This window comes from Crotalus tigris, unplaced genomic scaffold (genome assembly GCF_016545835.1).
Source record: "Crotalus tigris isolate CLP2741 ecotype Arizona unplaced genomic scaffold, ASM1654583v1 scf7180000024433.1590703, whole genome shotgun sequence".
In the NCBI taxonomy this organism is placed as follows: domain Eukaryota; kingdom Metazoa; phylum Chordata; class Lepidosauria; order Squamata; family Viperidae; genus Crotalus; species Crotalus tigris.
The window spans coordinates 189969-311864 of NW_024100600.1; the positions used below are offsets into that span (position 1 = coordinate 189969).

At 48.6% G+C, this 121896-nt stretch overlaps 2 protein-coding genes across 5 annotated transcripts; both read left to right on the forward strand.

Annotated features, from left to right (window-relative positions):
* The first annotated feature begins 22108 nt into the window (after positions 1-22108).
* On the forward strand, positions 22109-39802 carry ZNF469 (zinc finger protein 469). The gene is made up of 2 exons (XM_039330971.1): positions 22109-22191; positions 25360-39802. The coding sequence occupies exon 2, from the start codon at positions 25552-25554 to the stop codon at positions 38020-38022; it is 12471 nt and encodes a 4156-aa protein (XP_039186905.1). The 5' UTR covers positions 22109-22191; positions 25360-25551; the 3' UTR covers positions 38023-39802.
* An 11170-nt stretch (positions 39803-50972) lies between these two features.
* ZFPM1 (zinc finger protein, FOG family member 1) lies at positions 50973-121274 on the forward strand. 4 transcript variants are annotated; one of them, XM_039330890.1, is made up of 10 exons: positions 50973-51299; positions 86460-86591; positions 90595-90672; positions 105613-105746; positions 112117-112222; positions 114002-114211; positions 115212-115436; positions 115859-115954; positions 116619-116774; positions 117151-121274. In XM_039330890.1, exons 1-10 carry the CDS (start codon positions 51260-51262, stop codon positions 119427-119429), a joined length of 3456 nt encoding a protein of 1151 aa, XP_039186824.1. In that variant the 5' UTR covers positions 50973-51259; the 3' UTR covers positions 119430-121274. The 4 variants fall into 4 exon arrangements, with proteins under 4 accessions (XP_039186824.1, XP_039186827.1, XP_039186826.1 ...); XM_039330893.1 differs by lacking the exons at positions 50973-51299; positions 86460-86591; positions 90595-90672 and adding an exon at positions 98382-99852; XM_039330889.1 differs by lacking the exons at positions 50973-51299; positions 86460-86591; positions 90595-90672 and adding an exon at positions 103476-105116.
* The last annotated feature ends 622 nt before the right edge of the window (positions 121275-121896 follow it).

The window sequence follows — 121896 nt, forward strand, 5'->3', positions numbered from 1 at the left end:
TCCCACCTTTAAAAGGAGTTCTACAAAATGCATGGACATCCCTAATGGCCCCCATAAATCTACCCAGCTTCCCTTGATAGTACAGCATCTTCCCTCTGTCCTTGCCTTTTAAGACAAACAGTTAGCAACCTTGAGTGACCATGAGATAGAAAGGCGAGATATATTGTGATAAATTTGCTGCTTCGACTAATGGTGATGGTGATGGTGTGCGGGGAAGCTGAGAATATGCAAAAGCAGGTTTCTGCCTCCCACGGCTTAACAATCGATCATCTGACAACAGAAGCAACACAACTGTTTATTTCATTCAGGCATACTGGAACTGGACTGTTGAGCTGGGAATTTCCTAGGAAAGATGGGCTACGGGGTGGTTCTGCAGGGACCAGGAGATCTGACTCATCAGAATGAATTCCAGGGAAGTCATCCCAAAGTGGGAGAAAGGGTTCCCTTGAATGAATGAAGCTGAAGACTTTCAGAGTGCTACGAGACAGGAGATTTCGGGAGAGGCAGATTCAACACAGAGAGAGAGAAGGCCGAGAAAATGGATATGTCCAGAGAACTGGATGCATGGGATTCTTGAAATGTTGGAGGCCATTCCGTAGGCTTGACTCTTCCTAGGCAAGGAAGCCCATGACTGCTGCAAGACTATTGCCCTGACCCTGGCCTCCTTTAGCTATTTCAGGTGGACCTTTCTTTGGATGCAGACCTACAATCCCAGATGGTGCAGATGATGGGATCTTCTTGCAGGCTTCTAAACGGGGCTCCTGGGAGGTCATCACTTTCCCCACAGATTCGGGGCCCGGAAGTCTGCCAAGGTCCCTCTTTGAAGGCAAAGGTTCCACCACCAAAGGCAGGGCATAAAATGCTCATGAGAAGTTTTTGTGAAGACAGCATTTCTCCCACTGCTCCACTGTCTCCACAAAAGTTTCTCCTGAGCATCTTGCCCCGCCCTGGTCCGTATCTATGAGACCCTTGTGTTCTCAAGTCCTTTTGCCTGCAGGCTCTAGAGCACAATTGCCCGTGGTAATGCACATGGTTGCTTAGCCTTTCTCTTGGCCAGGGTGGAGCATGTTCCCCGCTGAAGGGAACGGCATCAAATCGGGGCTCTGGAGACCAAGTCTGGCCAGCTGCAGTTTGCCCTCACTGGAACTTGGCTCTCCAGAAAAGGGAGCATGCATTTAAGTCTGAAAACGGCTCTCGCCTGCCATCTGCTTTTCTTGGACAGCTACCTGCTACTTATGTAGGCTACTACATTGAGTAATAATTATAATACCATCCTGTCGTTTCAACCAATGGCTTTTCCATTGGAGATGTTGACAGGCTGGGGGTGGGGTGGGTGGGTGGGTGGAGGAACTTGGTCCTGCACAGCTGGATCCAGGAGCAGCAAAATGGTTAGTTTTTCAAAAACAGAGCAGGAAGCATGTAGTCAAGTCTTCAGACAGAATCAATAAGGGTGTCCATCAGCCCGTTTCTCTGCTCTGGTAGACCCCAGCAGCTCAAAATGTGGGGGGAGGAACTGGATATTTCTGAGGAGGGTGATGGATGCCATGGGTGGAGCCACAGCAGGCATGTAGGCGGAGCTTTGTCATTTAGGGGCAGTTTGCTTTCTTAACGCTAATGTATAATTTTAGAGTCATCGTGCAAAGTTTGTGGGTATCCAGATTATGAGTCCCCTTGCTGCTGATTTTGGAAGTATGGTTGGAGGGGGGGGGGCTGCATGCAGCTGGATGCTTTGCACACTCTGCTGTCTCTGAAGGGAGAGAAACTTAAATCCTTTATGGAGCATATAACTGGCATGCAGGAAGTCTTCCATTCAGCCTCTGTCTATGGAGATTCTCAGTCACCCAGGGCACTGAAGAAGCTTCTGGGATGAGAAGGGAAATGTCTTCAACGAAAAAAACAGAGATTGTCCAGTTGCCCTTTGGGGGAAAAAAAGCACCTTTGGGATTCAGCCCTTGGCATCTCCAGTGGAAAAGTGAAGGGAGCTTGGGGGAGTGCCCTCCTTTGCCTGGAACCCTGGTGAGATTTCGGCAGTCAGTTGGTGAAATGGACAAATTGCCTGGCTCCCTGGCGGGTCTGGATAGCATAACTGACCACTCAGCCAATTCTCCAGTTAACCAATTGGTTTCCATACACCAGCAAGTAGCCCATGACCTGGTCAGTGGTGAAGGGCATGCTTGAAGTCTTCTCAGCTGCTGCAAAGGGTGGGCTGCTGTTTCTTCTTGCCTTCCAAGAATTGGGGAGGAGGGATTCCTAGTGGCATGGTTAGTGTCAACACTGCCAAGGTCAGAATCCCATTCTATACAGTTTTGGCCCCTTCAAACGGATGAGCAAGAAGGAAGAAAAATCTTATTTAATGATCTTCTAGAGCAGTGTTTCCCAAACTTGACAATTTTAAGGCATGAGAACTTCAACTCCCAGAATTCCACAGCCAGCAACGCTGGCTGTGGAATTCTGGGAGTTGAAGTCCTCATGCCTTAAAATTGTCAAGTTTGGGAAACACTGTTCTAGAGCGTCGATTCTATCTAAGGAAGAAAGGACAGTCCATCCCAGTTCACCTCAACATTTTTCTACCCATGTACTGGGGATGTTTGGGACGGAAGCCAATTTCCTCTGGGTTAAGTTCTGGAGTTAGATGATGGGACCACTCTTTTGAGCTGGTGGGTGATTTTGATCGGAAGGGGATTACTTTCCTTCTAATCAGCTTCTTGAGCGCTTAAGCCCAAAGGTCCATTCTTGCTTGAATTCTGACTGGCCCTGAGGTGGTTTGGTCTTTGCCAGAGCATCTCTAGCGCAAGACAAAAAATGTCTCCAGGCCAAGAAGGTTCAGGCAAGGAGCACTTGCACCTTCCGATGGGCAAGGGCCCTTTTTATTTATTTATCCTCTTCCTAGAAAAATGTATTTATCCTCTTCCTATTGAAAAGGCCCCCCCATTCCTCACCAACGGGAGGAGGAAGTTCTCCTTGCCTGCATCTGTTGCCATTCCACACTTCCCTTTGTGCTTTCCCCGAAGGTCCTCCTTGCAAACCCGCAGATGTAGGCGAGATGCCCAGATGGGATGAATTAGACATCTGTTCTGCTGCAGCCTCTGATGAACACAATGTGTTGATGGGGGGCTGTGGGTAGAGAGGAGGAGGAGGAGGAGGCAGTAGCTGAAGGCTGGAAACAGCAACCCTGATACTTCCAGAAGAGGCTGCCGTGATGAGAGAAGGTAGCTGGGTGTCGGAAAAACAATCTTCTGACTTAGTTCTGGAGCTGAGTGATCAGTGATCAGATTAAATCAGGAGAGCAGGAGAACCTGGCAAAGGGAACCATGCTTCTGGTTTCCTTGCTAAGTGTAAGGACATATAAAGACCCCTGAATTATCTGGGTCATCCTCTTGCTTTCTTTCAGGATGTTTCTGGAACATCTCAAGTGTACGGTGATGCTCCTGGTGGTCAGAAAGTTCCCCCTGTTCTTGCTACCATTCTTCAAGAACTGATCCTTTGAAGGAAGTGACCTCTTGAACCCGGGCTAAATGAGCCATTATTAGTAACAGCGATCAATAATTTCCTCCTCTGTGAATTCTTCCCCCCCCCCCTAAATTGGTACTTATTCCTCATGGTGGTCACGTTCCTCAACTACATCTTGGGGGGAGGAACCTTACTGGGTACTGCTCTGGTCAATTTCACTGGAGGGAGTTCTGCTGCAAAAGAGTTATTTTTCCAAATAAATGTCATGCATCTGTATTGTGTTCTTTCCTTAGTTAACCTTTTTTTCCCCTAGCTAAAACGCTTAAATAAAGTCAGGCTTTCCATCATCCTGGCCAGGGCCCCCCTTTTGTCCAACCCTCCATGAGAGGCACTGATTTTCACCCACTCCTCCCCACTCCCAACCCCTTCTTCTTCAGTCACCTTATGCAACAAGATCTGGTTTTCTGTGCCATTGAAGCCAACACAACCAAATCAATACTTGCAGATCCTGTAATCAACCTGTGGAATTCACAGCTTGCAGAAGTGATGATGGCTACCAGTTTAGATGGAACTGGGCAGATCCCTGGAGGATCCTTGGGTGATCCTTGCTTCTTGGTCTTGAGGGCTGTCGATTACCTTGAATGTCACAAGCAGTGTCCTTTCAGCTTTTGTGGCCACTACAGAAGAAGGGCAATCCCTTTCTTGTCTAAGATGCATCTGGTTGGCTACAACAAGGGATAGGGGCAGAATTGTCTCGGTCTTGGCCAGATACATCCTTAGGAAGGATCTTCTTCTGTTCTTTAGAAAGAACCCCAGAAATTAACACTCTCATGGAAGGTGATTTCCCCCAAGGATTGTTAGGCAGCCTCACTATGGGCCAAGCTCTCTGGAACATGTGAAGTCGTTGCTGCTCTCTGAGCTTGGTTTGCTTTCAGAGATTTCATTACATAGCTAGGTAACACCATCAGTGCTGGTGAGTGTGGGGTTTGTTTGCGTTTATCTACCATAGCTTGCCCTGCTATTGTTGGAGGGTAGGGTTTTCTCTTTGGTGCCTTCTTAATTAGGGTATTGTTTTCTGCTTTGATTGTTTGTCTGGTGCTAATCCCTGCTTATCCGGGTGTTGGTTGCTGGAGAGGATGTGTTCTGGTCTCTGAGACAGCCCTGGAGATTAGGGAGACTATATTCACTGGTGGCCAGCAAGTGTCAGCTCTAGGTAGTCCTAGAGACTGTGATCCAAGCCCACTTTTAGGTGCACGTTATTCTTCAAAGGCTTCCTTAAAAAAATCTGGTAAATATTTGTAAGCAAAGCTAAGGAGAGGTTTACTTAGCAGCACTCTTATGATTAGATGTTATGATTCAGTACAAAGACTTTTATCAACTTTCTCTCCCTGTGTATTTTTGCTAGGAATGACTTAGAGGCTGATTGTATGGTGCAGACGGTCAGCCATAACAGAAGTCAGAGAAAGGTGAAGGAAGGATGGTAAACCCTGCTCTTTTCTCTACCGCATGAAGAAACATTTTGTGTGACTCAGAAGTCTGCATGTCGAAATTGTTACAGACCATAGCCCAACTCTTGTTTCGACTTTTGTGTGACTTGAAAGCTTGCTCCCACAAATGAGTCCATCAAGGGTGTGGTAAATAAAGGTTTTCTCTTACTCTTGGAGGGAGGACTAAGGTGTGGCTTTCCAACTTTTTTAATGTTCAGTTAAATTTCCAGCTTCCTTGGTATTCATCAAGATGATAAGAACCGATGCCATTTTACACTTTTCATAAGATACTTACAGCAGTCCTTTGTGGTCGGCCCAGGGAAAGATAATGTTGTGATCACTGACTGCTGTTTTAATTAATTGCCAATTCCTTAATGATGTTGTTGGGTGGGTCACAAAGAGTTGGAAGTGCCTGAAGGATTACCAAGCTTGGATTCTTTCTTTCTTTCTTTCTTTCTTTCTTCTTTCTTTCTTTCTTTCTTTCTTTCTTTCTTTCTTTCTTTCTTTCCTTCCCCTTCCCTTTCCTCTTCCCCTTCCCCTTCCCCTTCCCCTTCCCCTTCCCCTTCCCCTTCCCCTTCCCCTTCTCCTTCTCCTTCTCCTTCTCCTTCTTCTTCTTCTCTAAGTTCTGGTTCTTGCTTTCTGGTGGCCTCAACTATTGTTAATTGATGTTGAAGTAGGGTGACTTTGGTGTCTCTCCTTCTGGGTCTGCCTCTGTACCTTGAGCTTCTCCTCTTTTTGTACATGCCTTGGATGGTGTGGAATCCCACAACATCCTCTCCAGGTGAGCAAACCACTTTATTTGCTGTTTTTGTATGTAGTTTAAGATTGGTTCTATGACAATTCTTTCTCTTACGGTCTCTTTTCTAATTTTATCTCTTGTGGCCACTCCAGCAACTTTCTTCTGTTCTCTTCTTCTTTGGTTTGATTGAAGAAGATTTTTTTTCTGGGTCTCTTTTTCTGGTTTTATAGTGCATATGGGGGGGGTCACTGTCTCACTCCTGCTCATTTTCTTAACCTTAATTTGGTTACTTCCTTCTGCTGATCTTCCCTCAGAGTCATGTGGCCGAGACATTAATCAGACCAAAGGAATGCTCGTGTCAGACTGAAGATGCTGATTAAAATATTAGCTTTTTGCTTTCACAGAGTTGTTTTTATGCTGTGATTAAATCCCTGAATTTTGAGGGACCTGAATCAGTGGCTTGCTCGAACTCTGCCTCCTTCCCAGCCCGACAGTCTGTCCCTTTTTCCTAGCTGAAAAGACTCAAGTGGGAAATTATTACTACTACTACTACTACTACTACTACTACTACTACTACTACTACTACTACGGTCCATTGCCAGACGTCAGCCAGATGTTCAGGCTGGATTTGGCATGTTTGGCCAATCGAGTCCTTTCCCAGGACCTGGGAGAGGCAGATGTTCTCATTTGATGGAATTAAAGATCTCATTGCGGGATGTCAGCTGCTCTGGGTAGAGCTGCCTTTTGCAATTGACCGATGGTGAATTTGTCAGTGCCGATGGTGCTCAAGAGGTGCTCCAGTTTATGAAATTTATTTGCTTGTTTCGCTTACTCTGGGCGGCTTTCAACATGTTGACCTTCCAGCCAGCACAGGCTGTCTGGCTGAGAAATGCCGCATTTGAGGACTGAATATCTGTTTACCCAAAACACCCACCTGCCCTCACTGCTCCTCTTCCAAAGCTTACTTTTCCCATTTCCATTCCTCCCCCCCCCACCTCCCGATGAGCTCAACTGGGATTTAAACCGAGAACTTGCTAGTCCAGATTCAGCAAATAAACAAGTTGAGGGTCCTGTCTCGGCCTCTAAGGCTTTGCACCTGTGTGAAGGCATCTACAACAGCAAGATGTTACGACTGAATGGAAGAGGGTAATCAGTGTCAAGTAAAGTACAGGCCGTCCTCAACCACAGTGGATCCCAAAATTTCTGTTGCTGAGCAAGGCAGTTGTTAAATGAGTTTTGCTCCATTTTATGGACCTTTCTTGCTGCATTTTTTAATTAAATCACTGCAGTTGTTAAGTTAGTAACATGGTTGTTAAGTGAATCCGGCTTCCCCATTGACTTTGCTTGTCAGAAGAGCGCAAAAGGGGATCACGTGACCCTGGTAGGCTGTGACCGTCATAAATATGAGTCAGTTGCCAAGCATCCAAATTTTGATCACGTGACCCTGGGGATAATGTAACGGTTGTAAGTGTGAAAAACAGTCATGACTCACTTTTTTCAGTGCCATTGTAACTTTGAATGGTCACTAAATGAACCGTTGTAAGGCGAGGACTATCTGCAACTTCAAAGAGGGAGAAAAGAGATTAAGCTTGCTTGTAAAGACCAGAAGTCATTTCTTTAAATATCTTTTTCTGTTCCTGTTCCTTTCTTTCTGTCCCTTTTTAACTTTTTGTACATTTTCTACCCCTCCTTTTTCCACGTTTCCTTTTTTCTGATTTCCTTTTGTATTATCTTTTATTGCTGTTGAACGTTTCAATAAAAAAGAGCTAGCATTAAAAAAAAAATCAGCCAGATCTTCACGCTTTCTTCTCTGGAGGAGAGAACCAAGAGTTTTCAAGCATACATCTTCTCGTTCTCCATCCTTCCAAAATTAGATCCTCTTCCACTTCCAAAGTCTTCATTCTGTCCTTTTTAAAAAAGGAATTCTTCCCTTCACATATCTTCAAACTTCCCCAGGGAGCTCCTGTTTTCCTGCACTGTTTCATCCCCTGTCTAGCTTTGGAAGGAAAAGCCTTCCTAGAGGATCCCCCAGCTATTCTTTCTTCTGATGAAGGACCAACTCGCTGAGGTCCCCGAGCGACAGATGGTTCTTTTCCCCAGGGGGATCCCAACCCTTGGCCAGCTCCCTACTTGTTCCAGCCCCTCTCGGTCTTCTGGGCCTGCTGCTGAGAAGACGCCTGGAGTGGAAGAGAGACTGATTTTTGCCGAAGAGGTCGAACGATGGATTTGCAGACTGTTTCAGTAGTAGCTCCTTGCAATCAGAAACATCTGTTCGAAAAGGCAGCTGGCGATGGCTCCAAGCGGAGGTATCCGCTTTATTTGCAGTTATCTCCTTTTGCCGCATCTAATAGGAAACATGAATTATGTGTGTGTCCAATTATAAGCCTTTCTCCTTCAGCTCTTCCAGGCAGGCCTGGGACGTGGAGGGGGCTCATGTGATTACAGACGCCCCTCCCAAGGGGTTTCCACAGTAGCCTTACCTGACGGATTCCACGCTTGCTCCAAGGCTAAGTCTTGTTGCTCGGTTGTCAGCTTTGATTTGCAGCTGAGTGCCTGGCATCTGTTTCTCATTGTAACTGCCGCTCTAGCCCAGAGCTATTCAACCCTGAGCTTGTGGGGCAGAAAAAGTAACTGCCTGGCTAATTTGATAGAGGAAGGTCCACGGGGGTCAACTGCCAAGGGGAGGGTGAAAACAGCTCCAACTTGGAGCATCGCTGGTTGGAATTTGGAGATTGGAAGAGAAACCTGTTGTAGGTCTGTTTCAGTGTGATGCCTTATTCCTCCATCAGTTTTCATTCATAAAAATTATCAGTAATGTAAGATGTTAGTTTGAGAACTACAAATCAGGTCAGTTTGTTTGAAAGAAGAAAACCTCTTGACAAAGACTGGGAGGATCTTCAGATTCTCCATCTGGTCATGAAACTCTCAGCTGATCTTCAACGAATCCTGTTTTCTCTCCTCCTCCTCCTCCTTCTCCTCCTTCCCCCACTCGTCCTCCTCCTCCTCCTCCCTCACAAGGCTGTAGTGAAGTTAAAGCATGTTTGTTGCCTTAGGTTCATTGAAGGAAAAGTAGAGCAAAAGATTACAATCATAACAAATGGAGTATTTATGTTGAACAAAGGCAGAATGTCTAGTGATAAGGTAGTTCTCTTCCGAGGCGGTTGGCTCTCTGAATTTACATTACACTTTACAAGCACTGAGGGCAGGAGAAGAAGCAATGGCTGGAAGATCATTCAAAAAAGGTTCAGTCTAGAACTAAGGAGCAATTAATCAGTAGAAAGGCTTACCTCTGGAAGTTGTGGATACTCCATCACTGGAGGTTTTATAGAAGACATTGGACAAACATTTGTCTGGAATGATCTGAGACCTCCTGCTTGAGCAGGGGGTTGGACTAGAAGACCTCCAAGGTCCCGTCCAATCCTGTGATTCTGTGTTCTACATGTTCCTTTTGCTGTTTCTTTAAGGTGGGTGATCTCTCTTAAGGTGAGCTGCAGAATGAATTGCTTTACCGATGCTGAATGCTGATATCATCAGCCTTGGAGATTGTTAACTTGCCTGGGAATATGTTTTAGGCTCATTTAAACCCCTGATAAGTTGAAAGAGAATTGCAATTGTGGAAATGTCAGTGGCATTTGGTCCTTATTTTCACACGCACCACGTGTGAAGCGCAGCTTAGCGTTGAATCTAAGATACCTTGCAGGACTTCCCTGACTATTGGTGTGAAGGCCAATGGGTGTCCCTGGGGGGCTATTTGGATGTGCCTGGAGCCTTTGTTGCTCCCCAGCATTGGCAGCTATGAAAGATCCCTGCCATTCCAGCTGTTAGCAACTGTCTAGAGGGCAAAGGTGGTGGGCCTGTGGGCCAGATCTCTCCACATCTTCTGATCTTGCACTACTTCATTGAGTTTTTCTATGTTCTGGCTGGTGTCAGCTTTGAAGGTGTCCAGCCACAAGTGTTCTTTGATGGCCTGGTTTCCTTTTACCTCTTAGGGAGGACCAGCCTTCCTTTCTTCCTGGCCCTTGAATTAGCTGTCTGACAACACTGTTCTCTTGAGTTGACTTCTTCAGATGCTGCATGAGAAAATCTGGCTTACTCAAGCTAGCAAGGAGGCTTCCAAGTTCTTGCTTATTGTTACAGGTCTGATTCCTTCAGGAGATTTTGCCATACTTGGTGTCCACCAGAGAATTATGAGATTGGTCAGAGACTGATAAGGGGAAACTCACCTAGGAATGCACTGGTGTATCTCCTGCCTGTTTGTGTGAATAGAAGTGCCTCCGGGAAGCAGAGACCTCTGTCTCTATAAACTGATCACTGTTCAAGGGAGATCTTTGTTTCTGCCAGCATCTCTGGCTTTGCTCTGAGTCCTAAGTGGAAGCAAATGGTTTAGGAGAAATTAAATGTACAGTTCTATTTTCCTCCCATTAAAAATACATTTTATTGCTTTGCTTTTGCCGGAGATAAAGGAATGTTCTGCATTTGTTCCTCATTTAGCAGCCCAGAAGCCCGTCAGTGAAGAAACAAACAAACAAACACCTAAGTGGGCCTCTCACAGCACACAATGATGGGGAGCTTGCCAGCCCTTCTGAGTCCAGGAACGAGGACAATGGCTACTTTCTCCTGGCTCAGATGTGGGATTTTCAAGCTCATCGTTCTGTTGCACTCTTTCAAGGATCTCTCTGTTCACACCAGGTGGATCTGCCAAACATCTGCCTGCCGGTTCCACGGTTAGAGATGGGATCTGTAGAAACCACCTTACATGGATCTAGGTCAGATATCATGCTGTAGGTGTTGGTAAACTCTGGTTTTATAGCTTTAGCACAATGGGTGAACTTGGCTTTTCTGCTTAGTCAGCCAACTGCATTTTCCACAACCCGGGGCTAATTGCCACAGGTAAACCAAGCCACTGAATGAGACTATTGGCTCACCTGGTTCTACGTTCCTGAATTGGCAGTTTCATAGAGGGCTTTTTCCCTTGGATGCTGAGGACTGAACCTTGACGTAACCTTGGACCCTTGCCATGAAAGCCCAAAGCATTTCAAGACTGTCAGAGTTCATCTCCCATCGCCAACCTTCCAGGTGGCTTCGATTCTCAATCTTACAAGGAAGTGTCTTGGTGGGACTCAGTTGAGCTTCTCTCCTGAAGAGGAGGATGGCCTCTTACGCTCTACGGGAAGGCCTCCCTTGTCCTCTAGGAGGGGTTCTCTCTTCCTGGTGTCCAGGCTTTTATTTGGCCAGTCTTGGAGAGTTTTGCCTGCCTATTGTGTACGGAAAAAAAGAATTCAGGATAGCTTGCTGTCTACAAACGTGCATGAAGAGAGTTGCTAGTCTAGATTTAGAAAGAGTGGCTTAACAAGAAAGAGATGAGTATCCCAGAACAAGAATGGATTGCAGTTTTCAAGGGAGAGAAAAATGTCCCTTAAGCAGATCCAGGTCTTGCATCCAGTCTTGAGAAAAAAGCAAGGGAGGCCTTGGGTTGCCTTATGCAGTTGTTGGTCTTTTATAGGACTCAGACATATTGTTAAGCCATGGGTTTGCCCAAGCAACCTTTGTTGAATAAGCCACTGTAGCTGGTTTGCATTCTTTATTCAACTTACATTGAGCTTCTTGTTCTGCTCAGATAGTCAGACCACATGATGGCTTAAGACCCAGAGCATCATTTACCAGGATGTGCTCTTTTGGTTTGGATGGTCCCTTGGCTAAGCTCAAGAAGGGGTCAGTGTTGACTTTAGTGCTGGGATGGGATACCAACCTTGGGGATAAGCAACCTTGGGGGATCCCAAGGAGAGTCTGTGCGATTGGTTGTGTTGCGTCGAGATGGAGGTTCTCCTGCAATCTTGCTTTCATTTATTTCTTTCAGAAGAGTGTTAACAGTTGTGATATTGTTTTAATTGTGGCTTGAAAAGGAGGAAACGATGCAAATAGGTTCAGGAGTTGAACTTCACTAGGAAGAGATTTTAGTTACTTTCTTTCTTCTGAAAAAAAATTAAGAGGGGGGAAACCCCCCTAACTTTCCAAAACTTCTGACAGGGGACAGATACAACTGTTATTCCTTGCATATTCCTCCATATGGGAGCTTCTGTGTGTTGTCTGCTGGACTCACCCTGGAGAAGACGCTGCTGTCCTGTGGGGACCCTCTGTCTTAACCCAGTTTAGGATTCCCTGTGCACCCTAAAAGCAACTGAAGCAGCCTTTGCTCAGAGTATTTCAGACATCAGCCCCAACCACCAATCTCCTTGGAAGGAGGAAAGAGCTGCTGTTTATTGGTTCTCCCCCCCCCCCAAAGTGGACCTTTTGGGGAAGGAGCCGGATCCTTGGGCTGCAGCAGGCCCCCTCCCTTGCAAGAAGGATGAGTCCTCAGGTTCCTCCTCCCAGCTGTGTCAACATGGCCCCCCCCCAGGAAAGCTCTTTGAATGCCTTTGTTTGGCTGGAATGGAAGCTGTTGGGACACTGGCTAGGTTTGACCTGGACAGCTGCGTCCTCTGAGGAGTCGCCAAACAATGGGAGTTGGAGCTGCCAGGATCTGCTCGCCAAAAGACCTGCACGCCTCTTCTATCCTCAATACAAAGAGAGTCTGGCACATCAAAGGGAGTGCCAGGGTACAAGAAGAGGGCACCTGCCCATCTGCCCATCCCAGAATCTTCCCAAAGAAGTTGCAGTGTGGAGGAATGCAGCTCTGCAGACTTTCACTCTGCTGTCTTCTGGTTCAAGAGCTACTCTGGACAACCTGGTCTCTACCACTTTAAACAAGAAATAGTCTCTTCTTGAGTCTGCCCTGAAAATGTGCAGCTTATATTTTTCTACCAGCAACATGGAAGAAACTCTGTGTGCTGTGGGACAGGTGGAGGTCTTCTTCTGTGCCATTGCCCATTGCCAGAGGTATGTTGTGCCTGTATCAGGGACACCAACTGCCCACCAACAAACTAAGGCTGCCTTTGAGCTGGTTCAAATCTTTTGCACTCATTTGCCCTGATTTTCTCATACTTGAAGAGGTCAAAATACACCTCTCACTTAGCTGATAGATTGGGTGATAAAGATGACACCCCTCATGATTCAGAAGCATTTTCAGAAGAGATGACCCTTTGTTATCTGGGCAGAGAAAGGAAGGGGCAAAGAGGGAGACTTTCTCTTCTCTTTGTCTTAGTTGTGCAAAATTTGCACCTGCCGGTCAATTGCACAGCCTTTTGCTTGATAAGATACTTGAAGCTGTTGCATCTCCTACAAACTGGCCTGGGGAAGAATTTCAGAGAATGGCAGCCTCTCCCCAGAAACAGGATCTTCATCTGATACTAACCCCATTAGTCTTCAGGCACTTGCCAAAACTAATGCGAGTTTTGCTTGCAAGTAATCTTGCTCATCAATCTGAGTTTTATTTCTGAGTTTTATTATAGCTTTCTTCGTTGAATCAGTATGAAATTCTCTTCTGCAGTCTGTTGCGTTCTCTTGTGTTCTTTGTGTTATGATGGCCTGACAGAATAATGTGTTTTTTGTGATAACCATAATCTGGATATTATCAGGAGAGTTTGGGCAGATGGACTGTGATGTCTTGTATCCCTTTGCGTTGAACTTGGGCCATGTTTTTACCTTCTTGGGCCTTCCCATTTTAAAAGAGAAATGGCATAAAGCCAGACATCGGTGGAGTTTGTTTATTTTCATGCATTTATTTATTAAATTTACATACTGCCCATCTCACTACTCGAAGTTATTCTGGGAGGCTGGAATTGCGTTGGGATTTTCAGCACAGTAAGTTCAAAACTGGAGAGGCATTTCAGCCATTAAAAAATCTCAATTTTTTGTGTAAGAATCTAGGCCAGTGGTTCTCAACCTTTTTAATACCGCGACCCCCAACCAGTCGTAAGTCGAGGACTACTCAACCGGTCGTAAGTCGAGGACTACTCAACTGGTGCAGCACCGTTTGCAGAATGGGACTTTTGGCGGGCTCAGCAGGGCAGAGACAGCCTGGACAATTCCTATTGGCTTTTGAAAGCCAATAGAATTAGACTCTATTCAAGAGAGTCTATTCTATTGGCTTTCAAAAGCCAATAGAATAAAAGGGAGTAGCACAGCTAAGGAAAAGGGGGAAAAAATGGTGGACTGCGTTGTTTGGCGACCCCCATGAAATGGTCGTTCGACCCCAAATGGGGTCCCGACCCACAGGTTGAGAACCACTGATCTAGGCCATCTGGAAGGAAAATTCATTGTTGGCCCAAAAGCAAAGCTGAAGGAATTGTTCTTTTCTGCTCACCTACCTGGAGAATCTCCCCGTAGTTGCTTGGACGACTTGGGCACCATCCATTACCCTTTGACCATCTGGGCAGTGCCAGCCATTCTGTGGCATTTTGAGGCTCGCTTGTCCCAACGTAAGGCTGCATCCTATCCATTCTCCACCTTTTCAAGTTGGGGGCTCCAGGGGTAGCCGGTGGATCCCAGGGTTTTGACTCAGGAAGGACCCCTCTCTGACCTGAAGCTTGGGATAAGGGAGGGAAAAAAGGGCTGGCATATTGAGTGTGTTCCTGCTCTTCTCCTGCTTGTCTAGTAGGTCTGCCCAGCTGGGTAAATACGAAGAGATCCCAAAACTCTCAGAGCGTTAGGCTGCAATCGGTTGCGTATTTGGCTCTTCCACTCCTGAATAAACATGTGTGGCCCTCTGTCGCAAGGAGTAAAGCTTTTGTACTTTGAAAGGGCCAGCCTGTCTGGGGGCAATAGGAGGTAAGCATCGGGGAGGAAATGCCAAGTTTCAGAATAAGAGAGCTGGAAGAGACCTTGGAGGCTTCTAGTCCAACCCCCTGTTCAAGCAGGAAGCCCTATACCAGGGGTAGGCAGCCTTGGCTCTTTTATGACTTGTGGACTTCAACTCCCAGAATTCCTGAGCCAGCTCTGCTGGCTCAGGAATTCTGGGAGTTGAAGTCCATGAGTCACAAAAGAGTCAAGGTTGCCTACCCCTGCCCTATATCATTTCAGACAAGTGGCTGTTCAGTGTCTTCTTAAAAGCCTCCAGTGATGGAGCAGCCACAACCTCTGGTGGCAGGTTGTTCCACTGGTTAATTTTTCTCACTGTCAGGAAATTTCTCCTTAGTTCTAGGTTGGTCTTCTCCTTGATTAGTTTCCATCCGTTGCTTCTTGTCCTGCCTTTAGGTGATTTGAGAAAAGGTTGACTCCCTCTTCTTTGCGACAGCCCCTCAAATATCGGAACATTGCTATCATGTCAACCCTAGTCTTTCTTTTCATTAAACTAGACATACCCAATTCCTGCAACTGTTCTTTGTATGTTTTATCTTCCAACCCCCTAATCATCTTCTTCTCTGTGCTTTCTAGAGTCTCAGCATCTGTTTTATCTCGTGGTGACCAAAATGCAGTATTCCAAGTGTGGTCTTACCGAGGCCTTATAAAGTGGTGCTAACAGTTTCATCAGGGCCTTGATTCAGTCCTGACCTCCTGGTCAGGCTAGCAAGAAGGAAGCCAGCTTGGGAGGAGGAGAGCAAGCAAGTCTTTGAAAAGGACCGTGTTTGGGTTTTCTTTGTTGAGTTAGCAACATGTGGAGGAGAAGAAGATTAGAGGGTGCTGGTGCCTCCCTTGTATGTTGAGGTCAGGACAGGAGGTGGAGAAGACAGTCTCTCCCGTTTTGTTACTCATTGCAGCAACTTCCTTCAGCAATTCCTTGGCATTTTCTCTCTAGAGCAAACTGAAGAACAAAACCCACAAACACACACTTGGCCTGACTGTGCCTGGCCCCTCCTGGAGTGTCCTCAGAGCGAATCTCTTTGGTTCTGATTTAGCATGTCTGCTTGATTGGAAGACAAGGAACAGACCATGCTTGAATGTTGGAAGTGCTGCTTTAGCCTGGCCAGTCATGGGGTAGTGTTTGTGTTTTGAACTTCTAGATTGGACACACTATAAGCTGCCCATCATCTTTTTGGAACTGGATGGCCTTAGCAAATCCATAAATCAATACATACAAATTATTTTTGTGCTTGCACCATTGCATTTAGGCTTGCCATGTGCTGTTTTATTGCCCTTCCAACACTGAAGGAAGGAGAATGTGTGGGTGGATTCCTTGTTTGCTTGAGAGGTGTGGTGCTGGGTAAGAAACAGAATAGGCCCAGAGCAGAAACCTACAATCTGGATGGAAACACAATATTTCCAAAGAAGCAGATGGAAGCCAGTTACTTAAGAACTTGGTAAACTAGTTGCTGGATCCGAACAAAACAGTAAAAATAACTTAGCCCTTGCTAAGCCAAGAATAGACTTAATTTAGCTGGAGGGTTGCAAATTCAGCATTGCCAGAGTTTAGTCACCAGGAATCTGTTAGTGGGACCAGGCTGTGGTGAGGTGATCCGGACATTGATAGCTGAGGAAAGGATCCCTCCCACTTTGGCATAAACCAGAGCCCATATCCAGCCATTTGCATCTGTAGGTTCCTGTTATTTTATTCCTGAACTGTCTTCCCCCACCTGGAGCCTTCCAGATGTGTTAAGATTGTTCCAACACATCTGGAGGGCACCAAACTGGGGCAGAGTATGCTTTCTCCCTCCCCACTTCCTTCCTCTGCTCAGGAAAAGAGAAGATGGATGGATGGATGATGAGAGATAGTAGATAGATAGATAGATAGATAGATAGATAGATAGATAGATAGATAGATAGATAGATAGATAGATAGAAGAGAGAGTGAGAGATATGATTGATAAATGATAGAAGATAGATAGACAGATACACAGATAGTGATGATAGAAGACAGAGATAGAGAGATAGATAAACAGTGATAGATGATAGGAAAAGAGAGAGAGAGAGAGAGAGAGAGATAAACAATGATAGATTATAGAAAATAGAGAGATAGAGAGATAGATGGTAGGCAGATAAACGGAGGCAGGCAGGCAGATGTTTGGGAAAGCGGCTGCCCCTTCCAGAAGCTTGGCACCCTCCCCTGCCTGCCTCTGGATCGCCAGGCCCAGCCTGCCGGAAGCCTCAGCTGAAAATACTTCTTCGGCATGCCTCGTGCCAGCAAAAGGAAAATATTTTCACAGTCCCCATTCTTTGGCCCTCTGAAATATTCCATTTTCATTTTTCGTGGGATGGAAGAAGAAAAACACACAGGGCTTCAAGGGAGGGGACTCCGCCTGCCGGGGAACGGAGCCGCCCAGCCAAACAGTGGCTGGGCTTGTCTGGCTGATGACTATCGGTCTTATTCCGCCGGCCTCTGGGATGGACGTCGCCTGTTTCCAGAAACCCCAGGCATCCTTAGCATTTCCCTTCCTCGGATTTTTTGGGGGCAGGCCAGTCTGTGGCGTGCCATTGTCAGAAGACGTGGGTTGCGTGAAAGGCGGGCTCTGTGCTGCCGGCCCTTGGGGCAGCTTCTGAAGACGGGCCCGGCTCAGCTCGGCCCTTGGCTGCACGAGAGATGTCCCCAGACAGATCACCCTTCAGGTTTTCTTTCAGGGATGCTGAGGAGGGGAAACTGCCAAATGGCCTTCCCCTTCCTGATCTTCCTTCGGCTGCCACGTTTCAGCCCATGTTTTCCAGGTTTGTGTAGGGGGAAGGGGAGCAAGGTGGGGGCAGAGGTGGCCATGGGAGCTGTCTCCTGGGCCCAGGGCTTCCCCAGACAGCCCCCCCCCCACCTCTGCAGGCTTTTCCTGGCTGGGAAGGATTCCCACTCCTTAGCCTCCCCTTCCACACAGTTCCGGGGCTGACTGGCAGAGCAGTAAGGAGCAGAAAGGCTTCTGTGCTATCTGGGAAGCCCCTTCTTACCACTTGCCCAGGTTCGGTCTTGTGAGTTAGACTGGGGAGTTGTCAGTCAAGGTGACTTGAACCTTGGAAAGAAGCCTTCATCCCACCCTTGGACCCAGGGCCCTCCAGAAGGGCTGGCCTTCCATGGGCACTGGGCACTGACAGCAGCCAGCCTGCCCATCAGAACAATGGGGACCCTAGTCCACCATATCTGGAAGGCACATTCTCTAAATATCTAAAAGTCCTTGTACTTGGGGGATCCAGTGCTTGCTTGCTTGCTTGCTTCCTCCCTCCCTCCCTCCCTCTCTCTCTCTCTCTTTCCTTCCTTCCTTCTTTCTTTCTTTCTTTTTTTCTTTCTTTCTCTCCCTTCCTTCTTTCCTTCCCATGTCTTTCTTCTTCTCCTCTTTCCATTTTTTGTTCTTCTCTTTTCTTTTTCCCTTTTCCCTTTCCTTTTAGTCTTCTTCTCCTTCCTTTCTCTGCCCTTCCCATCTATCCTTTCGCACAATATTAGTGGAATGGCTCTGTGTGTGTGTGTGTGTGTGTGGAGGGGGGTGTGTGTAAACCCTAAATTTAGTTTTATTTCAGTTACATTTAATTAAAACTGAATGTACTTGATCCTATTCTTCTCCAGCTTTCTATTTCATAATTCCTTCCCTCTGTCTGGGATTCTCAGTGGCAAGCTTTGGGAGCCCTTCTGCTCCTCTGCAGCAGAAGTACGAGAGGAGCTCCCTTTATCTAACATCTTCCCCACCCTTGTCCTGCACGCGTCCCTCTCTCTGCCCCTCTTTGCCCCCACCCCAAACATCCCTGATTGGCATCCAGTGTCTCTCTCTGGCTGTGGGTTCAGGAAGCCTCCCTGTGTTGTCTCGAAAGTGCTAAGCTGCATTTATCAGCATTTAAGCCTAAGTTGGATTTGGCGTTGATTTTCAGCCAGATGTGGCAGAGCTGGCAAGTTTAGCAGACACGGGGGATACGAGGAGTTTGCAGGACGGAGCTGGCAGGGCAGCTGGCATTCAGGGCCAAGCAGCAGGCATTGCCCAGCTGATTGATTTGGAAGAAACCAATCAATAGAAGAGCAAAGAGGGTGGGTGGGTGGGAGAGAGAGAAAGAGAGAGAGAGAGAGAGAGAGAGAGAGAGAGAGAGAGGTCGCCTGCATTTCTCCCCCCCTCCCCCGCAGACACTGGTCTGGGTGCTATAGATTCAAACACTGTTTTTCAAGGGGAGAGGTAATAAAAGAAAATCAGAAGTGGACTTGCTGCAAATTATTTGGGAAAACAAAAAGGGCTTCTTTAAGTAGGGAGCAGAGGAGAATTTGAAGGGGTGTGTGTGTGTGTGTGTGTGTGTGTGTGTGTGTGTGTGAAATGGATTGTATAAAACAGAGATTCCCTTCTGCAAAATGTTTGTGAAAGTTGTAAAGGTAATACTAATGTATACATTGCACTGGATTCTTTTATAAGCATGAGCAACCTTTAGAAACAATTTGCAGAGTGGATGTTCTTTCGCTTTCTATGTTTTGACAGTCCAGTCCAGGTTCTGAGACACCAAGTGATGAATGTTCTCCATCCCCTTTTAGCATGCCCTGATAGACAGTTCAGGTCCACGATCTGAAGGGCTCTACAGGGAGGTCACCTTGATCTCTAATCCTAAACTTGGCCTGTGACATTTCACTTTCTCCTTGGTTAGAGTCCCTGATGCATAAATTCCATCCTCTGATGAAAGGGGACACGTATTCCATCATTCCAGAAATGCTGGGCAGGCTGGAATTTATTTCTGTCCAAAACTGGCTGATTGTTGTTAAACAGTGGAAAGATGCTGCAAAAGCTGTAGAAAGGAGAGAGGCTTTTTACGCTTTTGTTTGAGGGTTCTCCCGCATATCCTGTCCCACTGGACAATCCTGAAACAAATCCATCCCCAGAAGTTTGATTTTGAAAAGTTTGACGACTTTTACTTCTACAAAAGGAGCGTAATTCTCCAATTAACAAAATAACAGAATTGGAAGGGACTTCGGACTTGAGCAGGAGACGTATGCCAGGGCGGGAGGTGGGCTGTCCAACTTTGGAACTTTAAGAGTTGTGGACCTAAACGCAACAGTTGGGAGTTGCTGTTAAGAAGACTTATGGGGGAGTCAAAACTCGAAGCAGAACTTCCTATGAAATTCCACCTGGAAGACTTAAGCGGGTGGGAGGAATAGTATTTCAGTGCCATTGGTTAAATTAATGGACTGTTGCAAAAGGTTTCAATCAACGGAAGATTCTTTCCCTGAATGGACAGCTCCATTCACAAAATCTGGGAATAGATCAGTTTCAGGATTGTCCAGCAGGACGGTTTCATTCTTGATTCCAAACCGGGAAAGAGAGGCAGCATTCAGCCGGCTTTGTCTCCATCTGCTGGAAATTTGCACAAACTCAAAATCACACCAGGCTGTTTCTCCCAGCCTGCCCTGTCCCGCTGCTGCCCAGTGTTGTTTGATCAGATATGGAAACCAAAGTTGAAATAAGTGGAGAAGGTTTGACAGATGTGTTGAGGCTGGGACATGATGGATGCACCTGATAAATCTCTAAGCTTTAGGTCGGTTGCTCACTCTGAGGCCTTCAACATTGGTGCTCCAATAACCAGACTAGTTGGGAATTCTGGACATTGTAATTCCAGCATATGGGGAGGGGAGGAGAGAGATGGAGGGGAGAGAAAGGCTGGTGTGAATGCAGCACATTTGCTGTTTGATTTGATGGGGAATTGCCTCTTCTGTCCATCTTTGAAATTGGAAGTTAGGTTAGACTATGGGCAAAGAGCCCATCATAGCAACATCAGTTCTTCTGTGTTTTAGAAGCCAGTTCTCCAACTCTGACTTTCAACTCTTCCTTCTTCTCAAACTTTGTAAAAGTTCTTCTCCAAACAGATTTTGGTATTTGCTTTCTTTCTTTCTTTCTTTCTTTCTTTCTTTCTTTCTTTCTTTCTTTCTTTCTTTCTTTCTCTTATATATAGCCACCCATCTTTAAAACAGCTCTGTGTAACTCATCGCAACAATGAAGCACCTGTTGGCCTCAGAGCCTGGCATCTGTTTTATGCAACAGGCCCAGTGAACTTTGCCTCCTGGGCACTGGAAGTGTGGGGCTAAAAATCAGGGCTTACTGTGACCACCATCAGTGGAACATCCATATCCTGAAGAAGTGTACCTGAGCTTTCCAAGACATAAAAAACATCCTTTTGATGCCACTTGGCACAAACATGGATAGGAGATGGACATCTTGAAGACTGAGGAGGCAAAACCTACCTTGCCCAATAAGCAATTTCAGAATCCACGTGCAAGAACAGAGGGGGATCCTATCTCACCTAACTAGATTTATTTCTCCTTCATTGTAACCGGGCAGTTAGTGGCAATTGCTTATGTGCATCTTTGGAACATGCACATATTCTCTGTACATGTGTTTGTGTGGATGTGTGTGCGTGCACGCCTCTGAATCCTTGTTGGTCCTGGTGATTGTGTGGACTACTGTAGTCTCGGCTGTTTTCCTCATGTCTCCTAGCTATGTAGAATTACAACTCCCATCATCCCCAGTAGGAGAGATTGTACGAAGGATGCTTTTGCTGAAAAGGCAGATTGCAAGCACAGTCACGGCTTCACTTAGAGACTGCTTTGATTAACAATCAAATTGCCGGTCACTGTCGTGGTCTCTGAGTGAAGACTCTCTGTAAAACAGAGGAACGTGGACTCCATCGAGAGAGTCCAGAACGGAGGTCAATTTGATGCGCACAACCATGCTGTGAGACAGCCAGATGGAGAAGAAGGGGTGACCATCAGGTGCTGAGTTGCACCCGAGTCTCCCCAGCCCCACAGTGGGGGGCAGGGAGTGTTGTGTTGTGTTTCTGCCCTCCCCACTGGTCCCAAACCCTGATCTGTTTGGTGATGGGATAAGCCCTGAGACCCGTGAGGAGTGTCAGGAGTGCAGGTCTCCCTCCCAACCCAGATCGCTGCTGCTAATTGTGCGCATGGCGTCCGAAACGTAACTTTTTTCCCAGCAGCCCCTGAGAGAGAGACTCTTACCTTGAGAGGTTTATCGCCACACTTACGAAACAGATCATTCCTCAGCGAATGGCAGGCTTGAGAAGCAGAATGACGGACATCTCTTTTCTTTAGTCGATGCCAAAATAATTCACTGTCTCTCAGCATTGGGGTCCAGCAAAGAGGGCCGTAGAAGAAACGGGCAGCAACTCTTTTTTGGGTCCAAAAGTACTCAGTTGCCTGGCATTTGACTGAGGGGATGCTGCAACAGTCCAAAGTCTGAGGACTACTTGTAGGTCCCTTTTTTTCAGTGCCGTTGTAACTTTGAATGATGGCTAAATAAATAGTGGTAAATCATGGAGCACTTGTGCATGGAAAACCTGTCAAAGAGCAATGTTGGCACTGCCACGAGGGGGCTTCGTGCCCCTTCCCTCCCTCTGCCCTGAAATGCCCTTTTCTGTGGCTGCAACCAGCCTCACAGCCAGCTCATCTGCAGTACCACTCGAACTCACAACCGACACCCCAGCCCGTTTGAGGGGCGTTTGGGGCTGGGGTCGCCTTTAGCCACCCCAGATCCTTTTTCAGGCACGTCCAGCTGTGCAGCTGTGGGAGAATGGACACTCCAACCCCCTCCCCACCCCCACCCTCCTCGAGGCTGTGATCTGAGGCTGCAGCCCTGGCCAAGCCCAGTGAAAATTCCTGACATATTTTTCACCTTCCTTCCAGCCAAGAACGGAGCCTTTCCCGGGAAGTGAAGCCGGGAGCCTGCAAAAGCCAAGGGACCAAAGCCTTCCAAGGTATCGCTGGCTGACCCGGGGAATCGTTGGTGTGTGTGTGTGGGGTCTCTTCCTTGCCCCCTAGGCCCATATTTATTCTTCCCTGTGCCCCTCTCTCGCCTCCCCATATTTTCCACCTTGTCTGAGTACAGATAGTCCTCGACTTACGACCGCACCTGAGCCCAAACTTTCTGAGGCTAAGCGAGACATTTGCTAAGTGGATTTTGGCCCGGTTTACGACCTTCCTTGCCACAGCCGTGAAGTGAATCGTTGCCATTGTTAAGTTAGTGACACGGTTGTTAAATGAATCCGGCTCCCCCCACTGAGTTTGCTTGTCAGAAGGTCGCAAGAGGGGATCCCGTGACCCCAGGACACTGCAACCGTCGTAAATATGAGTCATTTGCCAAGCCCCTGAATTTTGATCGCCTGGCCGTGGGGATGCTGCAACAATCGTAAGCGTGATCGTGTCGCTTTTTCCAGTGCTGTTGTAACTTTGAACGGTCACTAAATGACCTGCCGTAAGTCGGGGACTACATGTAAAGACTTTATCCCAAGCCATCCTGCCTCTCTGCTGCTTTAATCCACCTCACCAGCTGCCTGGAAGCATTTTTTTTTCCCCTCTCTTCCCTCCTCTCTTTCTCTCCTCCTCCTCCTCCTCCCTCCCATCCTTTTTATTTTTTGCAAATTAAAAAATGACAACAACCCTCTCGGGCCTTTTAAAGAAGAAGAAACTGAACGTTTAAGCTGTCTAGACACCACAGAAGGATTGGGAACGGCACTTTACAAGAGAGGAAGCAATTCTTCATAACCTTAAGCCAAAGGTTTGGAGTCCAAAAGCTTCTGTTTAACCTGCCTGGATATAATTTATGGCTTGATGAACCAGTTGCTGCTTCTCTAGAGAGGCAGATGGAAGGGAGGCGTCTCCTCCCCAGCACCCCGCAGGGAGACGGAGGGAGGGGGAGAGCTTCTAAGGCTGCTTTCCTGGAGTAAGGAAGGGGAGGGAGGGAGGGGGGGTTCTTCCCCTTCTAAGCCAGTCCCGAGTGCCCTCCTCAATTCTCCTTCAGTGGGTGCAGGAACCTATTGAGGTCAGACATCTGGCTGAGTTAGGCTTAGGAGATCCTGGCCCAGAGATGCTCGTCTGTCTGTGATCCGGTTCACACATTGCACCTAAGCCCAAATGTCATGAATTTGATTTGAAATGCTATCCAACCTCGCCTGTCCGGGAGGATTCAGGAAACCACAGTTAACCAATCCATGGCTTAGCCTGAGGCAGGATTCTGATAAGCAAGACCAGGTTTTTGGGATCACCTTTGGTGACTAGGAAAGGGGAGAGATGCAGCTGAAGGCAAAGCTCCTGTTTGGTTTGCAGGAGGTTTGTATTAAATCATTGCTTGAAGGAGTCAGGAAGATCTTCTGGGGCCCACAGACTGGACACTGCTGGGCTTAGAGGGACAAGAAGCTTGCCTTAGTTCAAAGCAGATTCCTGGGCTCCCTCTGTTTTTATTTTTTTGCTTTTTTAAATTTCTGGGACCTTTTTCCTGTTTACAGTCTGTGCTTATTTCGGCTCTGTTCCCATTTCGGACAGTTTTTGAACTCCAGTGCCTGAATCAGAAGCCAAGCAATTGTTTGTTTTGGTTCCTTTTGCTCTAATGCAAAGTCTGTGATGTAACCATTGTACATTTCTTGGATACCAACACTTTTTTTTTTAACTATTTCCAAAATGTCTCCTCTTTGCAGCTTGATTAAGCCTAGCTAGCATAAGGGCAGCCCTTGTGGCCTCAGCTGGGGAATCTTGGCCAGGAATATCCTTGCAAATTTAAATTTAATTTTGATTTGAGCAGCCGTGAGTGGGCCAACCATTACCGTTTTCACTGGGGCATAAACCATGAATTATGGTGAATGCTGACAGTGATAGCATCAGTGCTGGCTAACAGGAAGGAGGAGCCGGGGGTCTTTCTCCGCTGCCAACCCTTGCCATCTGGAATTTTGTTTGGGCAAGCAAGCGTGAAAAATTTGGAATTTGTATTAAAAAGTACATGAGAAGCCATGAGTCTCAAAGGGGCGCAGAAGATGGTTTGAGGGAGAGCGGAAAATAAAAATAAAGAGCTTCTCTCTGACAATTGCTGGCTTATTTTTAAGAGTTAAATTAATTGCTGGAAAGGAAGATTGGAGAGAGACAAATAATTCCCCCTTTGGGGGGTGTCTCAGAGAGAACATTCTTCTCCTCTTCCTTTTTTCTAGGTTCCTTTTCCTGAATGCACCAATTTTCTCAGATGCGGGGCCTCGCCACTCCTGTCACGCCCCTCAGTCCCAATTATCCCTGCTTCGGACAGGAAGGCTGTGCAGAGAGTGGTGAGGAGGGCTGAAAAGATCTTTGCCTGTTCCCTCCCTCCCATCCAACACGTGGCACAGAAGCGTTGCTTGAGCAGGATTGTCCTGGTGGGAAGGGGGAGCAGGAGCGATAGAAATACACCCAGTCGGGCTGGGCAGCAGAGATTTCGCCTGACAATAAGCCTGCCAGCAGAGCCCGTCTGTCATCCACTGTGCCAGGAGAAATATCTCGCGGGGCGAAGAAAAGGGCCTCGCCTCAAGGGGCCTCTCTCTTCATCCTGCAGCTCAGCCCCTTTGCTGCTCTCTCAAAGCGTTGCTCTCAGGGGGGCTATAGGCTGCTCTGTTTCACTCTCCTTTGCTAGGACAGGCTAAGCCAGAGTTAACCTAGGCACGGTTCTAGGAATAAACCATAGTTTCCTGGATTTGCACAATAAGCTAAGCTGTGAGTCCTCACTGACTAAGGCTTGCATATTGCCCTGTGTCCAAAGCTATCTGAACAACGGGGGGGGGGGGGGGAGGAGAGCAGGTTGTGTGAATTTATGAATGAAGGCAAATCTACGTGTCCCAGGACACTGTTGCAAGATCCAATTTGGGTTGGTCACCAGGACCAGAGGTTTAGTCTTAGTCCTCAGGGAAATTCTTCTTCTGGCAGCTCAGACGAATACATCTCTGGTCCCAGAGATGTATTCATTGGATTGGATCTGGTGTGAATTTAGTCCAAGAGTCTGTAAATCTTTGCCTTAGTTCTTTCTCCAGAAGTCAGTAAGAAAATGGACCTTAAGCTTTGAACAATGCCTGAGTATTGTGAATCCAAAATTTCATGGGACCCAAGTCTCACGTGGACTTTCTGTCTTACAGGTCTCCCGTGGAAGGATGTAATGAGTCCTGCCCGCGTAGCCTCCGCGGAGCCTCTCCTGCAGCCAGGATGGACATAGGAGCTGTTCAAGAGGCGGAGATGCCTCCCGGCCCCTGGAGAAGAAAAGAGAATCTAAAGGATGGGGAATCTTTAGGCTGAGGAGCTGAAGGAAACAGGCTCTTGCTAATGACATCATGGGAGAAACCCAGCATGCTTATGCCACCCGTGATGTTGAGACTGGTGCCCAGGACAAAGTTCTCAGCTTTGAGCCGTTCAGCAAGAAAGATCCGGGTGAAGTTGAAAACAGGCTGCTCGACAGCTCCAAGTCAGAAGGTCAGAGTGGGAGCCATAATGGGACTGACTTGGTCAGCAACAAGGAGAAGGAGCCTCACAGTCAACGGGAAGCTGTGATCCGCCCCCAGAAAGCAGGCAAAATAGACTTCAAGTCCCTCAACAACCGCACCAGGTTTCCTGGGGCCGGCCCATGGGGTGCTGCCAAAGGGAACCCCCTGTCTCCCCCTGGAAGGAGCCGGGCAAGAGATAAGAGCAGCAGGCGGGCAGGGAGGAGCGAGCGGGGCCATCAGCAACTCTACCGGCTCACCATCAGCAATGCCAGGCCCAACCCCACCATTGGCATTGCTTATCCCCAGCAGAAAATCACACCACCCAAAAAGGTTGAAGCTGACCGAGGACCGGTCTTGGGGAGCTACAGGTTCCACGTGCCCTGCCTCCCCGAAAGAGATCTGAAGCTCCCTGAAGAAGAGCTGAGCTTTGCCCGCTGTTTTTCAGAGGCTCCCACCAGCCACATCTCCAGCAACTATACCTCACAAGCCACCACTGCATGTTCAAACCATGGTTCAAAGATACAACCACTGGTTAGTGTTCTTCCTAAAAATCCTGGCACCAAAGGGCAGCTCCCTTACCTGGAGTTCCAAGCGAATGGAAGTAACTTGTGGCCTTCACCAGAGAAAGGCTACCCTGGTGCTAATAATGGACTCTCCAAGCCGAGCCCGCATTGCCTAGGACCTCTGTCCTTCCAGTACCCCTTCTCCCCCTTGCCTAGCTCGGCCTCAGATCCATTCCAAGGTGAGGCTGACCCCCAAGACTATGTTGACAACATCTTGTTGGCCACCAGTCAGGCTTCTCATGGTGCTTTTGCCTTCCATTCTTCCTCCCGGGACTGGAAGGAGGAAGTTCTTGGCAACGGCTCCTATGACAATGTGGAGAGCAGGACTTACGGGCTGACTCCTCCCCCTGCTCCATTCCACCTGCCACAGACGCCGGGACACTTGCCATGCTACAAAGGAAGGAATGGACCTTCCACTGACCACAACGGTGCTATCTCTCCTTCTGGTGCTATTGACCAAGTTCCAAGCACTTTCCAAGAAAACCAAGCTGTTTTCCCTCCCAGTTTACATGCCTCGAGTACGCCAAAGGCCGTGGTTAAGAGGCATTCGTCTTTGTCGAAAGACGGCGTAGCTAGTCAAAGGATACTGGATGTAGGCAGCTCTCTACGAAGGAACGGGCTACCAGTTACTCTCCCGCAAGTGCACTTTCAAAACAAGGCTTTCAACGAAGCGTCGAGCTTGGTGCCTTTTGAGAAGAGCCTTCCCAGCAGCATGCAGGCCCACCCCCGGCTCCTGCAGGCCTGGGAAGGGGGCAAAAAGACTTATTCCCCCATGGAGCCAAGCTCAGCGGGGTGTCCCAGTCCAGAGGGCAGCCAGATCTCCTTTGGGTACCATTCGGGTCTTGGCAAAAAGGCCTGGCAGCATCTGCCTCTCACCTGTGGGGTCCCTGGCCAGAATAGACTCGAGCTGTCCAGAAAGTTGGCCAGCCAGAAGCCTCTTTTCCCCCTCAGCACCTCAGAGTGGGAGGGAAGCAAGAAACTGCCCCAAAGCCCCACCAGCTATCCCAGTAAAGCTCTGGTGGCTGAGGACCTGTCCCCTCAGAGCTGTAGCTCAGCCAGCAGCATCTGTTTCGAAGGCTCAACGGAAGGGGAGACATCCAAGAGCAAGACTTTCTTCCTCAGCGTAAGCCCAGCACGGCCTCCCATCCCGTCTCACCACCCACCCAGTCCCAGTTTAGGATTGCCACCATCTACCTTAACTCCGTCTCCAAAGGGATCTCCTCTCCCTTCCCCCACCCCCAACCTCAACAGCAGCTGTTCCTCTCCCTCCCTCACATCCAGCAGCCCTCCAGGCCACAGCTTTGAAGATGAAGCTGCCTTGGCTGCCTCCACCTTCTTCCACCACCAAGGCCACCACCCAAAGGACGGCAGTAAAACTTTCCAGGCCTCAGAGCTGCTGGGGGCCAGCTCAGTCCCCTACCAGATGGCCAGCCCCATCAAGGCCTTTCACCAGGAACTCCTCTATAAAGGTGTCTCCGTGGACAGCCATTTCCCAAAATCCAATGTGGAGACTTCCAAAAGGTTCCCAGAGGGTTTTGAGAGTGAACTGCCTCCACCACCTTACCCATATTCCTCCTCCCGTCATTTCCTGGCCAGCTCACTGAGCAGCACAAGTCTTGACCAGCTGGATGTTTTCCTGACTTGCAAGCAGTGTGATCAGAACTTCAGCAACCTTTCCTCTTTCTTGGAGCACCGTCAGTTCTGTGGCTCTCATGTGGTCCTCCAAGGTCAGGCCAAGGATTCTTCCCGAGGAGCAGAAGTCAAGAAGCAACATCATGCCTCTCCTGAGTCTGCAAAGCACACTCAGACTAGTCTGGGGGTGCTCCTTCCTCCAGATCCTCATTTGCAACTGCTTGCTTTGAACAAGACTATGGACTTCCTGGTGGACATAGAGGGTAAAGGTGAATCCAAAGATGATCCTCTGAAACTGAACCAGCTCAATGGCTTTCCCGGAAATTTCTTGCCACTCAACACTTCTGACTTGGAGATTGATGATGCTAAGCTAGACAGTTTGATCACTGAAGCTCTGAATGGACTGGGATACCAGTCGGATAACCCTGAGATTGACAGCAGCTTCATAGATGTGTTTGCTGATGAAGACCTGGTATCTGTGAAGGCCACTAATGCTGGTGGGACTCCTTTCAAAGCAAAAGAGAACTTGACTTTAGGGAAGAAAGCCAAACATGTAGGCATGGATGAAAGTGTGAAAATGCTCAACCATCCTAGTGGGGAGCTGGCCAAAAGTAGAACATCAAAGCAACCTAAAGAGAGAGGAACAAACTGGCTTTCAGACTTTGGAGAAGAAAGACATGAAACATTCAAGAGCAGAGAATTGCCTCTAAATAAAGCCCTGGAGCCAACAATATTTGGGGCAGCAGAAGATGACACAAATGACCAACAGAAAGCAGAGAAGAACAGCCGTGGTCCTTTTCTGCCTATGAAGCAGGGGAGCCAAACTATGTCAGATTTGAGGCAGACCAAGAACCTTCCCTGTGCTTCTCCAAGAAATGAACTCAAGCCTGATGGTACTCACAGCTTGGCAGAAAGTACCACGCTGTCCAAGAAAGAAGTCAAGAAGAGGAAGCTGCGGAGTGGCAGTTGGAGCAAGGAGCTTATCCATAAAATTGTCCAGCAAAAAAACAAATTCCATAAATTGCACAGCCAGAATAGCAAAGCGGTGTCACTTTCCTTGCTCACCAACCGGTTACTTCCAGAAGCAAAGGACAATAAATTTTGTGAGTATGAATACATGTCAGAATCAGATGAAGAGAGGGTGGAATATGCCAAGCGACACTGCAGGAGAAAGCTGGGCTCCAGATTCAGCAGACAGCTCAGAAGCAGTTTGAACAGAAGGAACCAAGGAAGAGGAGGAAGGGAGAAGGGGACGGATCCAATATGGAGGTATGGTCCCAGAAGAGGACAGGAGGAACCCAAAAGACTTGCAAACAAGGAGCTGGAAAGGACAGATGGTCCTGTAGCAAGAGTGAGGAGGAGAAGCAGTCGGTCCTCCACAAGCAGTTGCCAGAGTCTGAGCATGTCCAGTGAGACCAGCAACAGCCCCCAGAGCACTGAGAGGGGGGATTCAGACACTGAAAAAGAAACTGAACAGAGGAAACAGCTCCTGCAAATTTCCAGATGTGTTGGACCACTTAATATTCCTGAGAATGAAACCATAAGAAGAAGCCACAGTATAGGCTCCGACTTTCCTGGAACGCCAAGTACGGTTGACCCAGTTCAAACTCAGCCAGTAGATAACCAGAAATTTCAGACAGACAATCCAAGCATTCCCCAGGACACTGCCCTGAATCAAGATGAAGGTGTGCTACAGAGCAGAGAAAAGCCACATCACCCTGAGGCCACAGCTGGAAAAGGTCCCACCGTGGTTCTTTCTCCTGAAGGTTCTGACCAATGCCATGGAGCCTTCTGTTGTGACATTGAAAAGCCAAGGGTGATGCCAAAAGATGCAGATGGGGCAGGAGGCCATCACTGCCCTCGATACGCTGCTAATAAAGGAGGGCTCTTGAAAAACCCAGTGGAAGAACTCACTGGTTCTCCTTCTGTAGGCAAGCACAGCATTCCCAGTGAGAAGAGCACCAGCTATGAACAAATGGACCTCAAGGACCTGAAGAACCAGCAGGAACTCATTATGCCAATCAGCTGCTTCAGTGACAATCCTGGAAGCAGAGAGATCTCTGGGAAAGGGGTCAACACATTTCTGGATGCTGCCAATGCATTTTATGACTGCAAAGAATTATCCCACAGCTACGAGACACCAAGTCTGTTCTCGGGGCCTGCAGCCATAGAACCTTCCCCTAACGAAAATGCGTACTTGTGTCAGAGAGACTTTGACGTGCCCTCGTTCAAAGAGAAGCACGATGGCATCCTGCCCTGTGAATCAGATAATACCCAAAGTAAGGTCCCCTCACCGCTTAATTTTGATTCATCGTCAGTATTTTTAGAATTCCCTATAGCTGAGTTTAATACCAACTTATATGACAGTGTGGCTTCAAGCAAGGATAATTACATCCCCTTTGAGTGTGCCAATCATCAGCTTAGCAAGATAATCCCCTTTGACCAGCAATATTCATCTTTTCTGCCAGAAAAGGACTGGACTCTGATGGAGGATGTGTCTCCCATTTTGACAGAAGATACGGCCCAAATTCCTAGACTGTCTGTTGAAAAACCAACAGCAAAGAGGCACTCCAGTGAAATCAACCTCTTGTCTCTATCCGACCAGCTTTCTGATTACAACGTGCCTTTCATGAGTGGTCTATCAGAGGATGAGTTGGAAATTAAAAGGTTGGTCACTGAGCTTGAAAGCCAGTTGCAAGCCAACAAACTTACTCTGCAGGCATCTGATGAAGACCAGACTTCAGTAAATCACATCAGCATGGAAGCAAAAGAATCAACTCGTGAGCTTTTGTCTTTAAGACTGGACCAGGAACAAAATGGCAAAGAATTATTTCTACTGGAGGCTGAGTATGAGAATGCAAAGCTTCTTTCCACAGAGCCATTCAGCTGTGAAAATATAGCAAATGAGAAAACACCCCTTCCAGCTTTGGACACCAAGTATGGAAGTCCCAACGACCCTTGGCCGTGTGCAGGGTCATTCAGCCTTTTACGGTCAGCCCCAGATTTGATTCTAGTTGGTCCTTTTAGCCCCCAAGGGCACCAAGACAAAATTGCTGAAAATCTGAAGGATATTGAAATCTCTGCTGAAGTTGACTTTGGGGAAATAAAAAATGCATCTACTAGAATCCTGCCAGATTCATGCCTTGAAGAGGTATCAAACAGCTCCAGAGCTCCAGACTATCCTGAACAGGTTATACAAAGTCCTGATTCAATCTTTCCCCAGTCTCTGGAGGACAGTGATTTAAGTTCACATGAGAATTTGCCACTGAGATCAGATGTGTTCCCAAAGCTACTCTCAGAGGAGAAAACATGTGATAGCCCCACTGAGTTAGAATCCTATGGCCATGAATTTCCACAGTTAGATCCGGAATTTGACTTGCAAGACACTCTAGAATCAGATGAAAACTTGTCTTCTAGTGCACAAAGCAAAAATCCAGAAACTCATCCACCCGACAAGCTAGAAACTACAACTCTCTTCCAGAATAATGAAGATGAGCATCTACGTAATAATGAGGAGACTGGAAGTCAAACAGTTTGCCAGACTTTGATGCTAAATGCCAAAGCTGACAATGGAGAAAACCCACATTTTGATATGTTGACTTTTTCCAAGGAGGTGGATGGAGAAGTTGTGTTCAAGTCCACCACCCAAGAGAAAGCAGGTAACCCTCTGCAGCAGCTGCAGTTGTTTGTGGCCAGGACAGTTAAAAACAATGAGGAAGAGTTGGTGAGTTCATCACTCCCAGCTCAGCATCCTGTGGCTCACCTGCCCTCGTGTCAGAGCCTTCCTCCAGAGCCAGAAGAGGAGCTTAGGGACCAAGAGCAAAATGAAGAAGTCGCCAGTAGCCCCGTGTTGGGGAACAAGAGAGATACTCTGTTTAAAAAGACTGAGAAACTAGCTGAGTTTCCAAACAAACTGCTTTCAGAGCCAGAGAAAGAGACAGAGCATTTTGATGAATGGGCCTCAGATGTCTCCAAAGACTCAGCCTCATTGAACCCAGCACAATGTGCTAATGTTGTCCAGCAGCAGCACTTAAAGGTTGAATGTCTGGAAGTGAACAGCCGTGCTATGCAAGCAGATGGTATCTCCCTGGAGTCCGGTGACCTCTCTCCACTCAGCAACTCAGAAGTAGCCTCAGTGCTAAGGGGGGAAAGAACGCAGCAGAGTCAAGTTACAGGACTGGCAGGAGGGGATCAAGAAGAGAAGACCTTGGCATTTAGAGACTGCAGAGAATCCCCCTTAAGCCCTTGGTCATCCGAGAAGAAAATGCCACAAGGTGCTTTATCAGCTGTGCTCCAAGTACATGTTGGCTCTTGCACTTCTTGGAACTCTGGGGATGAAGAGTTGGGGGCTGCCAAGGTCCACCAGGTGGAAGAGAGTGAAGATCAGCTGCAACATCTGCAACTTAACATGTCCTTGACTCCTATCTATTGCCCTGAAAATCAAACTGAGGATGCTCATCTCCTGCAGGGAAATGACTTGTCTTCAGCAAATAGCTCAGGTTCAACAGAAGGTCATGAATTGGAGAAGCAAGTCAGCTACTATGCAGAAGCCTCTCAGGCTGGACTTTCTCTGGATGTTGGCTTTGCTGATCAGAAAAAGGTGCTAAAAACAAGAAATGCTACAGGCTCTGACTTTGGAGGGATTCAGTCTGAAGAGAGCACCGGTCAAGTTGCCTTCCTTGCGCATGGCTTCCCCTCCATTGCAGAGAAGAGTGAAGTTCCTCAGCAGAGCCCACCCGGAGAGAAGGAATGTACAGAAGCCCTTCCATTCTTCCCCTCCTGTGATGCCATTTCTCATCTGTCCCCAGATATGCCTGGTGCCCTGGTTGAAGACCTCAACCATGACCTGCTGAAACCTCAGAAGAAGGTCCCTCTGGGTTATTCCTCATCTCTCTGCTCCAGCAAAGTAGCGTCTTCTACTGCTAAAACAAACAGACTTTTAAAGTTGCAAATGAGTGACTGCAAATCTCCCAGCAAGCTTCCTCTGAAAAGCAAGAAACATTCTGAAGAGCTCTCCAAGCATCAACCCGATGAAGACAATGGCATATTTTCTGCCAGGGGTGAACCCAGCGGTCCTCAGGCAGTATCCATGCATGATATCTTGCTCAACCAGCTTCCATCAGGAATTGATTCTGTTGAGCTCAGAGGTGGAGTCTGTAATGAAAATGTGTCATCAACATCAAATCTCCACGGGGCAAAGGACATCGGAGGAGGCCTCCCGGAAGAAAGTAAAGTTCCATGTCAATTGGGATATTTCCAGAAAGATGTTGATGTTCAAGACGTGCCAGTTGTCCTTTTGACTAAAACAGCTGGTGACACTAGTCAGATTCCACCAAGGGGATCCCTAAGTGACCCACAGGATCTAGAAACTAGAAGCAATTTGGAGAATGAAGACTCTGCATTGAATGAGAATGTGAAAAAATCATCTGACTGCATGGAAGAATCCATTCCTGAAGATCAAATCTTAAGAAATGATCCTAAGGCTGGACAATCAAAAGCAAGGAAGAGGAAAGGGTTGCAGATCACTTGCGATATTTGCGCCACTTCTTTTAGATCCAAAACTGGGTTGATGAGACACAAAGCTGTGAAACATCAGAAGAAGGATAGTGTTGCGTTGCCTGATGACAATTCAGCTCCCTTGGAAAAAGCATTAAAGACAAGCAAAGTGTTCCCCAAGAAAAGCATAAAGCCCTTCACCCAAGAGAAATCTAGTAACTCAGAGCTTTCCAAAACTGTAGGCCGGTCTTTTTCTAAAACCTCTGGAAGGCAAAAGAAGGAACCAAAGGCACAGAGCCAAGAAGGTATTAGCAAGGAACCCAATGGCCCAAATGCAATTTCATTGGACATCACTCACGAATTCCAGATGACAGATGAAAGGCAACCCATCAGCTCACAAGCAGAGAAATCAGATGGGTCCGAAATCCAGTCTAGAAAAAACACAAGTACAGAAAAACTGATCAGATTGGTCAGTATCGAAAGATCAAGGAGTTGCACAAGGCAAAAAACCAAGGAAAAACCGAGGCAAACAAAAATGACGTCTGACAAAAATGAGATTGCCGTCTCTTATCTTCGGGAGTCTGAGGTCCCTCCAGTTCATTGTAACACCACTGGCATCACTAATGACCACAGTCTGACCACCGTCACAGAAGAACCTGGGAATGGGCCAGAAGAGCAGATCCAGGTGTGTTTGCCATTGCTTCCTCAGCAGTCCTTGACCAACGAATTGGAAAACACTGTTGAGAAAACGCCTTCAGCTCAAAGGACAGCTGGACCACTGCTTCCTCAGAATGTGGGGGGCCATAGAGAGGAAGGGGAAGAGCTGGGACAAGAGGAGCATAGCCAGGAGAGATGGCCAAGTGGATCTGTGAAAGAAGGTAAGGATGAACTGAACCAGAAGCCATCAAAGAAGAGTTTCTCTGAAGAGATGAACGGTACAAGTCAAAACAGCCCATTGCTATACCTCACAAGCCCCAATACGTTTTCACCATCCTGTCCTCCTGGAACTGCTTCTGAAACAGGTTCTCCTAAACCCACATCTGAGAAAGCATTGGACGCTCTTTGTTTTGAGACTCCAGAGCCCTGGAAGAGGGAAGAGCTGCAGCCACAGAATGGGGAGTCTGCTGTTGATCCTGCAGTCAAACCAGATCTACCGAGCTTGTTTGATGATGACTCCACATTTTCACAACTTTTCCCCAGAAATGATGAGTTTGCCCGTAGAAAATGCACACGTGTATATGGGAAGCGCTCCAAAAAGCCTAAAGCTGTTTCAGAGATAATTGCAAAACCAGAAGGCACACCAGATCCTTTTACGATCCGCATGGCTTCTGATCTTGGTGAAAACAGCTCCTTCTGTGTTACCCGGGAAGATCCTTGTGAATATGACACAATCTCCGTTGATGATGCTTTGATGCTCAACATGTGTCATGGGAGTAAAGCAATGAGCAGTGATGTTAATTCCAGACCTACCAAAGAGACAGCCCAGCAACTGGATACGGGGCAAAAGGAAGAAGTTAAAGATTTGAAAAACAGCAGTGTCTTTCTGTGCAAAGAGAGTCCAATTGGGTCTCTTCCATGCTTTAAAAGCTGGAATAACTTTGAGAAAGCAACAGAAAATAATTCTTCTGAGGGGCCATTGCATAACTCATCCGTCCAGCTTCCTTATGGGCATTCAGGAGCAGAAGACAACCCAGAACTTCCTGACCTGAAAGAAAAGTCCTACAGCACCAAGGAAGAAACATTATCTGCGTTCCCTACCATTGACATGGAGATGTTGAACATGAAATTTGAGGTGAGTGATGTCTGTTTCTGCACCACTGGAGAAGATCAGCTGAGTCCCACAAAGCATGACGAAGGTACCTTAGGTTTCAAGCGAACTTCACTGTTGCAAGCCAAGCCCGTAAAACGTAAGCTAGAAGAAGGGAAGACGGGGAAAACCCGTAATGATTTAAATCTCAAGAATAAAGACAAGCAGTATAAATGCAAAGTCTGCTTCCAGTGGTTCCTGACTTTAGGGGAACTGGACTTTCACAAGCTCAGTCATAATCCCTCCCCTCCACCAACATGCTACATGTGTGTCCAGAGGAAATTCAGCTCAAGGGAACAGCTGAGGGACCACTTAAAGGAGAAACATGCCAAGAACAAGGCTGGTCTCTGGGCCTGTGGGATGTGCCTGAAGGAAATCTCTGATGTCTGGATGTACAATGAACACTTGCGAGAACACGCCACGCAGTTTGCCCGCAAAGGCCAGGCTCAGAAGTCAGTCTTGGGCCTTGCTTTCAGTGAAGAGGATGCTGCTGTCACTCATTTCCTCAACTCCATCATTTGCAGAAAACCCAGCAAGTTTTCCAAGCAGGCTGAAGGAGGGAACGGAGCACCTGCTGGCAGCGAGATCAAAGGTCCCAAAGAGTTTTCAGGACAAGAGACAGTGGTCCAGAAAGACTTGCCGGAGATCCCCTTCAGAATCCGGCCCCCCACAGCCTCCCTCAAAGTCCCAGCTGTTCCATCTCCTGACCCAGCTCCCAAGGTCGAAGGGGCCCAGAAGTCGGTGCCCATTCATCCTGAGTGCAAAGACCCCTCTCGAGATTGCCATCACTGTGGGAAGCAGTTCCCCAAGCCCTTCAAACTCCAGCGACATCTCGTGGTCCATAGCCTGCAGAAGATCTTCTTGTGCCACAAGTGTCCCATGTTCTATCAGGAGACCAAGGAGCTACGGAGCCACCTTAGCCAAGAGCATGAAATAGCTGAAGAAGCCGACATCAAGCACACCACTCTGTATGCCTGTGAGCTTTGTGCAGATGTTATGCATGTCATCAAGAAGTCTTTCATATGCAGCACTTGCAACTATACCTTCTCCAAAAAAGAACAATACGATAGACACATGGAGAAGCACCTGGTGGGCAGCAAGAAGACCTTCCGTTTTCGAGGTGTGATGCGGCCAGGGCCCTTTGCAAAATATGGGGAGAAGGGCATCAAAGAGGAGACCCGTGTAAGAGCAGAAGCTCCAGCAGTTAAAAAGAAGAAGGTGTCCCACCACAACAACTCTCCTGAACTAGCTTTGTCTGTGCACTTGGATGGAGCCCAAGGATCTCAAGAAGGTAGTCAGTCTCTGCTATCTGCTGTTGAGGCTCTGTCCACAGCCACTAGCCTGGCCATGCCCCCTTCAGCTCAGCCCCCTAAGGAAACAGAAGGCCTAAAAAGGGATTTCTCCAGTCCCCTGGCTGAAAGGGGGACATCTCCCCTTCATTACCTACTCCCATCCCTTCCTCTTGAGCCCCAAGATGACCCAGGCAGCCCAGAACACATTACTGCACTTTCTCCAGAAACATGGGCACATGCAGAGAGCCCTGGGGACAACCCAACTCTTCTCTTAAACTCACCCAATGCACTTAGCAGTGATCTTGCCAGTGTATCATCTAAGAAGACAACTGCTGCCCACAAAAAGCTGTCCCTGGCTTATCTCTCTGAGAAGCACAACGATGAACACAACATTCCAGAAAAGACAATAGTTAGCAGAAGGGTCGAACATGATATAGGGACTTGGGAGAGCCCATATTTAGAAGATCTTGCCAGCAAGGTGCCCACGTTTTCTCCTGGGAATCTGGGGTCTTCAGAATGTAAGTGGTCTCCTGAAATACAGTGGAACAGCAATCCTAATCTGAATGGAACAGCTCCTCAGGAGGCTGTGAGCAAGTTACATTTGCCAGAAACCAGCTTCCCTGAATTACCTCTCAAGGACAAGATGTCATTGTCTACCCTAAACTGGTCTGCCAAGGAGGTTCCTTCCAAGAAGGTCATAGGTGGTCAGGCCAATGCTGATGACACCCCTGGCGTCCACTGCTCCCTAGATGGTGCAGAAGCGGTTCAGATGTGCCCACTCTCGAGAGACAAAGCTTTCCTAGAAATGGACACCACTGCTCACTCCAAAGACACCAGCTCCAGTGTTGGCACGAAAGAGACAGAACTCAGTTTGGTCCAGCCGGTGAATGGCCATCTGCAAGGTGAAGGGGCAAGTACTCAGTCAAAGAACCACCATTCTGAGCTGAACAAGTTCTCAGAAAGACCGGCTGCAAATCGGCTGGCCAATCCTCACCCCAAAAAACCAAAGGAACACAACAAGTCCTCCCATCGGGGAAACCCAGCCTCCCGAGAGAACATTGAAAGAGATGGCAGCAAAAAACGGAAAGGCCGGGCCCAAGATTCTGTGAAGGGTGACAGCGTCAAAAAGGCTGACTGGCCCACTACTGAGGCATTGGCCTTTTCCCCTCGACGGAGGGACACCCATGCCAACAAACAGGCCCATAAACTCAAGGGGTCTGTGATGGATGGCCAGCTTAGAAAGTTGGGGCTTGACCAAGGCTTCCAGAAGAAGGTGGAGATGGGCCAAGCCAATGGAGAGTTGAGGCGCAAGGAGATCTTGGGGAGCAAAGCCCTCTACCCCCTCTTAACCAAAGACCCCTCAGCCTCCCTGCCCAGCTCTCTAAACCGCCGCAGAGCTGTCCAAGGTGCTAAAGTCCCCACTTCCCACAGTTATAGGACAGCTGAGTCCCAAACTCACCTCCTAAACCAACTATTTGGGCAGAAATTAACTAGCTTTAAAATTCCTTTAAGAAGAGATACTTCTGAGTAATTTATGAGTGACTTATGGTGATTCTTCGCTGCTTTCATGGGGCTGGGGGGCAGGGGGGGAGAAATTATCAAAGCATTACATTCATTTGTGTAGCTCTGTTTCTCAGTCTTGCTTAAATGAACTTGCACTGCAGACTCTCAAATAGTTTTTGCTTTGTGTCTTACTAATCTACTTTAATTCACCTGATTTATCATGCAAAGGCTAGAACTTTGATGTTGCCGATGGTTCGTTCTCGCGGACTAAAAAACGGTAATCGCTTTGGGCAGAGCGAAGTGTCAAGAGAAAATGTTTTATGGCAGAAGTACTGAGGTTGTAAGGGTGCCTTGCAAATCCTGGGCCCTCTTTCTGTCGGTGTCTCTCTTATCTTTGGATAAAGAATTTGAAGACGTGAACTTCATACCAGAGACCCTTATTCATGAGGTGCAGCACACTGTAGAAAGCATTGGTGTCCCCCCCCCCTTCCCTCTCTTGGAGGCTTTGCACAAATAATCCTGAGTGATTTCATTTAATTGGGAACCAGCCTCAGACAAGATACTTTGAAAAATCATTATAAAATAAGCAGGCCACAATTTTGACAGACAGTCCTTCCCAAGAACATTGTATTGAGGGTGAATTTGTTCATTCCAGAGACTCTGAAATTGCTCGTCTCTCTTAGACCACTGTGTAGATGTTGCTGAAATGTTGTTGTTGTTGTTTTAAAAAAAGAGTAAGGGGTGTGGGCCCTTTAACCTAGCTAAACTGCACCTTGTAGATGTATGACAGAGTTGAATATTTTTTAAAAAAATATTGTTTTAATATTTTCCAGTGAGAAAACTGTGCCAAGACCACTCCTACTCCACATAGTAAGGCCTTCTTTGGGGAAAAAAGGGAGAGAGATTTTTTTTAGAAAAGTAACCCCCCCCCCCTCAAACCTAATAGTTTTTAAAGGCTTTTTGTATCAAGCTGGTTGCTAAACTTGGTATGGCTTTACACTATACAGTTAAGTGGTGCTATTTTTTATCGTAATGTGAATTCTAACAGGAACACACACAAGCATACACACACGCACACAAACAGACAAGTTAAAAGAGGAACGGAGGCCTTTATAAACTGACACATGGGGGAGTGTGGTTGTGAACATTGCCTTGCAGTGCTCACAATTCTGCAGTGTGTTTTATAAAGGTTTAAATCCTGAGGTTTAGTTCTCAGGGTAGATTTGGAGGGTCTGGGTCAGTGTTTCTTGATATTGGATCACTTTATGAGGTATGGACTTCAACTCCCATAATTCCCCAGCCAGCATAGCTGGCTAGGGAATTATGGGAGTTGAAGTCCATACCTCATAAAGTTGACAAAGTCAAGAAACAATGGTCTGGGCTGTTTTTGGAACCTCGGTGGGGGAGAAAGAGCAGAACAGTGCACTGAAGCAATTTGGGGTTCTCCCCCAGAATACTCTGCATATGTCTTGCAGACTAAATAATGTTTGATTTCAAGGTCTTTTTTTTTAAGGAATTAAATGACTTTATCTTGTTAATATCTACCTTTACAGTTCACTGTTTTTTAAAAAAGTAGTTTGATTATACATTTGGGTGCAATGCATTATGTTAAAAAAAAGTTTTTATTTTGATATTTGTGAGAAAGCAGAGGAAAGTGATCATTTGGACTTTTTATAATGTTGGTTGGGTGCCCTTTGGACCTTTCTTTTATTATTGTCAAATAAAATAAGGGATGTGCATACAAGACGGTACTGTAAAACGGGGCTGAGATTTATGCTCTCAAATATAGTCCAATATTTTCCCAGAAATTTGCCGGTCTGTGACTTTTTCTTTTTTTTAAGTATTTTTTTTTCCTATAGGGAGATTTTACATAGATTTGGGGGGGGGGAGGGAAACACCACAGAATAAAAAGAGTAAAAGAGTAAAAAAGGGAAGAAAATATAAAGGAGTAAAATGGAAAATGAAAGATAACAAAACAAGTAAATGAAAATATCTTTAAAAAGTCACCTCTGATCTTTTTCACAGTTACTACTTCCCATATTGCATAGCATGGTTCCCTTCTTCCCATGAACAAACCTTTTAAATCAATACATTCCCAAATCACGTTCATTTTTGTTCATTTTCAGCAAAAAAATCCATTTGGTTTGCAGTTCTTTTGGGAATGACAACCGTCATCTCCTCCAGGCTGCTTCTCCGCTGAAGGTTTTTCAGTGGAGGCTTTTAAGGCTGTGTGGTCAGTGGTGAGCTTCCCTTGTGAACAGGCTTGTTTTAAGGAAAAGGCTTGTCCACTTGTGGAACTCATTGCTACGGGATGTTGCAGCAGCACAACTAAGTAGTAAAAGAGGTGTTCAAAGCCAGTCTGTACCTGGGGTTGGCTGGCTTTTCAGAGGCAATTGAGAATTCTGATAAGCATCCATAAATCTAGGAAAAAAAAACACCAAGAAGCAAATCTCAGCCAGTCCTTTGTGTCTCTGACCAGCCAAATTCATAATCAGTTAACAATCTGGAGCTGATGGGTTGGGACTTGTTCCAGAAGTTCCAGTTTTCCCTTTTGGCTGCTACTGAACCAGATAATAATAATAATAATAATAATAATAATAATAATAATAATAATAATAATAATAATAATAAACACGAAATAAAGTATTTACAGAAACAGAATTAGACGAACTGCAAAGGTTTACCCAGGGCAAAGAAATCAAAGCCTTACAAGAAGTAATTCAGAATGTAGAGGCAAACCAGGGGGAGTTGGCAGTGAAAGAATCCAGTAGAGATATACAACTGTTCTCATTTGGAAACCAGGCACCTCTTCCTCAGGAAGAACAAAACCCTCTAACTAAAGAAATAAAAGAATTGAAACAAAGAATAATTGAGCATCTAGAACAGCACAAAAACAACAGAATAAGGCTGCCTGCATTGAAGCTTGTTCCAAAGAAACAGCTAGCACAAGCATTAAAAGATGCAAATACTGCAATAGCAAGTATAAGCACCAATTCACTGCAAGAAACAAACCAACTAATGTACAGCACAGCTGCAGTTATAACAGAATACCTGGGATGCAAAATCAACAAAAAAGAAAAACAAACAAACAGTGCACCAGAAAAATGGAAGGTTAGACTAGAAAATAAGATCAGCAAGTTAAGATCACATGCAAGCAAGCTAGAACAGATGAAAGAAAAGAAGCTGAAGAACAAGAAGACCAAAGAATACCTAATCAAGAAATACCACTTAGAAACAAGGAAGATCAAGGAAGCACTGGAAATAATAAAGCAACAAATAACAGCTATAGCCAGGAAAATCAGTAGATATGAAGCTCGAATTGCAAACTATAGGCAGAACCTCCAATTTCAATCCAATCAGAAACGTTTCTACCAATCCATCAATGGAGAAACTGCAAGGAATCAGTCAGTACCTGACAAGGAAGAAACAGTGCAATTCTGGAAGCAGATATGGGATAACCCAAAGAAATACAACAAGGATGCAGCTTGGTTAAAAGAAGTGGATGCAAATAAAACAGAAGTTGAAATGAAAGAACTAGTAATAACAACAAAAATGGTAGAAAAAAGAGCAAAGAAAATCAAAAATTGGTCAGCACCAGGTGAAGATGAACTGCATGGGTTTTGGTTGAAACATCTAACTGTTATACACCCACTCATTGCCAAGCAGTTCAACAATATACTACAAGGAGGAGAAATTGAAAAGTGGCTAACAACTGGGAAAACCTACCTAATAATGAAAAATCCAGCAAAAGGGGCAACACCAGGTAACTACAGGCCAATTACCTGCTTACCAACAACTTTCAAATTACTAACTGGTGTGGTAGCTGATGCAGTACAACAGCATCTAGTTGAAAACAATCTCTTTCCACCTGAGCAGAAAGGAAACCGCCCCAATAGCAGAGGAACAAAAGATCAACTCCTAATAGACAAAATGATCTTGGAAAACTGCAAGAGAAGGAAGACCAACCTGAATGTGGCATGGATTGACTACAAAAAGGCATTTGACTCTCTGCCACATGATTGGATAATCAAGTGCCTAGAAATAACAGGAGTAAGTAGAAACATCAGAAAATTTGTGCAAAGATCGATGGCACAATGGAAGACACAGTTGCAGATCAATGGTGAAAAGCTGGGAGAGGTTAATATCAAGAGAGGAATATTTCAAGGAGATTCATTATCACCATTACTATTTGTTATTGCACTGTTTCCTCTGTCAACAATACTGAATAACTCAGGACATGGCTATCAAACATCAAAAACATCTGCCAGACTATCCCACCTCCTTTATATGGATGATCTGAAGCTGTATGGAAAAACATCATCTGAAATAGAATCGCTGCTCAACACTGTCCGTATATATAGCCAAGATATTGTAATGGAGTTTGGCTTGGACAAATGTGCCACACTTACTATCAAACAAGGAAAAATAGTGAAAACTGAAGGAATCAAGATGCCCCACGAAAATAACATTAAGAGTCTGGATGAGGAAGAGTACTACAAATACTTGGGTATCCTTCAAGCTGACAACATCAAGCACACTGAAGTCAAGAAAAAGATTAGAGGTGAATACATCAAGAGAGTGAAGAAGATCTTAAAATCCAAACTCAATGGAGGAAATACCATAAAGGCAATCAACACCTGGGCAATCCCAGTCATTAGGTACACAGCTGGAATAGTGGACTGGACTCAAGCAGAACTAAAAGCAATGGATAGGCAGACCAGAAAAATAATGACAATGAATCATGCCCTTCATCCACGCAGTGACATTGATAGACTTTATCTACCAAGGCAAATAGGTGGGCGTGGAATGCTACAAGTACATCAGATGGTTGAAGAAGAAAAAATGGCTTTGGAAGAATATCTGAAGAACAATGATGAAGATGCACTGAAATTAGTATATCAGGAAGGCTTACTAACTACTGGAGAGACCAAACTGGCCTACAAGAAAGACCAAATGAAGAACAGAATAGAGGCATGGGAAGACAAAGCACTACATGGCCAATACATGAAAAAAATAGCTGGGAAAGCAGATAATAATAAAACCTGGCAATGGCTAAGAGCAGGAAAATTGAAGAAAGAGACCGAGGGACTAATTCTGGCTGCACAAGACCAAGCCTTAAGGACAAATGCATACAAAGTCAAAATTGAGAAGACAGCAACAGACAGTAAGTGCCGCCTATGCAAAGAAGCTGAAGAAACAGTGGACCACTTGGTAAGCTGTTGCAAGAAGATTGCACAGACTGATTACAAGCAGCGGCATGACAAAGTAGCAACAATGGTGCATTGGAAGATCTGCAAAAAATATCATTTGCCTGTAAGCAAAAACTGGTGGGATCATAAAATAGAGAAAGTCATAGAAAATGATAAAATTAAACTGCTCTGGGACTTCAGAATTCAAACAGACAAGCACCTGCAACATAACACCCCAGACTTAACAATTGTCGATAAGAAAGACAAAAAAGTCTGGATAGTGGACGTGGCAGTGCCTGGAGACAGCAGAATAGAAGAGAAAGAACTGGAGAAGATAACAAAATACAAAGACCTACAAATAGAAATAGAAAGACTGTGGCAAAAGCAAGCAAGGGTAGTACCAATAGTCATAGGCTCCTTGGGTGCAATCCCAAAACAACTGGAGCACCACTTGAACACCATTGGCATTGACAAATTCGCTATTAGTCAATTGCAAAAGGCGGCCTTATTAGGAACTGCTTCCATCCTGCGACGATACTGTAATACCATCAAACATCCACATCTGCCTATCCCAGGTCCTGGGTAAGGACTCGATAGGTAGACAAAATGCCAAATCCAGTCTGAACATCTGGCTGACTGTGCGATGATCGATAATAATAATAATAATAATTAAACTGCTCTGGGAAAATTAAACTGCTCTGGGACTTCAAAATTAAACTGCTCTGGGACTTCAAAATTAAACTGCTCTGGGACTTCAAAATTAAACTGCTCTGGGACTTCAGATACCAAGGCAAATAGGTGGGCGTGGAATGCTACAAGTACATCAGATGGTTGAAGAAGAAAAAATGGCTTTGGAAGAATATCTGAAGAACAATGATGAAGATGCACTGAAATTAGTATATCAGGAAGGCTTACTGACTACTGGAGAGACCAAACTGGCCTACAAGAAAGACCAAATGAAGAACAGAATAGAGGCATGGGAAGACAAAGCACTACATGGCCAATACATTAAAAAATAGCTGGGAAAGCAGATAATAATAAAACCTGGCAATGGCTAAGAGCAGGAAAATTGAAGAAAGAGACCGAGGGACTAATTCTGGCTGCACAAGACCAAGCCTTAAGGACAAATGCATACAAAGTCAAAATTGAGAAGACAGCAACAGACAGTAAGTGCCGCCTATGCAAAGAAGCTGAAGAAACAGTGGACCACTTGGTAAGCTGTTGCAAGAAGATTGCACAGACTGACTACAAGCAGCGGCATGACAAAGTAGCAACAATGGTGCATTGGAAGATCTGCAAAAAATATCATTTGCCTGTAAGCAAAAACTGGTGGGATCATAAAATAGAGAAAGTCATAGAAAATGATAAAATTAAACTGCTCTGGGACTTCAGAATTCAAACAGACAAGCACCTGCAACATAACACCCCAGACTTAACAATTGTCGATAAGAAAGACAAAAAAGTCTGGATAGTGGACGTGGCAGTGCCTGGAGACAGCAGAATAGAAGAGAAAGAACTGGAGAAGATAACAAAATACAAAGACCTACAAATAGAAATAGAAAGACTGTGGCAAAAGCAAGCAAGGGTAGTACCAATAGTCATAGGCTCCTTGGGTGCAATCCCAAAACAACTGGAGCACCACTTGAACACCATTGGCATTGACAAATTTGCTATTAGTCAATTGCAAAAGGCGGCCTTATTAGGAACTGCTTCCATCCTGCGACGATATCTGTAATACCATCAAACATCCACATCTGCCTATCCCAGGTCCTGGGTAAGGACTCGATAGGTAGACAAAATGCCAAATCCAGTCTGAACATCTGGCTGACTGTGCGATGATTGATAATAATAGTAATAGTAATAATAATATTTTGCTTTCTTCAAGCATGGGGTTCGCCTTGAGAGCCCAACCTGTTCCAAATGAGGTGCCTGCTGGGAAGAAAAAAAAACCTCTGCAAATAGAGATAGTCTTCAACTTAGTTCATTTAGTGGCTGTTCAAAGTTATAATGGCACTGGAAAAAGGGACATACGACCGTTTTTCACAGTTACAACCTTTGCAGCAACCCCATAATCATGAGATCAAAATTCAGATGCTTAGCACCTGGTTCATCTTTATGACAGTGATCCCCTTTTGTGATCTTCTGGCAAGCAAAGTCCGTGGGGAAACCAGTTTCACTTAACAACTAATTTATCAACTGCAGTGATTCGCTTAACAACAGTGACAAGAAAGGTCATAAAATGGGGCAAAACTCACATAACAAATGCTTCACTTAACGACAGAAATTTTAAGGCTCCATTGTGGTCGTAAGTTGAGGACTACCTGTACGAGCCACAAGGCCTTCCTTGCCCGGGGTGTCACTCTCTGGTTGGCTCCTGCATAACCCTCTTTTGGGGCATCCACCTGGCTGGCGCACAGGAGCACCCTGCAGCCTTTGGGGATGCAGGCCGTTTTTTAAAACTCCGGCCATTGGCTCCCGGGCAAAGACCAAGACTTCCTGGGCCATCCTGGTCCTCTCTTTATGCCCTTGAGGTGACCTCTGCAGGCACATTCCCCAAGACTGGGAGTTGGCAAAGGCAAGCCACGGCCATAGGATCCCTTTCATTGCGACTGCCGTCGAAACGTTTAAGCGCTGTCAGGAAGAGATAGCTCTCGCTCTGGGCTCGGATCCGGCCACTTGGGGCTTGTAACGAAAATGGCAGGCTTAATTTGATTAATTGATAGAATTGTTTTCCAAACCGAAATGGCAGGCTTAATTTGATTAATTGATAGAATTGTTTTCCAAACCGTTCCTTTGTTTATGGCGGCTGAAAGTGCTCACCGCCCTGTCTTTCTGCAGAGTGTTGCAAAGCAGAGATAAAGCAGTCCGAAAATAATTAGGATGGCTTAATTTAGGGAAGGGAGGGAGGGGAGAAAGAACTGGAAAGATGACAAGGAAATGAAAAGGGGCTCCTATTTTTTTGGCAGTGGAATTGAAAAAGTTGGACCCCCCCAAAAAAACAGCTCCCCCCTTGCTAAATTGCAGCGCAGATGCAAAGCGAAGGAAGGTGTGTGCGCGATTCTTCCAGCTTTCTCTGGCCTTTAGATTAATAGCACTAATTGATTTGGTAAGGAGGGCTTAGCAAGACTCTTTCTCAGCAGCCAGTGAGACTGGAAGGCGGATGGGTCTCCTGTTCCTCCTCTTATCTGATTGCGTGCTTGTAGCACCAGGAGGAAGGATGAGCCCTGCCTGCAAACTCTTTTCCATGGTCTCCACTTACGGAGCCCTGAGTAGAGTTACTCATCCGCAAGGAAAAGGCACGGGGGATTCACACAACATGCGTCACGGGTCATGCAAAAAGAAAGGTTTGTTGTGTTGTGTGAACACCCTAACTCATACAACAGGTCCAGGCCACTACCCAGGATGGAACAGGATTTAGTCTCCAACAACTCTGTATCTTTAGGGAGCTAAAATTATTCTCCCTAATAGTTGGGTTGTGCCTTCTGAAAAAAAATAAAATAAAAGAGAGGTCCATCAAGTTAGGCATGCTCTAGGAACTTTGCGTCTGTGGCCTTTTGAGTTTTCTGCAGCCACATGTAGTAGGAGTGAAAGAGTAGAAATGGACAGAGAGCCAGCTGGATACTCTTTGTAATAGAGCCAAGCACTATCAGTCCACAACAGTGATTGCCGACAAGTGTTGGATGAAGAGGAAAGAGGGGTTTTACTCCCTTCCCCTGGTACGCTGGAACCCAGTTGAGTTAGTGCACAATTCTGAGTAATTAAAAGTACCTGGTGAAGTTGCCACCAGATGGGGCTGGGAGACTGGCCATGGACTGAAATGCTTTTCAAAGGAGATTGAATCCAGAGGGGGTCCCAAGACTCTGCATGCTTAGTGCCTTTGATAACTCCTTCCTCCACAAACAACGGATCTCTCTGGAATGCCAGCAGCCAGGAACCTCCAATGGACCTGGGCTTCACGGATGGCTCTGGTGTTCTGGAGACCTAGAACAGGGTCTCCAAACTTGGCGACCTGAAGACTCGTGGACCAGTGAGGAATTCTGGAGTTAACATCCACAAGTCTTAAAGTTGCCAAATGTAGAAACCCCTGACTTAAAACAGGACTAGTTGAGTCCTTTACCAACTCTAGTCTGAAGGCTCTTTTGATCTCCTAAGACAAGGTGAAGGGAGGCTCTGATTATTATTCTGCAATTTAAGTTCTTGCTAAGGGGTTCCTTTGCAAGTAAAACAGAAATGCTTTTCTGAATGCAAAAGGTACGTGTCTCTGTTGAATCCAGGGCTTGCTCTTCCGTTCTGCACAAGTTGATGTCACTTTTTCTCCCCCTCCATTACTAGGATAGCTTTGATTCCATTGACGTGGATTTGGGGCAGCTGAGATCCCCTTTCCAGACTGGCCAATCCTTATCCAGGGTTGTTCATTCCTCCTTCCCCGACCCTGCCTCAGGGTCTATCCCTCTTGCTGCATCTGGTACATGATAGGGAGATTTTTGACACTCAGAAAACAGCAGGATGCCAGCGCTGTAATTCCAGGACGACTAAAAATCAAATGCAGACTCATTTCAGCTTTTCTCTGCATAAGCATTGGCTACAGGGGCGAGATGGGTAAGGGGAATCAGGAGATATCCTGGATCGCCAGCTAAACTTTCCTAGTAACTGGAAAAATGCTGGTTTTCAAATCTGCCAGGCTCTTCACAATGGCTCAGTTAAAACAGTCACGTGCCTAAACTCGGATGGATGGTTTGCCAAATGCCTCTGTAACAGGAGGCATCTCATTTGTGGCTTGGTCTCTTAACCCATTCTAATGTGTACATCCTCTTTCCTGTATGTACTCATCTGTACGTACCGAGGAGAGAGGGATGCATTTGTAATGTTGGAAGGAATTCCCAGAAAATCTGGAGAGGCGCCTTGGAAGAAACCAAACCAGGAAGGGTTCTCCGAGGTCTCCAGCCCACGGAGAGGGGCCAGGCCCACCTCGCATGGTGCCCTCATCCTCCTACATGTTGCAGTGATCATAAGAGATTGAATTGTTCTCAACCATCGCATCCTAAAGTCTTCCACTCCCATGGGGAAAGGGTCATCGTTCTCCAGGGTGTCATGTCAGGACAGAGACCCAAAGAGGCCATTTAGGCTACCCAACAGGTGGGCCAGGGAAAAGAGGCAGGCACATCTTTCGGGGGGGGGGGTTCAATGAAGTGGGTGCCAGCCACTTGCTAAGGCTGTGGGTCTCGGCACTTTCAGGAGGAGGCCCAGCCAGCAGAGGGCAGACTTGCTCTCTCCATCCCTTTCCATCCCTTTCTCCCTTTGGGGAAGCAGCTCATCCAATGCCACCGTAGTATTGATGAAGCGTGCCCTTTCACCCCATTTATTGGTTGATCCTTTTTGGTCCCATTTTTGTTCCTTCACGCAGTCTCCCCTTCCTGCCTTTCCCCCCCTCCACTCAACAGACGAGCAAGATTTCGCAAGGACTAAACTATTATGTTCCTCCTAAGCAGTTTCAGGGCCATTTATTCCCCAACGTATTTTGGGATGGCTTTTTCAGGAAGCCAAAAGGCAACTCATCCTTCCCCGCCTTTGTCTGGAATAACCCTGGCCTCTTTGTGCAGTGCACCACCGGGGCTCTGCCTTTAGGCACACCAAGAGTATCTCTGACCATGTGAAGGCTGCATCTTCCTCTGCTGTCTACACCACAACATGCCTGTTCTTGAGCAAGGCTCATCCCCCAGCCCCCTCCTCCCTTATCTCATGCTGTCTGGGGAATTCTGGAAGTTGAAGTCCACAGCTCTTCAAGTGGCCAAGGTTGAGAAACATTGTTCTGAAGCATAGAAGCCATGCCAGGAAGTTGGGATGGAGGTGAGGTGTGTACCAGCTGACCACTTCCAATCCTGGCCTGACCATTGCTGTCAGTTGGGTTTGGCCAATGTTCAGCCATTTTCTCCCTTCTTTCTTTCTTTGCCTTAGGATAGTCCCCTGCTCCGCCAATCTGCTCTTCCCCTTCCTTGCCCCCCTCAGCTCCTCCCAGCCACCTTTCTGCATCCTTCTTAATATCGTCCCTGATTAATTGGCACTAATACAAATGTACACAGTTCCATAAAAATATGCTGTTTCGCACACAATGGGGATGGTGATGGCTTGCGTATTATCTCTTCTCTACAGGCATGTAATTCAGTCTGCAGGAAAACATTCTATTTATTGGAGTGCAATATGAATCTCTCTACAGACACAGTCAAGCAGGACCACACAATCTGATGCATAGGCATTCTCTCTCTCTCTTATAGAAATGGGAGGGAACATCAGTTGTGTGAGTGGTGATGGGATGGTGGTTAGGGGAAAGGACTTATTTTTCTGGCATAGTTTTCTTCTTGTGGTAGTTGTGTATATGGGAAGATTTGGCTCATGAGGTTCTCTTGAGAAATCTCTAACTGTAGAGAAGTTAGAAAGGAAGAGTTTGACATCAGCCAGGTAGACTCGGCTACCATGGTGATAAGGATACCATCGGAAGACCTCAAGGACCAGATTGGGTATCTATCCTCCCGGAGAAGGTCTGCCTACATGGCTCAATCAGAACAGAGTTAGAAGGAACCTTGGAGGTCTTCTAGTTCAGCCCCGAGCTCAAGCAGGAGACCCTATCCAATCTGAGACAAGTGGCTGTTGCGTTTCTTCTTAAAAATGGTTTGTCTGCCAGTTACAAATCCATCTGCTGGTGATGTTGTCTATCCCACATTTTTCTAGCTTATAGTAGTAGGTTGTGGTCTACTTTGTTGAATGCCTTACTGAAATCTAAGTATATTATATCCATTGCATTTTGATGGTCTGTTTAGTCACTTTGTCAAAGAATGAAATCAGATTGGTTTGGCCTGATCTGTTTTTAACAAAACCTGTGTTGGCTTCTAGTTATAACTTGGTTTCTAGATGTTTGCTATCTTGTTTTTGATTATTATCTTTTCCAGCATTTCCCCAGATATTGATGGTTGTTAAGAGAACACAGACTTGATGGCACATGATCAATCAGTCAGTCTCTGGGCAGGCAAGTCATGCATTTGCCTGAAGAAATCCATAATCCTGAAGAAGTAGCTATGGGCTTGGTGGTGGTCTCTGAGTTTGCGTCTTTCCTGCAATTGTCCCCAGGAGGGAAAGAACAGAATAGAGCTGGAAGGGACCTCCGAGGTCTTCTAGTCCAGCCCCCTGCTCAAGCAGGAGATATATACCATTCCAGATAAGTGACTGTCCAGTCTCTTCTTAAAGACCTCCAGTGATGGAGCGCCCAGGCCAGCTGTTCCACTGGTTGATTGTCCTCACTGTCAGGAAGTTTCTCCTTAATTTCAGGTTGCTGCTCTCTTTGGCCAGCTTCCAACCATTGTTTCTCGTCCTACTCTCTGGTGCTTTGCATATTTTTTGTGGCAGCCCCTCAAATGAAAGATCAGCGAGCATCAGCAAAGCACACATCCCCCCCCCCCAAGTCCCTCTCTGCCCCAAAAACCTCCATGCAAGCTCCGAGCACCCTGGTTTGCTCTATCCTAGTTTAAGAAGCCAGGCGCGCCAGCGGCGAACCACTCCCAGGCGGAGACTTTCTCCAGGCGCTCAGGGTGTCAATCACCGTCGGCCCCGCCCCGCGCGCCGTCGGCCCCGCCCCTCTCCTCCTCCTTTCTTTCCCCCGGGCCGCCCTATCCGGTGGGCGTGTCCGGCCCGCCCGCGGCCGCCCTATGAACTGGGAGCTGCCTGGTCGTAGCCACGCCCCCCGCCAGCGTTCGCCGCGCCAGCTGCCGCCCGGGCTCCATTGAGAAAAAGCGCACGCGCGCAGAGGGCAGGTCCGGCGGCGGCGGCGGCGGGAGGAGGGGGCGGAGGAGGAAGAGGAGGCGGAGGAGGAAGAGGCGGAGAGCAGCCCGAGCAGGGAAGCCGGCGGCCGGTGCCGGGTCGCCAGCAGGGCGCCGCGGAGGGAGCCGGCCAGCCCGCCTGCCCAGCCAGCGCCGCCTCTGCCCGCCGCTCACCCTGGGAGCGCCGGGTGGGCATGAGCGCCGCCCGCCTCGCCCTCGCCCTGCCTCTGCAGCCGCCGCCGGAGGGACTCGGAGCCGCCGCCCCGCGATGTCCAGGAGGAAGCAGAGCAAGCCCCGGCAGATCAAACGTGAGCCCGCCTTTCCCCGGCCCTCCTCCCCCCCGGCCGAAGTTGGTGGGGGTCCCGGCTCTGTCCGGGGCGGGGGGGGTTCGCCTGGGCTGCCGGCGCCCCCTTCCCGCGGCCCGGCACCCGGACGATCCCCGCCGTCCCCACCGAGAGCCGCGCCAACTTTGCCTCCGCCCGCCCCGAAAAGCAACTTTAACTGCTGGCTCCGTTCGGGGGTCCCGCCGGCGCTGCCCCTCCGCCCCCTCCCCAGGCCCGGCGCGGCGGGGGCTTCCTGGCGGCTGCCCGGAGCAGGGAGGGGGGCCGGGGCTGCCGCTGCCCCCCCCCCGCTGCCCGCAGTGATTGACGGCGCCCGTCCCGCTGCCAGGCAGGCGAGCCGGGCCAGGCGGGGCCGGGGAGGCGCCCCCTTTTCCCCGGGCGGGGGTCGTCCTTGGCCTGCCGCTCCGCCTCTGGCCGCTTGCCCGGCGCGATCGCCGCCCCGATAGAGCCGCCCCGATGAGAGCCGCGATAAGCCCTTAAAATATTCCTTTCTGCGAGCCCCGCCGAGATAAGATCGCCCTGTCGGGACGGGCTGAAATTACGATCTTATCTCGCGCTTGACTCACTCCCGTTTCTTGCGCTGGGAAGTTTCATCTGGAGGGACTTTTGCAGATGAGAGAGGGAGGGAGGGAGGGAGAGGGAGAGAAAGAAAGGAGGGAGGGAAGGAAGGAAGAAAGGAAAGGAAAGGGCGAGAGGAGCCGCGTGGAGCGAAGCGTGCGGTGGAACTCCGAAGCTGGCACACGGCAGACTTTAAACCTGGAGAGTTGATGCGGGAAGCCACATCCATCTGGGGCCCTTCTAATCGCACCACCTTTCTTTGCCTCCTTTGTTCGACCTGACCCAGAGAGAGCCCACCTGAGTGGGGGGGGGTAGCCTCCCGGTTCCCAAGAGACCTGGAGTCAGGCTTTTCTCTTGGCAGTTCCTGATAAAATCCCTCTTGCAAAGATGCCAGGCTGACCCGGAGTTTCTGCTGTGGGAAAGCAGGTAGAGGGGGCTGCGGAGGAAGGGGGCAGGAGGACGGGGTGGTGGTGCCTTTTAGTATCAACCAGAAAAACTTTTCCACGGGCAGGTTTGTCTGCTTTTCATGTCCCTCCCTCCCTCTCTCTCTCTTTCTCTCTTTCCTTCCTGAACAGATCTCCACATTGATAAGGCCGATTGAGATCTCTGGATAGTGCAGTTCACCCCCACCCCGGTGATAATGCGCTTTTATCTTCACCAGGGGAAATAATTGCCATTCTAAGCCGCATCTACCTGTTTGCCTGCTCAGGTGATTTGTTCCGAAGATAAGATCCAGGCAAACTTTTTTTTTTCCTTCAAAAAATTGGATGAAAGTTCTTCTTGTCCTCCATCCCCACCCCGTTTGGATTCCCATTAATTTTTTTCTGGATCTCTGGCTCTTCTTGCAATATTCCTTGCTTCTTCCTTCCCTGGGCTGATAATGAAATGATTCTCTGCCCTGAGCCAGATTTGTGTAATCAGGTAGATCTAGTGGATTGTTCTCAATGGATTAAGACGAGATATTGGGGTGGGGGGCACAGTAAAGGCAACCCCCTAACAGGCTGGGTATTCTGTCATACAGGGTGGGGGAAGTGGCAGGACTCTCAACCAGAGGAAAGGCTGGTTTATTTGTTGACATATAAATTTAATAATACATAATAAGCTCCTTTGTTTATGCTGCTGTCAGGCTTAAGCACCTTCTTCCTGGTAGTTCAGTCCTGGAGTTGATGGGCACCTGAGAATTTCTGGGTTTAACCCTGGCTGGAGTCCCCAAAGAAAGAGTTTGCAGAGGGTTACCTTAACCACCATCTCACCCACTTTTTTGAATGTCCACCGTACACTGAACCACATAGTAGGTTAATGTATGTTTGCAGAACAGGATATTGTGCTAAGATGTTGGGTGATTCCGTATGTCAAGGCTGACCTGATTCAGATGTCGCTCACTCAGCTGCAACGTGTTTGCTTTTGACTTTCCGTGGACCCGGCATAACAAACCATCATTGAGCTAAGGGTGTGAGTGGCACCAAAATAATCCCCACAGCTGAAGTTTGATGCTTTGGGGATTGGTTTCTCTCCCCCTCCTTCCCCCCCCCCCCGCGAGTTGGACGTTGTTGGGGATGTGAATCAACCCTTTCAGCTCAAGAAAGCTGCCTTTTAACTGAATGAGTTGGAGAAGGTGTTACTGGCTGCTTCAGATTGGGGGGGGGGCATTAGTATAAGACACCGCAAACTCTGAGCATCTGGAGCAGCAGAAGGCCCTGGCTCCTCCTGGGGTCTCAGTCCTTCCTTCCCAGCAGGTCTTGTGCTGCTCCCCTCTTTCAACCCACCTCTCTTCCTCTTTCCCCTTTCAAATCTGCTTTGCCCAGCAAGAGTTGTTCGCTCCCTTCCAGCTACATTAACTGGCAGCCCTTCCTAGCCAGCCCTGCCTGGTCACCTCCGCTTCCGAGGGAGGGGGCAGAGGGGGATCCGAAGATGGATCGGGCCCTTTGTTGAGCTAGGCAGTTCTGGGCTCCCAGCCTCTGCCTTATCCAGCCGCTTTCTGGAAGGGAGAAAGACCAAGGACTGGGATTGGGGGCCAGAGAGAAGTAGCCCAAACCAGTGGGGGGAATGCGGGGGGGGGGGGAATTCCTTCCTGGGAAATGCAAAGCAGGAAAATGCACGCAGAGGAGAGGGGGGAGGAGTTTGGGCAGGGGAGTTCTCATTTTGCTTGTTTGTGTTTCTTGTGTCCATCAAAGAGCAGCTGCCCCTTCCTTGTTTTGGCCAAAGGCCCGGAGGAGGTCATCTGGGTCTCCTCGGCTCAGAGCTGCTGAGTTGCTTTGCGGGCTTCCTGGCTGTGCTTCGGTTTGGCCGAGGCTCCCCCCCCCCTTGCCCAGTGCTGGATGTGAGATGCTGATAATGTTGAAAGAATGGGAGATCATTTTGAGAGGGAGGAAGTCTGTGATGGGCCAAAGCTGATTAGATAAGGATCAGCTGCTGGACTATATTTAACCCGTGAGTTGGTGCCATTTTATATTGGATGGCTGGCGAGATAGGCAGCTGTTTGTTTGTCCTTGGAGGGATTGTGCCCGGCCTTCCTTGGTTCTTTGTCCGAAAACACCGGATTCCAGGATAAATATCTTCCTGGCCCTTCTCTTCAGAGATGATCACGTCTGCCTGTCCTGGGACAATTCACAGCAGCCCCCCCTTGAGATAAAAATATTTATCTCTTGGTGATCACCCATGGAGAAGACTTCCGCCCTTGTCCCGGCCATCTCCTAGGACCTAGGCTTTGAAAAGAGCTTTTGGCCCTTGACCAGGGGATCCATGGGGAGCGTCCAACCAGCCTTAATTTTGGTCCTTCCTGAAGAGTAAATCTCAGAAGGCCAGGCAGATGTTGCCCTGTGACCTGGAGCCTGCTTCCAAAATTAAGTCTAATGGAGCATAGGAGAATCAACCCTGTCCTAAGACTCCCCAGTCAAGACACCCCCCCAAGTCTTCTCTCCGTGGAAGTTCAGTAAGAAGGATTCTCCCTAGAAGCAGGGGTCTTCAAATAGTATCTTTATATTTAGTTCCTGCGTAATTTTAATTGTTCTTATATTTGTAATTGTTTTCATATATTGCTGTTTAGTAGCTGTAAGCCATCCAGAAAATGCGATGTGCGGCATATAAACTTAATAGTGAATAAATAATAAATCTTCAGCTTCTAGAACTAACTCACCGGTTTCGGGGGTGCTTTCAAGGGAAAGGGGCACGGGACCAGGTTATTTGAGGGCCTGCCTGCTCCCATCAGATCCGGCAGGAGATCCCTGCACTGGGTTCCATCTTTTGGAGTGGGGAAGAAGCCCTCTTCTCCTCTGACACCCACCCTTGAGAACCCCATCCCTCCAAATATCAGAGTGGCCCCAAACCTGCCGGCTTTTTGCAAGGCCTCATAGATGGACTTTGGGATCCAGATGTGCCGCAGAGCTCATGCAGTGATTGTGGATTAGCTGCCCAGTCCTGAATATGAAATGAGGGAAGCCCTAGACCTGGAAATAAATAAATGAACCAGGAGGAAGATCAGCTCAGCCTGGCTGTGAGGGGCTGGTTAAATCAAGAATTTTGTGCTGGGACTAACAGCTGCAAGACTGATCAAGCTCTCCCTGTGGGTCTCATAGAGGGAGTGCAATTCTTGTGGATTGTGGGGATTCAGGGCAGGTTCGTGAAATGAGTGCGGTCCCCCATTTGACTGAAGCTCGCCTGGCTGGCAAATTATTATTCAAGACATTGGAGACCTGGTCCAAGAACCCGGAGCTTGAAGGACATGTGACCCTTGGCATCTTCTTTGAGCAGCTGCCCACATGAGCCCGCAGCCTCACCCCTCTGCTTGGGGCACCCCTCCTCACCTCCCACATCCCTCCTTCTCCTTTCTTTCTGGGGAGTTGAGAGAGAGTTATAGAGAAAGTAGAATTGAGGATGCCTGCTGGCCCCCTGAGATTAGGCTGCACCCTGATTGGATTCCCAAACACCCCATGATCTCTCCTACGTCACCTGTGGGACTTTTCAGTGAGAGCAGTGGAGAATGGAAGGTAGCCTTCCAAACCTCTGGAAGGTCCCAGGTGGATTAGTCGAGAGGGTACTAAAAAGGTACTGAGGCCTCAAGAAGCATCTTCCTGTGACCATTTTTCCTGCTTCTCCCTCGAGCCCATCCCTGCCGCCTCCTTCCTCAAGGCTGGGTGGAGATTGGGACGGCTAATCCCTCACCCTGGAAGGGCTTCATGAGCCCTGCCTGGTTTTCCCTCTGCCTGAGGACCTTCTGGGCTCATCACTCTGCCCATGCCAGTCTCTCCCAAGAAAGGGCTCCATCCCGATCTGGGCACAAAGATCCCCCCACTTATTTCTGGAATGTGGGAAGTGGGTCTCACAATACGTGACCAAAGGAAGCTTCCTGGCTAATTTCCTCCATGACTTGTGCGGACAGAATGGGAAGCTGTTGCCCACATGCTGGCGGTTAGCCATGTTAACTTGCTTGGAGGTCAGTGGGGCCAATTTGGTGACTGTACACACACACACACACACACACACACACACACACACACACACACACAGGGCCCTCCTGTGCTGCAGGTAATCCAAAGGGCAGGATGCCCACTAGCAGTTTGGCCACTCTTGACTCGGACTGCTGCTTCCTCCAGGGCTGGAAAGAGTTGAGTTGTAGCATTAAAGGCTGGTGGCAACTGGAAGAGGATGGTGGTGCCACCTTGGATGGAGGGACCAAAACATCCCCTTAGGAGGATTTTTGGTGTTTTTGATTTTTAAGCCCTCCCCTGAAGTTTTGCCCTGGCAATTTGATACCTTGGCTTTTCGGGGGGGGGGGGGAGGAGAACGAAGAGAGGAATTGCTGCCATCTGCCCAATAATTGTCGCCTTAAATAGGAGAGCTGCCCCCCCCTTCCTGTTAATCCTCTGTCTTCTCTTTCTTCTCCTTCCTGATCAAGTTTTTCCTCCCTTTGGGAGGAAAAGCTTCAGAACAGCATCAGGACGCATCTGGCAATATTTGTTTTGTTTCCTTCGCTCTCCCCTCCTCTCCAGGCTCTTTTGTTCTGCTGCTTGATAGATGTGGACAGCTGATAATAATAGAAAAAAATAAAATAAAATAAAGGGCCAGGAGCTGATTCTCGGCAGAGATAGCCGGTTACATTTATTAACTTCAAACATGGGCGTGTGGGCAGAGGAGGGAAATGAGGATGGGGCGGCAAGAGTCAGTCCTGGGCTCTTCAATGGTGGGGGGGGGGCTGATAAAGCCTAGAGGGTGATCTGCTTGCACTTGGGGGGCTGTGCTTGGGGAGGGGGTATCTGTGTGTGCGTGCGCTTGCTTGCAGGGTGTTTTCTTGCACACCGCAGTGGGCACCCCAATTTGGCTAGGCGGGTGGGGTGAAAAAATGGATGCATTGAAGTTCAGTAGAACTTCTCTCTCTCCCCCTCCCCCACTTTCAGCCCCCTCCCTTCCGCTGTTGCTTTCTGCCGAAGAGATTGGAGGTGCCGATAAGCTGAGTTCTTGATCTCTCCCCCTGATAAAGATGGCAGAGTCAGATAAAAGCCGCTTTATCGCCGCCAAACAGATGGCAGAAGGATTGGTCGGCTGCAAGAACAGAACCTGGGAAGGAGAGGGGGGGGATGGGGGGGCATGGCAATTTGTTCCATTGCCAATGTGATTAATGCAGGCATTTTAATGATCGGATGGAGGGGGGCTTTCCTTACGCTCCCTCTGAAATAGATAGAAAGATATAAAAATATTCTTTTTTAAAGGCTCTTGTCCTCCCTGTGTCTGTTTATCAGCCCCAGATGTGTCTTGGTTCAAAGTAAGCTTTTAGATCCTAATCAGTGGTTCTGCTAAGTGTAGCAAATGTGTCTTTATAATAAATATTAAATAAACATTAAAAAGAGGGCTATCCCCCCCTCCCCCCCAACATCCAGGGTTGGCAGTGCGCTCTAGCCAGCGGGATGGGCAACCAGAGATTTGTGCCTGTCTGCTTCTGGACTGGCTCAAACTCTCTCTAGCTTGATTTGAACTCACCTCTGGATATTCATTGTGGGCGGGAGCTCCTCCTGGACTTGTGCGAAAAGGCCAGTGCCCAAGAAAATGGGCAAAGCGCCCGCTTAGCCTGGCCCTGCCTCAGTTGTGGCCTGAGAAACTTTTTGCCCATGTCTGCAAACCAGGGAAGCGCTCCAGAGCAGCTCCTGAGTTTGGACTTAACGGGCCCTCCCGGATCTTTTTGGCTTTGCTCTGTTAAATAAGGAAATAACACCTGGAATTTTTGTCCTCCAATTAAAGCGGGCTGAGGAATTCTGGGAGTTGAAGTGCACAGGTCTTAAAGTTGCCAAGTTTGGAGAGAGACCCCTGGATTAGAACCATTGAGTTGCACACACTATGAATTAATATATTCCAAAGACTTTGCTGCAAAATGACCATTTTAAGCAATATTATAAACAAGCTTATAATCCTCCAAAGCAAGCTCCCTGTCTTTTCTTTAATCCTCAAAATAACTAAAATGAACTCAGAAGGAGATTATGCACAGGCACACACAAATATATGTGTATAAAAGTTGCCCCAAGTCTACCAGGGCTACAGAAGTTGGCATCAGAATTGGTTCTAGTACAGGGTGGCACACTGTCCTTGTTTTATGACTGTGGAATACACTCTGCCCATGCCCAGGACATCCCATTCTAAGGCAGCACATGTATGTCCCGGAGCTGAGCTGACTCCCAACCTAGAACCTTGTTTGGTCCCTTGGCAATTCTCAGCCACCATGCCCCGAAATGTTTTGTGCTTCTTTGCAAGGGAATACGTCTGTTTTGCATGGAGTGTTTGTCTTTCTTCTTGCAAATAACCAATCCAGCAGCTGTTTTTAGCTTACAACCCTTCCTTTCTATTTTGGTTTCTGGCATGCCGTGGGAAGTTGGAGTGTTTTTGTGTTGTAATGTTTGTGTCCCCTTGTGACTCTCTTGGTTGACCGCAGCATGTTCTTTACAGCATGGGATGTTGCATAGCAAATAATTTTGTGCAAATAGCTTCCTTTTTTAGGGGGTCAAGCGAGTGGGGTTCAGGGATGGGGAGAAAGGAACTGGTTGGTAAGCAAGTGGCTCATTTTTTCCCCAGGCGATAAACACAGGAATGTTTTCCTGCATCTCTTCTGCTCACATTTATGTCTGAAAGTGTGAATTTAGCCCATAGTATTGATGGCAGTAATGAGGTGCTAATTAATACACAGTTGGGTGGGTGGCTGCTCCGGCTGTTTTTCCTGCACTGAGTGATGACTTCACAGCTTCCTTCGGCAAAGGACCTACAAGGAAGTCCAGCCTTTGTCAGCAGTCTCAGCATCTTGCAAGACTAACGCAGAGACTGTGGGAGACACCCCACTGACGAGGGCGCGCTTCCCAATGTTTTGAGGCTGGTGGTGGGCTGGAGCTGAGCTGCCCAAATGACAGCTTTAAAAATGGGGCATTTTTGTTGGCGATCTTACGGTCCTGAGGCTCAAGAGTAGGCTTGTAGTGGCAAATTGTCTCCAAAGTGACTAAGCCGAAGGACCATACTAGACCTGCTGGTGGAAATCCCTCCTCCAGTAAAGTGGAATTTGGAAGGGATGAGGATTGGAGGCTTTGAGAATCTGCAGATGTCCTTGCCCGACCTGGGAGGTTGTGAAGGCTTTCTAATCATCTGTTGGATCTGACAAGACCTTGTTCCTAACATGGAACAAAATGAGGAGGCAGAATGGATTTGCATCTGCAGATGGAAAGCCACTTGTAGATGTTCTGGTTTCTTGGGTTTTATAAATCCCATTTAAATAGAAAACCAGCAAGCCTTTCTGCCTTATGGGCTTATTCCCTAAATGGATGGAGGCTTGTTAAATGTGTGTGAATCTTTAAAAAGGGGTTGGTCTCCTTATTCTTGCATTATTTTTTCTGCCTGTGGACTGGAAGGAATGTTTCATTCTGATTCTCCCAAAAGGCAGATAAAGTGATAAAACCCTGTTTCTGGGCTGTAGCACTTGGATGTAGGTTGATTCCTCTTGTGCATATGGATGTGCATGCACAAGTACAAATTGTGTATGTGGGTGGGTGAGTGGGTGGGTGGGTGGGTGGATGGATAGATAGATAGATAGATAGATAGATAGATAGATAGATAGATAGATAGATAGATAGATAGATAGATAGATAGATCGATCACTATTTGGTTGACTTAGCAACCACATAGCTAGACTTTTTGAAAACCTGTCTCCAACCTTGACCATCAGGTCTTACAACAGCGTCCCTATTGTCCTTGTAACTGAGGTCATCCTCCTTGCTGCTGGCTATCCCCTTCAGCTCTTCTAACTTTTCCAGTGTTAGAAATTACTCAAGAGAACTGGGTGAGCTGTACACACCCATCAGAAGAAGAAAACTATTCTGGAACCAGAAGAACACTCTATGTCCTCTCCCCTGGAATACCTGTCCTTTATGTTTCATGAGTAGGAGGAGCTGGCTTTCATCTGTCAGAATGAGGTTCCTTCTTGGTTTCTGTGGTGTTCAGACTAATACAATTTTACTGCTTTTTCTGCTGTTTGGGAGGCCACAACTTCAGTTGGCAGCAATGGGAAGGGGCACAACTGATGCAAACTGGGGAGGAAGACAAACACTCTTGCAGGTTTGTTTATTTATTTATTTATTTATTTATTTATTTATTTATGAGACTTATATACCACTTTAAGTGCAAGCACTCTCTAAGCGGTGTACACCAGTAAGCAATGTATATATATATATATATATATATATATATTTACATTGCCCCCAACAATCTGGGTCCTCATTTTACCTACCCCGGAAGGAGGGAAGGCTGAGTCAACCTTGAGCCGGTGAGATTTGAAAAAACTTGTAGAGTTGGAAGGGAATCATCCTATCCTGTCTCCTGCAGTGGTCAAAGCAAAAACTATGAGAAGTGGATGATAGCTGAATGTTGGGAGGTATCTTCCTATCTTCAGTCTCCGTTGGCTGCTCCGCAACCTTTAGGCTTCTCCAGCTCTTTGTCAGTCTTCTGGTCCCAATAATCCAGACCTGAGACCAGGAGTCTTTCCCTGTTGTGGCTCTGCTACAACTGGGAGGTAGGCTGCCTACACGAAGGGAGGTCTCCCAGCCAATTGATTGGTAGCCCTTGATTCTACAGCTTTCTTCCTTCGCCCTGGGAAGGATTCCTCTACCTTCTTTCTCTCCCAGCAAGCAATAAAACCCAAAGAGCACAGAGGGTGTTTCAGGGTGGAGGTTTCAGCCTCTCCTGCGGTGCTCTGACCAGCCTGTCCCTGGCTTTTCTTTGTAGCCATCAGCCTGGAATGGAGTGGGAGCTGTTGGCACGGCCACTCTGTTGCTGTTGGCCTGGCCAGCAGCAGAACCTGTCCTGCAGAATGACGAGGAGGTCCTGCCCTTTGGCAGCTTCCTGGCACCAGAGGTGCCTCTAGAGTTCAGATGTGGCTGCTTCCAGGTTGGGCAATGGAATGTTTACAATTAGGGCTGCGTGGTTTGGAGGGGGGGGGGAGAGAGAGAGAGAATATCTGGCTCCAGCTTACAGCAGTGTAAGAAGCCTCCTTAGAAAACGTGAGAAGACATAAAGCCAGCAAGCCAAATTTCACAGCTCACTGTGAGTGATCTGGTTTGTTCTTAATAAATAACTCTTGCATGTTTCGTTATTTGGCACGTGGCTGGGTCCGGCTGCCCACACAAGGCTGACCTGAAACGCCCGTCCCTTGGGAACCCTGTCCAGATCCCTCTTCTCCCCCTTTGGCTTCTAAAATTGGAGCGGGCGTCGTCGGTACCCCGTCAGGCTGACTCGCGATAGTGCCTTGGTTTTCCAAGTGAGCTGGTGGGAAACTGTGCTTGGAGGGGGGCACTGGTACCAGCAGCAGTATGCAGATGGTCCTCGACTTACAACCACCACTGAGCCCAAAGTTTCCATTGCTAAGCAAGACAACTTAATTTTGCTCCATTTTACAACCTTTCTGGCCACCGTTGTTAAGCGAATCACTGCAATTATTATGTGAATCCGGCTTCTCCACTGATTTTGCTGGTCAGAAAGTCACAAAAGGCGATCACACGACCTCCCCCCCCCCGGGGACACTGCGACCATCATAAATAGGAATCAGTTGCCAAGTGTCCAAATTTTGATCACGTGACCGTTGGGGTGCCACAGCGGTCATGAGTCACTTCTTTCAGTGATGTTGTAACTTTGAACGGTCACTGAATGAATGGCTGTAAGTCGAAGTTATACCTGTATAAAAAACTGCCTGGCCTGGACCCTGCCTTCCAAGCGGTTCTCTGCCAGACAGGGATTATATGGCACACGTTTGTAAGATGCCCAGCTGGTGAGGGCTGCCTCGGATGTGCCCGTGTTTTGGTCGGTGAGAACCCTCCCTTCCCCTGCTTCTGAGTCACCAGCCACCTAGGGAGCAGCCTAATCCTTTGGGCCGTGGTAGGCCAGGTGTAAGAGCTTCCAGAAGAAGCATGGATTGTACCAAAGCAGAAACCTGATGGTTATCTTGCATCTTCTGGTGGGTCTGGCCGGGCACTGAAGCCTTGGCCAACCAGTGCTCCTCTAGGGATGAAGCCCCTTGGGGGTATTTGGGGGCAAGAGCCAGTTGGGTTATTGGGGAGCCCTGAAGCCCGGCCAAGCCGACTCTTTCCAGCTGGGATCCCCGTTTGACACATCCCTAAAACGGTAAGCGATCCAGGAGGACGTTTTTGTATGTAGTGAGAGGCAAAGAAAGTTGGATATTTACATTTTTGCTTCTCCCAGTGGAGTCTCATCCTGGCACTGGTCAGAATCTCTTTGCCAATCTCAGAGTGTGTCAAAATAAAATCACATGGCATTTTGGGCATATCTACTGGAAGTTTCATGCAAGAAGTTTCCAGTGATTCATGCTCATAACTTGCAACTGGGGTTTGAAATCCAGATGTTTACCTCGTGTTTTCATGTCCTTTTTGACCTGAGCCGGAAGCCTGTTGCAAAGCAATAAATGCAGGCCAGAAAGTTGAATTTGAATGTGCGTGTGCGTGTGTATGTGTATGTACACTATTTGAACTAGTCTGTGATTGCCACATTAGAAGCAATGTGCCTGCCCATTAAAGCAGATCTGAGTCTCCATTTTCTGAGAGAGCGTTGGCAAAGAACGCTGCATAGATTAGCTGGCAGATTTCCTAACTGGCAGATTTTTCAACTCATTCACACAGCGTACTGCAAAGTTTAACTCGCAACCACATTTTCCTGAATTACAGATTGTCACAATTCTGCCTGCTAGTCTTCCAAGAGTAGATGCCAGCCACTAAGTTCCAACAAGCCCAATTTCAGCAACCTTATCAGAAACCCTGATACCAAACCACATCTGATTGTCTGATTAATTCATGCATGTGTGGGATTCCTGGCTTGCCCGTGTAAACTTTTTGCTTTGTGGGCTGTTCTTAAGGCAAGAAGGTGGCAGGGTAGGGGGTCTCTCTCTCTGAGGGAGGGAGCCTGGTGATCAGCGATTAGAGGAGAGGCTGGTTGAAAACGCATCTTTTGTGTGGAGGAGTGAATAAAGAGCATTGTATTTCCTGCTTGCAAAGCAGAAGAAGAGCAGATTCCTGAATTCAAAGTGAATGATGTACAGGTGAAACTCGAAAAATTAGAATATCGTGCAAAAGTTCATTTATTTCAGTAATGCAACTTAAAAGGTGAAACTAATATATGAGATAGACTCATTACATGCAAAGCAAGATAGTTCACGCCGTGATGTGTCATAATTGTGATGATTATGGCTTACAGCTCATGAAAACCCCAAATCCACAATCTCAGAAAATTAGAATATTCCATGCAATCAATAAAACAAGGATTGTACATAGAACAATATCGGAGCTCTGAAAAGTACAAGCATGCATATGTACTCAGTACTTGGTTTGGGCCCCTTCTGCAGCAATTACTGCCTCAATGCGGCGTGGCATGGACGCTATCAGCCTGTGGCACTGCTGAGGTTTTATGGAAGACCAGGATGCTTCAATAGTGGCCTTCAGCTCTTCTGCATTGTTCGGTCTCATGTCTGTCATCTTTCTCTTGCTGGCCAATCAAGCACAGTAATCACACGGTCATTGAACCAGGTTTTGGTGCTTTTGGCAGTGTGGGCAGGTGCCAAGTCCTGCTGGAAAATGAAGTCAGCATCCCCATAAAGCTCGTCTGCAGAAGGAAGCATGAAGTGCTCCAAAATCTCCTGGTAGACGGCTGCATTGACCCTGGACTTAATGCAGCACAGTGGACCAACACCAGCAGATGACATGGCTCCCCAAATCAACACAGACTGTGGAAACTTCACACTGGGCCCATGTCCAGGATCTGTCTGTGTGTGGTGGCTCTTGATGCACTGACTCCAGCCTCAGTCCACTCCTTGTGAAAGTCCCCAACACTTTTGAATGGCCTTTTCCTGACAATCCTCTCCAGGCTGCAGTCATCCCTGCTGCTTGTGCACCTTTTTCTGCCACACTTTTCCCTTCCACATAACTTTTTATTAATGTGCTTTGATACAGCACTTTGGGAACATCCAACTTCATTTGCAATTACCTTTTGAGGCTTTCCCTCCTTATGGAGGGTGTCAATGATGGTTTTCTGCACAACTGTCAGGTCAGCAGTCTTTCCCATGATTGTGATTCCTACTGAACCTGACTGAGAGACCATTTAAAGGCTCAGGAACCCTTTGCAGGTGTTATGGCTTAATTAGCTGATTAGAGTGGGACACTGAGCCTAGAATATTGAACCCTTTCACAATTTTCTAATTTTCTGAGATTGTGGATTTGCGGTTTTCATGAGCTGTAAGCCATAATCATCTCAATTATGACACATCACGGCTTGAACTATCTTGGTTTGCATGTAATGAGTCTATCTCATATATTAGTTTCACCTTTTAAGTTGCATTACTGAAATAAATGAACTTTTGCACGATATTCTAATTTTTCGAATTTCACCTGTATATTATCAGTGAGGGAAAGAAACGGGTAGGGCTGGTCACCCTTAGGTTGGTGAGTACCTCTTGAGGGGACCCCCTATAAATTTATGTTTAAATTTATATTGATTTAGAACATTTATATCCTTCCTCCCTCCCTCCCTCTCTCCTTCCCTTCCTTCCTTCCTCCCTCCCTCCCTCCTTTCCTTCCTTCCTTCCTTCCTTCCTATCACCACAGTCTCAGTGGTGCAGGAATTGCAAGTAATATGAGTGTTTATAAAACAAATTTCTAAGGCTAACCAATTCCAAAATGAATGTGGGCAGCTGGCAGCTTAAAAAAACAAACAAAAAAAAATCACAAGATCAGGAAAGGACAAATAAGTCTAAATAAGACATTCAGGGTAAGAGGAAGAATATGTGAAATATTGACGCCATAAACAGTATTAAAATAATTTAAACTGGACCTCTTTTGATTCACCAGAAGCTCTCTGGAGTAACTTCATTTTCAGGGTTTGGGGAAAGCTGACACAATGAGCCAACTGTACTTTATTATTAAGGTTTAAGGCTGCTGGTAGTTTATTTTAATATATTAAAACATCTATAATGGTGATTATGGAAACAATAAGGCTGAGCACTCACGGCCTAAGTCAATGCATGGGTTTTTAAGCCCCCTCCTTAACAGAGCTACAGTCCCCGTGACAGGCAGTTCCACCCCCTTAGATCTTATCTTTGGAGATGATGAGGGGGGTCTCAACCGTGCTCACCTGGAGGGACAGATGGTCCTTCTGTTGTCTCAGGAATGGTGGATGACTGGACCAGTGTTTTGATTTGGGTCTCAAGGAAGAATCCCATCTCTTGATTCCTCTTTGAGCAGTGGAAGAGCCCCCACATAGCCATAGGTTGCTGGTCCTGCACAATTTCTTATGGGTTTCCTCCCTCGGCACAGCATTCACCATAATGCTAGCAGGCATCTTGAAAAGATCCTGCCTACAACTTGGTCCCTTCCCAGTGGTGGCCATGAAGGCAAGGTGACGATAATGCCAACTAAAAGTTTAGGAGACTAAAGTATCTCCCCTTTAATGAAGCTAAAAGAGATCAGGAAGTCCCATAGACTTGAACTCATGCAAATTCTGGAAACCTTTCTTACTCCTAAAGCTACAAATCAAGGTTGTCCATTCTAGTTGGATGTGCAGCAATTCAGGTCTGAGCAAACTTCAGAAATGGTAGTGATTTTTTTTTAAGGGGCTACAAAAATGCATGGAAGATCAGGTCCCCATAGTGTTTCTACTGTTGGTGGCTGTGTTTTCTCTTTGAATACCATCCTATGGACTTGGAAGACCACCAGGAAAGAGGACAGGATCTCCCCATCCATGTTGGTGAGCCTCCAGATGCCTCTGGTTGGCCAAAGCTGGGCTGATCAGCCCTTGATCTGAATAACTTCAGAGCTCTTGCAACAGCTTTAGAAATGGATTCACTGGACCTTCTCATAAGACTCTTGATTTCCACATTCATTAAGCCGATTCCCACATCCACTGAGCCACAATCTGTTGTAACAGTAGTTGTTGAAAGTGCCACAATGGCTGGCTTCCCACATAGAATCAGGGCCAGACCAACCATGCTATGACTTTCCACCATATGTGAGGACAGCCATTGTGCTGTGACATGGGAATGTTCCTTTCTGCGATGGTGTGGCAAAATTTCCCAGGTTGAACAGAAACCCAGCTGTCCAGACTAGCCATTTGGAGGAAAACAGCTATGGAGATTCTCAGTCCTCCAGGTTGTCCCACAGGTGCTTTTTCAGGAGGCCACTGGACTTTCTTCGTTTTTCTTTGAAGACGTTTCGCTTCTCATCCAAGAAGCTTCTTCAGCTCTGGCTGGATGGTGGGGAATGGAAGGATTTATACTCCCTTCAGGCAGCTGGTCATTTGCCTTCTTTTAGAGTCGTTGGGGCCACTTGGAGGTTTCTCTATGTCTTCAGGGTCACCTGAGTGGTGCAAAAGGAAGTGGAGCCTTCTTGGAACTGCTGAAAGGATTGTGTCGTAGACCAGGGGTCCTCAACCTTGGCAACTTTATGACTTGTAGACTTCAACTTCCAGAATTCCTCAGCCGGCTTTGCTCAACTTTGCTGGCTGAGGAATTCTGGGAGTTGAGGTCCATAAGTTTTAAAGTTGCTAAGGTTGGAGACCCCTGTCGTAGAATGGAGATGGGTGATGTCATATCCCTTCAACTCTGTTGAGGGAGGGCTGTTCAGTTTTGACATAGATGGCCTCTCCTATGCAAATGACCAGCTGTCCTCCCCTTCCCCACCATCCAGCCAGAGCTGAAGAAGCTTCTCGGATGAGAAGCAAAAACGTCTTCAAAGGAAAACAAGAAAGTCCAGTTGCCTCCTGAAAAAGCACCTTTGGGACACTTGGGAGAGGAAGAAAAAAGATGACTCTTCATTGTTCTGTAGCAACGTATTTTGGGGAAAGGATGAAACGGAGAGAGGAATGCAGCTATTGACCTTGGCTGGAATAGGGTTAAGGAATGAATGTTTCTGAGTCATCCCAGATAAGCCCACTGCCTCTTCCTCCTCCCTTTCCCTCCTCTCCAAAATATCTGTTATCTCCTCCCTTCTCACATCAACGAGTTTGGGTGACATTTCTGATTTGCCAGCGCAGAAGGAAATGCCTTTAATTTGTTAATAATCTCTCCGACTATTGCCCTGATGATTGCTTATTATGAAAGCTAACACATTTTCTCCCCCCCCCCCAAAAAAATCTGGAACTTAGCCAAGTCAGGCGTGGGTGTGCATCGGCCAAAGCATCCCTTTTGTGAGACTGGATACCTCAGTGGGTGAACAGGCTGCAGAGGCTGCCTACAACTGCGTTCGTTGCGTCATGCAAAGGGTTGGATTTGCAGCAGGCTTAGCGTCTCGTCTGAACCTGGGCAGTTACGGGATATTCAGAGTTAATCAAATCTTCATTTAGAAATCAAGCCAGGATGTTGCACGATGCTGAGAAAGCTTGCATGCACCTCAACATTATAGAAGTTAATACTGTTTTATTTGCATCTGAATGCAATTAGAAAGAGGTCAGAATAAGTTTCCTCTCGCCCTGTTGGCTTTTTGGGGGGTGGCAGCCAGCTCAAAGGCCAAATCTGAACCCGGAGCTGAAAAATGATGAAGACCTCTGGCTTATCTGAGCATGTGAACATGTTTTTTTGACTTGGGAGCAGAGTAGAGGTGAGCTAGTGCAGAATCATCAGTGTCTGGGGATGCTATTGCTGATCATCGGCCGGAGACGCAAAAGCCTGTTACTGCTGCAGAATTAAGTGGCTGGGATGAACGCCCTGCGCAGGCAGTTAGGTTTAGCAGGCAGCGACAGGATTGTAGGAGTCAGTGTGGTGTGGAAAGGGAGGGTGCTGCGATTAGGGGTGCAGCCGAATTGCTCTGGCAGATTTTGGACCTGTTGCTGCTCTTCAGCCCAGCCAAATACTGGAAGGAGGGAGCTAATCTAACTTGGTATAAGCCACCTTTTTTATACTACTCAGTTAAAGCAGGATCTAGCAAGTTCAGAACAAGAGGAAGGGCTGCTTAAGGGCCCCAAGAATGGCAGAATTGGGTGTCTTTTCTTCCTGCCCCCAATATTGGTCTGGCTTTGGTCATCTGAAGACTTCCTTCAGCATCTCTGTTAAAGAAGCCGATTGGCTGGCTGTGACGTTGGCAAAAGTTCTCGATGTTTCTGTAAGCCAAGCTTCACTGGATGATGTGGGAGGCTGTTTCTCCCTCCAAACAAAATGTTGTGGGACCCCAGACCCCACCCCACCTGCAAACTCCATGACTCAGTTAGTGCCACCTTATCCAGGATCTCCTCCATTCAAAGATTCCTTTGAATCTTCTTCCAGAGAAATATCTTGGTTAGACTGTAGCAGCAAATTGCAAAACAACTCTTTCTGCATGAAAATGCCCTAGGAGATAAAGATGGGTAGGCAAAATGTTTAGATGATACCGCAGGACCCACGATTATTTCTCAGTGTGCTTGCCCCTTGTTCCTTTTTAATAATGCTGTTCTTTTGTGTGGTCCCTTGGTTGTTGTGGCTGTGGTTGCTTTCGCCCTGCCTTCTCTGTTGTACAGGCTCTTGGAGATCCCTCTGGGGAAAAGGTGGGGCAAAGGAACTGCTCCCACGAGCCACAGGGAAGCACCCTGCTCAGCAAGCTTGGGGAGGGTGGAGAGAAGGGGGGGGGGTCTCTTTCCTGTGTCCAAGCAAGAGGAGACGAGGGAGAGAGGGATGGTCATCCAGTGGTGTCCCAGCACTGGCCAGTCCCAGCCTGGCCTGGTGAAGGTGTCACTGGCGTAAGTCTGCCCTGGCGGCTTGGGTCACTGCTGTCAACAGACAAAGATGGAGTAGGCCCCAGAGACCGGCAGTCCTTTCCCTGCCTTCTCATCCAGGGACCTGTCTGGGAAGGGAGTTGTATCGGCTGAAAACTCTCCAATGTACAAAGCAGGGGGGAGGCATTAGAAGCAGTGGTGGGATTCAGCCAGTTCGGCAGAGCTGATAGCTAATTTTCTGTTGCCCAGGCCCAGAACGGACTTCCAGAAGCAACATCCACACAGAGAACCAGTTGTTCACCTATGTGAATCCCACCACTGGTCAGAAGGTTGTGTTGCGAGACGGGATTCCATCACTCTGCCTCCCTTGAATTAGCCCCAAGGGGGGAATGTTTTTTCAGACGCACAGCCAGTCCAAAAAGTCAAGATGGTGGCCACAGCATGCAATGAGAGTTGCACAGGGGGCAGGGCTGCTCCAGGTGGACAGTTGCAGCCATTATCTTAACTTTGTTGACCTCTCTCTCCAGATCTGAAAGATCTGAGCAGGATCTTTCTCGGCCTGGTTTAGCTGTTGGGAGGAGTGAATGGGTCTCTCTCCTTGTTTGGAATCTCCAGGAGTTGGGGGGAAGGGATACCCCAAGTCTGCTTTCCACCCCCGAAGTACTGGAGATGTTGGAGTTCAGCTTGCAGGGTCTTCAACCAGGGGTCCTCTGAGGTTCACCGGGGTTAAATAACACCAAGTTGACCACAGCAAGGAAGATGACTGGCTAAGGGGAAGCTTCCTAGTGGGGTCATAGGGAGAAACAAGAGCGGGGCTCTCTGGAGGACCCCCAGTTCCAAGGGCCAGCCACAGTTTGGCCTCCATTGGATCCCCTGAAACAGCCAGCCAGCTGATCGGAGATGTCTCCCTTGTCTTTACAAACCAGCCACGCTCCAGAGAAAACCGACCTCTGGCTTTGGGGCCACGCAGGAAAAGGAAACGGCCCAGCCCAGGAGACAACAAGCGAATGTCCAGGCAAAGCTGTCCCTTTGCTTGGCCCTGCCTCTGGCTTGACTCATCGGGTTCTCCTTCCGGCACAGCTCCCCCCCCCCCAGCCCTGGTCCCCTTCGCCCCTCTTTTCCTCCCTTCCCTTCCCTCTGTCTGCCTGTCTGCCTGCTTGTCTTGGGCAGCTCGAAGGAGCCCCTGGCGCTCCTCTCCCCAGCCAAGGCCCCTCTCTCCTCGCTCGCTCTCCCGTGCCGGTTTCAGCGGATATGATAATGCGGAAAGTTGAACTGCCCATTACCGCACCACTGATGGGTGCATCGATAAGGCTTTGATAATGGGGGAGATTAGCAGCGCTCAGTAGCCAATCGCTCGGCCCCTTCCCCCATTAACATTCCCCACCACCGGCCGGCTGGGAGCTGCCGATCTCCTCCATTTCCACTCCTCCATGAGATAAGAATGGAAATACTGACTTCATAGCTCACTGATTAAAGTGTCTGGATTTCTTGATAATACGCAGATAAATTATGTTTTTCAAAAAGAAGGTAGGGACGGAGTGGGAGGGGAAGGGAAGGGAAGGGAGGAAGAGCCTTGAGTCCCTGCTCTGCTCTTCCTGCCTGCCCCCCTCCCTCCTCTTGTGCTCTGCCCCACGTTCCCACCGGCATCAGGCCTGGCTCTGTTGTGGCTCTGCGGACACTGGCAAGATTTTGCAAACACGACAAAGAGAGAGAGAGAACACAGGGCACCCTTCTGCTGGGGAAGGGGGGTGTGTGTGTGCGCGCATGCCTGTGGGTCTGGGTCTATGGGTGTGTATCAAGGGTGGGTGTTTAGCAATGCAGGGATTGCATCTGAGAGAGACAGAGTTTTGCACCATCAAGTGCACAAGTGCAGCGCCTGTTGTGATTGGACACCGGTAGTCAATCCATGGAAGACAAAGGAAACCTCACTTCCTTCCATGTGGCAGTTCCAGATCTTCTCGTAAAGGACCCATCCAGGAGATGGATCCAGGCTGGCTTCCTTTCTCTAAACATTGTCTGGAATGGGATAGGGTCTCTGCTTGAGCAAGAAGTTGGACTAGAAGACCTCCAAGGTCCCTTCCAACTCTGTTATTCTACTATATGGTGGGAACGCTGAACAATTTTCCCAAATCTGGCCTGGCACTCATTTCCTTTCCATCCAGAAATATCCTTGGCTGGGGAGGATGATGGAGACATAGCCAGACATCAAACCTAAAATGGCAAATAGCCACTCAGGGCGACTCACCTACCCATAAATCCACAGATTTGGCATTCTAGATGGGATAGTTTGGCTGTTGCTTGGGAGTTTTCCTCCTCCTCCTCCTCCTCCTCCTCCTCCTCCTCCAAAAAAGGAAGGCTAAGTGTCTTTAAACCCACAATCAGACGTGAGATGCACCCAGTTGCTTACTTTTTATGGGCTGCTAAACTCAACCTGAAAGCCAAAAATGAGCACCCTTTCCAAAGACTTCAGTGATCCGACACTGGAGCTATGGCTGAGACCTGGATCCCAAGAAGGTCCCGTCTTGCAGGTGCAGGATGAGGCCTCCAGCAGGCCAGAGGTCAACAATCTTTCCAAGCTGCCCTAAAGCTGTAGGAGAAACCTCTCCCAGCTTGGTGCTTTACAAATGCATTGGAGCATAGCAAACCTCTGAAGGCTATCAAGTTGGGCATCGGTCTTTAGAGGCCGAGCTAGAGAATTTTTTTAACCAAAAAAATATAGGTTCTCTCAAGTATGACACAACTTTAGAAGATGAAGGTGTCCCAAATACCAGCCACTTCCAAGCCTCCCCTCTCTTTTCCACCTTCCCTGCCCTTTTAGAGGCACAGATCTTGGCTGCGTGGAGATCTCCACAGTTTCATTTCGAATGCTTGCAGCACCTTGTGAAGGCAAGGGTACCTCTGGACTTGCCTAGAGAGTCCTGAAGCTCTGAATATCGATTGCTGAGCACGGGTTAAGGGGAAGGCATCTGCCATGTCCTACCTTAATATGTAGATAAAGAAAACCACAATTCCGTGCAGCCTGCCCCAGGCTTCCTTTCAAAGACTAGCAGAAGGTTTTAACCTCTGGGGCATCCTGATTTTTGAGGCGGGAAAGAGTGGCTTGGCAGACCCCTTATTTTGGGGAGAAAAAAAGCAATTCCTTGGGTCCTAGAGTCCCTTAAGGAGATGGGAGAGGATCCATTTGCAATCAATCTAGAAATGTTTCTTTAGAGCAGTGCTTTGCCATCTTGACTGCTGGAAGAAGGGCAGACTTCAAAGCTGGCTGGGGAATTCTGGGAGTTGAGGTCTGCTCATCTTCCAGCTGTTAAGATAGCAAAGCACTGCCTGAAAGATAACCTTTTTTTGGAGGGGGGGGGCTTTCAGCCAATCTTTGGCACACCATGCTTTAAGGCAACCTGCAATTCCACCTTTGACTTCCCAATGCACGAAGACTGTGTGCCTTTGCAACCCATAAATAATCCCTTTGAGGGGCCACAGGCTTTATTTCATCTTACAGCAAAATAAACCCTGGTGGTATTAAGCCCGCTGACCTTTGCAAGCAGGCCCTCCCATCTGTGATGCTCTTCCCACTAAATTTTCTAACTAAAGAAGGAACAGGATAAAGTTCATTTCCAACCCGCTGCTCCATTCCAGCCGGGCTGTTCCTTCTCTCCCCCTCTGCTCTTTTTTAAAGGAACTGCGATAAAAAGCAGAGATAAGTCCAGGGCTGTTTTGTGTAGGAGTTGATATCTTTGTTATCTATCTCTCTCTTTTTTTTTCACTCTCTGAGCAGCTCTGTTGTTTTTTACCCTTATCTCGCTCCACCAAAATGCCAAGAACACAAAACACACAAACCCTGGTGCCTTGATAATTCATGGAACTCGTGATAAAATGTTACCATTAAATTAAAATTGTACATTATTTTTTTTCTTACCCCCCTCTTTGCAAATGAAGTCAAAACAACTCTGGGAACAAGGCACATCACACACATACAGACAGATCATGGGAAAGGAAGGAGAGGGGGTTTGTCCTTAATGTGGACAAACGTCAATATTTTGGGGGGTTGGAGTGTAAAGATCTGGATTAAAGGGCCACAAATGAATATATTAGGAACAGCAAGTCTTGCGTTCCAGCCTCACAACATCCTTGTAGCCGGGAGTGTCTTTTTATATTTTATTTGAGGAATTCTCAAATGCTGGGTTTTTTTCTCCTAATTCTCTTTGCTTCATATCTGTAACTGCGGTATACAGAAGCCTCAGGCTGGCAGCAGGGAAGCGATGGGAGTTGCCTGTTTGGGCAGTTGGCATTTCCAGAAAAAGGTGTCTCATTATTTTTGGAACTAAGGGGAGAAAAGCAGAATCCTTTTTAAGCACCAGAGACCTTTCTGTTCATTATGAGGTCCTAAAGAAATCTCTGTGAGAGTTGACGCCATTACATTCTTTTCCATGAAGCAAATTTGCCACCCAGAGTCACTGCAACAGGGAATGGGCAGCATATAAATTTAATAAATAGAAAGATTGCACATGCCATCCCTGAACGGGCATCTTTCAGACCTTGGGGATTTGCAGTTCTCAACATCTTGGAAGATGTCCCAACATACATGTTGGGTACCAGTTATGGATATAGAATTGTGTTGAGGTGGGGTGCAGCCCCTGGGCACTGGAGTCTATGAAGATTCTCAATTATCCAGGTCATGGCTGTCCCAAAAGTGCTTTTTCAAAAGGCAGCTGCATTTCCTTGGTTTTTTTCCCTTGAAAACATTTTGCTTCTCATCCAAGAAGCTTCTTCAGTTCTTTTTGGAAAAGCACCTTTGAGACTTGGGCACTAGTGTTATTCTGGGATTCGTGTGCGGTTATAAGCAACTTGCCATCTGAAAGGCTTTATCACAGCACTGGAGGCTTTGGAGGGGGAAGGGCACGTGGAATAGAATGGATAGTGTTGATGATGGTGTTATCCATTCACTCCCGTCCAGCTCCTGGCGATTCTATTGGGCCAGGTATCTCCACGTCTCCCAATCTTGCACTACTACTTTGAGTTGTTTCACGCTCTGGCTGGGGGCAGCTTTGATGGTGTTGGATAATCTGAGGAGCATCCAAACTCTGCTCCATCCATTAATCCATTTTGCTCAGTTGGTCCTCCCAAGGAAGAGAGCCCTGGGCTTGAAAAAAAAATCAATAATTTGATGTTTGCAGGATGGGTTCAAAGGGAAAGGACTACAGGGTGAATCTTTCTTCTTTCTTTCTGCCTTCTCTGCTTCCTCCCCACCTCCTCTCCCCCACCCAAGCCTTGCATTAAAAGTCGCTTCCAATCCATCTGATGTGCCGGAGAGCCGCAGATAGCTCCGTTAGACTCCTTTCCTCCCTTAAAATCTATCAGGGCCTTATCGGGGCCCCATCTGCAACGTAAAAATCACTTCCCTGCTATTGGCCTGCTCTTTTCTTTCTTATTATTCCTTCCCTTTGCCTCTCGCCCTTCTCTCCTCGGTAGCAGCGTGACACCGTGAAGCCCACCCCTCTCCCTCTCTCTCACTATTAGTATTAGTAATCGTGTCCCCTGAAGTGAAACAATCTTTTGTAATCTATCAGTGGTTTATCGGTCCTATCTGAGAGCCGAGAATGGCCGGCCCCTGAGATGGCGCCACACTCAGCCCTGATAACGTTACAGAGTTCAATCTGTGATGAATGTTAAGTAACTGCACCCGTCCCCCGATAGGATGTGGACTTGGCAGAGGGAAAAGCTCTGCCTGAAACCAATCTCCTGATAGCAGGAGGGGAGCTGCTTTTTCTCAGCCAGTGCTCCCCACCCCCGTCTCTTTCCTCTCCCCAGAGCTTTGGGGCAGGCGGGAGGCTGCAGAGGGGGACCAGCCAGAAGTTCAGATCTTCTCCTGACCTTTGGCCACCATCTTGTCCACCATCTTGTCCGGGCGGGTTCCAGGGAATTTTCCTGGGTTCCTGGCTCTTTTCTTGAAGACGTGAGCCGGAAGGTCGTCAATCGCAAGCCTGTGTCTTCTTCTCAACTTTGGAAAGCTTCCCAGAAGGTCTCAGCATGGCTGGTTTTGTGGAAGGAGCAGACACAGCACATTGTGTCTGTGGGGAGGGTGTGAAAAGAGAGGAGTGGGAGGCTGCTGGCGTAGAGAGAGAAGAAAGCATGTCTACTCTAACAAAGAGAAGGACCAGAGGTGACATGATAGCTTCCAGTATCTGAGGGGCTGCCACAGAGGGGGGGTCAACTTATTCTCCAAAGCACCAGAGGGCAGCAACGGATGGAAACGTATCAAGGAGAGAAGCAACCTAGAAATAAGGAGGAATTTCTGATGGTGAGAACAATTAATCTGTGCTGGCAGGGGAATTCTGGGAGTTGAAGTCCACCCATCTTAAAAGTGGTTAGGTGACCCTGTCTAGAAAAAGGTCGGCAAGTGACAGCTGTCAATGCTGCTAGCATCGGATGTTTTTGCATTGACAACAGATGGAAATGTAGCCATCTTTTACCTTTTGCTTTTAGAGTTAGATGATGCTAGGAGGGGGGATGTGAACAAGAGTCCAGTTAGACATAACAACACTAAACCTAGTGTGAGAAACAAGGTTATTGTAACCAAAGCTGATAAGGAATTGGCTGACAGCTTCATTCAGATGACACTAATTCCCTAATTCACATAAGTTGACATGATGCTTGAGCCATGATTGTGCTTTTCAGCAGACGTCCCTTTTTCACTAGGTAAGAAAAAAGGGTGCACCTTTGGAATAACACATGTAAAAAGGCAAATGTTTTATGCATTCACTAATTTTAACTTTCAGGCAAGCCGAGCCTTGCCAGTATCCAACATTCCCCCACTTCACCTCTAAGCATGAATGGTTTGAAGGTGGACTTGGAAGTCTGGAAGAGTAAGAATTAGTTTTTTGGTCTGCCAAAGAAGATAATGGTTCTATGACAAATACTGATTGGAATCTAATGATGGTTGATCTTTTTGTGCTCAGGAAGTGATGTTGTTATTTGGGAGAACCATGGAAGGTTGTGTCCTCCCTGCATTTGATTTAATCTCTATGAGATGCTTTCAGTTGGGTAACCATCAGAACTTGTAGCCAAATTTATATATCATGGGAAGAAATTCTGTCTCCAACACATGTTTGGGAATGGAATGGGGTTTTTTCAAGGAGCAGGTGGTTTATTAGGTTACAATTTATTAATTGCAAATATAAGCCAACATCACTAGTACACTGAACGGGGCCAAGCATTAACCAGGTTTAGATCTCCCAATCAGTAACTGAGTCATTTGGCGACCTCCTTGAGTCTCCACCCCCTTTCTCCTGGAAGGGTCTGGCATCGCATGAATCCTTGCGCCTACTGGCAAGGCAGTATCATCACCTCATCACCATCCCCTTTGCCATTGGCCTACCTAGAAGGTTGCAGCAGGTATGACTTGGTCCCTACAACCAATCCGTGTTGAGGAGGTGGGTTCTGGGCAGCTGGGCATGAGTTTGAGGACAGAGAGCTTTGCTTTTTCAGCTGCTCATTTTCTCCGGCTCCTCCTCCGTTTTGGCAATCCCACAACACAACACATTGGACTGGCCTGGGGCGGAAGGCCACCCTCACCCCACAAGAATTAGTTAGCCTCAATTTGCATTGTTTTCTTTTCTTTTTGATGTTCCCAAAATGCATTAACCTCCAAAGTGACCCACTTAAATGGGTTGTGGGAACCAGGCCATCTGGTCCTAAGAAAAAACGGAGTCAAAGCTAGGATGGAAATCTTCCCGTTGGGGGGAAAAACAGTGCTGTAAGGGAGCAAAGGAAAGCACTGAGGGCGAGACCAGGTGGAATATTTGTAAGTTGTGGAAAAACAGCTGGTCAGCAGGGTTTGGGTCTTGAAGCCCTTTCAAGATGACACCAAACATGGGACCATGAAGGGGGAGAGCAGCGAAAGACATGGATGTTGCAAAGCAAACCTTCTCCCTTCCATTCCTGGCATGCTTGTTTTCTGGGTATGCATGGAAGGGAGGCTGTCCTGTTGTCGCAGGGACCCACATAGTGGCAGCACCAATTTGTCGTCTTCGAGTTTGGCAGATCAAAACGCATAGATGTTAAGACAGAGGAACGATCTTCGCATCTGGGATGGGCGTCATCCGCACATTATCAGTTGCTCACACCAGACCGATAGGAGCATATTTATCTTGGGAAACGTTTTCAAGGGTTTGGAGAGGAACAGGAGAGCTCGGAACAAGCCAGAATGCTTGGTGCCAATGCTGGTGTGATCATGATTGGAAGGGGCAGGGGTGGTGGTTCATTCCCTCCCCCATCAATGTCTTCCCCCCCCCCCCAGGAGGCTCAACATCCTCCTTTGGCTGTCATGTTTTTCTCCATTTTACTTTGCCTCATTGAGAATCTAAATGTTCCAAGAATACGAGGCTGTTTTGCTTACCAGGCTGTGCGTGGAAATAAATGGGGGGAGGGGCTGCTAAGGAGACATGGATATAGAGCTGTACCTGTTGAATGTGAGAAATGGGGGGAGGGATGTTCAGCGCTGTGCTCCTAGGGATGCAATGATAGTCGTTAGTATGAAGACCAGTTTCAGGTCAGTTTTTTCCAGGCCGTCATAACATCAAACAGTGGTTAAATTAATGGTTGTATGTTGAGAACTACCTGTATTTTCCATGCTGGGGGGGGGGATATCCTCATAGGAAGAAGCTTGGGTTCTGCAAAAGGATCACAGCTGTCCCATCAAATTGGTTCATAGCCAAAATGGAGAGAGTTAAAAAGAACAGGAAGGACAAGGCCCTTCTTCTCCTAATATATGTTGACCAAACTGAACCTGGACACTTCCTCCTCCTCCGAGGAGTATATTTTGGTATGTGTGGAGATATTCAGATGCCCCAAACTCCTCCTTGTTAGAATTTAGAATCAGAATAGAGCTGGAAGGGATCTTGGAAGTCTTCTAATCCAACCTCCTGCTCAAGCAGGAGACCCGGCCTACACCATTCCAGACAAACGGCTCTCCAGTCTCTTCTTAAAAGCCTCCAGTGATGGAGCACCCACAACTTCTGGAGGCAAGGCGTTCCATTGGTTAATTGTCCTCACTGTCAGGAAGTTTCTCTTTAATTCGAGGTTGCTTCTCTCCTTGATTAGTTTCCATCTATTGTTTCTTGTCTTGTCTTCTGGTGCTCTGGAAAATCAGTTGACCCCCCTCTTCATTGTGCTATCATGTCCTGTCCCCCCGCCCCCAGTCCTTCTTTTCTCTAGACTAGCCAAACTCAAATCCTGCAACCGTTCTTCATATGTTTTAGTTTCCAGGCCTTTAATCATCTTCCTTGCTCTTCTTTGCATTTTTTCCAAGGTCTCGACGTCTCTTTTGTAATGTGGTGGATGCAGGTATTCTAGGCGTGTTCTTACTCATCATCATCTAAAATTCACCCCGTGTGCGTTGAACTTTCTGAAAATTCATGCATCTCCTCCTGCTGGCATCTTGGGAGGTGGGCTTGGTGTTAGAAATGGGGGCCAGTCTCAATTCTACAAATCCATTGTGCATCAGGTCAAGAAGATCCTTTGAGTTGCCAGGAACCTATTGCTAACCCATTTCACTGGGGAGTCCTAATTTCTTATCCCGCTTCTGAGCCACTCCTGGAATTCCCAGCCAGGATGACCTCCCCTTCCCCTCTTGAGAAAAGCTACATTAATAGCCTTCAAGGGTGAGAAATGTTCTTGCTCCTCACCCCCCCCCCAAGCCTTAACAGTCTTGCTGCCTCCAGAGGGAAGGGAAAACCCACTGTGGGCAGTAGATTTCTGATCCTTAACAAAGTTGGCATCCTGTGGCCTCTTATCAGAGCTGTGTGTCTGGCCGAGAGCTTTTATTATCTACCCAACATCCCTTTGGTGGTCTCCCTTGCTGTCTGTTCATTTACCCATCTTTAACACAGATAGGCATGTTGTCAGCACTAAATTGATTGGTCCTGGGCTGCTTCTGTGGCAGGAGGCCTCATCCAGCAAAGGAGCAGCCTGTGGAATGATGGACGACCTCTTGATCAAAGAGGCCTTGAGCCTGAGAACCCAATGGTGTATCTTTAATGTTTTGTGAACGGAACAGTCTTCAGACAAACGTGGAACACCAGTGTCCTGCTCGTGGTGTACCTTCCACTTTGCAGCTACCTTTGATCAACTCATCTCTTTAGTCACATTCTTATTCAAAAACGTGGGTTGTCTCTTTGCTGTCAACAAGTAGTACACTTGTGTGTGCAACCCACTGTCTTCCAACCCCCCCTGCTAACACTAATTTAATAAATTGATTTAGTTTCAAGATAGAAAACCCTCAATATGCCTTCTCAGGAGCGAGAACTTGGTCGATCGAGTCTCCTGGAAGGAGCCAGATTTTTCTACCCTTAGATATACTGAGAATTGATCTTCTGTGTAAAAAAACAGTTCTCTGCTCAGTACCAGGCTCTCAGAAATACCATCCGTTGTGTAGTTTTCTTCTGAAGTGGCTTCTTGTTCTTCCTTTTACAGTTCAGAAGGACAATCCAGGGATTGTTGTATAACTCTCAGTTGGTTTGGATCGTACCTTCAACCAATGTATCTCAATCTTGGCCACTCTAAGATGAGTGGACTTCAACTCCCACAATTCTGGCTTGGGAATCCTGGGAGTTGAAGTCCACACATTGTAAGGTGGCCAAGGTTGAGGAACACTGTCTTAAATCAGTTTTGAGAAATACTCCTTAAACTTTCCTGGATTGTTTGGTAATGGCACTTGCATGAAGACTAAGCATAAGTGAAGGCACTGTCAACTGAAGCACTCACAATTTATTCAGAGAAAGCTAGAAGCTCCAGATACTGTTTAGCAGACTTGCAGTAAACTTGCAATTTCTTTCAACACTCTACAAGTCAAGTAATCAATCCAGGAAAATTAAGTCATTTGGGGCTATATTTCTTATTCAGATTGGGGTGAGGGACTTGATCATTTGGAAGTTCTTTCCCATTTCCAAAAAGAAAAAGAAAATGGATTAATGTCTCCAGAACAAGAGGAGACATGAGCCCATTTCCCTGATTGACTGGTTGACCCAAAATGTCTAGACTACGCTCGTACAGCCTAGAAAGAATTCTGCTCTGAAGAGTTTGCTAAACTTCTTATCCTAGCAGGGAAGATCTCCACTTGTACTGTTTATACAACAACCACACCTTAGGACAGAGGCAGATTAAAACTTATCTACTACAGAACAAGGGAGAATGTATTTCATCTCTGTCTTTCATTTCATGTCAAGGCACCTAAGATAATATTGGTCATGTGGGGGAATTCTGAGCTTTGCTGAAAGCTGGACCAAGCCAAATGGGGCAGATACAGGAGAGATGTTGAGATGATGGCCCACCTGCTCAAGGGAAGGTCAGTGGCCTGATGTTTTTCAAGGGGGAAGGGAAAACCAATCTGAAGTCATAGCGATGGTGGTGGGCCATGCTTCTATCTCACCAACTTACAAGTTTGTATTGGTAGTGGCCAAAGTTTCTTCTGTTTTCTCCTTGTCATAGTCTTGGGAAGGAGTGCCCTCTCTGAAGTTGCAAGACTGAACTTCAAACCTGTATTTCTATGCTACATTTATTTTTGTTTGCTAATTGGATGAGAGTAATTAAAAATAGCAGCTCTGGCTTGGGGTGATGTGAATGGATAATTAAGGCAACTCTGCTGGAGGGAGGGGGAGAGATTCCCAAATCCTTTTCTCTCTTTTCCTGTCCCATCTCTAAAGCAATATTTCTCAGCCTTGGCAACTTTAAGATGTGTGGACCAACTCCCAGAATTCTCCAGCCAGCAGAATCCTAGGAGGTGAAGCCCACTCATCTTAAAATTCCCAAGGCTGAGAAACACTGATGTAAAGTCTGCTAAGCCATCCCATCAACGGAAGAATCTTTGTCTGGTGGGAATGACCTCGGATAACTGCTGGGAGCAAGCCTTTATCTCTTAGGGGAGGGTATATCTTGGCTATCACAGCCCTGCTCTGCTTGCGATCTCCACGTTCCCTTCCAGAGAGAAGCCGGTTTTCATGTTGAAGCCTTTGCAGGGACGGAGTAGATCCTTCAGCCTAATGTTTCCCACCAGAGGACTTTGCAAAACCAAAGGCTTTTCTCACCCCTACAAAGCTTCCCTGAAATTGCTCCCCCCAAAAAACAGGTGCTCTGCAGTCCCAGAGACATACGGTCCCCCCCCCCTCACCTCCTAGATGGGGAGGGGGGAGTTCTCAGCTTTGGCATGGAGTGGCTGCCTCCCCTGATCTCCAAGCTGGTGGGAAAGTTTGAATCTGTTGCTATTTTCTAGTTCTTATCACTGTGTCTTATCCACGAGTTCTTGTCTGCAGGCTTGGTTTGGGACTGTCAGGGTCTTTCTCTTGGCAGCCTGGAAAAAAATCCTCTCTCCCCCCCCCTCTCCAGATAGATTTAAAAAAAAAAACTTATTGGATAAATGAGAAAGATCAAGAAATGTTTATTGTTCAGGCGACAAGAGAAGTTTGGTGTGAATGAAATGACTGACTAATTAAATTCCTAATAGAGATTTGGAGTGAACATCTACCTCCTCCAACATCCTGGAGGAGACATTTCGTGCCAATAGAAGGGAATATTTGGAACTCAGAGTTGAACTGTGGGGGTGCCCTCTGAGGTTGGGGGTTTTCGTTCACTTCATTCATCATTACTTAACCAGGTGACGCCATCATTGATCTGGTCTCCCCTGTCCCACCTTTTGTGGGGCAGCCCTTGATGGTTTTTCAGAGAGGAAGGACTTGGAGCCAACTCCTGGCTCCTGCTAGGTCGAGAGACCCACTGAAGTGGGAGGGGCACCTGAGGGAGGTGGGGCACCTGAAGGCCCCGGAAAGGGAAGAATGGGGTGGAAAGTGGAATCCTTTCCAGCTGCAGGCACAGGAAGTTGAGGTGTGTAGTCTGACACGTCTGGAACAGAACAGGTTTCCTGGAATGCTGTTCTTGGCGTAAGAGCAGTACCGTATTTTAAATAAAATGCCTGGCTGTGTTTATAGGAGAGAAAAGGAGCTGTCTTAAACCCTTAGTTTGATTTCAGTTGGCACCTTAAGCTGAAAAAAATCTTTGATTATTCTTTCATTGGTGAAAAGAAAGGAAAGGAAATATTGGCACAAATGTCTGTGTCCTCCTGGACAGTACCTGGTTTCTCTTTAACCCCCTCATTTTAAAAGAAGACAAAACCAAGATTTAACATACAGGGTGCCTCTTTCTTCCCCGCTCGGCTGGCATTCTTAAGAGCCACCCAGTTCGCCCCCACGAGGCTTTTTTCATCTCTCACTGTCGTCCCATAGCAGAGCCACCCACAAGCCAGCCATTCCTTTGCAATTAGGAGCTGAGGAGCTAAATAGGAATATAAATGCAAGTCCTCAAAATGCCTGTTTTCAAGGGAATTATCTTGGCTGTCTTGGGTTGACAAGCCACCTTTTTTAGTGTGTCGCACGCTCGGTTGGCAGTACCTTTTGGACAAAAAGGGGAAATTGGTCATTCGAACTGGCCTTTGTGAAGGTTTAGAAAAGAGCTGGAAGGAAAGCTGAGTTGACTTGCCAGGTCTTGGGAAGGGGGCAGACAGAGCCTTGTTTCCCTTTATTGGGAGCCAGAGGTATGAACAAAGAGTAAAACGCAGCCCTGTCTGGATGTCGGAAAGAGAAAAAGGCATGTAGAATTCTCGGTAAAATGTATTTCTTTGAGTTTTCACATGAAGAGGTGTTTGGGAGAGTCTCCTGATGAACAGTGTGTATCTCACTTCCTGAATTTGCAATTAGCCCCATCTTGCTTGTTTCCTACCCTGGAAAACCAGATTTTCCATAACTCTTGAATCCTCCGAATTCTAAAGTTTTTGCTATATTTTAGGATACCTTCTTTAAGTTATGTAGGATTTGAGGTAAACACTCAGTGAAACACACCAACAAAAAGATATGTACAAGCTAAATAACCTGAATTCTCAGTTTTGGCGGAAAGGGGTGAAAAGTTTTATTTTCTCATCCAAGACTCTAGAGCTGCTAAGCTGAGTCAGACTGAAGGGATCACTGATAAGAACAGACCGAGATGACCAGAGGATGGACGTAGGGAGTGGGTCCCCATTCCCAGCAACAGTGTTTTCTTTTCAATAGGAGAATTGGCTGTAAAACAGGGCAGGGGGCACAGGGGTGAAGAATCAGATGTGGCACAAGGAAGGCCAATAGCAATAAGCAAGTAGGGTTTGTTGTTCTGTCCCAAAACAGTTTTAAAGTCTCTGCTCTCCATCACTGATTTCCATCTCCTTCAACAAGGGAGATGGTGATAAAGAATATGTAGCACTGATGTTGTTTCCTAGTTTGGTAATAAAATGTCCGCAAGAAAACCACCAAGCTCAGAGAGCACCAAGGACCCCACAAGAGATAGCATACAAAGTCTTCTTGAGATACTGGAAAGTTTTGCAAAAGTGGTTTTCTAACTATCTTTCAAGAACTAGCCAGGTTTGACCCTGATTAACTGCTAAAATCAGCCAGAGTTGGCCAGGTGGCCAACTGCTCTGACCAGCAGTTAAAGGGAATGACCTTGTCCCAGATCCATCGGATTCATCCTAATAGCTTGTGGGACTCATCTCTCCTGCCCAGGAATCAAACCCGAGGGCTTTGCAGATATATAGCACATATTCTTCATCCAGGGTAGACATTCTACCCCAGAGCACAGTCATTTGGGGATTTTGCAAATGCTGGGCTTCTCCTCCCTCTGCATATGGACATATGCCCACTCCTCCATCTCTTCCCCCCTCCCTCTTCCCCCCTCCCCCCTGCCCCTTAATGGAAGGGGCAGAAAGCCAGTGAGCATCTGCTGGGGTAACTTGGCCCCATCATCTCAGATTTGCCCCAGTTCTCCCTTACAATGGCTGCAATTTAAAAAAAGAAATGTGCGCTTGGGGGGAGGGAAAGAGCAGAAGGCGGGGGAAGGGAGGAACCCCAGTTTAATCGTCTGAGCGGGAGAATCTGGGAAGTGAGTGTGTCTCTGCGCCCCTTCCCTCCCTGTAAAGCCAGCCTTTAGTAATTCAGTTTTAAAGCATGAAAAAAGGGAGTTGATGAAATTCCACTATCAGCACTGAGCCAATATGCAAAATATCTCGCCCAAAATCAAATAGCTATTATGTTTTCATTTCCATTTCAGCGTATTTGCTTAATGAAGAATAGACAGATCAGGCTGACGGAGGGAGTCTGCATGAAGTGATAACTCCTCTAGGCTCCGAGCAATCCCGTAGACAAGATGCCCAACTTGGCTCCCTCCCTCCTTCTTCCTCCCTTGCACCTCTTCCACACTCTTCCCCTCTTCTCTCCCCTTTGCCTGCCCTCCTCTCTTCCAAAGGAAGCTGTGGGTGGGGGTGGTGTTCGAGGGGGGGTGGTGGCAGAGTCTCTGGGTGCATATGAACGCAGAGGGGACCTCTGGAATAGTAGCTTTGTGGTTTTCCCCAAGGAAAAGAGTTGCAAATGTTTTATGTGGGTTCTGCCAACCTGCCAGGGTTCTTGGTTGTATCAGGCTCCCCAAGAGATTCCCTGATTATGTAGCAACAGTTTTTAAGTCATAAATTATAGCTCATAAGCCTCAAAGGGGTTATGCAGTTGTGTGAAGTTGTGGTTTTCTGGATAAGCCACAGTTGGTAGAGTTAACTTATCAGGCTCGGCCATAAATCACAGATCTCTAACTGCATCCTGGCGGAAGGCGAGGGGCAGGTCCAGCCCCCCACGTGGAAGTGGTGAGACCTCAGTTTTTCCCTTCGGACGTCAATGGAGATGCCAACCCCTGGACCTGGGCAGTTTTTCAGGGCACCAGGGGGTCCCTCCATCCACCCCTTGGCCAACCTCTGGACCTTTTGCTGAACCTTTCTGCATCCCAGAAAGGTTTGTAGTGTATTTCCTAGGCTTCCTTCATGGCCAAAAGAGCAATAAATTTGTTTTCAAAAATCAAAGTAGGGTTGAAGAAGATAACGTACACCAAGCAAGGGGGTTCTGTGTTGGGCAGTGAAGATGCCAGGGGGGGACGTTTTGCTCCACTTCTAATCAGCCCGTCCCGTCCTCTTTCTTGAAAGGAGAAGGTCCTGTACCCAGTAAGGATGCCACCTGCCCCTCGTGCCCCCCAAGGAAAACAAAGCTCCCCCCCCCAGAAGCAGAGAGAACCCCCGTGCCTTTTTCCAGACCTCAGCCACTCTCTGAGACTTCAGGCATGTATATTTACTCCGCGAGAACAAAGGCCCCCCGTAATCTATACAAAGCAGACAACAATGAGCGTGAATAAAGAGGCTGCCAGAGAAGAAAAGGCAATTTATTCTAATGCTACTAATTTCTGTTCCAGCACAATTAAAAAAGCTCTGATAATATTCAGAAACAATCGCGAGCTAACAAATCGTTTCTCTCACTGTAAATTCGTTAGGCTAATTTTTTCTTTCACGCCTTCACGCTCCTGGTTCTGATAAAGTTAACCCGCTCGGTCCTTCCCTATTTCTTCTCTGGCCCGCTCCCCTTCCCCAGGGATAGGGGGACAGATAGAGGTAGCCGGAGGGCAGAGGTTAGAGACCCTCACGGCCCCTGGACCAGCATCTCCCCAGTGAACTGGCTCAATCTGGCAATTACTGCTAGCATAGCTGGTTTTGGACTCTTCAGATCAGAGACAATCTTGATGCTAGAAAAGCTTGGAGGCTTTGAGAAGACCCCTGTTCCCTGTCCTTGGAATTGTGGCCCCCTGAGTGCCAGCATTGTCTATAGACTTGTGGAGGATTGAAAAATATTTTTCTTCTGATTATGAGTTCCAGTCCTTTAAGGTTCTAGATCGGGCATGGGAGCCTTCTCCTGAACTATGAAGCCTGCTCCATCATGAGGTCTATCTGGAGTCCTTCTTTAACAGCATCCTGCCCTTGCAATCATTGTGGTGCCCCATGTTGCTTCCTCGTCTTGCCCTTGCAGCCCCAGTTGCAAAGTGTGTGTGTGTGGGGGGAGGGTCAGTCTTCCCGATTGGCCATATCAGAAGCAAGGAATCCGTAAACGAACAGAACATGTCAGTAGCCTTCACTGTCATGTATATTTGGGCATAATGCTTCCTGTCTCTTGAGTCCTTTTTTTTTATCAAGTCTTCTATTGCCATGACCACAACCTGTGTGCCGCCATTCCTTTTGACATGGCTTTAAGCTGTAGCTCTGAGTCCTACATTTTGGCACCATTGTTCTGAGGATGCCCCCTCAGAACAGGTGTGATGCCAAGATAACGCAGGAGTCTTGCAAGGCTACCGTTAGATCAGGGGTGCCCAACATTGGCAACTCTTATGACCTGTGGACTTCAACTCCCAGAATTCCCCAGCCAGCTATGGCCATGCTGCGTTTTCAACGAGGCGGGATCGGCGCCTAACCTAACTCCAGTCTTTCCGTTGCTCCTGCAGGCGCCTTGGGTGAGATGGACGAAGGAGCCGGGGACCCTCTGGAAGACGACTGCCTGTCTGAGAAGGAAGGAAGCGCTTCGGATCATGAAGGCTCCTTGGAGGGCGACTCTGCCGGGTCCCCAGGCAGCGAGAGTGAGTGCCTTGGCTAGCTTGCCCGGGGGGGGGGAAGGAGGGAGGGGTGGCAGTTTACCCATGCCTAAGAGCACCCTTACGACCACAATTGAGGCCAAAATTTCCACTAAGTGAGACAATTGTTAAACGAGTTTTGCCTCATTTTACGACCTTGCCTCAGTCATTAAGCGAATCACTGCTCTTGTTAAGTAAGTCACACGGTCGTTAAGCGAATCTGGTTTCTTCCCCATTGACTTTGCTTGTTGGAAGGTCGCAAAAGGGGGTCATGTGACCCCGGGATGCTGCGACGGTCATAAATACAAGTCAGTTGCCAACCGGCTGAATTTTGATCACGTGATCATTGGGACGCTGCAACGGTCGTTAAGTGTGAAAAGCAATCGTAAATCACTTGTTTTCAGTGCCGCTGTAACTTTGAACAGTCGCTAAACTACAGTTTATAAGCACCTTTAATGCTCTTCTACGTCTGCCATCTGCCCCCCACCCAATATATTTTGGTGTTTCCCCAGAAAGGTTCTGGTAGAAAAGTCCAGATGGATGGTCTCCGTTCCAAAGAGAGGGACAGTCACTTCTCCCAGTAGAGGATCCTGAGTTTCCTGAACTATGACCTCCTTGCCGGGGGGGGGAGGAGGGGGCAACGGCTGCCCAGGATTGGCGGCACCGCAGTTACAATCGATCCCTGCCCTTCTCTAACAAAGCGCCCGCGTCTGTTGTGGCTCCTCCTGGAAAGACGGTCAGGGTGGACTTTCCTCCTCCTTTGCTCAAAATTTCCACTTGCCTGCAATTAACAACTCTGGCAAGTAAGGTCGTAAGATGGGGCAAAACTCACTTAACAACGTCTTGCTTAGCAACAGAAATTGTAGCTGTAACTCAAGGACTATGGATTTCTTGTCCCGCTCGGCAGCAGGACAACAATCTCTGGAACTATCTCCCCCCCCCCTTTGCGTTGCAAGACAGTCACACTCCTAATCATGGTGACCTTTTGATCCGTCAAACAGCCATCCCTCTCCTAAGTAGGGGGCTATGCATGCATGTGGCCGGACCACGGGAGTCGTGCGCATTGCATGCAGAAATCACAAGCAAGCATGCCTCATTTATTGTCCTTCACCCAGTGGTCGAAGCGGGTAGATATTTGGGCAAGTGGGCATGGGGTTTGGGGCTGGGGGCTGGGAGGAGGCTTGTGAAAGACCGGGTTTTGCTCAGTGGCAGACTTTCATCCACCCAGCTGGTCTGCAGAAGGAAGGGGGGGGGCTTTATCAGATGTCAAAGCTCTCTTCAAAAGTCTTTGGTGGGGGGGTGCTGAGAAGAGAGCCACAGAGAAATCTCTCCCTCCCGGCTGAGCGGCGCACCTGGCACTAGCGCCGTGATAAAAGAAGGCGATAGTGCGTGATAACAGGCCGGCTGCAATAACTGTTGCTCCCGTGGTGCATAGCAAGAAGCTTTCAGCGGGATGGATAACAATCAATATGCCAGCCACTTTGATTTATAGCCCCAAATAATGGGACTTTTATACCCGCCGATTGATTTGATATTAATCATCGCCTCCCCACCCTCGTCACCTGTATTAATAATAATGGCCCGTGCCCGTTGACGTCACACACGCACGCAGACCCAGCCCGCTAGGTGCCGTTTATGGGGCCTGTGGATTGGAACAAGCCTTCGAAAGGCAAACATGCCCTGTGCCCACTAGTCTTTCAACTGGCAGGTAATGGTGAGAATAATGGTTCTCGGTTATTCTGAGGGCAGCCCAGGTAAAACTGGCCCAGGAAGGGGCTTCTCCTTGGGGTCAACCAGCCGAGGGTGGGCCTGGGTTGGGGGCAACCCCAGCTCCCGTCCTCCCTAGGTTTAACAGTTGAAGCTCTCTTTGGACTTCAACTCCCAGAATTCCCCAGCCAGCTTGGGGAATTCTGGAAGTTGAAGTCCACAAGTCTTAAGTTGCCAAGGCTGGAGGTCCTTGCTCAGTAGCTTTGAGGCCAGGAGCTGAGTTGAGAATTCTAGCTAGACAACCTGGAAGTCACAGCTGATTCTGCTCAACCAGTTCTTCACTTGTGCCCACTAAGATATGTGTGCATGGGGAGGGGATAGTATCACAGATCTTGTACTGGTGTATATGTGTGTGTGAGAGAGAGAAGTGGGAATGGACTTCCATGTGGCCATTCATCAACTCCTTCCACTCGCTTTCTGGCAATCTGTTCTCTGGAGAAAATCCTTTCTTCATATCTACCAGCTTCAAATCCTGTTTTGTGAAGTTTCAGTTGATCCTCCTGCTATTTTAGCACTGCAGTTGTTTGGAGATAATCCTTTAACTGCTAGGGGAAGCTTGCATGATCGTTGATTTCTAAGAGTCCTCCTCAAATTTGTTTGTCGTTCTGTTGTTTTGTCTTATCGTGGTCATCGCTGTTTTGAAGTATTGTTAGCCATGCATGAAGGGGAAGGATGTGACCTCTGCTGTGGCTTTAGGACTTGGTGGCCCTCAAAGTGGGATTGATAAGCTTGTTATTTGTGAACCAGAGGAAAAGCATAACAAGGACACAACTCCTTCATCTTCTTTGTTGACCAAGTAAATACAGAAACCAAAACAAGGGTTTCTTTTTTTGAAATTGTGGTTTTGGGTCATCAAGTGCAACCCAAAATGTTCTTAGGAAGCCATAAAATACAGGTAGTCCTTGACTTACAGCCACAATGGAGCCCAAAATTTCTGTTACTAAGTGAAACATTTGTTAAGCGGGTTTTGCCCCATTTTACGGCCTTTCTTGCCACAGTTGTTAAGTGAATTACTTAATTCCTTGGATCAAGAAGGTAGCTTCTCTTGGTGTGGATCATGTCCTGAATGAGAGCACTAACTGATCATGAAACAAATGGGGCTTTAAATCTGTGGTTCCTTTTTCATTCCCACCATTTTAGGGGCTGATCCCCAGAACCCCAAATTCAGGGTCAAATTTTGATACGTGTCCTTTAGTACCTTCTGTCTTAAGGTACTTCATGCAAGTTCAGTGCCTTTTGTTTTCCTCCCCAGCCCCTCCGCCACTTTTCTGTGGCATCTTTCCTGATCTAGTGAACAGAAAAGCCTTTTCCTTCTTGTGGGGGCTTTGAATTGGCATAATAAACATGCACAATATGGGCGTCAAGGATTTTTCTCACCCTGTTCCTGTCTGAATCCTCCCTTGCTTGGCAAGCGGCTGTCTCCCTTCCGAGGCCTCTTATTTATTTGTTTATTTGGCTCCAGGTTCTTTCCTGAATCAAAGCCAAATATTTGCTGAGGGTATATGCGTTATATATTAAGTTTATAAGGCCACCCAATTCCATAAGAACCCCAGGCAGCGGACGATGATAAAAATCACTGCCAAAGAAAAGAAGACATAAATAGTTTTGCATCAACCTTTTTCCTGTGGGTCCTTAAACATCAGATGGCCCAGTTCTTCTCAACACCAGAGTCCTAGCCCTGGAGGTGGACTGCATCAAATCACAATGAAAGTGGATAGATGATGGTTTATTAGATGGAGAAATCACTTGGAGAGCAGATGAGCAAGGGAAAAAAAGTTATATATAGCTTCCTTTTCTTTATAAAGTTTTTTGGAAAGTGTGGCCCCCATTCTAAGGTTCCAATCTCGCCTGATGTACAGTCCTCTCCTAAGAAGTGATATCTAGGTTGGGAATCTCACCTGTTGTTTTGGAAAACCAGCCTTATTTTTCCTAGCTCCTTTAGTTCTACTTCCTTAAATCATTTCCTGCAGGAAGAAGAAAAAGGTAAAGGAAACCATGGAAAGACAAAGGAGGGATCCTAATGGGAGATGCTCCTGTGTAGACCTCCTTCATGGTTCCATGCCTCGTCTGGAAAATATCTGAAGGCTTTGCTTTCTGGTGCCCACCTCTAAGCCTTTATGGGCACTCTGGTTGAGATGAAGCCAGGCGAACAGCTGAGCAGGCATCTCCTGCCCTAACCACTGATTTTATCTTCTTTGTGGGTTTTGAAATGCGATTGTGATGTTTCCTCTTTTGATTTCAGGGGCCGAGTCCAAAGAGGAGAATCTAGAAGAGTCAGATAAGACACAAACGCCAGAGACCGATCTGTGGATGGGGCCAGGTAAATCTCCTATCTTCGCTTTCTCAAAAGCACATGGTTCTCGGCATGGAGCACAATGGGGAGCATGGAAGCTGCGTGCCAGATCCAGCTTGGTTCTGCCTGACTTGGTTCTGCCCAGCTGTGAAACTTTATACAATACCAAGCTTTGGCCTATGAATTTTCTTCCTAAACTGATATTTAAAAACCTCTGTTCACTTGTTTGGGACAGGTCTGAAGGAAGGGGTCCCTTTTAAGAATCAACAGACTAGAATGGGAGAGTTAGGGGAGGAAGTGCCCCATCTGATTGCTTTCTCCCGCATCACTGATCATGACTATTTGTTTTCTGTAACTGGAGGCACATCAAAAAGCTTCCAAACTCAAGCTAGCTTGGGAGCTGTGACTATCGTGTGACTATGCTAGTTCAGAGGTTTAGGAAAGCCGGATCCTGCTTTTGGTGTTTGGTTTGGACTTTAAACTGTAAGCTGATACGGTATGCGGGGAAACGGTTGGGCGTGCCAGTCTCCATCTGTTAACAGAATAGTAAGGAAGTATAAAAACAGAAGTTCAGATATATGTGAGATACGCAGTGGCTCCAATCGGGGTGATGGGCACGGTAGTTTGGATATAAGTGAAGTAGCTTGGAGCAGCTCTTGTGCCTTGTGAAAGTGTGTATGTCTCTCTATGACAGGAAATCTCAGGCTCAACCAAAGCCTGACGATCAAGGCTGCCTGTAGAGTAGACCAAAGGGAGCGGAAGGGACCAGGGATCTGGTTGTCCATTAGCTGCTGTCATCACATAGCACCCAATTTGTAGGCAAAGGGTCCTTGGCGATGCCTGCTTGTTGGAGAGCATCTTTTAATGTACCACCCAAAGGTCAAATGTGGTCCTTGGTCCACAAAAGGATCCTGACACAACCTTTGTCTTGTTTGAGGACGCCCAACCTATATTGAGCCAGGCTGTGAAAATGTCTTCTTTCCATCTGGAGCCATAGCTGGACACCAGAGGTCTCAGGACATCGTGTGGGCCAAGTCACCAACACTTTCCCACACAGTTAAAGGCAGCTCCTTGTGTATTCCTCCATCTTTTTCCAAGCAGCTCAGAGAAAAATGCTTGGAAAATGGTTCTATTTTACCTTAACGATAACTTTGCAAGACAGGCAAGACCAAGAAACCAAAGAATAGCCTTACAGCATCTTTGAACTTCTCAAATCATATCATTTGCATGGATGAACATGCATGCATTTGTACCCACATCCATGTGTAGTTCTTCTTTCATGACTGGTTAAAAAAAAAAAAATCCATGCTCACCTAAAATTGTTTACAGGGCTTTTATACAAAATGAAGCCAACAGAGAGAGAAGGTTCTCCTTGCAAAAGTCAAATCTGCTCCAGTTTCTGCTCTTAGAGCTTGAATGCCTCCATCTGTTGTTCTTATGGGTTTTGTTTCTTGAAAGGAAGGGAGAATTACTAAGGAGACATTCCCCCCCCCCATGCTCCTCGTTCACCTGGGTCAGTTCGGAAACACACCCAACCTGGAGATGGCGTGGAGACTCCTTCCATGGCCTGAAGGCATTTTTCCACTCTTTCCCCAGCTGTTTTGGGATAGCTTTTCTCCCAGTATTCCTCTGTTTTCCCCTTTTCTTTCTTCTCCAACTCCCCTCCCCACATCTGGCTCCTAGTTCAGGAAGGGAAACATGTGTTCGCAGCCAGGCTGATACCCTTGGCTCTTCCTGGATGTGTTGGCCGGAAATAGATCTGCAGAAGGTCCACACCTTCTCCCTGGTTATCTGCTCTCTCCCATCCCTGACCTTTGCCCTGTGGGAGCCAAGCCTGCTGGGCCCCTGATCGTTGCTGGTAGTGATGGTCCTTGGCCCACGTGCCAGGACGTCCTTCCCACCACATTGTAAGCATCCCAGAGGGCAGCAATTGGCATTCCTGGCCCTTTATTCTTCAACCAACAGTTTGTCAAGTCTTCCCTGTTGACTGACTGACTGCTCAGTTTAAGACTCTTGCCTTCACTGAGGATGACACAAGTGAAAACTATTCGGCCCGTGTCCAGAGGGGAAATCCCATGCTTTTCCCCCTGGGGCCAAGTGCCACCTGGGAGAAACAAGAAGAATGAATGGAAACGGGTTGCAAAATCAGAGAGGGAGGCTCAATGTGCTGCAGGCGGGATAATTCTGGGAGTTGAAGTCCACACATCTTTTAATTATACTTTATTAAATTTCTACCAAGAATAAAGTAAAGAAGAAGAAGAAGGAAACTGAAAAAAAAAATGTAGGGGGGGCAAAGTGCAAGGGGGAAAGGAAGAGGGGGAAAAAACAAAAAAAAGCAACTTGCATCTTTCTTTGATATGGTTACAAATATAAAATACATTCACCTTTTGATCTGAAGTTCAGTAATACGCCGTGTTTCTATCAGCAGAAGCAATTGTTATGGTCACAAAATTAGTGCAGCGCTTCTTTTGGTCTCAAGCAAAGAAGTCCAAAGTGGTTTCCCTGTAGAAGCAGAGCTGAAATCCGCACATGCTAAAGCTTTCCCCATGGAGAAAGACTGGCATAGATTGTGCCACCTCGCTTGGAAATGTCTCCGCTGGGACCCCAAAAGGCCCAAGTTAGTAGGAGACAAGGCCCCTGGTTATGTTCAGAGCCCCGTCCTTCCCTGCTGGAGAAATCTTGCCCTCCTGCCTCCCTGGCCTGTACCTTCCCTGAGGCAGAAAGCAGCCCTAGACACCCCCACTGCCGCGACTGAACCCCGTTTGGCTCTGTGCGTTCTGCACCTAAAAGAGATTTTATTATCGCTCCGTCCAGCCCATCTCCACTGCGGTAATTGGAGTGATATTAATTTCTGTGTGGCTGGGAGTCGATCTTGGTCCGGCGATACGGGGGTGATAGAGCCCTTCCTTTCTGCGCTAACCGCCACGATAGGCCTTCTATCAGTCCCCGTGCAGGCAGCGCACTTATCAGGAGGAGAATGGCAGAAAGAGGGAAGGAAGGAGGAAAAAGAGGACACTGTCAGTAGAATTTCTTCTTTATCTGGCAGGATCCGCCGTGTGTCAGCTCTGGCAGGCAGGAAAGGCTTGGAGACACAGAGAGCAGGCAGGGCAGCTGGGAGTTGGGCTTCTGTTCCTGAAACTGGCAAGTTTGCCCTATTCCAAACCTTCCTTCCTTCCTACTTTCCTTCCTTCTTCCTTCCTTCCCTCCCTCTCTCTCTCCCTCACTTCCTTTCTCTGATCTCCCTCCCTCCCTTTGATCTCCCTCCCTCCCTTCCTCCCTTTCTTTTGCTAATCTCCCTCTCTTTCTTTCTCTCCTTCCTTCCTTCCTTCCTTCCTTCCTTCCTTCCTTAGCAGCCTCACTCTCCTTGCCCAAGTTGGCAGAGCTCAGCACAGCCTCCCTCAAGGGCAGCAGCTGTGGGGAGATGCCTCTGCAGTGCCCTGAGGGACCAAGAGTGCGTTCTCCACTCCCAGTGAGGTGCAGCTCCAGCTTGGCAGCGTCTTAGGCACCAAGTTCTTGAGACTACCTTTGGGTGCCAGCTGTGGCTCCCCTTTGTCCCGGGAAAAGTGCCACAGATGGCTTGAGGCTGAGGACTGCCTAGGCAATTCAGACCCGTTTGTCTTGGTGGTTGGGCTCTGCGTTCAGGTCCTTCTCCAGATGCTCCTATCCAGCCAATCACAAATATTCTGTTGCTGCTGCTGCTAGGATGAAAGGACGAGGATCTTCTCTGAGAACTGCCTCATGTCTGCAGAGAAACAGCTGACTATAAAGCAAGTCAAAAAACGGGCACATAAACCAGCCAGGTCATCAGATGCACCTGAAATACAAATCTGAGTGTTGGATGGGAAGGGACAAGGAGGTCTTAGGGTAACTACGGGTGAGGGGAATCATGTGGAACCTCCATGTTCAGGGGAAGTCTGTCTCTAAAGAGCAGCTCATTGGCGGCCAACCCAGAAGCGCTTCGGGAGCCACCGTGAGGCTTTGGGTCACTCTCCTGAGTTGGCAGAAGCGGTCAGGAGACCCTAATTCTGAAGCCACCTGCTATTCATGGGGCCAGGTCCCCTTGTTCCCCGAGGCAGCCGTCCCTCTCCAGCCCCAGCAGCTGCAGCACAGACTCGGGGGGAGCGGAGAGGGCAGAGAGTGCTGTGCCGCCACTGCCCGCTGTGCCAAGCATAATGCGAGAGGACGGGATTTTTTTTCCCTTCCCTTTTTAATCTTCCGTTTGACCTTGCTCGCTGGAAGGGTCTGGGCTGCTTTCAAATTCCGATATGCAAATCTGTGATAGCTCCAATTTATAATCTTCAACTTGGGCACCATCGCAGTGGATGAAACAGCCTCGTGCCTTGGTTTCCCCGTCCCTCAGGTTGGCGGCTCAGCCGCTGGAGTTGTCCCCAATGGGGGGGGGTGCTTGCCTGCTCCATCTCAGCCCCCCCGGGTGGAGCTAAGATGGAAAGAGGCTCCCTTTGCTTGGAGCTGCTTAGCATCTTCTTAGAGAGGCCCCAACAAGCCAGCAGGGCTGAAAAGAAAACAGGTTCCAGTAAATGCCCTGCTTCACTTTCCCCCTCGCTGTAGAAATTTCAAGGGGTTCTTGAGGACCAGCTGCTTGCCTGGGCTTTGGGAAGAATAGAAACCAGTGCTGGTGGGGCTTTGGGGTCTGGGCGATGCTAGATTTCATGCTTGTGTGAAGATATGATATCTAGCAATAGTGGTTGACTGATGGTTAACCGCTTGTCTGAAATGGTATAGGGTTTCCTGCTAGAGCAGAGGGTTGGACTAGAAGACCTCCAAGTTCCCTTCCAACTCTGTTATTCTGATTTGACCCTGTCCAGCCTGTTTGTACCATTTCTGAGCTCCTCAATACTGGTTCATAACCTGGGCCGAGTTAGCCGTGCTTTCCAATCAGTTGAACTAATTTAATTCAGTCACAGCCTGTTGGTTGAATGGCAAGAGGGATGGAGAGACCCAGGTCCCTTTCTCTTTCACTGGCACGTTCAGCCAAGGCCACCCCATCCTTCCTCTTCCTCCTCCTGTCAAAGCTCTTGGCGAATTCTCATTCATGGCACACCTTTCACCTGCTGCCAGTTCAGGTAAAGTCGAATTTCTGAGGAGCTCAACTCCTGATGACCCATGGATGCATCTGCATAGTTTCAGTTTTCTGGGATGGTTTTCAGGTGTCCGGCCTAGTCTCCAGGTTGGGATTCCTTGGTGGTCCCATCCAAGTATGAACCACATTAGGCCCTACTTAGCTTCTGAGCTCAGAAAACACCCAGCTGGTGCCGCCACCTCTTGAGATTCTCCCAAATTACAGGATGCCAGGGCTGAAGAAAGTGGGGGTGGTCCAGTGGGCATTTTGCCCCCAGGTTCTGTCATATGAAAAGGGATCTGGGCATAGACACAGTTATTTTGCATGTATGCTAAGTGGTTTAATTTAAATCTGTATGTCTGTAGAGATTCTCAACCATTCATATCATGGTTGTCCCAAAGGTATTTTTTTCTAAAAGGCCAGTGGACTTTCTTGGGGTTTTTTTTTTTCTCTTGAGAATGGAAGAAGCTTCTTGGATGAGAAGTGAAATGTTTTCAAGGGGGAAACAAACAAGAAAGTCCAGTTGCCTTTTGGAAAAAGTACCTTTGGGTTAAATCTACAGGATTGTTTGGGGGAACAAAACAAATGTTTCTGTAGCTTGTTTTTGTTTTTGTTTTTTTGCATGCAGCCATTTTTGAGGTGATGGCCCCCACCCTGCATCGCTTGCCCAGAAAAGTGTGGGAACCAGTATTCTCTCTCTCTCTCTCTCTCTCTCTTTCCTCTAAGCACCTGCACTAAACTGTAATGGTGCTGAGCTGATTAATTGAGGTGCCTTTTAAAGGTGAAAAGTGCCTGTTTATCAGTTAATGGAACTGATCCGTGGACCGAGCGTCAGAGCCCAGCCCTCCCCTCCCCTCCAGCCCCATCGATCTCAAAGGGCAAGGCGATAGCCATCTGCTCAGCTGCCCCACGGAGCTCTTGGGAGGCGGGCCTCTCTTCCATCAGCAGGTGGGAAACTGAGGCAGGGAGAGGGCTGTTTCGGGGGGGGGGGGAGACCTGGGCTATGTGTCCCTGGAGCCCTTGGGTCTTCCTAGGGTGACCAGACAGGGGCGCTCCAGGCTCCCCAACTCTTGAGTTAGAGGAATATGGGAAGAGTTCAGCTTTTACCCCCACACACATGCACATGCACACAGCACACAACACAAAATATCCAGGGGATGAAGCTGGGGTTGGTGTGTGTGTGTGTGTGTGTGTGTGTGCTCCATTTTGCCTTTTCAGCTAAATTGCTGCATCCCGCTACCCGCTAAGACCGAAACTGCCAGAAAGTCTTTGTCGTTGCTATCTCCTTTAAGCCCTGTGTCTTTTTTTCTCTTCCTTTCTCCAACTTCTATTTTTGCCCCATTTTTCACTCCCCCCAACAAACTCTCTTTCCTTTCTTTCTTTTTTTATCTCTGTTGTGACTCCTGTCTGAGTAATCTCTCTCTGCCTGAAGTTTTCTATGCAAACCTCAAGGTTGATTATCAGGTGGCCCAGTGGAGAGAGAGGGAGGGGGGCAGGACGGCCCCTTCTGATGGACGGGGCGGGTTGCGTTGCCCATGATTCTCTTGATAAGTGTGTGTGTGTGTGTGTGTGTGTGTGTGTGTGTGTGTGTGTGTCTGCACACCACTTTCTTCCTCTTCTCATTGGTATGTGTGGGTGGGAAAAATTATTCCAGCTATTTTTCTTTATCACTTGTAGCAGAGTTTTACACTAGATAGTTATATTTGTTTTAGATTACCATGGGGGAAGAGAGCCAGGCAGTGGGAGCCTGGTGCATGCTGGGGGATAACATGGCCTCAGTTCGCCAGGCACGGGATGTTTAGCACACTGCCACCCACCTTAGACAGGCTGCCCATACCCTTGAAGGGCCGGCACCAGCCAGGGTGGGACAGCCCACTATGGACCCCAGTAGCCCTGCTCTGCTTAGCCCGCTTGCGAGGTTCTGGCTGGACAGAAAAACATGGGTGGATCAGCCAAGGTGCCTGGAGGGAGCATGAACTCCCCCCCCCCCCGGCCATCTACAAGAGAAAGTTGGAGGCCCAGCGGTCAACGGAGACTCCAGAGTGGCCCCATTCTTCTAGCCTGGCCATTCACAGCATCAGGACAACTGCAGTCCCAACTGCTGCATCTCTGACTCTTTCTGGCATGCAGTGTTCTGCCAACCAGGGTGGCATGGGGCAAGCCAAAATGGGAGGGATTGAGCCCCCCACCCCTACCCTGGTTGAGCCTTTTTGTGTTTCTGCTTCCTTGGCTGGAACCCTGCTCCGTGCAGGTTGAAGGCTCCAGGGAAATCCTCCAAGCCCACTTGAGATCTTAGGCCAAAGACAGGAGAAGGCAGAGGGCCAGTAGCCAGGGCGATTAGCCGGTGGCATCAAATGGGAGGAAAAGCCACCGAGGGCTGCTCGTTGGATGAGACACAATCGCCCCACCCTGGCAGGGGAGATAGGATCGCTGTTGCCAGGGTATCACCGGCCTCTCCCAAGGCCATCTCCTGCTTCAGGTGATGCTATCGTCCAGAGCGTCCGTTGATGAGAATTTTTCCCAAAGGATCTGTACGGGGGGGTGGGGGGTGGAAACTGAGCAGGGCTTGGAGAAAGAGAGCGAAGAAGGACACCCCATCCATCGGTGGGGGAATGTGGGGGTTCCTTTAGGAGATTGGGAGGACTTGGCAGGTTGAAAATTATGGGTCAGGCTTGAAGCCAATTGAGGGGAGAAGAAAGTGGGGACACAGGCCCAACCAGAAGCGTTCAGACCTCCTGTGGCCAGAGGGAATCTGGCTTGGGGAGAAGGGGGGGGAGCCTCTCTGCTAGCCAAAGGGCCCCATGACTGGTGGGTCTGAATGCAGTCATTCAGATGGCTGTCCTTTTGCTCTGGGTTCTGCAAGCAGCCCTCTTCCCTCTGCCTTCTTCACTTCTTGGCAGCCCCCATGCAATATTCCCACAACTTTCCTTCTGCACTTCACTTCCCTCCTCTTCGCTGGCAAACCCTTCCTAAGACCCCTGGCACCAGCAGTGTCCAACTGAGAGCCTGTGGAGAAGGAGGATAAACACACACACCCCCTCTCAAATGCGTCTTGCTCCCATTTCACTTTCCTCTCTTAGGGAAAAATAGAATTGAAAGTTCTTTGGCAAAGCAAATCCTCTCGGATTTTGCAAAGCCTTAAAGAAGAGTTTGCCAACCTCGGCAACCTTCATAGGTGTGCTGGGGAATTCTGGGAGTTGATGTCCTCACCTCTGAAAGTTGCCAAGGTTGACAAACACTGCCTTAAGAGCATCAGCGTGCGGACATATTTATAACAATTTCTTTCAGGAGTAGGGCTGGGCTCACCTGGATTAGCCTTTGAGAGGCTTTCTTGCTTTATAGCCCCAAAATTGCATGTGTTGTAATTTGGAGAAACAGCCTTTTCCATTCTCCAAAAGAGAACCCCTCCTGGCTGTCTTTGCAGTGCAGATGTAGCACCCCTCGGACAGGCAATTCTGCCTCCAGCCCAGTGTGCAGAGCTGCCCCTTGCGAGCTGGACCTTGGAAACCTGAATGTTTTTTCCTGACCTGGAGCCCCAGATCCGACTTAAAAGTTGTGGCCTTAAATCATCTTGATGTGCATTTAAAAAAAAAAAACAATCCAGGGCTGGGCTCCAGCCTTGGCAAGGGCGCCCTGATGCCGCTTTCTGTCCCCTGGGATCGACCCTTGGCCTAAAATTCCTGCTTGTGAGTTGGTGCCGATGCACGCTGGGGGCGGAGAGACGGGCCTCGGTTGCTACACAGGCTTGGTAAGAGCTCCTCCATTAATGGGGTCAGGGTTTGCAGCGATAAAGATTTGCTGTTGTTAACTGTGTCAAAAAATCAATAAATCCCCAGCGATGCTCGGTTGCGATAGCAGGAGAGAAATCCCCAATAGCAGCTGCACGGGCTTGGGCGCATGTTGGCTGGGGGGGAGGGAGATGACGTTTTTGCCGAAAACAACCCTTTCCCGGAAGCAGAGGGAGGGCGGCCGAGGGTCTGGGGTAGGCCACTCCGCAGCCCTCTTTCCAGCCCTCTAGACCAGCTGCTCTCTGCCAGCCGGGATGCCGTTTTGAAGCAGAGAGGAGAGCATGGCGAAGCGGGTACCCATGGAAGGCAGTCTGGACCATCGGCTGCCCAGTTGCCCAGGTGAGGGAGAAACTCTGCGGGAACTGGAGGGGGGAGCACGAAACGGACCCTGCTTTGTCCCGCTGGGCCACCTTGCCTCTTAAGCCTGCGAGGGTGCAAATGTGCTTCCTTTCAGGCTGGCACCGTATGGCTGCGGGGCCATCTTGATCGGCTGGAGTTGACTCTTTTTGTCCTTGGGCCGCCTGGCAGTCGGGAGGTGGAGAACTTGTGTTCAACCTTGGCACTTTTTTTTGGCTCTTCGTTCACAATTAACGGGTCAGAAAAGACAATTGGGATTTGGCTTTGGAGACTGAATATCAGAGTGTAGCTCCCTTTGAGGTTAATTTGCCAGGAACGAGATGCAACTCATGTCTGGTTGTGGGTCTACTCAGCATCTTCTGCCTGGTGGGCCACCGGCTAACCTCCTCACCCGGAGAAGAAAGAGGAAGGGTCTCCCCAACCCCTCTCCTTTTCCTTCTCTTGTTTTCAGAGCGGATTTCAGGGGGAGGGGGCTTCAGTTATTCCAAGTATTGCCCCTGATTATTTGGGCAAAGCTGGGATAATCCCTTGAGCCCCTTGAAGAGATTTTCTTTTGTGAAGGGAGGTGAAGAGTGAAGGCAACGGTGGTTGCCGGCAGCTTTAAAACTCTCCCAATCACCCCCTCCATCTTATCAGGCGATTGTGCGTCATTTTGCTAGTTGAGTTGTCAGGATTGTGTGAGGGTGTATGTGTGCTTTAATGTTCCAGCTGCGCTGGGTTGGCTGTTTCCCAGCTTCTAAAAATTCAATCTTAGGAGGCCACGTTGGGTTTTGCCCTTCAGTCACACCCAGCAGGACAACCCATCTTCCAAGGCGCAGTCCTGAGCAGCCTCTTATTGACTTTTCCCCAGCACTGGATTCAAGTTACCCTATTCATGGAAGCTTCCCTAAGCTCTTCTGGTTTTGTTCTGAGGTTCCCCTTTGTCTTTTGTGGTACCAGCTGGAAGTTGAGTTCTCCCCATTGAACTGATCAGTAGGCAGAAGAATCACTACTTCTCATTGTTCAGATTATGGGCATTTGCTTAAAGCTAGGTTGGCTTCAAGAGAGGATGGCTGCTTCAGTTCAGACAGACAGAGTGGTGTGTCAATCGAAGAGAATCTTTGTAGTTCAGGATTGAATTGTGGGGATCTTGGTGCTCTCTAAGCTTGATTGCTTTCTTGCAGACGTTTCATTACCCAACTAGGGGACATCATCAGTGCACTGATGAAACGTTTGCAAGAACATAACCAAGCTCAGAGAGTACCAAGAACTCCACAGAGTGTGAATGGCAGTGGGAAGACCCACCACCAGATGATGGCTAGTCTTCATAAGCTTCTGAGTTCTTCTCTAGTATTTGGCTGAGCTTCAGCCAGACCAGGAACACAATAAGATTATGACGGTCTTTTACAGTTATGTCATGGATTGTAACGAACTTGGATGAGGTAGAGTGGATGCAATTGTCCTATGCAGGACTGGGGGCATAGGGGAACGGGTGCAATGAGATTTGAGAGTTTTAGTGGAGATAGTTCCTTTGGATGCTGGTTTTGGTTGCTAATTATCTCTGCTTGCATAGTGCTTACAGGGAGCAATCTAAGAGAAATTGGTCTTCTTTGTTTCGGGGGGGGGGCACTGAAATTTAAAGACAGGATGAGATGGTAAAGGAAGAAGGACCAAAGGTTCTTTAGTAGGCATGAGAGGACCTGGTTTTCTGTTTGTTTCCAATCAAATGATAAAGTTTGGCAGGTACACTTGCCAAACCTTTCCTCGTATGCTTTCTGGCTGGATAAAGTTGGCATGGCATCCAGTTCCCAAAATTGGTTCATTCTTTTGGGGTTAACAACAGCCAAGCTGATGGGTTGGGCAACCTGGGCCCTCCTGCAGGCTGCTGATGTTCCCGGCGTCCCTCTCCCTTGGCCAGGTGGGCTGGAACTACTGGCAGTTGTAGTTCAGGGCCATCTGGGGGGTAGCTGGTTTCCCAGCTCAGGGGTGGCAGTAGGTGAGATCACACAGAGAGGCCACAGAAAGAGCCAAGTCTCCTCCTATGAAATGCTTGGGGTCGGTTGGTGAGCAGCAGTTGGAAATGGGCAAAAAGGCAGACTTCACATGGACGTTTACTATTCTGGCATTCAGGTTCTGCCGTTCTCCTAGGACAGTGTTTCTCAAGCGTAGCAACTTGAAGAAGTCTGGACTTCAACTCCCAGAATTCCCCAGCCAGCCATGGAAGAGTTGAAGGCCACACATCTTCCAAGTTCCAGGTTGAGGAACGCTGCTGCGAGGGATTGTGCCATCCCACAGGATGGAGAAGTAACTCCTGTCCTTTTCATCTTCCCAATTCTTGAGGTGGCTGAGAACCCCCCTATCTGCTCCCAGGCTATTGTTCATGCTGCAGCCCATCCCCCTGTTCCCCCGCCCATAGAGTTGCATTGTCTAAATTATACAAATTAGTCACATCTGCAGTGGATGGAGCTAGATTGGGCCACTGAGGAGTTGTGGGAAAACCAGAATCTCTAAGAAGGTTCATCTGGATGGTGGATGCAGACAGAATAACAGAGTTGGAAGGTCCCAACCCCCTGTTCAAACAGGGGACCCTAAACCATTCGGGACAAATGGGTGTCCAATCTCTTCTTAAAAACCTCCTGTGATGGAGCACCCACAACTTCTAAAGGGTAGCTTGCAAGCAACCCAACCTGGGTCACGACACAGTACTTCTGAACTGCTGGCTAGCCTGGGTTGGGTTGGGCCCACATCCTCCCCCAGCCTCGCTGAGCTCTCTGGGCTCCAAATGCAGCCACGGCACCCCCTTTTCCAGCGAAGGTCCTTCTGTGGAGGCCCCCAAGAGACACCAGCCTCCTCAAGCGGCATCTCCTCGCCATCTTTCCTCTTCCCCTCCATTCCGCTTGTAACTTCATTATCGCCGGCACACAGACCGATACCAGCCCAATTTGGTTAATGATCCCAGAGATAGGAATTATTCTGATAACTTTGGGCCAGCTGGCTTTCAGGAACCAATCGGAGGGTTGCTTGGCCAGGAAGCTGATGGGGAGATAAGATAAGGGCAGAATTGTATTAACCTGCCGGGTGGTGAAACTGAGCGCCAGCGCCACCGATCCCGAGATTAGGGGCAGCCAGACGCAGGCGCACACCCGCCAGCCGGAGGGGGAGAAATGGACTTTGTCCCTTGCGATAATGACAACATTGTTTTGGCCATTAGGCCTGGCCAAACTATTAATTGATGTGTCCTGATCATGGCCAGTTGATCCGGGAGGCGGTGCCTGGGGGAAAGCTCAGATGGGGACCCTGCCTGCTCTTTGGAAGTGGGGTCCATCCGTCTGTCTGTCTGTCTGAAGTCCAGGCTCTGCAGAGATGGCCTTGGGCTAGAGACCCTGGGGTAGGAATCAGGAATATCCAGGCCTTGCTTTCAGGCTGAGGGTCTTCTCAGCCAGCCATGTTGGTGCCCACTGACATACATGTCAGCCCACCATCAGGAGACCAGCACTGCCCATTGTGCCCCTCCCTCCCTCCCTCTGCCTGCCTTTTATCCATCCATTCATCCATCCATCCAACCAACCTTTCTCCTTTGCACACTAGCAGAGATAGAGGGAGGGGGGAGGGAAGGGAAGGGCCCCTCCTCTGGGCTAGCCCTATTTTTGTCCCCTTCTGTCTGGAACGGTTGCCTTCTTTATCAGCGGCCGAGTGTTTTCTCTGGTGAGGATTGATACACAGAAGATGCTCTGCTCTGACATGGAAAGTGTCAGCCAGAGGCTCTTATCGTCCAGCCTTGGTCTCCTGACCCAAACAAAGCTGATTAGCCAGCAAGAAGCCGAGGGAGGGAGCGAGGAGGCTGCTGGGTATCCCAGGAGCCGGCCGGAAGTTGGAGCTCCCAGGCAAAGTGGGAAGTGTCTCCTCCGGACCTGCCCGTGGCAGAGATGGAGATCCCTACACACTGTTGCAGCGGCCCTGTTGAATGTTCTCTTTCAAATAGGGACACAGGGTTGCCTCCATTTTTCCATAGAGTTCGGGTGGGGGGTGACAAGGATCTTTGTTTTACAGGCTTTGGGTAGTTTGGTGCACCTCTTGAGTCTACAACCGTGTTTCTCCAGCTGGGCCGCTTTAAGGCAGCTGGACTTCAACTCCCATAATTCTCCAGCTTGGCTACTTTAAGGCAGCTGGACTTCAACTCCCATAATTCTCCAGCCAGTATGGTCCTGATGAGACTGGCACACCCTGGCCAAGATGGCCATGAAAGTTGGTGGTGCCCCTGAGGTGGGCAGAGACGGCTAGCTGTGGGCCCCCTCTCCTCCCTTCTGATAAACCCTGGCAGTGGGGACTTCTCCCTCCCTTCTTTTCTTCCCCCTTTGATGTGGGGAGAGGAGAAATCTGATCTCAAGGATTTGTTTCCCAGGCAGGTCAACGTGGACCCCCAAGCAGCCCCCTGCCGCCCACCTCCTTCCCCTGCAGAGGATTTAGAACGCTCACCCCTTCCTCCTTTCCCAGATGTGGAATGAGGAGGGGGAGGTCTTGCTTTAGCCTGCCTTGAAGTATTGTTTAACTGCCATCTTATCAGCAGGCAGCATGATGGAGGTGCAGCTAAAACATTTTTAGGCCAGTCTTCCCAGCCAATTTACATGTTATCTCCCCCCATTAAACCAAGAGGCTTATCAAACCATCAAGGCTATTACAGCTCCAGGCTGCCTCAGCCAAGGGTCCTAATGAAGCCTCAGAGAGGCTCCCTTTTCCAGGGAGAGATGCCAGCAACTTTGTCCCCTCCCCAAGAAAACCCCTCTCTGGCAGGGGTGTCCAACCTTGGCCACTTTAAGACCTGTGGACTTCATCTCCCAGAATTCCCCAGCCAGGCAGGGGTTTCCAATCTTGGCCACTAAGACCTGTGGACTTCAAGTCCCAGGCATGGCTGGCTGGGGAATTCTAGGAGTTGAAGTCCACAGGTCTAAAGTGGCCAAGGTTGCACATTCCTGCTCTATGGCATAATCGGAGAGGGTCCCGTAGAATGAGGTCCGAAGCAGGATTTGGGGTGAGTGATCCCAGCAAGAGGGTGTTCCCCAGGCAGAGCAGAGAGCATCCTTGGGCTTTTTGCAATCTGGGGCTCTTTGGTTGGGTTGATAGAGCAACCTGCCAATTTTTAGGCAGAAGCCTGGGATGGGTGAGTTTGGGGTGGGCACCAGGTCAAGTCAGGTGGGCAGATCCAAGATGCTACAATCTTCGTGTGACCCCAGAAGATCACCGGCACAGTGGTGGAGCCTGGTACACAGGTAATCTGGGAAGGCCTGGAAAGAGCCCTTTTCTTTTTTGCCCCTGCCATTTTTTTTCTTTTCCTCCTCCTCTTCCTCCTCCTCCTCCTCTTTCCAGTGAGGAAATGAGCAAGACTTTTCTAGGGAAGATTGAGTGATGGCACACAAACTCTTACGGCTCACCTGATTTTCCATCATTTCTGAACTGGTGACCATTCCCACCTCAAATCTCCCAGTTTAAATATTTGGCCTTGGCAAAGAGACCCTTCACCCTGTCTGTTCCAGCAAGGTGTTGTCGAAATGCTCCCACCTGTCCCCAAAGCACTGTCTAACTGGCAGAAGCCCCTTTTGCCAAGTTGAACTGCCTACTGAGTCTGGTGCGCCTCAGTGCCATGGCACGGTGTCCCTCAGCGGAGCAGCTCAAATAAACCCCTGGAGGGATCATCCAGGGTGCCGTGCAGGCTCTTCGTTGAGCCTTCGGACTTCCCCCAACCCTCCCTTTCTTCTTCTCTTTCAGACGAGTTGGAGCTCCTGACCTCCCAGGCGGAAAGCAAGGTGTGTGCCAAACACAGCATCCCCGGTGGAATGTTTTGGGGCCCGTTCCCGGGAAATATCCATAGCGAGCCGCCTTCTCCAGGACTGACCGAGCCGGTAAGTTTCCCCCAGATACGACAGTTAACTTTGTGGAGAAGGAACAAGCCATCCTGGACCCTTCACCTGAGGAACAGTCATGATAGGATTACAAACACCTCAGAATGGAATGGAGGGACACCCAAACACCCAGGGTGCGAGGGAGTTGTAGTACCAACATATTTGGGTGCGAGGAGGTGCAACCGCTATCCTGGATGGCTGTTAACAAGGAGTTGGCCACAGAGGGCGCATTCCCTCTCCTCTTCCCAGTCTGACTAGATCCCTGTCTCTGGCAGGACCAGCAGGAATCCAGAAGCGGCAGAGAAAGGGACCTCTGTGGGCGAATCATTTCTCTCTTTATTGGGGTCCTCCTCCAATAAAAATATTGCAAGATCCCTCAAGCCCCAGCGCTAAGGCCTCCAAGGGTGTCCCTGCAAAACGTCCCCCCACCTGGCATGATTTATGAGCTAAGGCCGAGAGCACTGAAGTGCCCAAAACCAGAAATGGAACCACAAGGCGAGGGGGGGCCCCGCCTGGGTGCTGGAGGGAAGCAGGAGGCTCCACTCTGGGGGGGCCTGCTGGGGGGGGGCTTTGATTGTCTCTTGGAGGTAACCGGGATGCCTGCGATGCATCCTCTTTCTCTCTCCAGCACCATCCGGGAATCTTGGCCTGGGCAGGGTGAGGGCTTGGGAACCGGTCCAATTTTTCCTTGTCCTTTTGCGAAGAGGAGGAGGAAGAGTATCGGGACCCAGCGTCTGGGCCTCCCCACTTTCTCCCCCTCTCTGCCTCCCTCTGCTCCCCATTTATCTTTTTTTGTGCTGAATTAAATCCTTGATTAACCCTTATCTTGCCAGTTTGGCAGCTATCTCTTCTGTGGCGCCGTCTGTCCAGACAACCGGTACAGGATGATTGATTCCTTAAAGATAGGCTGCAGCTTTCTTCTGATACTTCATTTATTGTCTAAATATTTTTGCTCCTGTTTCAGCAGCTTCCCTTATCCAGCCACCTTGACGATCCCCAGCCCTCTCCTTCACCTCTTTTTCCCTGGACTTGCCAGGGGGGAGGGAAGACCCTCCTGCCCCCTCAGCCTTTCTCCATTTTTGGCTCTGGAAGTCTCAGCTTTCATCAGTCCTGGGCTGGAGGGGCTTCCCACCTCTCTCCCCCAAATATTCTGGGAATGGAGTGGCCCAGAATGGAACATGGGTCCTTGGGGAGTGGGCGGCAAAACTACTGGCCCCTCCTTGGATGCCTGGCAGGTATCAGGTCTTAAGGAGCATCTCTCAAACTGGATGGGGCCAGTATGGCAGTGCAGGAACCAACTTGTGTCCCCATCTCCTCCAGAACTTTGGCAAAAGAGATCCCTTTCATTGGTTGGGAAGACCCTTCGAAGCAGAAGATGAGTAATTGGTGGGCCTTTCTTTGTGGGAGGCAGATCTGCAGTGAGGTCCTCCATTGATTCCAGTTGGATGAGGGTCTTGTAGACAAGGAAGGTTGTCCAAAGAAGGAAGAAGGAAGCTGGGAGAGGTGGTAAGATGGCGGAGCAAAGTTCTTAAATAGACTGGCATACAGAGATGAATAAGCATGGTGAAACTGGGCAGAGCAAAATGTGTAGCATCTGGGTACCAAAAGCAGACCCTGGAGATTTTGGTGTAAGATGGAGGAGGAAGTGTGGCATGTGACCTAGGGGTCAGAGCTGGAACAACTGGGATGGCAAGTAGACCAGATTCCTCAAAGTGCAGTTGAAAAATTGGATGGTGCTTCCTCTGGAGAAGAAAATATTCCTGAGTGATATGATTTTGATCATCAAACAATTGCAAGGCTGCCATTCAGAGGAACAGAATATACTTCTCTGCTGCTCCAGGGCTAGAGAGGGTGAACTGAGAAGAAACAGGTTTGAACTGAACATTAGGAAAAACGTCCCAGCAAGTGAGTTATTCAGCTGCAAACCAAGGCGCCACAGGAGGTGGTGGACTTGCCTCCCCTCGAGATATTGAAGCAGAAGATAAAACAACACATGAAGAGCAGGATTCTGATTTGAAGGCCCTGGCTTTAAAATACGTGATGATCTAAAACAGGGGTAGGCAACCTTGGCTCGTGGACTTCAACTCCCAGAATTCCTGAATCTGAATTCCTAAATTCTGGGAGTTGAAGTCCACGAGTCATAAAAGAGCCAAGGTTGCCTACCCCTGATCTAAAGCAATATTTCTAAGCCTTAGCAATTTTAAGAAGCATGGACTTCGATTTCCAGAGTTCCCCAGCTAGCTGGAGAAGGCCATGCCTCTCAAAGTTTCTGAGGTTGAGAAACCCTGATCTAGAGGGATGCTTCAGAGTAATTCTGTGAAAGTCCTCTTCCCTGCACCCCAAATACTTCCGGCTGTCCAATACGCTGGACTTGGGTGGTGCTTCCACGAACATCTGGTTGACCATTTGGGGGATTCAGAATCAGGGGAATTCAAATGGGGATCAGATCATAGATCCCAGTTTGCTCCTGGATGGGAGCAAATGTACTCCGTACTGAAAACCCACCACCTCTTGAGGGCATCTCCTCCTGCTTCTGGCATGATTCAACCACCCTCTGCAGGACAGCAATGGCTGGGCTTCTTTCTCCATGCCCCCTTCCTGCTGGGAGAGCAAATCACGGTGAAGTTTAGCAGTTAACAGGGTGGCAGGTTCTGCTCCTCTCCCTTGTTTAACGAGGGGTCTGGATAAAGTGTCCCAAGCGGACGTTACTCAGATAGAGTTTCCAATGGTTATCAGACCCACTGGAGATTCGAGACACTGACCTCTTTGTTAGAGGGGAAACAAGGAGAGTTCTCAGCATCACAATGCTGCCCCAGGCCCACTTCCTGCGGAGGGTCTGGAGTGGAAAATGGCTGGAAGAGAAGCCACAGCTGGGTTGTCAATGTGTGTGTCTCGTAGACTCTGGGGTATGTATCAGGATTGTAGGCCAAAATGGGATACTGCTTGCAGCCGGACCGGCCTTGGGATGGGACTGAAGGAAAGGGCTGGGGAGGAACCCTCTTGCAAAATTGGAGGATCTGGAGGGGGTGCGGCCCTCTGAACTGAGCCAGGTTTGGCCCAGGGGTCTTTGGGTTTTGGTGCCCTTGTGGTATGTATGTCCCTTTTGTGGGTGCACAGACTGAGGGTCCTACTCCAAGCAGTTTCCAAGCTGAAATCTAATATAAAGGAAGCCCAGAGGAATTATATCGCCTGCTGAAATGTGTGCTTTCCTCGACGTTGTGATCTCCATAGTATCTCCAAGTGTGGGATGCAAAAAATAGTGGCAATACAAATATACTGCTAAGAAAGGCCCACTAGAGAGGGGTCTCCAACCTTGGCAACTTTGCAACCTGTAGACTTCAACTTCCAGAATTCCCATAGCTGACTGAGGAATTCTGGGAGTTGAAGTTCACAAGTCGAAAAGTTTCCAAGGTAGGAGAGCCCTCCCCCAGAGAACGCCCTGCAGTACAGGGGATGGACGCGCAGGCCGTGGCAGATGTGGGCAGCGATAGGCATGCAGGCATCCAAAGGTTGCTGAGTCAGGGCACCTTCGCACCTGCACCAGGTGTGGACACTTAGTTTGGGGCAATTTGGAGGCTTTTATTTTTCGAAATAGACAGTGAAGAAGAAGAGAACCGCTTAGTTGTGGCAAGGGCTATATGGGTTATTGTTGGGGAAGGGGCTTTCCAGTTTTGGAGGTGGGCAAGGCAACATCTCAAGTTGGATCAGGTTTGGCTGGTATCTGTCCCACACTCAAAGGGCTAAATATGGCACTGAGGGGGCCGGGCAGAGACGCCAGCTGTGGGGAGGGGGAGAACCCAAATGCTAAATCAGCCGATCTCCCAGTTGTGCCCCACCACCCCATACCACCCACGTGCCAGCGCTGCCCCTTCCTTCCTTCTGCACTGGGGTGGCTCCCGTTTTCTGGCACGTGCAATCACACACACAAACGATGCAGGCCGGCTGTTATTTTTGTATCGTCAGCAAAAGTGTGTGTCGTGTGTGTGTGTGTGCGCGCGCAAAAAAAAAAGAATAAGGAGCTTGCACGTGTGTGTATTATCAAGCCTTGAGCACTCTGCTCCTTGGAACGATAAGCCTTAAACCGACCAAGACTGTCAGTCTGAGTGGAGGGTTTAGAAATATTGGGATGGATAATTAGATTTCATATCGTTACTGCTGCAGCCATTGAAGGATCAGGCAGATTAATTTTTTCCCCTCGCCCTCCTTCCTTCTCATTAATATTCATTAGCGGCCCAGGAGGCAGAGAGGGGCCAGGGCTGAGCAGGAGCGAAGTGGGGCAGACGGCAAGGGGGGGGGGGGGAAACAGCCAAGGACCTTCCTCCTCTCTTCCCCTCTCAAAGGGGGCACATGCCGCTATGCCACGCATTGTCTTTTCCTCCAAAGTCCTGCTTGGCCTCATGTGCTGGAACTTTTTTTTCACCAGCAGCTATTTGGAGGAAGTGTACATTCGAACCTCCATATTCAGCAGCAGTTCACCTCTCCCCTGACCGCCAAGGAGGAAAGAGGCGGTTCTTTGGCCGCTTTCTAGAAGAGTCCATGTCTATTGCATTAGAAGGGACAGAACATTTTTCTCTAGTTGGGATCATAATTAGCCACGCTCGTTCAAATAGGGCCTTGAAATAGAGGGGCAGACCCTTCAGATCTCCCTGAAGGGGTGAATGTTGGCTGCTTCCCGGGTGGAGTGTTTCGAGGGGGGGGTCTCCTCCGCCCACAGCGGTGAGGGGGAAGCAGAATGAAACCTGCCTCTTGGGTCTGGGCCCCAGAGTGCCTCGGGTGGGTCCATAAGCTGCAAACCACATGAACACCCAGGGAGGAAATTGCTGAGAACCCGCTGGTTTTCGCTGGAATTTGGCAAAGGGGTACATTTTGTTTTGATAAGGCAGGTCGCTGGAACAAGATGCACCTGGTTATTTGAAGTGGGGGATGAAAAGCTGCAGGATTCCCTGGGGCTGTGTCCCGTGAGGGGGTCCATTGGGTAGGGGAGTCTCTTGCGGTAAGTAGGGGGCTCATCCATGGCCCCTCTGGCTCTTTCTCTGTCTCGAAGGCAGCATCAGGAGGACCCAGGACGGATGTGGGGGTCTTCCAGCTGTTTATTCTCTGCTTTGAATTCCCATCTACCTCTTAGGTTGGGATCATAAGCTCATCCTCCAGTTCTCTGCACCCCCAAAAAACAGCCTGTGGGTGCCCCTCCCTGGACAGGACTTTCCAATTGTCTCTTGTGCCGCAAACCGGACCGGGGGTGGGAGATAGGTGGGAATTCAACAAGAGAAAATCCAGGACCGATGCTTAGACCACCTTGTTCTCCAGAAGCTTTCCAGTCCTCCCCTGAGGGTCCTGGGGGCTCAAGCAAGGTGGCTTCGGGGTCCATACCTGCCCATCCTTCCCATCACTGCTGAACATCTGTGGCTGCATCAGCGGCAGCCTGGGCTCCGTGCCTGGTTGGAGAGTCACAGCGTTTCCTTTTGTCTTGCAAAAGTGGGGCCTAGCTTAGCTGACTGCCCCCCATTCCAGCAGTCCAGCCTCTCCTCCTCCTCCTCCTCTAATCTCTTTTCCTCCCTGCACACCACCGAGGTTAGGGGTGAAGTGGCTGCTTCCTCCCCGACCGGCACAGCTTGGCCCGCGGGTGACGAAGAAGAGGAAATAACAAGCTTGTTGTGTTTGTGCTGGGGCCGCAATGGCCTCCGGGTCACTTTCCACAAGGGAGGGGGCTGTCCTCGGGCGGAGGCCCCCTAACTCCTCGGGGCTGCCCTGGCCCTGCTGGGCAGCCGTCCGGAAGGGAAGTGAGCTCCGGGCTTCACTCCGTGGCCACGTGGATCACACCACCAGGCTGCTGGAGCGAGGAAGGAAGCCACCCACTGACCTGGGCAGACGCAGGAGACATGTGTCCAGATACCCCAGACACACACACACACACACACACACACACACAGCATTGATTGCTTGAGTCAATTCGTATCTCTGCCTGTTCGGGTGGCGTGGCGTGGCATGGCGCGCCAGGCAGTTCCATTATCAGCCACTGGTCCAAGGCTGTTGCCTTTCTGGCTCCCTGAGGGTGGTGCTGGGTGAAGCCAGGCCAGCTGTTGAAAGGGGAAGGGGCACCAGTTGAGAAGATGAACCCAGGTGGGGTTCCCATCCCATCATTGCAGCGCATTTGTGGGGAAAATTTGAGCATCTCCTGGAGCATCTACAACGGCGGCCTTCTGCACCAGGCTGGTTCCAAATGTCCGGGCCAAACTTTGAGACCTTGCCAGCTCAACTTGATCTTCCAATGGTGGCAGGTTTTTGTTGTTGTTTTTTGCTGGAGTTCAGAGTGGAACCTGTTTTGAGAGAGTGACTGGCACGTTCAAACCCACTTCTCTTCTCTTCTCAGCTGAACCTGCCCGTGACCCTGATCCTGCAGGATGACACGTGCTGGCTGGCCAAGCTTTCCTTGGTTCCTAGCGAAGGGGACGCCAATTCGGTGATCTACAAGAAAGGTCAGCCCTTGAGCAGTGAGCCCTGCCTGATTTGGGGTGGGGGGAGGGAAGAGAAAGGGGTTCATTCCAGTACAGGCAAGGATGCTAAAAAGACCCCCTCGAAGGAGAAGTACCTATTTACTTGTTTTCAGGAACTAATTCTGCCCATTTACTAAAATCACGCTGTTAACTGTACAGGTAGTCCTTGTCTTACAACTATGATTGGGATGAGAAGTTCCATTATTAAACAAGGTAGTCGTTAAGTGAGTCACAGACCGTTTTATGACCTTCAGGGTCACTTCAGCCATTGAAAATTGGTGCCAACTGCCGAGCAACCAAATTTTGATCACATGACTGGGGATGCTACAATGGTCATAAACCCAGGAACCCAGTGGTCACTTTTTCAGTGCTGTGGTAACTTTGAATGGTCGCTAAAGGAATGGCTGTAAGCACTTAGTCCATCAGTATATTTCAAGCAGCAAAGAGGGGCTGACAGGGAGGAAGCATCCTTCTATTCGGTGGCAAAATATGAGGAAAGAGCAGAATTAGGGAAGTGAATGTGTTGGTAGGCACAGATGTAGCAAATGAGCACCCACAGGCACAAGGGTTTAGGGCAGGGGTCTTCAAACTTGGTCCTTTTATGACTTGTGGACTTCAACTCCCAGAATTCCTCAGCCAGTGTCCACAAGTCATAAAAGGGCCAAGTTTGAAGACCCCTGGTTTAGGGATTAAATTGTAGCTCTATTGGGAAGACACAGATTTGAAGAAAGGGTGGTGGGTCTACAGTGCTAGATGTTTTCAGGGGTAGCATTCCAGCCAGAACCCAAGGAAGGGATATGGGCAAGGGGCTTCCGAGTGAACAGGTCAGGTGTGTTAAGCAATCAAAGAGAGAGCCATAAAGAACATTGTGCCATTTTTTTGTGAATGTGTGGTCCAACACTGCCACCTCTCTTTGGTTGTGTGCATTGCACAGAGCAGTCAGTGCAAAGTTTCAGAGATCAAACAGGCATTCTGAAACCGCTGGTAAAAAAAGGAAAGTGATGCTCCTGTCTGTCCTTTAAGGCACTTGGCTCAAGCGGTCATTCTTTAATCTGAATCCTCAGAGACCCCAAGCTTCTCAGGGACTAAGCAACTTCATCTTATGTTTTGGATGTATAATATTTAATCAGCTTCCTTGAGAGTTTCTCAGGATAATACCAGAATGTTTAATAAATGAACCCCATCCCAAGAAGGCAGAAGCCACTTTTTACATTTAATGAATAATGACCTCTCCGATGCCCCTACACAATGTGTGTGTATGTGTGTGTGTGTGTGAGGGGGGGGGTAGATATAAATACAGTATAAAAATGTGCACATAATATTTTAGATATACCTTTTATTCCCCTTACCGTTGGACAATCCAATGAGCAGTTGGTGCTCAATGTATTTTTCAGGTCATTCTGCTGTTCATCAGAGTTGTTGCCGAATTCAATTCAGAAATCAATTCAAATTCCACTGCATAACATTTATTCCACATCTTCTCTTACTCTATGCACCGGAAAGTAGACCACCTAGAGTCTTGGCCTTGGGATAGCCCTGTGAGACAAGCCAGCTGCTGCAGCTCCCATTTTACAACCAAGAGTGGAGTCCAGGGAGGGTGATTTTTCTCAAGGCTGCTTGGGAGACTTTAGGTCCCAACGAAAGGACATCATCTCTCTGGACAAAATTGGCCATTTCACAGAGCAACAGGCTGGATGACACTGCATCTGAAAACTTGTGGTTCCCATAATTGTGTTATTTGATCTCCTTCTCAATTTCCAGATGACTCCATTTGGTGTAAAACCACCAAGCCTCTTTCCGAAGGAGATGCGCTGAAGGCGTTTGTCATGGCCGAGCCAGTGGGAATCCCCAACCATGCTGAGAAGACCGAGAGTGGGGAGTCCGCTCCCCCTGTTGCTCTCCCTTCCGAAATCCAGCTGCTTCCCCAGCAAGCGGGGATGGCAGCCATCTTAGCCACGGCAGTTGTCAACAGTAAGTGATTGGTTAAGGCCTTCCTGCAGCCATCCCTGCTAAGAGGCCTGGACGCCAACTCCTGGGAATTCTGGGAGTTGAAGTCCACGCATCTGGCATCTGGTCTCCTGCTGGATTAGATCATCCATCCCAGCCTTGGTGCTGTCCTCAGTGGGGGCTCTCGCTCTAAACCGATTCCTCTCATCACTTCAAACACCCTTCTGAGTTTCCGTTCCACGGCTTCCCATCATGTGCACACTGTAAATCATGGCAGCCCCTTCCCAGGTCCTGCTGGATTGCCTCATTGTGACTGGTGGGGTGTTCCTGGGAGGGGTGATCAAAGAACATCAGGAAGGTATAAGTGCCGGATGAGGTCACCCAGAGCAGACACAACAACTTAATGGCATATAATCAAATCATCACAGGTAGTTCTTGACTTACAGCTTACAATTGGTACCAGAATTTCCATGGTTAAACACAGTTGTGCCCGATTTTACAACCTTTTTTGTCGTGGTTGTTAAGTGAATTACTGGAATCACACGGTCACTAAATGAATATGACTTCTCCCATTGACTTTGCTTGTCGGAAGCCAGCTGGGAAGGTCGCAAATGGTGCTACAACTTTGTAAATACATTCCAGGTGCCAAGCACCCAGATTTTGATCACATGACCATGGGGGGATGCTACAATGCAAGGATTGGTTGTAAGTCTCTTTTTTTTCAATGCTGTCATAAGTTCCAATAGTCACTAAACGAATGGTTGTAAATCAAGGACGACCTATAAAGATGGAAATCTAGCAGAAAAAGAAGCCACGGCTTTGTTCCTGCAATCATCCCAACTTTTGGGCCCAGAATTAAAAACCAGTGATGGCTCAGATGGCCTCGTGGGGGCCGGTCTAACGGAGGACCTCTGACCATGAGGGTTTGGCCAGTCGCTCTCCTGCCCCGAATCCACGCCCTTCGTGGTTCTCTGGCTGCAAAGGAGACTCTCCTCCCCTTCTCTGACCCTCTTCTGCCTTCCAGAGGACGTATTTCCCTGCAAGGACTGTGGCATCTGGTACCGGAGCGAGCGGAACCTGCAGGCTCACCTGATGTACTACTGTGCCAGCCGCCAGAACGCCGCCTCGCCCGCCCTGGACGAAAAGCCCAAGGATGCCTACCCCAACGAGCGCATCTGCCCCTTTCCCCAGTGCCAGAAGAGCTGCCCCAGTGCCAGCTCCTTGGAGATTCACATGCGCAGCCATAGCGGTAAGAGCTGTGCCACGCTTGGGAGGACCCAGGTTGGGTGGGAAGGGGCAGAAGGGCCCCAGGGACTGAGGGGCCCCAATTCAGACACAGAGGCACCCCAGCTTTCAAAGCTCTCAACCTGCACACATTCGAAGTATGGGACTGATAGGAGGTTAGCTGCCGTTGTGGGGTTATTGTCTAATATAAAGTCTCATCACTGGCAGTGAGGTAGGGAATTTCATCTCAGCCATGGGCATCTCCTGCAGCCCTGCCAAAGTCCAACTGATTTCTTTAAGATGTACCTGTCTTAAGAGGTGTCCTGACCTCTCCGTCACGTTGCAGAGCTGTGCAGGAAACCATGGACCAGCCCTGCCATTTTTGGGCAGGAAGACACCACCGCTTTTGCCCCAAGTTCTGCAATTCACATCTGGCTTCTTTTTCAGGAGAGAGGCCGTTTGTCTGCCTCATCTGCCTGTCTGCCTTTACAACAAAAGCAAACTGTGAGCGACACCTCAAAGTACATACAGATACCCTGAACGGTAAGTTGGACTCAGGGCTGGAAGTACGACATGGAGTGAATCCTTTTCAGAGACCCATTCGCTGTGCGCATGCTACTCTTCCTGGTTCACTCATTCTTGTGCAAGGTCAAAGCAAGGCTCCATTGCTGGCGGTCCTGCTCCTAAGAGTTCCTTCTCATAGTGGTGGATTTGTAGAAAGTCCTGAGCTTCTGTAATTGGACAGAAGATGCTAGCAGTGGAAAGCTGTGAAAAATGGTGGTCATTTGGTAGGACGGAGAAAAGAGTTGGCCTCTGTTAGATGCCCCTAGAGATACCATAGCTCAGTGGCAGAGCCTTTGCTTGCCTTGCAGGAGCTCCTAGATTCAGCATCTGTAGATAGAGGAATTTGGCTTGAAACTCTGGAAAGTCGTGTCTACTCTATAGTTATAAGTTCATTTACTACTATTTCTAAGTCAGCTTTACCCATATAAGCTGCCTCATCCTACCCACTGTACAACAGCGTCAGTAACCCCCAGTGTAGCTGGAGTCAAGGCTATTGGTAGATCACCAGCTTTGCATGCAGATACCCCCAATTTCACTACCTGCTGGCCACCATCGACAAGTTTGTGGAGAGGTCCTGGCAGCCCAAGTATAGGTAGTTTTATGCTGTACAGACCAAAAATCAGGCAGTTTCCTGTGCTTACAGGTGTCTGCCACAGCTGTGGCTTCATCTCCACTACTCGGGACATCCTCTACAGCCACCTGGTTACCAATCACATGATCTGCCAGCCTGGCTCCAAAGGAGAGGTCTACTCCCCAGGCCCCACCATCCCTGCTTCCACCACTAAACCAATGGCCCTGGGTAAGTGAGGGAGGTCCAAAAATGTCCTGTTCTGGTTAAAAGGTCCAACTAGGGCTGACAGAATTCTGAGGAATCTGTTTCATAAAGTTGCATTTTTAAAAAAATAAATAATAGGTAAGGAGTGAACCCGCTGGTGAATTCTAGCAAGTGTCTGTAAGTGGATTGGTATTGGCAACAATTGATCAGGTTGCCTGCTTGAGTTAATGTTGGGATCACACGAGAGATGGCTTCCTCTGGATTTATCCTGATGGGTATGATCTTGGAGAGCATGAAGATCATGGAGTTCCCAGAAGAGCCCAGTCACCTGCAGGTGAGCCCGGTTGCCGTGGGCATTCCCGCAAAGGCTCACTCCTTCTGTTTGTCTTCCCTTCTGCAGGCTTGAGTTCTCCGGGTTCGTCCTCCGCATTCAAGTGCAGCTTCTGTGGCTACGTGGCCAATTGCTTGACCAGCCTCCAGCAGCACGTGGTTCTGCATAGCACCGCAACGACAGCTCTGCCCAACTCGGAGCCCAAAGCTGTTCAGCAGAGCCCGCCAGAGGCACCCGCCAAATCCCCTTTACAAGAAGTGAAGGGGTCCCCTGCAGAGGAAGCGAGAACTGGATCCCCTTCCCAAGGAAAGAGTCCCAACTGCGTTGATGGGGCACCATCTGTGCAAATCAAGGAAGAGCCTTTGGAGGAGGGGGAAAGCCCTCAAGGAGCCCCCCAAGAAGAGGCAGCTCCGGAACCGGAGGCCGAGCTGGATGCATCCTCCAGGGTGCCCTCGCCCCACAGCCTGCACTCTGTGAAGGTGAAGTCAGAGATCACCAGTCCCACGCCAGGATCCAGCCCGGTGCCCAGCGAGCTTGGCGCCAGCACCTCCGGAGGCACCGTCTTTCTGCCCCAGTACATGTTTGGCCATGAAGCCACCATGATGCCCCAGGCGTCGGAGATCTTGGCCAAGATGTCCGAGCTGGTTCACAGCCGCCTAAAGCAAGGCCACGGTGGGGTGCCACCTGCCCTCTTTCCAGGCACCCCGGTGCCCAAGGGTGCAACCTGCTTTGAGTGTGAGATCACATTCAACAACATCAACAACTATTATGTCCACAAGCGTCTTTATTGCTCCAGCCGCCGCCTCGCTGAGGAGAGCCCCACTGCCCTGCGCAAGGCCAAGATGTCTCCCGCCACTGCACCCAAAGGCCCAAGCGCTGCCGGGGCATGTCTGTCGCCCGGAGAGAGCAGCGCAGCCCAAGAGGGGGAACCGGAAGGAAATGCCACCCCTCCCACCCTAGAGATCAAGCAAGAAGTCAAAATGGAGGAGGGCGGAGCCAAAGCCAGCCCCTCCCCTGAGACAGATGGAACTGGGCGCATCAGCGAGGGGAGCCCAAGCCCAGGCACCAGCTCTGTGGAGGAACCGGAGGATGACCCAAACCGGACCATCTGCGAAGCCTGCAACATCCGCTTCAGCCGCCACGAGACCTACATGGTGCACAAGCGCTATTACTGCGCCTCCCGCCACGACCCCCCCCTGCGCCGGACCAGTGCGGCCGGCAAGCTGCCCTTCCTCCCCCAACCGATCCGCACACGCAAACGCCGCAAGCTGTACGAAATACACAACGCCAGCAGCCAATTGGGGGCTGCCCCAGAGGTCCCTCGCCCCGAGGCGTCCCCTGTGGTCCCTGCTCTCATTTCGGTGGTCAAGGCCACTCCGTCTCCCAGCTCAAGCCCAGACGCCGAGGGCCCCATCGACCTCAGCAAGAAGCCCCGCCTGCACAGCGGGAGCCGGGTGCTCCCAGCCTCCCTCCGTCCCCTGGCGGACTACCACGAGTGCACAGCCTGCCGGATCAGCTTCCACAGCCTCGACAGCTACCTGGCCCATAAGAAGTACTACTGCCCAGCCACGCCCTTGCAGCCGAGCACCATGGAGCAGCTGCAGAAGATCAAGGGCGCCACCCCAGCACTTCTGAAGCCCCAAGAAAGCCCAGGGGGTCGGGCTGAGGAACCCGAAGGGGTAGCAATCAAGGTGGAGAAGGTGGCGCCTTCCTTGAGCCCTGTGGCTGCACCAGCCAGCTTCTCTGCTGTAGAGCCACTCCAGCAGCAGCGCTACCTGGAGGGCAAAGCCCAGCACCTCGCAGGTGCCAAGGTGCCCCTGGCCGTGTGCCCTTACTGCCCCATCAATGGCACCGTGAAGGGAGACTTGGTAGAGCACTTCCGAAATACTCATGGACTGTTTGTGACCAAAACAGCAGCAGGGCCCACGTTGATAGAGGCCACCCGGACGCTGGCCGATGGCAGCCCGCTTCCCTCGCTGCCAGGCACCTCCCCGCCACAGCCGGCCCCCAGACTGCCCAAAGACAGCTTCAATGGCAAAGAGGCGCCCGTCCCTCCCTTGTCCAATGGGAGCCCTCGACCCACGCCTTCTCCACAGCCCCTCCTGCCACTTTCCCCCTCTGTCCCCTTGCCCCTCTCTCCCCTGCCCGAGACCCTCCCCAGCACCCCCCCTCCTGGGTATACGGACAAAGGTGCACAGACCCCTTCCGGCAAAGGCCTGCCCACCCCCGTGGCCAACGGCAGCCACCGGTATTGCCGCCTTTGCAACATCAAATTCAGCAGCCTGTCCACCTTCATTGCCCACAAGAAGTATTACTGCTCATCACATGCGGCCGAGCACATCAAGTAGCGCACCAGCCCTGTCTGCCTCTTGTGCCCGAGCAGCGTTGGCCTTCTTGGGAGTGCAGGCCTCTTGCCAGTCATGGCAGCCGAGGGCACTGCCACCCAACATGCTCTCTGCCCTTTGGTCTGGAACCAGGGAAGATTTGGGTTTGCATGAAGAGCAGCTGTGGAGGGGGCCGAGAAGGGGGGAGAGGAAAACTTGAGGGTGCTGCAGGGATCCTGCCTAGACTGAAGCCCAGAGCCCCGGTATGCGTCCCCAGGGACTACTTTCTTCAGCCTGGATGCCCTTTCTCCCTGTTCTCCAGGCCGCATTGTTCAGGATTGGCTGAGGTAGGATCTGAACAGCAGAGATGAGCAGCAGGTAAGGAGCAGCAAGACCTGAATGCCTCTTGGAGGACCATTCCCTCCAAAGCTCAACACGGCTCTCTTGCAGGAGAGAGTCAGAGGAGCCTGTTGCTCCATCTTCTTTTTTTAGTTTCTTTGTCACTCTTTCCCACCCACCCACCCCCCTTATCCCCATAGTGGTGATTTTGCTGCCAAGCACCTGCTACTGCAGGGACCCAAGAGAAATTTCGGACAGCCCTTTCTGGTTGCAGAATCTGGGTCTCGGATCAAGCACGTGCATCTTTCCCCCTTGCTGTGGGCCACGACTTCATTGGGGCAGCAGATCTTTCTCGGCATGCCTGGCGCCCCCATCTCCCTGCCCCCCAATGTCAGGGCCCAAGATCAGAGGGTGAAGCCAAGGGCCCCCAATGGCTTAGAGATGAAGTCCCGAGCACAAGGGGGCCCTCAGAGAATTGGGGGTTCTGATGCTGAAGATGAGGGACAGCCATCAAGATTCACCTGTAGAATCACTGGGCGTGTCGTACGGGTGTCCAAAATGTCTTCAATTTCAATTCTTTGGTGAAACACCAACTGAAAACAAAACTGAAATCATCTAATGGTACAGAATGCTTTTGTTCTGGGAGAAAGGAGGCCCCCTGCATCCAGCCATCTTTTTCTGTCCCCCCCCCCACACACACACATTCCTTTTTGGCTCCTGGCATCCCCTCTTCAGTTGGCCCTGGGCCCCATGCCACTTGTCCAGGCCCTTCCCTTCTGGCATGAAACAGGAGGGGCAGAGCTGGTGAGCTACAAACCCTTCTTTCTGGGTAGGAACTCCCTGTTGGCCCCCAGAACAAAAGGAGAAGAGGAGACCTTTCATAGTTGGGAGCAGATTTACACCTTGTGCATGCTCAGAGACCTTGACTCTTGGCAGGTCTGCCCATTTTAGGAAAAGGTATGGAGCTAAGTCATTCTGGAGCGCAAGGACTGCCGTCCTGTTTTTCCAAAGCAAGACCCCCTCCCAGAGGAAGTGGGATAAGCGAGATCCCAACAGTGAACGATGCCCCAGCTTGCCTTCCACTTTTCTGGATAGATTAGGTGTGGGGCAGCTGCTGTAGCCTCTTAGCCCAGCAGAAACCCCCTTGGAATCTGTGCCCAGCCCCTTTCCCAAGCATTTGATACTGGCGCTTGCTGCTGCCCCAAGAGTGCCATCCTGAAGGGCCTTAATTTGGGGGTATCCTGCCAGCGGGTGGCCGGAAGCTTTCCCTCCGAGGGCTGGGGACCCTCCCTGCTGAGGGAGGCCAGCAGGCAAACTTGCCCGATCTAGGGGTCCCTCGGCAAAATTGGGCCAATTGGAAGAGGCTGCCTTCCTTCCTTCCCTTTCCCCGTTGTCCGGTGGATTGTGTAGAATTAATGTGGACTGTAAATGAGATGCAGACAAGACAGCACTGAAGGGCAGAGGGGGAACCCTCCTGCTTGGGAACTATGTGTATAAGCCTGTACATAAATAAATGTTCATTAAATCTGTGTCTCGGACTCGAGTTTTGCATGGACACGGGGTGGGGTGGGGGTGGGAGAGGAAATTTAGGGCCCTTGGTCAGTGGATTTGAGTCCTGAAGCTGGAGGAAGAGGTCCAACCAAGTTGGGCAAATCTTCTCCCCCAGGCGTGAGGATGATCACGTTATCCATTCAGTTGAGTCCGACCCTTGGCAGTTCTATGGACCTGGTCTCTCCTGATCTTGCTCTGCTTCTTTGAGTGGTTCTCTGCTCTGGCTGCGTCAGCTTTGATGGTGTCCAGCCACCGTGTTCTTTGAGGACACTAACTTCTTTTTCTGCTAGATTTCCATCTCTATAGTTCTCCTTTTACCACTAACTCTTCCAAGCGTAATTGCTTTCTCCAGTGAATCCCCCCCCCTCCCGTGTGACCTGGCCAAATTAAGTGAGACGGAGTTTTATGATTTTGCCTTCTAGTGACACGCCTGGTCTTACGCGCTCCAGGACTTGCTTGTTCATCACCTTTGTTGTCCAAGGAATACGCAGGAGCACCACAGCTCTCTGGCATCAGAGCTCAGATGAGTTGGGGTTTTTTTCTGCTTTTTTAAGGTCCAACTTGTAACAGGTTCCCCTCAAGGGAGAATCTTTGGCAACCC

Bases quoted from the DNA above. Each gene is read 5' to 3' on its own strand.
- ZNF469 (XM_039330971.1), top strand. From the start codon at position 25,552: ATGGGAGAAACCCAGCATGCTTATGCCACCCGTGATGTTGAGACTGGT.
- ZFPM1 (XM_039330889.1), top strand. From the start codon at position 104,855: ATGAGGTCCGAAGCAGGATTTGGGGTGAGTGATCCCAGCAAGAGGGTG. The intron at 105,117-105,612 runs GTAATCTGGGAA...CTTCTCTTTCAG, and splicing joins TGGTGGAGCCTGGTACACAG to ACGAGTTGGAGCTCCTGACC. The intron at 115,437-115,858 runs GTAAGAGCTGTG...CTTCTTTTTCAG, and splicing joins TCACATGCGCAGCCATAGCG to GAGAGAGGCCGTTTGTCTGC.